Below are 144,179 nucleotides of genomic sequence, written 5' to 3'. Positions count from 1 at the left end.
AATTTTGTGATGTTTATTTGGTTTACGGAAACTACACAATATTTTTGTTGTCAGTTGCTTGAATTATCATTTCAGATGTAATAGAACCAGGTAAAGGCTAAATTTGGAGAAACAACATTGTTGATTAACATAGGAAAGAAAAAATCAAAACAAATCTGCTAATTAGAATTTTCCAGAAAAATTTTTTTTGCCCAGAATGACAAATTGACTTTTGTGTTTCATTTCTCACTTGGCATTTTTCTTTTGAATGAGACAAGGATTATATTTGAAATTATTGCCGTGTACTGACCCATAGGGGTAGCAAATTATGGAGAAAGGAATAGACCATGTTCCACTCTTTTGTTCTCTGGTTTCCTTTAGGTGCAAATCTCTTCAATTTGAAACCATGCAAATTAATCTCTTTTCAAGTATAAACCACCCATCTGTCCCTTTTGTTCTCCCTGAAGTCGTTTCGGAATTCACTATTGAAAATAAAGTTAATATCTTTAACCTATGTAATAAGTACCCTGGGAAGAAAATGAGTGTAGGACACATAAAGAAAATGAAAACATCAACATTTATTCTCCTGCATTCATGACACTCATTATCAGAACCAGAAAACTATCACAACAATAATAAAAATACAGACTCCAACAGGCAAATGGATGGTCCTCCGAAAAAATTTACTTGCAGGTAAGTTGTTTGGGGCATCAACACTTATTATAGAAATAAGGTTCCAGATCATAGTTAGAACCCGCGGCATTCTATGTAAGCCTGTATGGTCCATCTGTTTAGTCCAGAACCATAGGAATCATCATCACAGAAGGGTCCCAGGATGAGTAAGAAAAGAAAGAGAGAATGGAAAAGGAAATGTTTATTCCCCCCTCGGGTACAGATCTGAGCACATTTTTTAATTAATGAAGTTCACTTTTGGCCTTCCTGCTGTGGCATCCTTTCCCACTTTTTGGTACCTTTAGTTTTCAGTATCCAGACTCTTGCACTTTTATATTTCCCTAAAATCCACATTATAGAAATCTAGACGTATGTGACCCCACGAACCACATTGTCCATGGTAAATATTTACCCATCAGGTGACAAAAGGGTCCACTACCAGTTCGGGTAGTTTGTTCATTATGACACTCCCTACATCTAGTCTACTGCTTGGCATGCATTAGGTGATTAATACATATTTGCTGAATGAATAAATGAGGGATAGCTGGTATCAATACCATGCAAAGGAGAAATTTCTAAATTAGAGAAAACCTCTATCTGCATTGGTTTGGAGTTCTTAGCTGTGTTGGAATTCATCCATAATGAATTTTGTCCTTATTGCATTGTAGAGAGCTAATATAAAAAGTTATTCTATTATCCATAGTTTAATATGGATAGAATATTATATTCTGTAACTCATAGTGGCTTTCTCAAATTCTCTTAAAATAATAATGGTAACAATAATGCTAAGCAATACATATGGCACTTACAGTGTGCCAGGCGCCTTGCTAAGTGCTTCTCATATCTAAATATATTTCATCCTCTCATTAACCCTAAGGGCATGTACTACTATTATTTCCACTTTAGAGACGAGCAAACTGCTAGCTACCTCAATGTTAGTTCAAGAAGAGAACTATCAAAATATATATAAAATCCACAGCTCTTCTGTCTAGCAGTCAGGCTCAGATCTGAGCTCTGAGCTCTCGTGCCCTCCTTGGGTGCTCTGGTCTCTTTTCTTATTTACCATTATTCATCCCTGATATAAAAGTTCTTAAGGGCACCTGGGTGGCTCAGTTGGTTAAGTGTCTGCCTTCATCTCAGATCATGATCCCAGGGTCCTGGGATCGAGTCCCACATTGGGCTCCCTGCTCAGCGGGGAGCCTGCTTCTCCCTCTACCCCTCCCCCTGGTCATGATCTCTCTCTCACACACACACAAATAAATAAATACATAAAACCTAAAAAAAAAAAAAAAGAGTTCCTTAATGAGAATGGATCATCCCAGATAAATGGGCTGTGTTCCATTTGTCAGCTGCAGTAATCACATCCCCATCGTCCATTGGCATTGTTAGTGACAACTGACAACAGGGGAAAAAAAAGAAAGCAGTGATAGTGTGCAAAAGGGACTGCTGTCACACTTTGTAGATTTCGCAACATGTTTCTAACACTAGATGGAATTAACAATTTTTAGCCTCCAGCATTGATAATTGATGTAGGACAATTTTCTTTTTAAGTGGTATTTTTAATATTGCTGATTTTTATACCATCAAAATGGGCAGTTGGTATGATGACTCTAGTTAAGTTCCTTCTTTATCATTTTTATCCCCCTTCTTGAACTAACGTTGAGGTAGCTAGTGAGCTTGGACTTGAAGATTGTCAAAACAAAATTGGAACCTTGCATTTTGCATTACTGCATACTTTAATACATTTTTTGTGGGGTGCCTGGGTGGCTCAGTCAGTTAAGCGTCTGCCTTCAGCTCAGGTCATGATCCCAAGGTTCTGGGATGGAGCCCCGCATCGGGCTCTTTGCTCAGTGGGGAGCCTGCTTCTCTCTCTGCCAGCCACTCCCCGCTTGTGCTCACTCTTGCTCGCTCGCTCTCTCTCTGGGAAATAAATAAAATCGTTAAAAAAAATACATTTCTTTTCTTTTATTTCACTCTTTGGTCACTTATGTGCTACACGAAATATAGAATAGTACTTTAGTGAGATCTCGCTTGAAAATACAATGATTTGGCTTCCAAAGCTAGAAACCGTGAGAGTTGTATTTCTTTAGGTTATTTAGATCACCTTGTCTTATCTAAGTCAACTTTTCAATAAATTCTTTGGCAGCATTCCTCTTGCTGCCAGTTATATCTTTTTTAAATTAAGTGTTCTACCTTCTATTAAAAAAACAACAACAACAAACAGGGGCGCCTGGATGGCTCAGTCAGTTAAGCGTCTGCCTTCAGCTCAGGTCATGACCCTGGAGTCCCAGGATCAAGCCCCACCCACATGGAGTCTGCTTCTCCCTCTCCCTCTGACCGCCCCCCTCCCCCGTCAGTGCTTGTGTTCTTTCTCTCTCAGATAAATAAATAAGATCTTTAAAAGGGGGGGGGGAGAATGATGCTAAAAAACAAACAAAACAAAAACACAAAAACACTCATCTTGTCATTTTGGAACCTGGTCTATCTGCTGGTTCATTAATTAGCTTCAGTGCATGCCACCTGAACTTCTTCAAGCCACAACTCAATTTCATATCACACTTTTTTCCCCTCTGAGAATTTCATGCCAACTTACTGATTTTCTTTCTAGAATATAATTTTTTGGTCACGAAATAAATTAACTTGGGGTTTTTAAAACAATCCCAAAAGATAGCAATAAGCAAAAATATGTATATTCATAGGAACAATGACAACCTTGCATAATGCTGTGTGAACTGAAAATCACAGAACTAAAGAACATGAGGCACTGCTTAATTCCTCCCTGGATTTGGGACCCTGAGCCTGCCGGCACTCGCTCTTGCATTATCCAGACACAAGAGGGAACTTCCGCTTGGGTTGTATAGCCATGTCTCTTTTTTCGCTCTTTGTCAATGTAGTATGAAAATGAAAAACCGTCAAAAAATAGAATGTAGCCATTCTCTTTAGCTTTAGAAAATATAATGTATGAAGTTTATTAAAACAGCTTCTCAGACGAAAACAGGAAAGAAAAAGCAATGCTAAGAAAAGAAGGAAAATTTTTTACTGCCCACTTTCCACTACCTCCTACCTTCTACAGGCCAAGGAATGACAGGGAATGCATCCTAAACCCAAAGACCAAGCCTGAAACCACTCATAGCACAATATGCTTGCTTGACATTTAGTTGATGAATTAAACCAGTAGAGATACAAAATCTAAATGAGTCCACTGGCTTTTGGTCTGGATGTTCACCATCCGGAAATTTGTACCATCTCCCATACACCTGGTCTAAAGAGAAACAAAGAATCAGACCCCTTAATCAAGTGCATGCTAATACCATGGATTATCCTATTTTATTTACTCCCCGGACTCAGGGATCCTTGAGCGTTTCTTTGATGGTGCTTAGCTGGCAGGACTTCCGCATCAGTATTCTGAGCATCAATATTTATTGAACAGCCACTGCAGCAAATGAAGAAGGTGCAGAAGATTAATCTAGCTGTGGACCGATCACAGGAAATGACTTCTGTGGCTTCTGTGGAGGGGCTCACACAACAAATCCATGGCTTCCATTTGTTTTCTTTGTCAAGTGTAGCATACAAACTTCTCCCAACTAAGGTTTTGGATAAACCACATTCATGCTTCTCCACCTCAGAATGATACGGTGCGTGTCTGCTGTGTCAGGGAACGAGTCTTTGGTATCGTTTCAATGGTGGATCTGCTTCATGAGTAAGCAGTGAACGTGTTTTGGCTGAAGGCGTCATCTATGGCGAGCACTGTGGTGGGTCTTTTGTTTGTTTTTTAATGAAAAGAGAAATAATGAACCACTTGCTTCTAAAGAGGAGTTATAAAATAAATAGAATTTAAAAATCAAACGGGAAAACTTTTGTGTCTCAGAATAAAAGTCGAATTTGGAAAAAGGTTTACGTTGAACAACGACATCAGAGCTTTAAATAGGTGTACGTACTAGCTGTTATAGCAAGTCACTGAGTTTTTATCGCTGCCCCTTGTGGGCAACCGTACCAAGCTGTCGGCCTGGACGTTAACCCAGGCCCTTGGGGACTCATATTCCAAACGTTTGACTGTTTTAGTGGAGTTCGAGATTTGAAGCAAAACACTGTAAATGAAAGTCACAAACTGTGGGTGCTGGAAAAGAGAGATGTCTTTTCTGAGGTAATGACTTTTTTAAGTTTTTGTTTGGGTTTGGTTTTTGTTTTTGTCGTTACTGCTTCTGCCATAAAAGTGAAAACAAATATTATTTCCTTTCAAGACAATGAGTAATTTAGCCTCTTCCTTTGGCAATCCTGACACTAATGTGCTGCATTAAAACAAATGTTTTAGTACTCAACAGACTCAAAAGAGTGCTAAGTGAAATATGAATGGTTTATGGGAATTCATAAATTCTACATTAAATGCAAAGAAACAGCCCAACTTTTGAATGACAGTGTTTATAATTGCTGACTTGGAGACACCATAAATCCTTTATTTCTGTCTTTGGGGTTTTAATTCTTAGTCTGGGTTACAAAAAGTAAACTGGGCAATTTAGAAATACCCAAAAGATTATTTTTCTGACTTTTTTCCCTCTCAGTGTTTCTATACTTTAATCATGAAATGGAAAAGATTAATATGAAAAGTTAAACCAAAGATATGCTGCAAAAGTCTCTCTAAATTGATACCCATAAAATTCATTTCTTTGGCTACTGTGTAATTTGTAAAACATTTCCATTGGTGTCTTGGGCCAGTCTCCTCGGTATTTGATCTAATGGAAGGCACTAGAAAGATACTCGATCCTGCCCAGGCCAGCAGGTTAGGCCCACAGCAAGAGAATGCATAATGCGTGTAGCAGCTTTGTAAATGGGCCACTGCTATTTGCGAGGTGGGGCTTGGAGAATGTGCACGGCTCAGAGTGGGCCTCAGCCTATGATTGTCTGGGCTGTGCATGCAGACGGCAGTCTGCCAAGGGTGTGGGTGGTAGTGAAAGCCAATCCAGATTTCATTCCCCAAGTGTCAGCCCAGAAGACAGTGCTTTTTTTCTAATTTATCCACCCAGAGGGGCCCCTTTTCTCTGAATGGTCTGTCCAGAGGTCTGAAGTGGTGCCTTTAATAATATACACACACCAAGATAATCTGGCAGTTGTGACTGAGGCTGGGTCCAAATGACCATTTCTACTGGAAACACAATTCAAAATGCTTGTCCTGAAAATGACAATAGGTCCTCTTTTGCATTTAAAATACAGCAAATTTTACTTATTATGGAAAATTAAAATATTTTGTTTACGTTTACAACATAAATGTAAACAAAAGTCTATTATATATGGTTTACATGAAATAAAGTAGCTAAAACTAGTATTATCAAATATGAACTAAATGTAATTTTAAAACTTTGATATGTTTAGGTAGGTTTATTATTTGTTATTTTAGAAGGTTCCTGTTAGGGGCGCCTGGGTGGCTTAGTCAGTTAAGGGTCTGCCTTCGGCTCAGGTCACGATCTCAGGATCTTGGGATCAAGCACCCTGGCAGACGCCCTGCTCAGCCAGGAGCCCACTCCTCCCTCTCCCTCTGCTTGTGCTCTCTCTCTCTCACTCTCTCTTTCAAATAAATAAATGAATAAAATCGTTTTTTAAAAAAGTTACTGTTAGGAGTATTTATAATTTGTTATTTTAAAAGGTTACTGTTAGGAGGAGAAAAGGTTATTGTTAACCAGGGAAGTAGTTAAGAATAAAATCGGTAAGAATCAGGTCTGGGTTCATATCCTGACATCGCCTGCCTCTGGCTTGTCACCTTGGCCAAGAAACGTTGCTGCCTAAGCCTGTTTTCCTATGCGAAAGTGGAGCTGACGGTAGTACTCAACTCATAGAGATACAGTAAATAGAATCCATATAAAGCACAGCACCTGTCCGGCACACAAGCACGTTGGCTTCAAGGAGGAGGAGGAAGAGGCAAGGTGGCCGGCAGAATTTCTAAAACAGTCTCCGAAGATGTCCTACCTGCTCCTTAATCTCCGGAAACTGCGAATTTGATGAGTTATCACTTCTGTGATTAGGGTCTGTTATGTGGCACGGTCAGGTTTAAGAAAGGGAGATTGTCCAGGGGCTCCTGATCAAGTCACATGCACCCCTAAAGGCAGAGAGCTTTCCCCAAGTGGTGGCAGAAGAGGACTCCACAGAAATTCAAAGCATGAGAAGGACACAGTGCCCCATCGCTGGCTCTGAGAGGAAGGGGGCCAGCGCAGAAGGAATGCAGGGCCATCTCTAGGAAAACAGAGCAGCCGCCTGCTGACAGCCAGCAAAGAAATGGCAACCTCAGTCCTACAACCATGGAATTGAGATCTGCCAACTCGAATGAGCTTGGAAGTAGATTCCTTCCTAGAGGCTCCACAATACAGCCCAGGCAGGCCAACGCCCTGATTTCAGCCTTGAGAGCCTCTGAGCAGAGAGCCTAGCTGTGTCCACATGTTTGCTGACCTTCACAACTGTGAGATAAGTGTGTCTTGCTTGAAGCTGTGAAGATTGTGGCAATTTGTCACACAACAACAGAAAATATAGGCAGTCCGAGGAGTGGCTTGACTCAGGAAAAGGCACCTGTTCTCATTGCTAAGGTGAATTTCCTAAAAGAAAAGGCATTTTTGTGTTTTCTTGGAGAGATATCTTATAGGAGAATTGAATTGAATTGAATTTTTTTTGGAGAATTTTAATCGATAACTGAAAGTACTAAAGGGTAACATTTTGACTTGATTTTCCTAATAGCATACAAAAGTGGTTTACTATAAAGAATCAAATGTCGACCTTTCTAAGAGTATGTAACAGTGTTATCAGTGGCCAACAAGAAAAACAGGTAAGGGATACCTCTAGAAATGATTTTTCAAAATGAATGTATGGGGTAAAATCCTCACTCTGGGTCAATTATTTTGCATTTATATATTGCTTGTATTGGCCAAAACCGTTAAAAGATAGACTAGACAAAAAAATGTCACATTACGATAGTACCTTGGACATGACTACCCAAGAGCATCTCAATACAGTAAACCCCTAATACTTTGGTAAAGTATTTTTTTAATTTGGGGAAACGGCCTGTCTTCCTGACGGGTTAGTTCGCAAGGCGCTGTCTCTTCCTCCAGAGGCTGACACTTGCTTCGTGTTAGCGAGTCAAAAGACCCCAAAGCACAGATAGTAATTATCGTGATGGTGCCTGATTCAGAGCTGTTCTCAGCACCAGGCATGGACAATCAGGGAAAGAAAGGAAACACAAACAAGCAATACATACCCCTAGCCTCTGTGGGGAAAGGTTGATCGTATCATACACCAAATTCTGGATTATCCAGCCAGTACTTTGTCAAAGTTCTCTTCTCCATATTTCTTCCTACGTTTTTGAGATTTTACTATGCAATTATTACTTTACCTCCTTTGAGGTTATGAAAGGACAGGAAAAAGAGGAAAAGTCTGATTTTTTTTCGTATTGCCATGTTCTGAGAGGTGGGTGGCTGGGGAGAGCTCACTTGGATATCATGTGTGGGGATCCTGCACGAAGATTATTTCTGCATCTCCTTTCCAGAGAACTCAAACTGGCTGGCTGTCCCTTTACTTGCTAAGTGAAGCCTCTTCAAACTGCATATATTCCAGGAAGCGAAAGCTCGGGGTTCAGCATCTCTCTGTGATTTGGTCACAAGTGAGGGGACTAGCTAATTTGGCGAATTGCTGTTTGAGCTTATTTTCAGTTGAACTTCTGCTGAGAGAAGAAAGAACAAGCAGGCGAGCAGAGAACATACTATATGCATCACTGAAACTTATTGCTCATCTTTATTGCATTTGAGTAAATGCTCTTTTTTTGCTGCTGCCAAGTAAGTCATCATATTTTAGTTCTGCACTGAACCCCTCGGCAGGAGACAAGATTTGAATAGATCCAGAGAGCAGGAAATAAAAAGAATGCACATTTTGGCTCAAACCCCCCTCTCCCCAGCCTCTCTCCCACTGCCTTCATTGGTCACTTGCACTATCCGTACTCATCCGTGTGAAACGTTGTATAGAGACAATAGTGAGGTGGTGTGTAAAAGTGTTATTTGAATTGAAATAGATCTTTGTTTATTCTTCTGATTAAAAAAACACACGCTCGAGACACCTGGGTGGCTCAGTCGGTTAAGCATCTGCCTTTGGCTCAGGTCATGATCCCAGGGTCCTGGGATCGAGTCCCTCATCGGGCTCCCTGCTCAGTGGGGAGTCTGCTTCTTCCTCTGCCTGCTGCTCCTCTGCTTGAGCTCTCTCTCTGACAAATAAATAAAATCTTCAAAAAAAAAAAAAAGGCAAAACAAAACACATGCTCATTGTGAAAAGAAATACAGCAATGGATAGAAAAGAGATTTACCTGAAGTTCCTCCTCTCAGAAGCCCATACACATTCCAGGGACTAACACATCACATCTCTGTTTACTATACCTTCCTATATGCTATTATTTAAATATAGTTATAGTCATATGATTCTTCAAATTCCATGAGCCACTTTCTTTCTTATGGACATATAATTGACATGCACAATTCTGTTAGCTTCATGGGTGCGACACTGGGACTCGACATTGGTAAACGCTGCAAACTGATCATCTCAGTAAGTCCAGGGACATCTAGGTACCATCTGTCACCACACAAAGGTAATACAACATTACTGACTACATTCCCCCGCTGTACATTGCATCCCCATGACTTCTTTATTTTATAACTGGATATTTCTATCTCTTGATTTCCTTCACCCGTTTCACCCCTCAACCCACTTCCCTTCTGGCAACCACCATTCTGTTCTCTGTATCTTTGAGTCTGGGATTTGTTTCATTGTATTTGTTTTATTTTTGTAGATTCCACTTATAATTGAAATTATGAGGTACTTGTCTTTCTCTATCTGACTGATTTCAGTTGGACAACTTTATATTTTATACATTATTTACCTCCCTTCTATTTCTTTCCTCCTTCCATCCACACCTTTCTGCTAATCAAGCATATGCAAATATATTACATATTTTACTCCAAAATGGACTCAAATGTCACAAACTTTTCGGCATCTGGCTTTTCCCACCTAGCCACACATTGCTGAAATCCTTCAAGGGCAACTAGGATAAAATTAATACATTTCTTTTTAATGGTTGTGCCATAAACCCTAGTATGAATGTCCTACACTTTATTCAATTATTCACCTATTTATGCATATTCAGATTGTTTCCAGTTTTGTTGCTCTCACAAATAATGATGCAATAGGCATCTTTATAGGTTGGTGCTTTTGTTTTTACAGAGTGGTGTCTCACAGTAGGATTGTTGAGCCAGAAGAATGTACGGGTGTGTATACACAGACCTAGATTTGATGTTAGCAGATATTGCCAAAGTGCTTCCCAGGATAGCCTGGACAGTTCACACGTCTATAGGAATGTACGAGGATGTCTTGTTCCCCTGAGCCATTGGGCACCTGGACGTAAACCATCTGTATTTACACCTTGATGAGTGAGGAGTGAGATCTCATTGTTACTTTACATATAGGAACTACTTAGGTTGACAAAATATTTTACCCTTGTTTTTATTGGCCATTTAGGTGTTCTACTCTGTAAAATGCCTACTCATTTCCTTTGCCCGTCCCTGGGCTGTCTTTATTTTACATAACCATTAAAAATCACAATGATTATTATTCGAAGAACCTGAAAGATCCTGTGATCCTCGTGTTTATCTTTCCCGACGTTACCCTCTGTCCTCATCTGTCCTTACATATGGCACAGTTGGCCAACTGCTGCCTCTTTAGCCATGTTTACTCTTTCTCGGAGAGTCCTGAAACCCTCCTACTGGGACAGCTTGTTTGGGTTGTTCTCCTTGGCTCTGGAGGCTAGCGCTCTATACCAATTGTCATGAATAGATTATAAGCCTTGGGGGGAAGAAAAAGATTAATTTGCTTTTATAAAGAAACATCTTATTTCTTATTTATCCAGGTATCTATTTATAGCACAACATAAAAAATCATGTCTTTTCCTCAAGTCCTGGAATAAGCTGTGAGTATTTCCTTAATACATTCCCGGCCTGAGCCGGGGGGGTCTTTGCTGCGGTTATTTGAAAAAACAAAAAAAAAATGCTGTGTGAGGACAGTGCATGACCCAGTTCTTTTCATTTATTCCAGGTCATTGCTAACCAGATGAATGCTAGTTGTGCAGAAGGGTTAGTATTTGTGGAGACATGGGTTACGCTTCGGGTCCGTAGCTTTGTTTGAAAGCATTAAGTTTCTCAGCGAAGTAGGTAAAAGCTTGAGGGTTAGTGGGCAACAGAAATATGCGTATATTTAGCTCTGTTTGTTCTGGCAAACCTCGGAGTGCAGATCTGGCTATCCCAGCTCCTAGTAATGTGTGGCCAGACTTTACCTCTGCCTATGATCCTGTTTGACTTTTAATTTATCCATCCGATGCCTCATTCTCATCACTTTACCCAAGATAGACCTCATACCCAGTTCCCTCCTGACAGAACTGACAAAGTGGCTGATAAATCTTCCGTCTAAATGGCAGATTCCAAACAATATAGCCAGAACAAGTACGTCAGAGCCGGAAATATAATATGCCCTCTCATTCCCGGTGCTCTCTTGTAAAAGATGGTTCGCACAAATGCTGACAGCGGAGTGACTTTTAAGAAACGTGGAGCTCTGCACAAGGAAGAAAATGAGACTCGGGGTTTTCTCCGAGGCACTCAGGTATGCCCCCTGAGTCACAGGGCAGTCTGCATGCCCAGCGACGGGCAGCATGTGGCACCCGAATTGTGACACTCTCCTAATTTACTCATAAATCTTGCTTTTCTTGAAGCAATTCTTTCCCTTGAAGGGATCTTTTAATTACCATCCTCTGGACTAACCAACCAAGCTGCAAAACCCTGAAAGCAGCTGAGAGAGTCCTCCTTCCACGACCGTCAAGTGCAGCCTCAGCACGTTTCCCTGCCTATGGAAGCAGTTTCTAGCAGCCACTTCCTGCCAAAGCCCTGCACTGAATGGAGTATGTTGTTTCAGACGCCACTTCATTATCCATAAGAACAGAAAACTTGAAAGGGAACATTTCCAGAATCTGAAAATTCTCACAAGGCTCTTATGTAAAACAAAAACAGCAGACACCAGGGGCCCTTTGGGTTAATAATATCCTTTTCTTGTGAGAGGACATTTTTTCTTCTCTAGTGTGGTATGATGTTACTATAGGGAAAGTCATGCGTGAAGAAGCAACCACGAATCTTCCCCATTCTAGCCTCACTCTGGCTGGGCCCCTCCTAAGTCAAGGCATAATACAACCGTAAATGGCAAGGTAAGAAAGTGGCACTGCCCAATATTAAACTTAAGCTCACTGACACCATCTGAACGGCGACGTCGCTACTAAACGCAGAGAGCATTTGTAAATGGATTTGGATTATGTATTTTTCCATGGTTTTGTCAGTACCCAAGATTCATACAAAGCCACACTCTCTCCCAAGGAGAGGTAGTCAGCCAGATGCAGTCCAAGTTTCATCTCCATTAAAAAAGTTGGACCAATCGCTTCTAGGTTTAAGCTTGGTGAAAGGTTGTGATTACAGTTTGTAATAAGATGAGTCATTGCACCCAACTTAGTCATGAAATAGTAGAGCTAGAAGAGGCTTGTAGATGAGATCCAATTTTTTTGTCTGTCTCCACGTTAAGTTAATGAAACCATCTAAGGCTACGTTTTCCAAAGTGTATTTTATGAAACAAAAGACAAGCAATACACTCTGCCAAAAAAGAAAATGTTTAGAGGGAGACAAAGAAAGGTTCTGGAAAACATAGAGATTCACAATAAATATTATATTAAAAGCTTTACCATGACCTTCAATATAGAAAATGATTTAACTTGGTTTAACCTAGTGTTTCTCAAATAGATTTGACCACAGAACACTTCTTTTTCACATGACCCATTAACATCCTGTGGAACCACATTTACACGGAAATAACACTTTGAATAACGTTGATCAAATGATTGCAATTGCCAGAAGTTCTCCAGAGAAGAACTTGAAACTTTCCTTCAGAGAGTTATGTCATTCTCCCAGAAATATTCAGCATTCTTGATTTCAAGAGAAATCTTCCTTTTGGTAAGTTGGCCTATGGATTAAGAAAACGGGGATCACTGGCTCCAATCATTGAGCGGGGAGGGCAGTGTTGTCACTCAGCTCCCACTGTTGCTATAGAGTGAAGAACACCTGAGCATAGCTTCCTAAGAAGAAACACCAAAGGAGGACACTTCCTACCTCCCTCTCTGTTTTTACCGCTTTCCTTCTTGCTAAGGTGAGGGCAGAATCACTGTTCTTGCCGGGCCTGATCTCCTGGTTCTCTCTTTTCCTTGAACTACATGTGAGGTCGATTTTAGACAACCATAGGGTCTATGGGTAAGCATCTTGCTTTGTAGACCCGGTGCTTTCCTTGACTGGGCCTTGAGTTAAGATTTGTGGAGCTGAGTCATGGAAATAGAACAGTAGATGGAGGAAAGAAAGTAAGCAAAGTACTAGAACTATACTTGGGTCTCAGCCCCAAGCCACACCCTCCAACTCAAGAAGCCATGACTGTTAAAAGTGGGAAAGCTGATCCTATCCTTGAATTCTTACCGGGTTGCTTGTGCCTGTTCTCAATTTGGTTTCAGAAATGTTAAAACCGGAAGTGAGGAGGAAAATAATGAATCGGCCCCCTTCATCCACAACACCTATTATCCTTATAATACCCTTTCATCAGTTGAAAATGATTATGAGGTCACCCTGCAGCAATTTCTTCTCCAGCTCAAATAATTCCAAGTTCTTTTCCCTTTTGTTCCCCATAGGTCCATTTGCCAACACTAATTATTTGTGTTGCTCTTCTCTGGTTCATTTCCAACTTTCTCAATCACTTAAAAAATATAGAGCCCCAAATGGGACAAAGACTTCTGTGGGGCTGGCTTACTCTGAGCTTCTAGATGGCTTGCTGGCCACCGCAGCATTTTATGTTCAGTGGTGTATGCCAGTGTATCCCCACGTCCTATTAGCTTTCACAGCAACAGACTGGCTGCAGTGGCCCCACTCTGTGGCTTTACTATAATTTGCACTTCGATATTGTAAGGATGTTTAACAGCCATGATATTATGACAGTGGCACTTCTAAGCATTTCTGACTATGTATCAACATTGCTCATTTTTTTCTAAGTGCCTCACATTATATACTATTCCTAGAGGATCCTAGTGGGTTTCTTTTTAACTGTATCTCAAAAGGATTCAGTTTGTTTTTGACTTTTCCTTATGGTTTAGGCTAGGAAACTTTCCCATTCGTTAGAAAAACTCTAGAATATTTAGTCAAATTTACAAACAGTCATTCTAACCTTGAGTTTGTTACTGGGTTTCTACATGCTGTATTGTTTTGTTAATGGACACTTAACATGAAGACCTTGCCATATGTAGCATGAGACATTCCTTATACCTTTGCAGTTCCCAGATTGCTTTCATGATACACATTCTCCTGTATTCATTCACTAAACAAAGACTTATCGACAGTATATCAGGAATTGAGCTGGGCACTAATGGGATAAAGGTGAATACGATGTTACAACTGATCTCAAGAGGCTCAGAGTCTTTGGGGGCAAGGGGAGCAACTCAGTGCCACATGGTAAGTGCTTGTGGGAGGACGCAGTGCTTTTTCACGTGGGATGGGTGGAGGGTTTGCAGGGAAGGAGCCAGTGAATGAAGTTCACAGTAGCAGCGTGAATAGGCTACAGTAGGGGGCAGGGCGGGGGGCGGGGTGGTGGTGGAAGAGAGAAAGCAAAAACCAGAAAGTAAGCACAGATTTTGAAGGTCTTCATAAGCTGAACACTAACTCCTTAGCTGGGGTATGTATCATCATCCAGTTTTACAGATGACAAACCTGTGGGCCAGAGAGACACACAAATCAAATGTTAGAAGAAAGATCATTCCGGTCTTTTGACTCCTGGACCAATTCTCTTTTCCATGACATGTCTGTTATAAAAGTGAAGGGAAGATTGCAAAATGTTTACAGTTTGGTGGCCAATTTTTCCCCAAAGTTAATTTTTATAGAAATTAAAACATGTTTATGGTAGGACATTTGCAAAGTAAAAATAAATGAAGAATAAATAAAATCCTAGGTAATAATATTTTGAAATATTTCCTCTCTCACATATATCAATATGCATGTGTAGTCTAAAAAATTGAAACTAATATGTATATAGTATACTATAACCTGCTCTTTTCCTTGAACTAAACTATATTGTGAATATTTTCCTTTTGCAAATAAATATGCTTCCATACTATGATTTTTAAGGATCATCAAGGATTCTATCATTTATAATCAATGTAGAATATTCCATTTGTGGATCTAATGGCACCAGTCTGTCCATTTCACTATTGTGGGACATTTAAGCAATTTCTAATAATTTGTATTACAAATAGCAAACAACTTGTTCACATTTCTGATTTTGTCTTTAGGATAAGAAAACACTAGGTCAGAAAGTATAGTGCTTTGAAGGCGCTTGACACTCACCTGGCAAATTGTCCCAATTTGCCATCCCACTAGAGATGAGCAAAATGCCAATTTCATTGCCAACACCGTGCAGAAGATAAACAACTTCCTTTTGCAACAAATGCCTTTTGTATTTGACTCTTTACTAACTTTAGAGGACATGTGTCTTAGCTGTAACAGGTTTAAGAATAGTATGTTAGGCCCTGGGGCAGTGGCAGAGGAAGGGAGTGGGGTGCGAGGGATATATGCACTTTCCAACCACATTTGCATTTGATGACAAGGGCCCTTTTATTTCCGGCCATCCAGGGTGATTGTGGGAGATGTCCACCTGGCAAATCATACAGAGACCAAACTCTGTGTCATTCACACCTTGCTCGTGACAAATAAAGTGTCAGCATATAAGTCCTCTCCAGTCCTGAGAAGAGGAGCACTTGTCCTATGGCCTGGGGTGAGCAGCAGGAAGTTCTCCTTTAGGGAAGGCTGCACCGCCAGAGGCTGGACACTCAAAAAGTGCCTTCCCAGCATCCTGTGGATATCCGCCCACTCGGCCCTCCTGGGCAGATGCCCGCTCCCTTTAAGGGCAATTTCCTGAGCCATCGTTCAGGCTCACCTGCCTCTCCCCACCATCCACTGAGTCTTCTCAGTTTTCACTTCCCTATCTGCCCTCCAACGCAAAACAAACATGTTAGTCTCCTCTCCATGACATTTTACGGGAAAGTATTGAGATTAATAAAGGAAATGTTCTTCTAGCTACCACCCAAATGTAACAAATATGATCATTTTGCCAAATGTGCTTCCGGTGTTGTTTTCTCTCCAAGAAATAGAATGTTATACCACTCCTCATTCTATTCCCTTTCCTCCCTGTTCCTCAGAGATAACCACAGGCTTGAGGTGGTGTGGATCCTTCTGCAAACCAGGTAAAGGTCTAAGGAAATTGCCAATTCTTTTTCCCTTTTCTGGGTCAACCAGATTTCTTCTCACCTACATATGTAAAGATGCTGAGTTGGGCACTAAAAGAACTGTTTATTTGGAAGAGAAGAGTTATCTTCTTACATGGATATGGTATCATCAGAATGAAATGACAGTAGGAAGCCCTTCCACTCTGGCCTCTATCAGATGACTGTGGGCAAGGAAACAATAGAGCCATTAAACATAAAAATATGAAAATCAGGGTGTAAATAGTTGGTTGAGGTAGAAGCCTGGTCAGAGATGCAAACCAGGAACAGTGTTCAAAAATGAAATCAATTCTGAATGAAACCTTTAATGTTCAATAATAAGGAAATATGTAAACAAAATATGGTCAATATTTTGATGATATATTATGCAGGCTATAAAATCCTGTTTTTGAAGACTACTTAATAAATATAGGGACATGTGCATGACGATGTTGAAACTTTTAACAGAGAATAAAAAAGGAAAAGTGATAAACTGCATAGATAGTTCTATGTATATATGTACATACATATCCATATATGCAAATAGAATCATGGATAGAGAGATTAGATTAGATAGATAGATAAGACAGCCACCATTTTGTTTGTATTTGCATGTATGTGTGTTTATGTTTAAATGTTAGAAAAAGACTAGGATAAAAGTAAACTAAAATGTTAACAGTGATAGGATTACAAGTAAATTTTTTGTTCTAATTTTCTTAAATTTTCTTTACAGGTGCGCAGGTATTTTTCTTAACCTAATGTGTGTGTGTGTGTGTGTGTGTGTGTGTGTGTGTGTTGTGTGTGTGTGTGTAAGAAAGCAAGGAAGTCAGAGATAGGTTGAACTTAATTCAGTAGTAAAGGCAGTTTTGCAATCTTTGGCAATCTTCAAAGAAACCAGCCTCCTTAAGGGCTGTACGCCATTGTCTGCAGTCACGAAGCTAGAGAAATTTTAATTAAATGAACGGATGCAAAGTGGACCTCTGTTTTGGGTTTATATGGAGGAAAACCTATTTGTAAAAAAAAAAACCCGATTTTGTGATTTCGAGTTTTTTTCATTGAATCAGGTTGACTAAGTTACCAATGTGATCAACTAAGCATAACTGAATCATCAAGATGAAAAAAAAAGAGAGAAAGAGATTCGACTAAAAGTAATTGATCCAATAGCCACATGTAGACACAGAATCAATTTCAGAGTCAAGATAATGAGAAAGCAAGGTAAACACTTGCTTTGTAAAACTTATGCAAATATGCTTAGGAACAATAATGGATAATCATTTTCGATACAGCACATACTCTTTTTAACTATTTGTTTATAATGCTTGAGGACAGACAATATGTTTTTATAGTTCTCATTTTGACAGCTTTTCTAGCATCATTTCTTTGCTTTTGGATGTTTGTGGACTGCCAATCCCTTCCAAGCACTCAGCATCCCTTCTTTCTTTCCTCCCTCACTGCACAAACTATCAGAAATCTCCGCTGAGTCAGGAATGTCTTGTTCTCAAAGAATTTTCTGTGAACAGGAGAGAAGCTCTTATCCCACATTCCTTCACTTCTGTTGTTGAAACAATTTTTGCTCAGAAAATTTTAATTTCTGATTACTTTAAGTGAAAGAATAGACCAGCTAAAACTGAGTGGAAAGAGTTATTCATAAAATGAAACTTAGGTTGAAAGTCATAATAAAAGAGACCTCACCTTCGGTGCGAATGAAATTGTCTCAAGAGATGAGCACACATAAACACATTGTCATCCACTAACGTATTCACAGGCATTAGTGTGCATTAATAAAAGCATAGTGTCTTAGGGGTGAAAAGGGAATTAGACATCATCTAATTCAATTCCTCCCTCATTTTTTAGATAAGAAAATCAATGCCAAAAAAAAGAAAAAAAGAAAAAAGTGACCTGCTCTGATTGTAGCCAATGGTTCCCAAATCTCAATCTAAATGTTTAAATTTTTAAATTGTTTACATTTCTTCCAAATAGTTGCATGTGGTCACCTTTTTGTTCCAGTCGCACACTGTCTTAATCCTGGGCAGTCAGCACCAAGCAGATGCTTCATCACATAAACCAACAGGGCTTAGTGGAACAGACGCCTCACTGAAAGCTCCTCTGACCTGGGAACCTTCTGCCCATCCAGACCATACTGCAACTGACCAAGACAATTTAGTTGGACAGCAGGTGCATCTAATGATGTCAAAAAAAAGGAGACCACTTAAAAGCCAATTGCTTTCAGAAGGGCTTCTTTAATACTGGAGTCCACTATAAAATTGGTGATTATTGTATGTCATTATAGGAGGCCAATTTTTATGTGAAAGATCTATTTTGTTGATTAAATGAAATTCTTTTTCGTGCCATTGGGTCACACATAACATATGTCCAGTCAATTATTTTAGGAGTAGTTGAAGATTTCTCTTTTCACAGTAATAGTTTTTTTGGCAATCAATAGAGCTTTGAAGAACCATTTTTCTTGATAATGACCTAGATCTTTTTTATAGGAGTTTTTTTCCCCCCAAGATGGATAGAGCTGGGTCATGAGAAAGGTTGATCATACATGCTTTATTGTAATGTTTTCAGTAAGATCAATGGTTTTGCATTCCAAAAAGAACAGCACAAAAATAATAGTTTTTAGTAACTTGGAATAACTAAAAACAAATGTGGGTTTGAGTTGACAGGTGTCAAATAAAAATACTGATAGTAAAGAAGTAGCCAATTTTTTTCTAGGAAATCTCATCTTTTTTTATTCTACTTAGATCAATAAGACAAATTTAAGCTATATGATGGTCAATAATCTAACCAGGTAGAAGAATCAATATTAGATATTTGGGAGTTCACTTTCAGATCTAATTCTGACACACTAATTTTCTGTGGAACAGTCATTTAACTTTTAATTTCTTCGCAAATAAACTGTTAATTTTTAGCTACCATGTGTGTTTGTGAAAAAAAAATTGAATGTTTACCAAAGGAAATACTTATATTTGGGGGGGGGGGTATTTATTTATTTATTTATTTGAGAGTGAGAGAGCAGGGGGGAGGGGCAGAGAGAGAGAGAATCCCGAACACGGTCCATGCCCAGCATGGAGCCCAACATTCGGCTTGATCTCATGACCCTGAGATCATGACCTGAGCCAAAATCAAGAGTTGGAGGTTTAACCGACCGGGCCACCCAGGTGCCCCAGAAATACTTGTATTTATATACGGTTCTTTGCTTGCAGTTTGTGCTCAGATTAAGATAAGTAACTCAGGGGGTCCATAAGTGCAATTCTACATCGACTAGTGTTTTCTCCTGAATGGGTTGAAGGACTTCTACTGAAAGGCTTAACTAGCGACCCCTCGTTGATATAAACAATGCTTATATTTACAGTTTGGTTGAACATCTCTGCCAATCTTGTCTGAGTGTCATTACCGACTCTGTTCAAGACCAGGGAACACTGTGGACCTATCCTTTCCCCCTCTTTCCCATTCTCCAAGCAAGACACTTGAAGCTGTTGCTAACCTTCACGCCTGGTACCACCTATAGACTGTGGTACTAGAGGTCAAAACTTAAAGGTTAAAGAGTGCCTTCAGGCTGCACTCACTGTCTTGGCTACAAGTGGTAAAACCGTGATCATGGACTGTTCTGCATGCAGGTGCCCCATACAAGTGTCACCAGCTCGCTGAAGATGGAAGCAGGCCAGGACTTCTTTCATACCCTCATCACACCTTAGGTGAAGAGGACAGACAGATATACTGCATCCCATGGAATCAGAGTTACAAAGGACCCACATCCAATTCTAATCTTGAGAGACTCAGAGGGATCAGATAACTGCTTTATCCATGTACTGATCCAGTGGACCCAGGAATTTTCCTTAAAAAAAAATACGAAGCTATTCCCATGGGATTAGGCAGTGCCATGAGAATTCGAAGTTGGGAAATCTGGTAACGCAAAGTAGGCATTGGAAACTATTTTGTGCAGCTGCTTCTGTCCATCACACAGGTTTTTGTTTAGCAAGCACTTTCACTTTGTTCATATTCAGATATATAGATAAAGACATGGATTTAAAGCTCATTATGTTCCATGGTACCCATTCTGGAAAATAACAGAAAAGCTGTGGGTTTTTTCCATTTTACATCTGGTGCAGCCTTAATGAAATTCTCTTTTGAGACCTTTACCTATGCTTGAATCAACTCTATGGGAGTTGGGGTCACCTGACTCCATCTGACTTGGGCATCTGCAAGCTGAACCCTTGATCTGAGAGGATGGCAAATTGAAGACGGTTTTCAAACAAATCACAAATGCATTGTGATTCCATTAAGTGTTCCTCCAAGAGTTGAGTCTAAGGATTCTGGACCGAAGTGAATTATAAATACTGTCATTTTGATATATATCAGGGAGCTCCTTTCCACCAGTTCCTAACTACCTGGGACTATTCTAAACATAGTGTGAATATACCATCTTGGCATCAATACCAGTGACGTATTGAGAAGTTTGGAAATGAAATTTATACAACTACATAAAAATCACTCATCATGGAGGAAAAGGGACATCGAGGATGTCCAACAATTCCTATGATTTTCTATATACAAACCGTGGTTCATGCCCTAACTTTTCACTCTGACCATCCCAACAAAACCTCCTTGGGAACTGAAATGGGTAATCTGACCCATGGAAAAGGCTTCAGCATTCCAACAGTTGGAAACTGACTCTTATCCTGACACTGCCTCATCTTCTACCACCAGCAAGAGCTATGTTGATGCTATAAGAGCAGGCTTGCAGGAGAAATCTCAGTGCCCACATCTCCAGAAACTTGGTCCTTCCTGAAATCCGTACTGCTTACGGAACAGGAAATTCTGGTGATCGATGCCAACTTTGAGTCAGGTCTTCAGACAAATGATGACAAGGCATCTAAACACTGCAGCCAAGAAAAGCCAAGGCAACCAGAGTAGATAGGGGACATGCACTATGTTCTTTAAACACTTCAACCAGCACACTGTCTAAATCTTGGGCGGTCGGCACCGAGAGGATACCAGGTCATACAATCCAGCAGGGTATGGTACAGCAGACAACTCTCCAAGAGCTCCTCTGACCTGGGGACCTTCAGACCATCCTGTAACTGACCAAGACAATTCAGTTGGGACAGCATACAAATGCCTGATCATGTCAGGGCCTAATCAAGGTACTACCCAGAGTCTTTCCCAGACTTTACAGGATCCCTATTATCTTAAAAAAGTGGCAGCAGATCCCAGCAGAACTATTAACAATAGCTCCTTATTCTAGGCATGTCCTGGATCCCTGCCTAAACCCTGATCTATTGCTCTGCTCTTTGTCTGTATGGCTCCATTTTCTAGCTTCAGTATCTGTGACCCTTATCATTTGGCAACTGTCCTTTGGCATTTGGGGCCTTAGCTTTCTTCCCATTGTAGAAACATGAGGGAAAGAAACAAAAAGCAAAAAAAGAACTCCACCTTTCCTTTCAGAGATAATCACTGTAAGCGTTTTTAACGGTATATCTTTATACACACACACACATGATAATTCTGCATGTATACGTACATATGACTCCTACATGGAAGATGTGTTTCACAGTACCTGGCACACACTAAAACACTCAGTGAACATGAGCTATTGTGATATTTCTGATTTTTAACTTGCTTACATTACTCAGCAACATATGATGAAGATGCTCCATATTAATACGTATCTTTCTCCACATGATTTTTAATAGATACAGAGGACACACCATAATTTAATCCTCTATTGTTAGACACAAGTTGTTTACATTATTTTGCTAGTATAAACACAGCTACAATAAACATTATCCTAGTTAAATTTTCATATTCCAGAATAAATTTCTAACAAAGGAATTGCTGGGTCAAATAATTTGCATAGTTAAGACCTTTCATATAAAGTGATAAACTTGCCTGCAGAAGACAAGCTTACACCGGTTTATGCTCTCCCAACAGTAGCATGTCCAGAATGTCAATTCATTTATTCATTCTTTCATTCAACAAACAAACTTCATGAACTACAACAAATGCTACAGGTACTTCTGGGACCAACAGGCAAGGACCATGCTCTCCTGGGTATGCAGTCTAAAAGGGAGGGGGAATGAACGTTAAATAGCACAGTGATCAATTATATAGTTTAAAAGGACCGTGTCTATAAAAAACAAGTTTTTAATAGATGTGTATTGGTTATATATCGATGTGTAACAAATTACTCCAAACCACAGTGGTTTAAAACAGCAAACATTTATTATCTTACAGTTTCTGTCGGTCGGGAATCTGGTCGCAACCCAGCTACACCCTCTGAAGAGATTTAGTATGTAGATTTGAGAGGATGACAGGGCAGGTCTTAGCGAAAGATTAAATGTAAATGAAGCAGAGAAATAAATCAGAAAATATCCCCAAGTTTCTGGCCTCAGCAACTGACTCAAAGAAATTTAGGTTTCGTTATTACTATTTTATTCTTGTTCTTATTATTTGCTTATTCAATAGATAAAAATTATTTTCTCATTTGCTTTTCCTTTTGCATTTCTTTTTATGTGTTCACTCGTGAGGGGGGTGTTTTGGTTTCATTGTTTTATTCCTACTATCATAGCCGTCTTCCAAATGGTAAAATTCGTATTAGAAACTTGGTCTTGAAAATCTTTTTGGTAATTGAACCATTATAAACTTTCAACATAATAAGTGAAAAAGTAAGATGCATTAAGTGTATTTATAAATGCGTATATAATAACAAATTTGTGTTTGTAAGGTACCCAGGTTTGTAAAGGTATAGGTTGTCTGTAGCAGACTACATAAGAAACTGAGAATAGTGGGTTTTTCTGGAGAGAACTGGAGAGCTGAGGGACAGAGAGAGACCTACTTTCCCTGTATACTTTGTCTGCCCTTGGAATTTAGTTCCTTATGCTGATATTATCAGTTTTAAAGCATTCTACTAACAAGTCACTAGGTATATAAGATGGTTTTGCTGAAGTAAATAGGTGACAGACTTCACTGCGCATTCTTTTGTCACCTTATAGCTGTTTTACCAAATGAGCAAGATAGACCCACAGGCCTCCAGAATTCATTTTACAATACACTGGCTCAAAAATATGGCTTGTATCAATGTAAGAATTGAATATAAAGGGGCGCCTGGGTGGCACAGCGGTTAAGCATCTACCTTCGGCTCAGGGCGTGATCCCTGCGTTATGGGATCGAGCCTCACATCAGGCTCCTCTGCTATGAGCCTGCTTCTCCCTCTCCCACTCCCCCTGCTTGTGTTCCCTCTCTCGCTGGCTGTCTCTATCTCTGTCGAATAAATAAATTAAAAAAAAAAAAGAATTGAATATAAAGTCGTTCTTGGTGTCTGGTCGCTGGTACCCTGAGACCATTAGTAACAATAGTATTTTGCTCTGTCTACCATTGTCTCCCATGCATTATCTACACCGGGTATCAATTATTTAGCTCTCACTATTGAGCTTGCACATTATCTAGACTCTTCAATTCACATCCTAAGCTCCTCTGTCACCTGCCTCTTAATCATTTTCCTGCTCGTTAACAGCTCCAGTGGGCATGGTCATAAAGAGGAGGCAAAACTCGAATAAATTTATTTGTTATTGTTAATTGCTCATATAAAAAGGCTTTATGAGGAAAAGGTTGAGTTTGGTGATTAAAATGAGATGTTTCCATAATCTTAATTTATTTTTTTTATTCTGGATTCTTTCACATCTCTACACTCTACTTACTACTAATTACTGGTTTTTCTCTTCTGCTACCAAAAAAATATTATCTGCATGAAAGACTATTTAGCTGCTCACTGGCCATTGATTCATTCATTCGTTCACCATTTCAACATTTGTCCCCAAATTGGGCAATATAAAAGGAAGACACAAATAGAGTAGCACGTGTTGAAATGAGATGTTTCAGGCTGGTAATCAAAGAAAACAACAACAGAACGTGATAATACAGAAAAAGGACAAAGTAAAATGGTGTGGGCCCACTTAAGATGGATATAGAAAGGCCAGATGTGAGATGACTTCGCAGAAACAAACAGTCCCAAAGAAAACAGAGACCAACTGTTTAACATGCTTATTAAAAGAACAGGGAAAAGAAATAGAAATGGAATAAAATCTAAAAAATAGGAGTAGAACAGATAAACTGAAATGGCACTCCAGGGGCCACGAATTGTTTAATACATGCCCAATATCTGTTCATTCTACTCTGATAACTGTTTCCAAATTATCTATTTGGGGCTCTGTTCAGGGCCCTAGTCTCAGTTCTTACGGTCTCTGAAAATGCTACCTTGACTCCAGAGCCAGCAGGCAATCCGGAGCTGGCCAATCAAAGGATCACATTTTTCTGGCAATAGTAATTGGTTCCCAAAGACACCATGGCCCACCCCAGGCCAATCAGAGCCAGTACCGTTGATTTGGGGGAACTTATATTGCCCTTTTGAGGAATCAAATTTGTTCCTTCGTGTTGGGCTAGAATTGGGAAATCTAAAGTCAGGAAATGTTCCCACCAACTTTTTTCTGTCAATGAAGCTGAGAAAAAGCTGTAAATGAAGCAAACATACCAAAAGTTAAGAGACCGGTCCTGCCAAGAGGACAGAGACAAATCCAGACCATAGGACACGGCGTGAGCTATTGCCTAAACCAGCCCCACCTGAATCCATCCCCATCTCAGACTTCCCAGTTACATAAGCTAATCAATTCAAGTTTCCCTCCGCCCTCCCAATAGTTTGGATTGAGTTTCCATTGCACAGGAAAGAGTTCTGAATAATAGGTTTTATTCATATAAGGCACTGAGAGAAAGAAAGATGGTTTCATCTTTGTCTGACTAACCAATGGTTTGCAGGTAGGGGTCCTGTCTTATGGAGGTAACTTGCCATTCATTCACTAGGAAGACCCAACCCAGGTCTAGTGGAGCCATAGGGAGTAGGCTCTTCTACTGAGCAATAAATGCTAGTGGTTTCCCTTTCAGAAATTTGGAAAGTGGTAGACCCCAATGCTGGATAGCTGAGAAAATATCTGACAATGGCTTACCTAAAATTCTGTAGTAGGAAATATTGACCTGTGAAAGAATGAGGCTCTGAGACTGAACAAAGAAGTGAATAAAATTGGGGGCCAAAGAAATGGGACAGTGAAATTCAGAGAAGTGTAGGAAATGCAAAACTATTTCCATCCCTAATATGATGGAAATCTCTCTGGAGCTGGCAGTGTAACTGATGCCTGGAAAACATGGTCAATTTCACCGTGACATTGAAACTTGCTGAATTGAAACACTTTGCTGCCATCACGCTTTGAAATCATCATCCTAGACTTGAACTTTTGGGAAAAGTTGAACAAGATCAAAAACTCTGAGTCACTTTTGTGATAGCTCGTTGCCAGGAAGTGATGACCTCCTCGGAATAATGGGACAGTGACATCAGTTTACAGCAGGTCACTAGGTATTATGCAGGGTGGCAAGTTTTTGTGCACTATCCAGTAATATGCTTTCTGCATGAAATATGAGACCAGAGCTCTAATTCTAACAATGTTATAAACAAACCTATGCAATTAAAGCCTAGTGCATGACTGGAAGCAGAGATAAGCTAATAAGATTATAAACCAACTAAATAGATCCTGAAGCCATATGATGACATCATGAAATTTTAGAAGATACAGCTGGCTTCCAGTGATATTTTTTGCAGTTGAAAATATGTAGCATCTGGTCTTTCGCTTATCATTCTTTGCTGAAGTAGTTGTCATCTTGGGTTTCCTTTTATCATGTAGATGTGTTAAGTTTAAAAATAAAGTTAGAAGATTTTGATAGAACATTCCATCTAATTTCAAGGAAAAATTAAGCAAAAATTAATTACTGTTTCATAAACGAACTATAAAGATGGGTACTGCCCTGAGCCTTTGCTCATGCATTGAGCACTTTTGTACCATTGGAGCGCCATCAACCTAGAGAATGATTGTCTCTCATGCAACCGTAGAATGTTCAATCATTCCTTCTTGCATGCTTTCAGTATAGGGAGATAGTATAATATCCTGGGTGTAGGTTTCTTTGGTTCAAATCCCAATTTCACCATTTACTAGCTGTGTCACTTTGAACAAGTTGTTTAATCTTTCAAGTTCCTGTTTACTCCTGTAGACAATAGGAATAATAGTAAATGCTATTAAATGACACAATATTTGTAGTATTTCACAGTATGTCTGACATATATAAGTCTCAAATAAATATTATTTATTATTAGTCATTCACTTAACAAATATTTATTAAGGTCTACATATGCGCCAGGCCCTATTCCTGGGAATACTTGGCCAAGAAAAGAGAAATAGTCTCTTAAAATTAACTTGTGTGTAGGAATCATCTCTGACATTTTAATCATCTGACACCCAACTGCTCCATTTTCTGACCTTTGACTAAGAAGATCTTTGGGAAACTTTGTTTCTGACATCAGCGTTTGAGATGAGAGAGGATGAATCCAGAGAAATGATTCTAGGTGACGCCTTTATAATAAAAGAGAATGTGTCCTGAAATTACATGCTATTATCAAAAACTTAATTCTAAGTGGTAGCAATGACGGGGGTGGCCACCTGGAGATGTATTCCAGCATCTGAGTCGGCTCCTGATGGACCTGAGGCTCCTCAGACAGACTTCTCCTCTGCTTGCCCTTCCGTGACCTCTCCTCTGCTCTGCAGCTCCTGCCACGCAAGCCTGCTGGCAACTTCTCCTTTGCTGCAGGCCCTGCCACTTCTGCCACACGTTCTGTCATCTCCATTGAACACCCTCCAGCGCGGCCTCCACGGGCACCACCTCTAGCTGCTCCCAATCTGACAGGCCCCTGCCTTCCAGAAGCTCACAGTCTAACAGGGTGGAGGGCATTTGAAAATTCGACCATATTCAAGCCTCAACAAGCTAAGTCCTAACAACGAAGTTTAAGAAACATCATAAAGAAAGGAAAGTTCTATGAAGAGAGTGGTATTTGAGCTGACTCTGTCTTTTGATGGACAAAAAAATAAAAGGAAGACCAACTCAGGCTACAGTAATGGCATGAGCTTCTAAAAAGGTCATCACTTTGCTGTTCTTTTAATAGTACAAAAACCCAAAACCAATGAAGGCTTTCAACACAATGATCTAATCACTTATATCTTCTGGAAGGGCAGATTTAGGTCAGTTTTTCCAAGTACACATGTATGAATGATGCTTCTGGTTTTGCAGGGTGCCAGAAGAAACAGAAAGGGAGCTTTTTTTGTTTTGCTTTTGTCCACTAGACTCATGCCTGATAATGTACTGCAAGTGCTAGATGTTCACACGAAGTCCATTGTAATGCGTGTATATACGTGTACACACACAGGCACATATGTACATACATATATAAAATGTAAAATAACTTAGAAACAAAAACCATTTTGAATTCTAAAGCAATTAGTCTAATATCTATGAGAGAATAGTAAATAATGGGCGCCTGAGTGGCTCAGTTGGTTAAGCATCTGCCTTCGGCTCGGGTCATGATCTCAGGGGCCTGGGATTGAGCCCCACATTGTGCTTCCTGCTCAGTGGGGAGTCTGCTTCTCCCTCTACCCTTCCCCTTTGTTTGTGATCTCTTTCTCACCCTCTCAAACAAGTAAATAAAATCTTTTTAAAAATAAGCTAAATAAAATAAATTTAAAAAAAGAGTAACTAGGGATAGTATAAGGTATTATTATTTTCTACTAGTATTAATTACTGGTTTTATTTTGTTTCACATGCCAGAAGTCTTGTAATTACCATAGGCTAACTCAAAAAGCATATGCAGAGTATGTGAACGTTAATTACCAACTCTTTTTGTGATGACTTGATTAATATCGCTAATCCTCATTACTCACCTGAGCCTTAGAGTCATGATGCCTTTGATCCATAAGATATACAGAAACAGGATATGACTAAATGAGACAGTTCAGGCTCACGGTATTTAGATATGTCAATGAAAAACCTTTAATGCCATCACAATACTGTTTCTTATCTCTCTTCACCAGAGTAGAACACAATAGAGCGTGAGAAATGCATATGCCCAGGTTTTAACAAAGAGCCCATTACCATATTAGACTTAGCTGTGCTCAGTTAACTCTGCAGGATCAAAATAGAGGCAAATGATCCAATGAGTGCACTTTATTGCCAAATGTTGTCCAAATTAAATAGATTATTTTAGCAAATGTTTCATTAGTGTTTGACTTAACAGACAAACCACTATTTTCCCTCTGAGCATGTTTTAATCAAAATGGAGAAGCCAGCAGATGCTGTTTGATAGTTTTCAAACCTATACCAAAATTTTTCCCACCATCAAATTCATTTCAAGTTTCTTTAAAGGTGATATTAAGAATGCTTATGCCCAAATTATATAGCTCAGTTCACTTCAGAGCTTTCTCGCTATTTTATGTCAATTCTCTTCCACACATCATTCAAACAGGATTAAATTATATATGCTTTACACATACAATGTATTGAAGTAGTGACAGTCAGCCTAGCTTCCTGAAAAGATTAATTAAGTGCATCAGCTCTTTCCTGGATAAAAAGAACCTATAAATTTGGTTCTTTGATGCAGGATTGAGCTACTCCCCCACAAAATGAACTGGAAAAAAGTGTTGATCACAGGTAAGGCCATCCTAAAATTAGAACGTCTCATTCACATTACATAATTGAGGAAATTTGAAAAAGCCTGACTAGCAAAAAACCAACTCCTTCATTGGCCTATGGAGTATCTCAAATTCCCACTCTTCAGTTCACTCCTTGTGAATTTTCTAAGACCTCTTCCAAGGAGTCCAACACAATAATTTGTCAATTTATTAGCAGGGACTAGCATATCTGAGCCACCAATATATCTGTGTCTCTGGAAGAAGGCAGATTTTTAGGAGAATGAATTAAAAAAAAGATTTTAGTATTTGATCAAGAAATGAAACACTTGTAGCAAAGCTTTTCTTTTAACACCTGAAATGTTGCTTAAAATGAAAATGACTGTATGTTTTGTATAAATTCAATACCACATGAAATAAGGTCCTAGTATGGTCAATTGGTAGCAGAAACTGGATTTAAAGACAAAATGCGAAAAGATTTTGAGAACTATCTGACAGCTGGTTTCTCCCCCTGAAAATTGAGAAAAAATATCTTATTTGATTTTGAAGAATAGAAAATCTTGAAACATCAGTATTTTCTAAAATCATAATTTGTGAATTGTTGGATTAAATTTTTTGATAGTCGAGGTAAGTGATAAGTGGGAGGTTGAGAATCACAGTATAGATCTATGAATACCCAAGAGGCACAATGAAAAGTAGCATAAATTGGTGGAAGGAAATGTGGGTTATGAATAAAATATCCCAATTCTACCAGACATAGTAGCAACTTCACGTCTTATGAGCTTTGGGGGACATCCAGGACTTGCTTGTAAAATAAGAATCAATGTCTACCTGACTTACATTACTATAACAAGGTTCAAGAGTCACAATGTATGCAATAACACTTCAGGAGCCAACAAGTAATATCGTATGTCTTTGATTCTATGTCGTATATCATCTATTCATCATTTGGTGTGTTAACATCTCTGAAATGGCGATGTTCTAACATCTCTGAAATGGCGATGTTCTTACACTCAGTGTCCATGGGTGTCATCTGCCACGGCAACTGCATCAAAACATGCTAACGGAAGGTCAGCAGCTTGGAAGAAAAAGTCCCAGAGATAATCATAGAGCACTCGTTTAAGAAATGCTACACAGCAAATGCTTCTTGATGGGCCAGAAGATGAAGTTGTGTTTCAAAAAACAAAGCAGAGACATCAATGATTGAGTCAAAAAGTGCTCCTTGGGAGATAGACTCAATGTGAAAACATTTTAGGAATAACTTAAAGAATGTATTTCACTTATGTTGTCCTTTGACTTGTACGTAAGAGTGATAAAAGATTTTAAAAATCTATGTATGTTTAAAAGGTTTCTACAATAAGGGCAAAACTAAAATTCTATGTGATGAAGAAGCACCCTGTCATTATTTGATTGAAGTTTTCTTTCTTAACAGTACATGAAGCAACTGACGGTGCGTTAGAAAGAAACTTGGTACAGAAATACACGGTGTAACTATGAAGTTGTACTAAGTGAGATGGAGAAAAGGCAGGTACCGGCACCAAAAGTAAGGTTGGCACATTTTGTAACTTTGTTTGAGGAAGAGATCAGGGAAATAACAACAACCAGTACTACAGAGAGACCTGTAAAGTTCTGACGTGCATGCAAGCCATCTGGGTATTAGAAAAGCAAATTTTACCCCATGGGAGGAATCTGAATCCGTTTGCAATTGATAAAATACCATTCTAGTCCTATATGTTAACACACTGACAATCAATGAAACCTGCTGGAAGGGTAATAACGTCTGCAACGTTTATTATCTGCAAACGTGTTTTAATGACAGGATGTTATAGTAAGTAGTTTTATAAAAGCTGATCGGTGATGGCCATAAGAAAAACATCACATTGGTAAATTCATCATTTATGATATGGTTCAATAATCTCTTCCTCAAAGGAAGAAACCCTTCCTTGAACTCCCAAAATACAAACCAATGCCTCCTTCTCCAATAACACCCACCCATCTTAATCACATCTTTATTAAGGAACATACCAAACTAAATATTAGCTGTCTCCTCAAATGGGTACCACAAAACAGGTAACCACAGTTGTGTTCATTTGGTATCAAGAGAACTTGATATTGTGTACTGCAGGGTACTTAGTAGGCAATCAATACATAATTGGTGAAAGAATGAATATGTTTAATGTATTTTGTATATAAGATTCACAGGCATTAATTTGTAGGCAGTTTGTAAATAAGATTAATGATGCTGTTGCAATATTACAAGTCTTAATTCATGTGGTATAAAAGATAATGACTGTACTACATATATTAGTTTATTGATCTACTGTACCCATCTTACCCTTCTAGTTTTACTTGCCCTATTCACAGGCTTGGGAATGTCAGTTCCTTGTATTAACTTTCCCTCACCTCCATTCATGGCTACAGCTGATTAGACCAGGGGTGGTTACTTGCCCATAAGAGTAGTCCATTGTCTGGCTGATAGTCAATCAAACTTCCTCTTTGGAGAGGTGGACCAACAGACGTCAGAACAAGTGGAGAATGAAGACATAGTATTGGTGGAGCACCAGGATGAAGTTCTATGGTCTTCTGAGGGCTAGTGGGACAGCATTTCTTAGATTCCTTGTGTTTTATTCCTTAGAAGTTCCTTTCTTTTCAAGTTAATTGGTATGTTTCTCTTCCTTAAAACCAAAGACACCCTATCCAAGTGCAAGTATATTTTTTGTATTCCATCAAGATCAAGATCTAGTATACTGGTTAACACTGGTTGACAAACTTTCCAAGAGCTAGAATACAATGAAATATAATTAATGCAAAATGTACCCCAACTTAATGATCCTTGGATGAATTATTTTTTATTTTACTATCTGAAATATTTTGTATACCTCGGAAAGTTTGGGTCTTGCTCCCTACCAGAAATAACCCTTAGGCCATACTATGGAATGACACACTAAATACCACTCTAACTTCTTTCTAGCACGCTTTCTTGGTTACTAGAGACTAGAAAGCTGAATGTTACATACATTTCTCAGACTCAGGTGAAGCTAGAGTTTCACATGTGACCTGATTTCACCAACCGGATGCACCTATATGAGACATGGGAGGTGGATATAAACATGGTAAGTAGAATGTATAGGGCTGTTTTGGCGATTAAGGTGGCTGAGTGTTTAATTCTTCCAAAGAGCTGCAATGGAGGTTTTAATACTTAGTCTGTATCTTCATTAGTTCTAAGTGGCAGATGGTGGATGGAATTTCTACTTGGCTGTTCCCATTATGCAGCTGGACACTTCTGCTATCTATCATCGAAGCCTGGTTCCTGGATCCAAGCCTGATTCCTGGGTCCCAGCAGAATTTTGTAAAACTGTCTATTATTTTACATTATAATAAACTCTTTTGCTGCTTAAGCTAGCAAGAGTTAATTTTGTTTTCTGAAACCAAGAACCATGGCCTATGTAATAATTGGTACCAGAAATGAGATGCTAGAAAGTACAAATAACACTGATTTTGAAGCAGTAAGATAGTGAGTGGTGAGGGTCTAATTTTAATGCGGTAGCCAAATATTTGCTTAACCTGTCACTTGTTTACCTTAAGAATCGGGCTATTTGCTGACTGAGGCTATAATGTTAAAAGAAATAGCAAAGCAAATTTATAGTGTTGGTAGGTGGTAGTTCATTTTTGCTATTTTTAGCAAAATCTAATGCATTACGGGAACTCAGACTAGACCCAAACCTTCTTGAAGCAGAGGTGGAAGGAAGCAAAGATTTACTAAGAGAGGTATTCCCTGCCTTTGCATGCTAATGACACTGATGCAGAGCCCCGTGATTTGGGCCATATAGTGTTGAAAAAGTCATCTGCCTCTGTACCTGAACTTGAAGAAGTTTTAAGCTGTGGCCATGAAACTACAGTCCTAGCAAGAGGTAAGACCCTTGCTTTGTCATAAAGCAGCGGTGATATTGCTGGCAGGTGATGAATTGTATTGCTTCCCCAACTAAGCCTATTATTTCAGATGCTCTCAAGGTAACCACCATTAATTTAAGGGCCAAAGGGATGGGCAGAGTACAGAGCCTAGTAAATAAAAGAGGAGAATCTACAGGCTGAAAAACCATGTCTAGGCAAGACCTTTGGCTATGGTAGTTTATACATAGAACAGAATGGAAATAAGTCAAGTCTGTTAAATGTTTGAAGGAATTATCTTCCCAAAGAAACCCCAGCTTGGTCTACAATAGTCTGTGGTCATTAGAACTTTAGAACACTCTCTATGCCCCAGTGTTTGAAAGTCCACGCGGTCTCCAAACAGGGCATCCTCCCCTGTGCCCATCTCGTATGTATTTGTTGAGGAAAATTGACAAGAAGGAACCTCCCAGGGGCAGATCCAGGAGCAGCAGAAGACAAAACATGTAGGAAAACATTCAAGAGAAAGAACCAGGAGCTGTCAGGTTGGTCAACCAAGGAACTCACCCAGAAATCTTAGGCAGTAGATTTGAGGAAGTCACAGAAAAAGACTTGAGTCTGGATCCCTGGGAGAGGCAGTGAGACTGCTGTACATATGAAAACAAAGGTGTACGTGTTGGTTTGGAAAACCAAAGAGGCAGACCATGACAGAAAATGCTAACAGCCTGCTGTATTGGTTTTAAACTATGTCCACAAATTATTTGATACCCTTCTCTTCAAGATGACTTTCCTTTTAAGAGTGGAATTAATTTAGTGACTTATGTCTAATTAATAGAATAAAGTGAAAATACTCCTGTGAATTAGGCGACCAGGTCACAAAGGACGTTGTGACTTCATCATTGCTTTCTCTCGGATAGCTCCATCTGGGGGAGTTAACAGCCACATCGTCAGGATACCCAAGCTCGTGTAGCAAGGACCCGAGGTCTCCTGCCAACAGCCATGTGAGGAACTGAGGCTTCCTGCCAAAAGCCTGGAGAAGGAGCCTTCTTGAAATTGGATACTCCAGCTCCAGGCAAGCCTTCAGATGATTGCAGACCCTGCCAATATCCTGATTGCAGCCACACGAGAAACTTTGTATCAAAATAATCCAGCTAAGCTATTCCTGAATTTTATACCTGCCAGAAACTATGAGACAGTAGTGTTTCTTGTTTTAAGCTACTAATTTTTGTGGCGGTTTGTTAGGCAGCATGAGATAACTAATACACCTACTCAATATGGAGTCTCATCTTCTTAGAAATAAAGCCTTGATTTTATCTGCATATTGTTCCTAGCTAAAATACGACATACCCCACACTCTCTCTAGATACATCCAATGAAATGTTAGTAGGACTTATTGGATGGTCCTTTCAGGAAAGCTCGTTAAAAGGGTGGTAGGTCACCCACATTCTTTCTGCCAGAAATGCTAACTTGATAACTGGAGCTGCAGCAGCCAATTAACATCATGAGGCAATCTTCAGGGTGAGAGCCAAGAAAGAGCTGAAGGTAACAGAATAGAAGTAATCTGGGTGCTTAAAGATGATGGCATCATCAAACCAGCCCCAGAAATGCATTTGTGGATTTTTTTTACATTGGAAAAAAATCAAATTCTGTCTTGGTTCAGTTGCTGTTAGTTCTTACCTCTATTACTAGCAACCAAATGTAGTTACTAGATGATGAAACTCAGAATTAGATTTCTTGGATATGACTGTTAGGGAAATATAATACAGTGAACTACTTAACAGGAGTAATCATTTAGTTTTGTAGGAATAATTATTACTATAAATTACTGAGTTATGTGTATCATATAAGCCAGTTTTGTGGGACATGAGAAGTATATGCAGTTTATCCAGGATTCTCTTCCTAAGTCACCTCCAGAATTCCACATTGGCATTGCTGTAAGACCACACACACACACACACACACACACACACACACACACACACTAAGTATATACACACTAAATTATTGACACTTGTGCTGTCCTGATTAAACCGTCCTTTGGTACCGTGTCATTTAAGAATTGTAAAACAGCCAAAGTTAATTTCCAATGTGTAGTTCTTTGGTTATATATATAATTTTGCTGATTTCTGACATATCATATCAAGCAAAAATAATTTTGAGTTGTAACATTTTTTAAACATTTACAGACTTTATTTTCTGATACATGTCAAAGTTTATTTTTATTTTTATTTTTTTATTTTATTTTTTTTTTTAAGATTTTATTTATTTATTTGACAGAGACAGAGACAGCCAGCGAGAGAGGGAACACAAGCAGGGGGAATGGGAGAGGAAGAAGCAGGCTCATAGCGGAGGAGCCTGATGTGGGGCCCGATCCCACAACGCCGGGATCACGCCCTGAGCCGAAGGCAGACGCTTAACCGCTGTGCCACCCAGGCACCCCATTTGTTTTATTTTTAAAATGAGAAGACAGAAAGGTTCTTTCATGTTTATTTTGTTTTTTAAATATATGATAGCTTTATTTAAATGTAATTTACATACCATACAACTCACCTATTTAAAGTGTATAATTCAATGATTTTTGGAATATCCAGAGTTGTGCAAACATCACCACAATCAATTTTAGAACACTTCTCTCGCTACAGAAAGAAATCCTATACCCATTAGCAGTCAATCCCCATTTCTTCCCAAACCCTTCCTCCACCCTAGGTAATCACTATTCTGCTCTCTGTCTCTATAGATGTGTGTATTATGGACATTTCATATAAATGTAATTATACAATATGTGGTCTTTCATGACCAACTTCTTTAACTCAGCGTAATCTTTTCAAGTTCATTTATATTGTAGCATCAGTTTATTCCCTTTTTATTGCTCAGTAGTATTTCATTGTAAGGATAGACCACATTTCCCTATTCATTCATCAGTTGATGAATATTTAGGTTTGTTTCTCTTTTTGATGTTATGAAGAGTACCAGTGTGAACATTTATACGTACAAGTTCTTCTGTGGAGAAAGAGTTTTCATTTCTCTAGGGTATACACTTAGGGTGGAATTGATGGGGTCATATAGTAACTATATTTAACCTTTTGAGGAACTGCCAGACTCTCTTTCAAAGTAGCCACAACACTTTAGATTTTCGCCAGCCATGTATGAGGGTTCCAATTACTCTACGACCTTCCCAACACTTGCCTCTATCTGTTTTGCTTGTTTCATTTGTTTGTAGACATTCCTAGCAAGTGTGAAGTGGTAAAACATCGTAGTTTGGATTTGCATTTCCCTGGTGACTAGTGACAAGGAGCATCTTTCCATGTGCTTAACTTATATCTTTGGAGAAATGTCTATTTAGAGCCTTTGCTCATTTTAAAATATTGAATATTAGTCTTTTTATTATTGAGTTGTAAGAGTCATACATTCTAGACCCAAGTCTCTTATCAGATACATGATTTGCAAATTTTTTCTCTCATTCTGTGAGTTGTCATTTCTTTTTTTTTTTTTTTTTTTTGGATAGTGTCCATTGAAGTGCCAAAGATTTTAATTTTATATAAGTCCAATACACCTACTTTCTCTTTTGTCACTTGTGCTTTGGTATCACATCTAAGAAGGCTTTGCTAAACTAAGATCATGAAGATTTATTGCTATATTTCCTCCTATGAGTTTTATAGCTTAGTTTTTACAGTTAGGTCTAAGATTCGTTTTTGTATGTGGTATACATTTTTGTATATGGTATAAAGAAGAGGTCAAATTTCATTCTCTTCCATAAATACCTAGTTGACCCAGCATCATTTATTGAAAAGACTACTCTTTCCTCATTGACTTTTGTGAAATCTTAGGGGTATATATGTATGTGTGTGTGTGTATACATGTGTGTATGCATGTGTGTGTGTGTGTGTGTGTGTGTGTGCCTGTTTGAGGGTAAAAGCAATTTTAGTTAAGTTTTGTGAAATGATAAGCAATATAAGAAGTTTATGTTTCTTAAACTAAACAAATGTAAAACAGATATGTCAGAGTCTGTGTCTATTTCTTTTGAGGGTCAAACGAATGGCCAGCATACGTTTCTAATTTTGTAGCTTTCTTCTCTATAGAACCCTGAATAATTTGGGAAAACAGATATATACTTTCCTTTAGGTGAAGGTTATCTGAAGAAGATCTCTAAAAGTTAATAGGATCATGTTTTACTCAATTGATTTATTATATGGATGTATGTTTGCGAAATCCCAAAATTTGGCATTCATTTACAACAGGACTGCTTAATAAGATCTAAATAACCTATTTCCTGTTTTTTCTTTTTTTTTTAAGTAGGCTCCACACTCAGGGTGGAGCCCAACTCGGGGCTTGAACTCATGACCCTGAGATCAAGACCTGAGATGAGATGGAGAGTCAGATGCTTAACCAACCGAGCCACCCAGCTGCCTCTAAATAACCCATTTCTACATAAAAGGATAGGATTCCACATAATGCTTTCAACCATTCAGACATACTAAACTGACACATCATCAAAACTGACATGTTTTCTTCAGCTTCATTGGGACTTTTTGGGTTTTTGGACCCCTTAATTCTACCAGAGATTTTCTTGTTTTGGGAATGAGAAGGATTCATCCACATTTACACTTTTCTGAAGTATCTGCCTTTTTCTCACACGTTTTCAGCTGCTTGTACACAATCATTTTCATTTTTTTTTTTTTAAGATCCAGTTTTTGGGGATTCATTTTAGTGTAGAAATTGAGTGCCCTGGTTTTGGCAGTCCTTGGCATTCGAGCCCCACCAAAAGTAAAAAGGCTCTAATCTCATCATGGAAAACTTCACAAAACCTGCAGACAGGGTGTCAGAACATCTTCATCTTAGCTCTTTAGACCGCTCTCGGTACCCAGGGCCCTGCTGCACATCCTTACCACCGCCGCTTCGGGCAGGTAACTGCTTCAAACAGAGGCTGGGCTGGATTTTATAGTCTACAAGTCACTAACTGGGCGTGGAAGAAGCGAAAAGCAAAACCTGGACTTCTACAGAAGATACTGGAGAGTAACCAGCACAGAGGTAACTCTGTGTTCTAGGGAAGACTTCTTTAAAGCTTACTCAACCCCCAATTGATGGTGTTTTATTTCTGCCATAAAGCCAGTTTACGTTTACAGTCCACCACCAGAGTTAATAGAAATAGCAGTCGTTGTAACTAGTGTATGGTTAATGAAGACACAGTACATAAAATGTCAACTTTGCGGATTTTCTAATTGGCATAAAAGCCTAGATACAAGGAAGTGGTTTTTATAGCACAGTATAGTTAAACACCAGTAATCAACACAAATAAAATCTTAGCTTTAATAAGATGTAGATTTTCATCCTGAGAGATTTCTTTTAACCGTATTGTGAAATATTGCGTGTGTCCTCGAGAGCTGCTGCTGTCAGGGCAGCAGCCGTTGGCCACGTGTGGCTATCGAACAGCTGAGTGTTACTAGCTCAAACTGAGATTTCCGTTGGATTTTGAAAATGTAGTGTGAATAACAGAACGGAAAATATCTAATAAATAATTTGTATGTTGTGCATACATTAAAATAATATTTTAATATGTTGGGTTAAGTATATTGTTAAAATTACTTTCACCTGTCTCTTTGTATTTTTTAAATGTGGCTACTAGAAAACTTAAAAGTACCTAAGTAGCTCATGTTTGTGGCTCACTTTATATTTTTATAGGAGGCTGAGGGGACTGTAACAGCGTAGCTACACTGCAGTCCCATCAGGAAATATTTTTGTCCGTTGTCATAGTTCCTTAGTCACTAATTCACAGTGTATAACGTAGATTCAATACTTCTCAATGTATATTTTTGTTTTCTTATAACTCTCCACTGTCAGTCTTTTTCCTTTCCCGAGAATCCCTTTCTTACTTTGCCTACCTGGCAAACTCTTACCTTTTAATAGTTTGCTGGAGCATTATTTTCTCAGAAAAATTTCCCCTAAACTCCCTCATCCCACACCATGTAGAGTTCAACACTGTCCACTGGGCCATGACAGAATCTTGCCCAATATCTACTGAATGCTGTTTGTTGGGCACAGGGATAGGTGGTGGAGAGATCCAAATGTGAACCAGGGGGATGCGGACCCTGCCTCTGCCGGTAGTGCTTGTATTTAGAGTGGGATACAGTCACAAAATGGTGTGAAAAGATGCTGTAACAGCAGGGCTTCAGGGAGCACATCATAAACATACCTTTCCCAGACTACTTCTTTGTGATGGATAATTATATTGAGCCTGAACTATGAATGTCTGAGGCCGTAGGAACCTGGGTTTATAAAAATACTTTTGTGTTTAAGTATATAAACTGAAGGGCATCTTTTTCACATCACAGTTGGTTAAAAGGAGAGTTGTCTTCAAAACACAAATTACGGAATAGGCATTCTTATATTACATATATGCCCAGCATCACTGCAGTGACTCTCCTAGCAGGAAACTTAGGTATTGATTTTTCAAAAACAAAGAACAACAACAAAGGAGACCCCGGCAATTAGCACGATTAAGTAAAAATGAATTCCACAAAAGGTGCGCAATTTACCTTCACTAACGTACTATTAAAAAGAGCTCAGGATTTCAGTGACTGGACTTTTGTGGGGTTGAGAAGATAGATTAATGAGAAGTGAGCAGCTTTGTTAAGTCATCTAACAAATGGCTGTAGACTTTTTAACACTAGCATTGGAGGGCAGGACCAATACTCTGCTGGTTGGGTCAATTGTGTAACCTCACTTATTAAAAGGCTGTTTATCTACAAGTCTCAATGATCCAAAATCCAGTTAAGGAGCAAAAACAATGCTTTCAAAGCACCATTTGAGTGGTCTGAATTGCTGTCCCAAAGTGTATGTATTGAGGTTCATGTGTCTTACTCCTCGGTGAGCACATCAGTTTCTTACATAGCATCTATTTAGTTTTACTGTACTGAATTGTGACAAGTGGGGTTATCTAGATTCCCAGTCTGCACCAGACTAGAAGCTGCCAATCAGAAGAGGAGGAAAATATTAGAGGTAGGCATGCTGTGGCAACAGAGAATAAGGAAAACAGACTGTCAGTGAAGGGGAAGAGAGAAACTACAAAAGGCAGAAATAATCACTAAGTCATAGCATCCTAGAGCCCTTCAGTGCAGGACACTGATAGCTTATATACCTCCTGGGAGCATCTCTTCACACCTAGGAAGAAGCCTGATACAGAAGAGAAACTTGATGTATTTGCTGAATCCACTACAACTTACCACAATAAACATTTTTAATAAAATTAACCCTGAATTTTCAAGAAAAAGCCACATGAAGTCCAATAAACTGCTTACGAAGCAAATAATTTATAACCCATTTTAGAAAATCTTTGTATAACACTTAACAGTTGCTGTTTTCTTTTCTTTCTTTTTTTTTTTTAAATACGTTCAACTTTTAAAGGGCCAGATTCCGATTCTGCTGATCATCACTTAATGGGAACAGTTTGCTTTGCATCAATCCTGGATAAATGATGTACTATAGAACAGCAGACTTTACTAAGTTGCCTTGAGCAGATTTCAGACTGTGGTATACACACACAATAACCCATCATATGAAGTTTAAACATATGAAGTTTAAAATAAGATGGCAACAGATTGCACAGTTGAATCACTAAGGTGATGTAAAATAATTGTTCTGAAATGCACCATCACCGTGAAGCAAACTATTCCTACAATGTGCCCAGCACTGTGCTAGGAGGTGGGTTTACTAAGTATATCAAGCACTGCTATCACTTTTAAGATCTGAAGGTATTACAGAACTTTCATTCATATTTTTAAAGGTTAAATGAAATTTTAAATGTACAATACAGTCATTACGTAACAGGCATAGAACACTGTTTCATGACTAGGATAGTGGTTTTTTTGGTTTTTGTTTAAGTGCGCCAGCAACTCTATTTTCAAATGTTACAGAATTCTTAAGGATATGAAAACCTATATATAAGAATGGAGTGCCTCATCCACTCGTTTGTTTTGTGTAATAAGTGTTTTAACACAGGCATGCCATTTTTGAGTTAAGGGTGAGGCTAAGCTGTACTTCAGCGTTTTTGTATCAAGCAAAAAACAATTTCAGCAGCGGTGCTCATTTCCCCTGGTAATTTTTTTCATGGCGAGTTACTAAATGCTAGGTGCTAGAGTCAAAAAGAAACCTGACATCTGGGGAGGTGTTGAAGGGGTGTTAATAGTTGTAGTTAGATGTTTGGAGGAGCACTGAGGAGAAGATTTTTTAAAACAGCAAATGCAAGGGGGGGATTATGATTATGGTTTCTTAGGACTATCTCCCCTCTCCACTTTCTCTCGCCACCAATCCATATACCCCCCCCCCCCGCCCCAGTTTAGAGGCGGGTTCCGCGAGATTAAGCTGCAGGAAACCGAGAGGCTCCACAGCGCTGCCGCCCCGGCCTCGTGATGTAATTGTTATTTCTTATTCGGAGACTGAACCGAGGAGAGCTGCCGAAGAAGTGGCAGCCCTGTTCTTTTTGCCTTGTCTGCCAGGGTCAAATTCTTCCCGGGATGATGTAGATTCGTTGACAGACTCCGCCGGAGACTTCGCAGTGACAAAGCAGCTGAAGATAAACCCTGCTCCTGGGTCCTACGTCTGGCCAAGGAGCTGAACGGGGCACTCCTCAGGTCCTCTCCCCAGTTTTCTCTGGAGTCACTCCACATTTATTCCTGGACGCCCACTACGTGCTAAGGCGTGGGGTCAAAGTGACCTGGAGTTAGTGCCCGTGCCCCCCCAAGATTAAAGCAGGACACACAGATTACAAGGTGGTGGAAGCTGGGGGTGGGTGAGAAGGAGCCGAGGGAACGCGTGTCGTGGGGTGAAATGGGAGGGGGACGCCAAGGCGCCAGCACCCCGGCGGGACCTGAGCGTCCCGGCCCCCAGGCTGTGTCCCAAACGCGAGCCTTCGGCCTGGGTAAAGAGAACAAGCCCCCGGGCCCGGGAGGAGCTGTCCAGGCGCCTGCGGCGGTCAGGGACGGCTGGACAGAGCCGGGAGCCGAGGGGGCCGGCTCGGGCGCGTTGAGCACCCACCTCTCCCGGCCACCGCGGTCTTCCCGCCGCCTTTGGGCCCTGCAGCCCCCGCCCGGCCATCCGGAGGGCGGGCAAGGAGGAAAACAACAAAACGGGAGCGGGGGGGGGGGGCTCCTCGGCTCCCGAGAGCTGCGGGGACCCAAGCGGCTTCCTCCTGCCCCCGTGACAATGGGAGGGAGGGGAAAAAAAGGGTTAAGAAACTTGGCTGAAGAGCTGAATGGCGTGGAGCGGCGAGGGGAGGGACTGGGCCGCGGCGGACTAGGCGGCGGAGGGAGGAGCGCGGCTGCGGGCGGGCGGCGAGCGAGGCGCTCAAAGTCAGCCTCGCAGACATTGCAGCAGAGCCCCGAACTCAGGAGGCGGCGGCGGCGGTGGAGGAGGAGGAGGAGGAGGAGGAGGAGGAGGCGGCGGCCGAGGCGGAGGGACGACCCGGCCCCAAGCCCTCCCGCCCGCGCACGCCCGCCGGTGGCCCCGCGGCCGCCACTGCGCTTGGCAGCGCTGCTGATCTGAGGGAAGAGCTCGCCGGGGCGCCGGGGGAGGACGGGGCGGCGGGGAGCCTTCGTGGAGTGAGCCTGACGGAGCCCGAGGCTCGGAGCCGCGGCGGCCTCGGGTGAGTGGCGGCCGCGGCCGGGGGCTCCAGGAGCGGCCGCGGGCGCCGCCGGAAACGGCCCGGGAACGCGGCCCGTGGCGGCGGTGGCGTTGGCGGGCAGGGCCGCGGGGGCGTCGGGGCGGCGGGGACCGCGCGGCCGCAGGCGGGAGCGAACGCGGACGGCGGGGTGGGCTCGGCGGCGGGGAGGAATCGTTTCCGGGGATATTCCGCCCCTCCTGCCGGGTCCGAATCTTCCCGGGAACTCGGGGGGCCCAGGCAGCCGGGCCGGCAAGTTGTGGAGTTGGCCCCGGGCTCACCGGCCGGTCCATGGCAGTCCGGGGCCGAGGGGCAGCCGCCGTGCGTCCCCCGAGGCGGACCGGGCACGGGTGGCCCGGCCCGGGTCGCGCCCCGCTCGGCTGCCCCCTCGGGGGCGAGACGCGCGGCTCTCGGTCCTGCTGCCCGGGGCGACCTGGGCGGCGCCGGGCGCTGCTACCCGCCTCTCGCCTGGTGCCTCCCTGCTCAGTGCTTGCCGGATTCCGGGTCCAGAAAAGTGATCAGGAAAGGGGACAGCTCTCCGGGCCCCCACCAGATCCCCAGGCCTGGCCGGTCGGTCCTTGTCCTCCCCTCGCACCCCCCCCCCTTCCCCGAGGGCGAGGCTCTTTGGACCCGAGGCCTCAACCATCACTTTACCTCTGAGCCAAAAGCGGGGCTTACATTTGGGGTGAGCCCTGTGGAGGTCCTGGGAGGCTGCTTCTCTCTCCTCTTTTATCTGTGTCCTCCTTACTACTAGTGAATATCGTTTTATGAACGGTTTCTCTGGAAATAGTCTACAAACCCTCCCATCCTTTCCAAAGTAGTTTCCAAATTTTAACCAGGAGTTGGTGTTCAGTCCGAAGGAACAAAGGAATCCACTGTGTCTCATAGGCGAACAAGCTGGGAGTCTGTGACACATGTTGATCTCTGAGGCATTGCAGGCGGTTCTACCTTCTATCTCATTAGTGACTTAATGGATTTCTGAAGATAGTAAAAGAACAGAATGATAAGTACTTTTGCGTTAAATTTCTTAATAGGACATTTTATTTTCGACAAAAATTAAGACGTTCAGTAGCTACAAGGACTTTTCACTCAGTCGGTGGAACTAAGTTGGAGTTTGTCTCCGGTAATGTAAATGATTAAATTGTGAGATTGTGCGGGGGTGAAAAACTCTCTTTGGAGGAAGAAAGACTGTATAGGTGTCCGAAGTAAAAATGGTGTTGGGTTATATACGATGAATGCTCTTTACATTGCCGGGGGGGGGGTGGGTGGGATTTGTGAAGCAGAGGGCTTTGGTAATTCATTCTTTAAAGTTATGAATTGCATTGAACCTGCTTATTAGTGAATCATAGGTTTAGCAAGTGGGTGCATCTTCCCGATGGATTATTCAGTGTTTAATCACCAGTTTGCCACCTTCGTGGAAGGGACACTGACATAAATGGACTTTTTAAACAAATAGAGTGCTTCAGTTGCCTGGCACCTAAGTGGGTTGCTGCCTGGAATATGTTGAAATGTATTTCAACTTAGAAATAAGTTGGTTTGGTTTTGCCCAGCGGTTTGGTAATGTCGATTGGGTTTAGCTGCTTCAGAGAGTGAGGCTTCATCACCAGTAGTAACTTTTCTCTGTCTGGAGTTAGTTCCTACAGACAAAGAGGAAGAATCAGTCAATGGAACAGCTAGTCCTCTGCGCACTGTTCCTCTAGTCCTCTTCATTCACCGCTTCATTCACTGGTGGGGAAACACCTCTTTCCATACTTATCCCTCAAAGTGCCCTAAGAGTAAATACATATTTAAAAAAAAAAAAAAGAGGGCTGCTCATTGTTCGTTTTACTCAAGCGAGGTCTCTACAGTGCTTTTGCAGCAATTGAAAACCTGGTTCAATTATCTGTGGGAAAACTTGACCTAGGTCCATTTCCTAAGTGTATCTCCAAAACTCCGTAGAACTTGGATTTTACTAATTTAAATACCCTAAAAGATTGTAAGTTTGTCATAAAGAAGTGTCTGTAAAAAAGGCTAAAGGCTCTTCTGACTCTTGCAGTTTTAAGAGCAAAACATCATGATAAAAAATAACCTATACCACCACCTAGAGTCTGTTTGTTAGTTTATTGCTCCTGAAGTTTGCTTAAATTGACATGTCTCTTGTGGTTCCAGTGTAGCCAAAAAATGATTAAGAAGCGCTAGCTTACAAAAGGCCATCCAAGAGAACAATCATTTGTGTAAAAAAAAGCAAGTACCGATTGAAATTATCCACGCTCCCTTTAGAAATGAAAATTATGACATAGCAAGTTGAGTGGCTATTCTCCAAAAGATATTAATTCAAAAGAATTTAAAACAGGGAATTTTCAGTTTGTGCTCCAAGGTAGCTCTCTGATTGCTTCAAGACTTTTCTGCGTTGTTAACCAGAGATTCAAGAAATCTTACAGGTTAAACGTCATTAGGACTTTCTGAGGTCCATTTCGAACAGAAGCAATGGTTAAAGTGTAAAGGAGTGTTAAAACGCCAGAAATTCTGGAGAGTCAGAAGGTAGGAGAGATTGTAGGCAAAGTAGACTTAGGGTTCAGAGATGTGAACAGTAAATCAGTGTGAAATAAAGTGGTAATCTGTCTTGCTGGTAGTTTATACATGGTAAAGCAATCTGTTAAATGGGAGACCTGGGGATGGCAGCTTTAGTGCCATGTGGCTTATCACATTGTCTGGAGGAAGTAACGTTCCTTCTTTAAATGGTGTAACCTGAGAGAAAGATGGCCTCCAAGATCTTTAATTAAGTACCAGTTGAACAGAGAGAACTAGAGCACTGTATTAATTCTGTCAAACATCACTATTTTAGAACATTGAGGACAACTAAAAATGAATTAACTCATATCTGAAAGCAGAGTTTTATGGAAGGTGACAGATGAGGCAAAATATGTCAATCTAATGGAACAAGTAGGGAGATAAGAAGATATGTCATCCTTGGCTCTAGAAAGATGAGAGGGAAGAAGGTTATTATTAATTGTACAGATTTCATTGCAAACCAATACTAGGTGGCAATGATACAGAAGGTAATTTTAAATCAGAGTGGCTTAGGATATATGATGTTAAAGGGATGAGGCTTTTAATTTTAAGACTTGCAGATTGTAAGAAACTTGAAAGCTCGTATTTTAAGTGTTGTCTTGGAAAAGCAATACTAGTTTTGTGTATCAGGTGAAAAGATAATTCTGCCAAAAATAAGTTCAGAACGTCTGATTTTCATCAAGAAAGTATTGTTCAGCTTAAATGGTGATAGGATCAGTTTTGCTTTCAAACTTTAGATTGCCGGATACAGTTTTTAGAGTGTAGGTTAATAGAGAAGAAGAATTCTAGTTTATCTGTCAGTGCTACATCTCCAGCTGTACTGCTCTCTCCTCTTTCACCCCCTTTTCTAAAATAAATAGCTTCTGCGTTTTGGGATGTGTTGTTTCATGAAAATAACCTTCATTTGTAGCTTCCCTTCTTGGCTGTGGTGGGGTGCAGTTTCTTTACTCGTGTGCTTTTTCCATGTGCCCCTTCACATGGCTAATACACCATCTGAGTGCATTTTGTTTAGTTTTAATACTGACTTACTGTTTTGTGGGTGAAGACTGAGGAAAGAAGCATTTGATCTTTTAACAAAGCCCCTGTACCCATGTCTTCCAATTGAGGAAATATTTTTATGAAAAGTGTGTCGATTACCAGAAAGCACGTTGATTACTATTGAAAAGTCAAACATTCTCAACCGAATAGGGCAGAGGGAGGGACTTCAGGATAATAGGCTTGAATCTGTGAATTGAATTGTTCAAGATGTATTTCCTTAAGTTGCTGTCTGGGAGGTTAATGAGCAAACTCATTCTGTAGTATTTAGATACCAAAACAATTGCAAAACTATAACCGCAGGATGGTCACTAAGACTTGAGAAGGTAAAAATCAGGAGTGTCAGATGATGAAGCAGGCCAGTGGAATGGAACTGAGGATTATGTCCAGAGGTTGGAATGAACAAAAAGTAAATGGAGGAGAGAGATCTTGTTTCCGTATCCTGTTTGCATCTGATGCTGAAGCAGGGACATGAATTGCTGATGGTAATGGATTCCCTTTTATGAGGGCAGCAATATTATATAAATAGTGGTTGTTTGGACGGGGAAAAATGACAAATTCCCCATTTGTGCCCGTGCACACTTTGCTTTTGAATGTCTCTTAAATGTATCTGAGGGGGAAGATCAAAACTGCATACCAGAATAGAAGCAGGAGTTATAGTTTGTTTGGAAGAAAATGAATTCACATTAGATCACCTTTTCTTTATTCTTTAAAATATCTTGTGTTTTCTAAGGGTCTTACTGAACATGGAAAACAGTGCTGAGGTTTGGATGGTGAACTAGAGACCTCTTCCATAGGATTGCTGATAAAGATAACTTGATGTAAATAGCTACAGAAAGATCCTTTAAGCACATTATCAAGGGCAGGGGAAAACTGCAACTAAGAGACATCTGAAGTCTTATCAGGGTTTCTTCACAAACTATGGTATAAATGTCCATCTGTTGTTTTTTTGTTCCTTGAAATTTAACATTCAATTTGATGGATATTGCAAAGTTAGGATTCTAAAAATTAGATGTCATTAAGAACAGATCTCTCCTTTCACTTTACTACAGTTATGAAGGGCAGTTTTAATTTTTCTTGATAAATACAGCTATTGAGATAGTGTTATACTGACTGTTGTCACTGTAATAGTACATACTGCATTATGAACCTTGAAATTCAAATGGACTCCTGCACTATCTTGCAAATATTACAAATAAAGCATTACAAACCTTGTGGTGTTTTAGGGTATCAGTACACCTGAAACAAGGTAATTTTTTTTAAGTTCATAGAACATTGAGAAGAACAAGAAAGAGGGAAACATGATACATTTTACCACTGTATTAGCATTTTGTTAAAATTAATACCTTAAACCATGCTAGGGATAACATTTGGCCTAGAACTCTAGGAACAATATAATGAGAAGTAGATTTAAAGAATTTATTAGGAGACTGGCAACTCAAAAATGTAGTTAGGAAAAAAAGGACTACTATACTGTATTTACTAAGTAGTATTAAGATTTTTTTTTTAATGTCTTTACCAGATTTTAAGATAGATTGTTCTTGAAGATAATGTTACAAATAATTACCTGATTTGGATAATTCATCTGATTTGTTTTTTTGGTTGAAATAAATTTAAGGATAACTCCAGAATATGATGAAACTTTGGATAGGAGGTTGCTTGTGACATCTATCCATCCATCCATCCTTCTTCCCTCCTTTCCTTCCTCTCTCTTTCCCTCTTCCCCTCCCTACCTTTCTCCCTCCACTTACATCTTTCCCTCCCTCCCTTCCATCTTTCCTTTCTCTTTTAATAAATAGGACTAGGGGGAAAAAGGCGTTTTGTTTGTTAAGAAAGTTGGAAATAGAATTGCTTCTCTGACTGGGTTAATAGTTGTGTTTGAAATTCAAAGCTATCATGGTTCGCTCTCCCCAGGAAATTTTTTGACTTGCTCTACCTCAGGGAATAAAAGCTCTAACCCATCTTGCCTCTTTAACTTTGTGTCATTTAGCAAAAATGTCTTTAAGGATGAAAGGAAGAGACCCTTATTTGCTTTAAATTCCAGGTCACTCTGTGACTAAGCCTAGTGTTTCAAGAAATATTAAACTAGAAGTCTGCTGGGAACTTGAGTCATCAGCTTAAGATACCACGAGGACCCGGACAACTCTTACTTACCTGTTGTGGTGTTGATTCAGAGCTTTAGTGGAATGGAGTCTCTTGCCCTTGGACTTTTCTAATGAAGAGAGTCTTTTTTCAGTTACATGTTAAATGATGGGGCTACTCCTTATTTTCAAATCTGTAGTTTGCTAATGAATTGAGGACAAATCAGGAACTAAGGAGTTAGGAGCTTCTGTTGTTATTGGGGTGCTTGATTTTACCTTTACCAGCTATGTGAGGACACTGGGTAAAAAGTCAGGGGATTAGCTTTAGATCGGTAAGAGGAAAGCTTAAGTCACCTAGTGGCTACACTAGCTTCTCCTTGTAGTTATGTGCTTTTAATTGTTGAATTTGCCCATACTGTATATACCATGTGAACATCTTAAATATGTTACTGCATTTTAAAAAGTCAGATGATAATTTAGCATTGTAATAGTTAGGAAATTATGTTTATAATGCAGTCTTAAAATGAGAATAGTAGTATAACTGTGTTGATTTAATGACAATGTAGATAAGAGGGCTGACATGTGACAGAACATAATCAAAATTTGAGAATTAGAAGTTCGAGATAAAAAAAAGGGTTTTCTCTCTTGAGGAATCTCTCCAGAATTTGAGAGATAGGAAATCTTTAAGGGATTGTAACTGGTCTTTGAAAAGCATACTGTCTTAGTTTTTTTTTTTTTTTTTTTTTGATTCTTGAATTTATGAATTTAGAGTTCTCTACAACAGAGGGGTGGATGTATACGCTAGAAAAGAAACAAATTAAGGGAAGGAGGGAGGATAGAAGAAGGTGAAGAACACCAAGCAAAAGTACTAGAAAACATGTGAAACCCTCCCAAATAGGATATAATAAGAAACATCCTCAAAATGAATTGATCACAGTTTCAGTTTTTTCCTGTAAAAGGAGTATTTGCACAATGGGTCATGTAGGCTCAAGTTTGATTTTTGAAAAACAGATTTTTACGTATTTCTTTTGTTATCCCACATCTACTTTTCTAGCTTAGGATCTGCTGCTGAAACAATGTCTGATACAGATAATGGGAAAGTCCTTTTATCTCCATGGGTAACATCGGTAGACGGTAGAACAAGGGGGTTCGTTTGATTTCTAGTTTTGAAATTCTGATTCTATATATCGATGTGTGCTGTTGTCAGTAAACAGTAAAGATTTCAAATCTGTGGTTTTAAAAGGAGTAGACATGACCAGGTATAAACTTGAAATATCAAAAAGCTGCCTTTTTTTTTTTTTTGTGTGTTTTCCTTTTTTATTGGGAGAAAGATCAAGAAAAGGAAGAGGATTGGGGGCACCTGCTTTGTGCCAGGCATTGAGCTGGCTGCTTTACGGTTTCCGTGTGGCATATAGCTATCATTTTCTCTATTTACAGATAAAGAAACCTAGTCTAAGAAATTCTTGAGGTCACACAGCTAATTTCATTGAGAATAATTTGCTTTTTCATGAGACTATGCTATCTTTTTAAGAGAAAGCCAGTCTCTATTTGATTTTTAGAAAGTTATCAAAAATCCTGCTCCCAGACTTGAGAGCCACAGAACTCAAGCAGCACATCCAGCCCACCCAGCCTGGTTTCTCAAAGACCAGTCCCAGGAGGAAGGCCCTCTGTTTCCAGTTGATAATTCTGCAGGAGTTGATGTTAATTCTCAAGAGAACTGATGCTCCATTCCTGTGCTTACCCGAGAAATGCGGACACCAAGGACAACTCTGCAAGCTCCTTTCCCTTCTCAGATGCTAACCCCTGTGAACCATTCCACAGAATTATTGTAGTGTTCTTTGAGGCAGAGAAAGCAACTGTGTTTCTTGATATAATTCATTAAAGTACCTTGTCATGGTCTTAATCCAGGTATTCCCAAGGCTAATTATGTTTATCTACTTCAAGGGGCAGTTGCCGCAAATTCAGACCCATAGCTCTTCCTGGTTGAAAAGTTAAAATTCTGCACTGTAACGGTTCTTGACATGAATTTTGTTCTATTGCCCTATCTTCACCCACAATAATTTTATTTTAAAGACTATGTTATGCTAATAAACTAGGCTCTTTGATACAAAGAGGGAATTAATAATGTGTTTGTGAATTTATCAGAAGGAAGCAGAAATAGAAAGATGAGTATTTGGCTTCATTTTGGGAGTAGACTATGGTCAGGAAAGAGATTTTTGAGTTAGGGAGGTTTGTGGCATATAGTATATTCTTAAGTGTACATCAGACATGCTCTTTTATTGTTGAGGCCATGAGAAATGTAGCTATAAACCTCTCTTACCTCTTTTTTCTTACCTCATTTAAAATTTATGGAATTTTGAATCCAAAAGAAACAAGCTGACTGGTTTCCTCTACATTAAAAGGTACAGTCAAATTAAAACTACATTGGAGATACAAGGATGAGTAATAAGGCTCATATACATAATATTTTCTGGTGTGCTTTGGATTTTGAATTGCCAAGTAAATGTTGGATAAACAAAAGGGTTTCTATAAAAGCCACGAAGGAATGTTTTACCATGATGTTTTATTAAGAGAATATATTGTATCTGGCCAAGTAAGAGAGAAACTGTGTAAGTGAACTATCTGGGTGGGGGTGGGGGACTTTCTAGAGTTCAGATGTGTGCTTATATTATTTCCCTAACCCATCCATGCCTTTTTAAAAATTTTCATTGAAATGGACTGAATCTCCGTGAGGCCAGGGATTGAAGATAGAAATTTTGTATTCACCATCTGGTTCTTTCCCAATATCCAGATGTTTGCTGTTGTTGAGGCAAAACTCAAAGCAATGCATTGTTTGTTAGTAAAACATTGCTCTTGCCTATCCTAGTAATCCTTGACTGACCTGACTCAATTTTCCTTTTCCTTTTTTCTTTTTTTGCTTCAGCGTTCACAAGTTGAAGTAATTTCATAGAATCCTTAGATGTTCAGATTGGAAGGGAATTTGATAAAAGGAAGCTCCGGGTTTAAGTGTATTTATCCCAGAGGTATCTTGTCTTCCCCATTTTCAAACAAGTTGGTTTATAGAAGCATCTTGCTTAATGGAAGAGCACATAGGATAGGTAGTTGGTATGAACTATAAATCAAACGGTGACAAATGCTACCATTTAGCACTTCTACAACTTTTTCTTTTGATCCTCCTTTCTCTTTTTTTATTTCGTCTTTTCCCTGTTTTCCCCTTTGTTTTCTCAGTTTCTCAGTTGTCTTTTTTTTACCCCCTCTATCGCCAGGGTATACGTGTGATGCAACGGGGTAAATTACTTGCTTATCGTCCAGCATTAGTGCCACTGTTGTTAATGTTGTGATGAGCACCGGGTGATGTATGGAAGTGTTGAATCACTACATTGTACACCTGAAACTAATATTACACTGTATGTTGACTAACTGGAATTTAAATAAAAACTTGAAAAAAATAAAATGAAATTTCCAAGACATTTGTTTGCATTTTACAGAGGAGGAAATTGAACCCCTGAGAATTTAAGTAAATTTTAAAACTCATACAGCTAGCAGTTAGGTAAACCCAGGTTAAGAAATCAAGTCTTAATTTATTTCACACTTTGTTTTATTAAGGCAGTTTCCAAGAGGCTACGTACCAGGTGTTAAGAAATAGTTATTAACCTTTGGTGATGGATCCAGCAATAAAGTTCAAGCTGACCTTATGATAACCAGAAACACGGTCTTGAGAAGTGGAGTGAGGCAGCGCCAACTACATCCCCCTTGTTTTTGTAGCCTGTTTTCTTCTCCTGCCACTGAAATACAGTCTTCGGAACAGTCTTATGATTCATGTATTCTAGTACTTGGAATGTACTTTCTAGGCTGAGAATTTAAAAACAAGTTTTACGGTACAGGTGCACATCTATTCACGCAGCAGCTTTGTTCCTACGTGTTATATACATTTCGAGTTCTACTTAAAAAGCAGTAGGGAAACTTCTATTTGTAGAAGTTTCTACCGGTAGAAACCAGGTACCTTTAGTTGACCAGTGGGATCAAAATACTCGCAAGTCAGCTCTAGTTATGACTGCAGGGGAATGTTCTAAAATCATTAGTGCAGGTAGTTGGGTCTGTCCGTTCAATTGGGAATACAACGTAAAGATTACGGCCCCCGTTTCCGGATTCTCCTGTGAAAAGGTAACAAGATGAGAGGGCGCTGTGTGGACTGGTGGTGATCATGCCCTGAACCAAGCGCATCTGGATCCACCCCTCTAGAATGAGAGCGAGAGAAGAAAGCTAATGGTAGCCCTTTATATGGGCCACAGACCACCTTTTGACCGAGGTGAAGCAAATTGGGAAGGAGTGTTCTCACTCCTGGGACAGCGGGCAGGACGGCGTAGAGGCTCGCTGCAGTCCCCAAGCCTCCAATAAGATCAGATTTGTCTCTCACAGTTCTCTGTACTCCTGATCGCAATAGTCACACTTGTTTAATGTTTGTGTTTCTCAGTAGACCGTAAGCTGCGTGAATGGGAGCTTTTCATGAGTGTACTGTTGGTACTGTAGCTGCCTGGCGCGTAGAAGGCTGTTACAAACATTTGTTGGAATGAACCGTACCAATCCCAATTACTGGTAAGATCTGGCCTTTTGGGGTCAGGAATGGAGTCTTTATGTATTTATATGTCACAGCTGCTAATTATTATGTGTAGCTAATTCGTAGTAGCTGCTGTTCTGTTGTTTTTTCTTTAGATTTTTTAAATTAGGACTTCTAAAGGGGATAATATTTCTTCCTTAAAATTTATCATCATCTTTCTAGGCATATTAATTATGAAGGAAAAAGTGAAACTGTTGGTGACATTATAATTACTTAGCACTTAAAATTGTTTTGTAATGCTGGGTTTCTTCAAAAATACACAAACTACAATATATTAGAAAACACATTTAGCAAAACCTTTGGGGGCAACATTTAAATATTTTTTAAGGAAACAAAATTTTTATAGAGCCTTATAGAGAGTCTCCTTAGGTTCACTTGTGAAGCTAAGAAAACTTAGCTTATGGTAGTGGTAAAAAACACCAGCTTGACACATTTAATCACATTGGATTTGACTGGTTGGGAAGATGGAGGCATTTTGAAATCTAGATATGAGTTAATTTTGGTGTCCAGTAACCTAAAAGTTTGAGGCCATCAAGAATGACTTGATTCAAACCCTACTAAGTTATAGGACTTAGGTAATATATGAAGCCCCTTTGTTATTATTATTTTTCTAACTAGTAATTTCTCTTCTCTGGAGGTGCATTTTCTGTTAGAACACTGGTATGTTCAACTAGATTAATAATGATAAGGTAGGAAAGATTTATTTTAAAATGGAGCTCAGAAATTTCTAAACTAGCAATTTTCAAATGCTAAAGGAAATGGATACATTATCTGGGATATATATTTACAACATGGAGATTTCACAAATGCTCTTAAAATAACTTTAACCCAGTTTCTTGCTTTGTGAAGACAAAGTGTTTTACTAAACTTCATGCATGCTTGGAAGTGGGTATCTTTTGTAAACATAAAGCACATCTCCTCTCATGGCTCATCTATATTTTTTTATCTCACATGCTTATAATTTATAGCAAGAAAGATATACAAGCCAATGGACTATTGTCTAAAGTAAAAGGGTAGAAAAATTAGCACACTTACTAATTATGTGATATGTTCTTTTTGCTTTCATCATTGTTTATCCTGATTAGCTGAATTGTCTTTGCCTTTCAGTGTTCCTTAATGTCAGTCTGTTAGAGAATGCACGAGTTCTGTACCTTAGTAGGAATTTTCCAAAGCCGGATTCCTCAGCAGAGACCCAAACTTAATTTCTATATTCATGAACTGACTCTTGTAACTAAGACATCATGTCTCGTTTAAATTAACAGCATTTTCCTTTGCAGTAAAGAAGGTGAATAAGATTCTGAATCATTATTTTGCTGGTAATTGTCCCTGCTACAAATACTTGTTTTAGTTGACTACTCATCCATCCACATATTTTACATTTTATACATCCTTGTATATATTCCTTCTGATAATGCCAAGTGACACACCTTTGAAGGTGTCATTCTAATAGCGTGGACACATTTACTTTGAGTTTTAAACTCTGATACCATGTTTTCTTACCCCTTAAAACATAATAAATTCCATCATTAGACTTATTCATCATTTTACTACAACTCTAAATGATCTTTCTTTTAAAATTTATTTTGCATTCCAATTAATGGCATATTCCTTTCACCTGTAAGGTTCTGGTAAAATGACAGCATTGATTAATACTGAAAAGAGGTAAAGTGGGCTCTGGGCAGTCAACAATAAGGATAAAATTAAAATCTGACTTTTAATCTTTTAAAAATCTAAAAATATGCATTTTCTCTCAAGAATCACAGATGGAAATCCAAAATTTGTTATGTTATTGATCTTTAAATTGTTCTTATGTGTTATAGTGAGAGTAGTAAAAGCATTTTCTAGCTGTGTGAAGAAAATGGAAAAGTAATAATAACACACATTACTATATGCTGCAACTGAAATACCCCGGTGATGACAGCATGTTAGCTTGGACTACATTTGATTTTATTTTGCAGTGAATTTCAAAGTTTATTGTTTTTATATTTTGAAATTCTGGTAGATGTGAACAGCAATCCATATACATGTAGGTGTAAAAAAAGAGGTATTTTTAAAGATACTCCGTTGTGAATTTGTCCATGGAAAGAAGTTGTGAGTTGTAATTGCTTTCTGTAGCTTAAGTCATTTTCTCTGAAGCATCAGGAAAGAAAAAAAATTGTATTCATACATAGTGCCTTATATTTGAGTGTTACAGAAGTTAGCAGTTCTTGATGACCGTTGTTACTTTTAAAAAGAAAAAAAGAAATAGCGAGGGGATAGAAAGTTTTGTGTGCACGGGGAAATTACTTCTGAGGTCTGTTCACAGGCCCATTTACTTTGCTTTAGGCCAATTTGTGTAGTGCATTCTAGAGGGTGGTGAAAGATAAAAATTTGTGGTGAAAATATTAGTATCCTTAACTGTTCGTTGGTATAACTATTAATCAGAAATATCATAGAGAATAAAGGATTGGAGCTAGAGACGAGATAGTGAGTTTCAGTGTGGCTCAGCTGAAGCTCTGAAATGTTTTATTTAATGTTTTCTGGCCTCAGTTTGTAAAATTAGGGGGTTGGACTAGAATCATAATTTGGTTCTTCTCAGCTCTGTAAGAATCAGTATCACTTCAAAAACGAGGTTTTACTGTTGCATGCATGGAGTAACAGGGTGCATAGAACTAAGGGCTGGGAGGATGTCCCTTATGATTTTTTGAGCTTGGCATTTAATATTTTACAGCAAAGTTTTTAGTTTAACATAATTGAACTTGTACTAGATAGGGTTAATAGGCTAGAACAAAAGGTCAAAGCATAAGGCATTAGGCTTAATTAAGGGAGAGCAGGAGTGGCAGGAGTGTGTGACAGTTAAATGGGTTTCCCACAGACTAATGTCGGTTACAGTGCAACCATGCCTCAACTTAAGTGGGTTATTTTGTGCAAAGGGCAGCAGTGATTAGCAGTTTGACATGCCAGACACTTCTGGCCAATCCCATCTGTTTTAGAGGTTAAAAAAGCACACCTTTATGAGCTGATGGATTGATTTGTGTGCCCGTCTGGTAAAGATTAGAAGTCCAAGGCCAATGCAGTAAATGTCAGTTACAGAATATTGTACTTTCTTCGTTGGCTCATTGTTTTAACCGTCAACTGTTTTATAATGGTGGATTACTGCTGTTTATGGAGTTGAATGCAAGATGGGTGGGGGAACAGGTGAGAGAGGAAGAAAAATTTTTCCTAGATGGAATTGTGAATTCCCATATTCGTAGCAGGTGTTTCAAATGGAGATACGGCGTATTCTAGATAGACTTAATTTTATGGAGTGTGTTTGGCCTGTTTCTTAGAGCTTGAGTCACACTGTGCTTTTCTGAGTGTTATCTGAACAACCCGGTCAGTCCAGAATTTAATTTTACATACAGAATTGTTAAGTTTCTTTATTTAGGTAACTCTTTTTCTGACAGATGGATAGTTTATCTCCCTATCATTGTATATATTTAAAAAGTGTAATATTTTGTTCATTAACCTCCTGGGGAAGAGGAAAGGGAAAAGAAAAGAGAAAATGGAAAGTGGCGTACACACACGTGCACACGCATGCACACTTGCTTTGTGGGTAGGATTTACTAGGCTCACCTGAGATTGATGCACACTGTTAAAATGAAGTGTATCTGAACCTAGACTTGGACTTCTTTCTTTGAGAGCCGGAGGAGTGATGCCATTAATATAGTTCATTTTCAGTTCAAGGTTGTAGCCCATTTAAAGATACACAAAGGCTAGATTGTGGCTATAAAAATGGGCTTTAACATGTTCTAATATCCAAGGAAAGGAAAATCCTAAATTAGTGTGGAAGAAATAGAACTTTAGATATTGTGATTGTAATCAGCGAGCTGTAGGAACATAAGGCATTCAGTCTTTTGGGTGGACAGAGGGAAGTGTTTTAGAAATAACAAAAAGTTATCATCTTTATCAGGAAAGTATTGTCAACCTGAGATTTGAGTTTAAGTAAAAATGTGACCAAGAACACTAGAAACAATATTGGAAGATTCTGATTGGCCCCCATGCTTTTATCCTTGTCAAAGGATGTGAACATAAATTGCCTGTTACATAGTTATACAAATTATGTATATCATATTAGACCCTGAATTGCTTCTTATAGAAAGAGAATTTATCTAAAAGAGATATGGTCACTGAAAGTTATATGTGGATCATAATAGTAACTTTAAAAAATATGAATATATAAATATAAAAATATAAATATAGTACTTTTAAAAATATATGTATGCATTTACTTTACTAGTAAGTTATTCCAAAGTGAATTGGCTTAATTTATAGAGATGAATTGAGATATTTTAGTTCTCATTTAAAAAGGACAAAGTGACATTATGGTACTGGAGTTTATATAGGAATATAGTACTTAAATAAATATGTATTCATCCTTGTATTCTCTGTGGAGTAGCATCAGTTGAAACTATTTGGATCTAACACAGATTTACATGAAAAAAAGTCTTGCCCTTCTGTGAAGGTAGAGAAGGTGAAGAAACGTACATTTTATAAGGTTGTTTCTCTTTCACTAATTCATTTTTAAATTACAAAAGATTGGCTTGAGTATAAAAGTTAGTAAATTAAATGTGGGAGATTAATGGACAGAAACTTTTTTTTTTTTTTTTTTTGAGAGAGAGAGAGAGTGAGAGAGGGAGGAGATGGAGAGGGGCAGAGGGAGAGAGAGAATCCCAAGCAGGCTCCTAGCCCAGTGTGGAGCCTAACATGGGGCTCCACCTTAGAACTCCGAGATCATGACCTGAGCCAAAACCAAGAGTTGAACACTTAACTGACTGAGCCCCCCAGGCACCCCTGGATAGAAATTTCTTAAATGAATATCCTGGTGATGTTAGGTTAAACATAAAACAAATATTCGGTGCCCTACATTTGTAGTAATAATATAAACATTTTTAAAGTACTCCTAGATCCTATTTTAGTTTCCTTCTCTTTTCTCCAGTAAATTCAAGTGCCAATATTATTTAGTTTGTGTTAGAACTTTACAAAACTAAAGGGAAATATTTTGTTGGGTTAACTTGTTTTTGTGTGGTTTGATATATTCTGAAGTTTTCAAAGAACATGCATTGTTTCTTATAATCTGTGGTCAATTTCTGTCTGTTGTATTTCCTTCCTATTACTAATATTGTATTTATTGACTTTGAGACATGTAAAGTCTGCTTCTCTAAGCAAAATAGTTGAACGTATGCCTGTTTAGGTTATAAAAAGAGAAAGCAGAAACTCTTAATATACTTAAGATCCTGTGTTTGCAGTTCTTGTCCTAAAAATTGTTATAGCTTTGTAACCTGAATTTTAGTTGTTAGAAATTTCATGTGGTAATGGAAAAAATCATAGCTCTGTTTCATCTTTTGATTTTAAATGCTAGCGGATTGTCCTTTACCTCTATTCAGGCAGATTGATTTTAATAAGCAAGCCATAATCTTTGATGAACTTACTGTAATACATATTCTTAGTATATCCATATATTTATAGTCATAACATCAGTGTGCATATGTGTGATATGTTTCAAAAAGAGAACTCTGCACCTGTTGATTGCATTAAGCATTTGGTATCTTTTAATGAGGAGGGAGAAGGTGCTATCACTCTTAAGTGGATCATTCCTCCTCAGTAAATTGTGTACATTTTACTTTTTTGTATTCTGTGACCTTGCAGTCAGTGACTTCAGCCCAGAATAGTTTCAAAGTCATGTAAATGAATGCAATTAAGGTATTACTTATCATCTTACATAGTTCAGATGGAACCTTACTGGATAGAGAGATTTGTTTGCTTTATGAGGAAGGTCAGAGTAAGGTTAAATTTTATTACATAAAATGATTTGGTAATGTTTTTATTTAGCTGCTGAAAAAGTAATGTCCTAATAGGAAATGATAATGCTTTTTTTTTTTTTTCTTTAAACCACTGGGAGGTCTCTTCAGGGTTTTTGTTTGTTTGTTTGTTATTTCTCTCTAATAGTTAATAATTCTATTTTAAGGTGATACCTTCTGTCTACTTCTAAAATTTTGGGAACATTCTGCCCTTCGTTATGATTCTGGGTATCTTTGACTCATACCTGTAGGTGACATTTCCTGCTGCTGAGGGAGGGTTGCTTAGGAGCAGCTGATGTATGTGCTTAGAGGATTTGTGTTAATGTCCAATTCTCATGCCAGTTGGTGCAGGACCTCGGACAGCAGGATTAGAATCCTAGTTCAGAAAGGAGATCTGCCACCCTACCAGGATGATTGTCTCTAAGGGTTGGGAGAGCATTGATACAGATACTAGAAGAGTTTTGCTGATGAAGAGCTGTGTGTGTGTGTGTGTGTGTGTGTGTGTGTGTGTGCGCGCGCACGCGCGCGCATGTGTGAAGTAATTAAAGGAAAGGCATGTATTCGTCATTGTAGTTGGCCCATATAATTACCCTCTCTCCTCTCATGGTACTATTTTTACTCCAGCATGGTTTATTAATTGAAGAAGTCTCTAAGATCCACTGGTGGGTTGAGCAGACACTTACTGCACATCAGCTCTGGGCCTTGCACCGTGTTAGGTATTGGAGGATTCAAAGGTGAATGAAGGGTTCACAGCCACAGTGAGAATAATAATGAGCATGATGCAGAGAAAGTGATCTGGAAACACAATGGTCAAAGAGCCTGCCTTGGTAGGGTGTTGAGAAAGCAGTACTCAAATTCGGTACCTCTGTATGGTTTTAGGAAAAGTGACAGGCACTGGTAAAATGAAGTAATGGTGAAAAGTAGCTACTTTATTTTAGGAAGTCGAAGTTGCTGTAGTGGAATCGGGGTGTCTGCCTCACGCCTTTCTTGTCACCAACTAGTTTCACTGTCCATTAGCCAATTGATCAATATAAAGTCCCCTCAGCCACCCCAGTATTGGAGTATAGGCTGTGTCTCTTGCTGGTCAAAAGCTTTTCACCCACTCTTTTATCCCTGAGGGTATGAACTTTCCCACATGTTGATGTCATTCTGTATCTAGGAGGCTTCTAATTCTCAGTTCAACATTTTTTTGTTGCTGGTGGTCTAGAAAGAGAGAGAGATTAAAAAAAAAAAAAAAAAAGGTGTTTCAAACTCTGTATTGACTACCAAATAATCCTAATACCTTTTCTCTCAGAATTCCTCTTCATCACCATTAACCTCTCACCTTGGGAATAGGTGATAGTGTTTCTGGAGTATAAAGACAGTATATTTTGGTAAATAAATTTATAATGCAGTTTGGTCATCAGATATGGCCAACAGCTATGCCCAAGGAAAGCATGTATGATGAAAAAGATTTTTTTTTGATGAAAAAGATATTTTATCTTACATCTTTTTTGTTATTTTTTGAGATAATTTATTTTAGCTAGTATTTAAGATTCCATCATAAAACATGCCATTGAAATTCTTCGAGATAAGATGCACTTGAAGTAATACTTATTTTTCTTAATTTTCAGGGAGTTTTTGGACTGTGAGCTATTTCAGAACTCTGTTCTCAGGACCCATTATTTTAACAGTCAGGAGAAACACATCCAGAAGGTACCGTATTTTGTCTGTTGCTCCATTTTTTAAAATGTAGTTAAGCCTTTCCAATTATAGAAAGAATATTATGTTGCATTTTGTTATTATTTTTCTTTAAGTTTCAGATATTGATTGACTAGTTGTTTGATGTTTATAACAGAGGAGAGGGATATGTTTCAGTGTTGGTAATTCTGAATTTCGTGTAAGTCAGTAAAAGATATCTGTTTTAGGGGGGGAGGCTGGGTAGCTCCCCCAGTTGGGTAAGTGTCCAGCTCTTGATTTCCACTCCAGTCATGATCTCAGGATCATGAGATCAAGCCCCCCATGGGGCTCCTCACTCAGCAGGGAGTCTGCCAGTGATTCTCTCTCTCCCTCTACACCCCTGCTCTCTTTCTCTCTCTAAAATAAATAAATAAATCTTGTTTAAAAATCTGCTTTAGATAGAAACAGTTTTGCCTATTTTAAGCATCTGAAGTATTTACATTTTACCTTTTCAGTACAGCACTATTTTAAAGAATGTTTTGATTTAAAAATATGATATTGAAGGCACTTATTTATCTAAGACAGTATGGAATATACATTAAATAATCAGGCAGGCCTAAAGTCCTTCCTGCCTCTGACAACTCTACCTTCTAGTATAGGGATCAGCTGCCATCTGCGTTCCTGCCAGTCTTTCATCAAGATCCATGGACACCTGACTCTGCCTCTGGCCGTCTACTAAGTTCCCTATCTGCATTATCACATGTGGTTCCATGGGTGTAGCATAGTAATTCACCTGCTTGCAGAGCCCGAATCTCAGGACATGTGATGAATTACTAGGAAGGAAGGAAGAAACTTACTGTTTTGTGTTTTTGTCTTTTGCAACCCCAAGACCCCATGTGGATGTACCAAATGATTTGACTAAGGTCAGTGGTGAACACAGTCCCCTTCAGCCTTATCTAAAGTTTCCTTCTTACTATCCACCTTTAAACCTCCCCTAAGTTTTGTGTTTTCCTTAAAAGACTTGCCAGCTGTCTTGCTTGGAATAGAAATATTTAATAAAACAATGTATTTGTTGAAGTTGTAGTGAATAAATCAGCTTCTTTGAAGCATATTTTCTTTATTAACTTGATATTTATTGTTTGTATTCACACGAGATATCACAGAAGTCAGTGTTATGGATTTTCTTAATCAATTGTCAAGCCATATGAATTTCTAGGATTGGATAAATTTACAGTCTTTTATGTTTCCATAGCACAGTGTATTGAACTTTTAAAGTAGTAACTTTCTATGTTTAAAATTCTTCACTATTGGCAAAGTAGCATTTTCCTCTTTTCTCTTGTCAGTTATGAGAGGGAGGGTGAAAGTGAATAAGAAATTTAAGTAAGCACATTAGGACTTAAATAAAAGAAATTATAAATGAACCCCAAAAACTAACTTTAATTTTGACTGTGCATATTTTACCAGTGAAAGAAATGATATGATCAGAAACTCTGGATTTTGTGAAATTCCAAGTTATCTTTTTATTTTGGGGGGGGTTTACTGGTATTTTATTTATTTATTATTTTTAAATTTAATTTAATTTTATTGTAATTCCAGTATAATTAATATAGGGTGTTATATTAGTTTCAGGTATACAATGTAGTGATTCAGCAATTCCATACGTCACCCTGTGCTCATCACGAGTGCCCTCCTTAATCCACATCACTTATTTCACCCATTCCCTCATAAACTTCCCCTCTGGTAACCATCAGTTTGTTCTCTGTAGTTAAGAGTCTCTTTCTTGGCTTATCCCTCTCTCTCTCTCTCTCTTTTTTCTCTGCTCATTTGTTTCTTAAATTCCACATATGAGTGAAATCATATGGTATTTGTCTTTCTCTGACTTACCATTATTTCACTTACCATTATACTCTCTAGCTCGTCCATGCCATTGCAAATGGCAAGATTGCATTCTTTTTTATGGCTGAATAATATTCCATTACACACAGACACAGACACACACACACACATATATTCTGATTCTGTCTGTTCTGATATATATATTGCTTATCTTCTTTATCCATTCACCAGTTGATTGACACTTAGGCTGCTTCCATAACTTGGCTGTTGTAAATAAGGCTGCTATGAATGTAAGGGTGCATATATCCCTTTGAATTAGTGTTTTTGTATTTTGGAGGTAGTGCAATTGCTAGATCATAGGGTAGTTCTATTTTTAACTTTCTGAGGGACCTCCATACTGTTTTCCACAGTGGCTACATCATTTGCATTCCCACCAACAGTGAAAGAATGTTCCTTTTTCTCCACGTCCTCCCCAGCACTTTTGGTTTCTTGTGTTGTTGATTTTAGCCATTCTGACAGGTGTGATGTGATGAATTTATTGTAGTTTTGATTTGCATTTCCCTGCTGGTGAGTAATGTTGAGCATCTTTGCATGTGTGTGTTGGCCATTCGTATGTCTTCTTTGGGGAAATGTCTGTTCATTTCTTCTGCCCATTTTTAATTGGGTTATTTGTTTTTTGGATGTTGAGTTATATAGTTCTTTATATGTTTTGGATGCTAACCCTTTAACAGATACGTCATTTGCAAATACCTTCTCCCATTCACTAGGTTGCCTTTTAGTTTTGTTGATTGTTTCCTTCACTGTGCAGAAGTTTTTTTATTTTGATGTCCTAATAGTTTATTTTTGCCTCTATTTCTCTTGCTTCAGGAGACATATCTAGAAAAATATTGTCGTGGCCGATGTCAGAGACCTTATTGCCTATGCTCTCTTCTAGGATTTTTATAGTTTCAGGTCTCACATTTAGGTCTTTTAATCCATTTCGAGTGTATTTTTGTGCTTGGTGTAAGAAAGTGGTCCGGTTTCATTGTCTTCCATGTAGCTGTCCAATTTTCCCAACACCATTTGTTGAAGAGACTGTCTTTTTCCCCTTGCATATTCTTGCCTCCTTTGTCAAGGATTAATTGATCATATAATTGTGGGTTTATTTCTGGACTCTCTGTTCTGTTCCATTGATCTGTGTGTCTGTTTTTGTGTTAGTACTGTACTGTTTTGATTACTACAGCTTTGTAATATAACTTGAAGTGTGAGTTTTAATACCTATAGCTGTACTTTTCTTTTGCGAAATTGCTTTGGCTATTGGGGTCTTTTGTATAAATTTTAGGATTTTTGGGGGGCACCTGGGTTGCTCAGTCAGTTAAGGCTCTGCCTTTGGCTCAGGTCATGATCTTAGGATCCTGGGATTGAGCCCTCACTGTGGGCTCTCTGCTCGGCAGGGAGCCTGCTTCTCCCAAACCCCCCACCCCCCCTGCCCCGGCTCCTACTCTATCTCCCTCTCTCAAATAAATAAATAAAATCTTAAAAAAAAATTAGGATTTTTTTTTTTGTTCTAGTTGTGTGAAAAACACCATTGATATTTTGATAGGGATTGCATTAAGTGTATAGATTGCTTGGGGTAATTTAGACATTTTAACAGTATTTGTTCTTCTAATCCATGAGCATGGAGAGTTATCTTTTTAAATTGAAGATAAGAATTAACTATTACAATTAAATATTTGAAGATACAAACATTCGAATAGTTTAGTAGTTATGCAGAGGATTACAATTTTAAAGTCATTATGAATTATCCATTTATGAAAGTTTGTCATGTAATTTCAAAATTAAGAGTATGATTGAATAAAGTTGAACTGGTTGCTATTTTTTATTAAAAAACTGCAAATAAATTTAGTTGTAGGATTAAGTAATCCAAACTAGGAATGTAAATTCAAAATAGGAATTCATTTTAATAATTCTTTTGAAACTAACTCATGATACTTAAGGCCCTCTAAAAAAAAAAGCAAAAACCAAAAACCAAAAAAACCACCTTTTATCAAGGTATAACTTCATGGAGTGAAACAGATACTCTTACTTGCTAGTTCAGTGATTTTTCTTTTTTCTTTTTTTTACATATGCATACCCTGCATAACTAACACCGTACCTCAGAAGGCTGTTTTCCTAGTCAGTACTGCCTCTCTTAAACAGAAACCAACTATGGCATTTTTTACCATGTGTCAGTTTTGCCTGTTTTTTGAACTTCGTGTGGTTGGAATCATGTAATATGAACTCTTGTGTCAGAGTTTTTTGATCACCATTATGTCTCTAAGACTCATCCATGTGTGTCTTATTCGTCTTCCCCCAACTGTCTATATTCCATTGTTTGATTATACCACCGTTTATCCTTTCTACCGTAAGTGGATATTGAATGTCTTTCCAATTTGCGGCTACAAATAAGGCTGCCATGAATTTTTTTATATTTTTTGGTGGAAATAAGCATTCATTTCTGATGAGTGTATGCACTGGAGCAGAACTGCTGAATCGTGGAGTATATATATGTCTAACGTTAGTATAATACATACTTGGAGTGCTTTTAAGGATATTTGGGAAATGTCAATTGGTTTATCTTTTCATAATGGTAGATCATACTGTGATATAGATTTATTTTTCTCCAATTTATGTAAACTCTAAAGCTTTTTAGAAGGAATGAAATTTTCCCATCTATTAAAAATAAGTTGCCTGTTTTCTGATGCCATTATGGCATGTATTTGATCTGTGAAACTTAGATCTATCCTAACCCTACTGAAGGAAAATAGGACGTAAAACCCACCTATATATACTTACTGTTGTGGAAATACTGAAAATTGATTTTAAATTAAATCATTTTATATGTGAGACTTTTCTCTTATTCTTGAATTTTGGGATACCTCTTGAATATCTAAAAGAATACATTCTTGAGTTACAAAAAACTTACCTTCGCATTTCTGATGAATATTTATTTCTACCTTTGTCTGTGTTATGTTAATCTTTTTGGAGACGTAAAGTGAAATTATTCATTCTAGGACATAAGTACTTGAGAAATTTTTGTCAGGTCTTTCTCTTAGTCTTTACTATAGAGCAGTGCTGTTCATTCAATAGTAGTATAATATAAGCTGCACATGTAATTTTAAATTTTCCAATGTAGGTAGTGCTACATGAGGAGGGACAAGTCTTTTGCTAATAGCACAAGGGGCTCTGGCCCAATGAGTGAGTCTGATAGTAATTCTTATCAAGTGTGTGTGTGCATGTGTGTGTGTGTAAATACATATAAAAATACAATTAAAAATAAAAATTAAAAAAATAAAATTAAAATTAAAAATTTTTAAAAAGGTAAACTAGTCCCTTTTCAAGTGCTCCATAGCCACATGTGTCTAGTGGCTACCATATTGGACACAGCTATAGAGTTACGTCTTGGGTTTTTAAAAGACAAGGCTTTAGTCAAATTCATATCTAGTTAAAATTATCCTTTAGGGGTGCCTAGGTGGTGCATTTGGTTTACTGTCTGACTCGGTTTGGGCTCAGGTTGTGATCTCAGGCTCCTGAGATTGAGCCCCCCGTCGGGCTCCGCATTCAGCATGCAGTCTGCTTCAGATTCTGTCTCCCTCTGCCTTTCCTGCTCATGCTCTCTCTCTAAAATAAATAAATAAATCTTTAGAAAAAACTATCTTTTAAAATCCAATAGAAAGTTGCCATGCCAGAAGCTAATATACCGTATTTGAGTGGGTCTCAGACTGCCTGTTTTTCCTTCATTGTTGGAATAAACAACATTTTCTTTGGTTGAACATCAGATAAAGCAATTAGCCAGTGTTTAGGGGACATGTATGAAAAATACATCTCTTTAAACTGTAAAATCAAAATCTGTAACAGATGAGTAACATCTTCCATCTTACTCTAGGTTATATGCTGGATAGAATTTTAATCTTTTTGTATTTTCCTTTTTTTTTTTTTTAAGCATGGCTGGTTTAATTTGAATGTGATAACCTGAATGATGTAACTCCACTATCTCCTGCATAAAATAGGGCAGTTAAAAAAGGTTGTATGTATACATATAGATATATCTGTGACATTTCATTAATTAGGGTATTTAAAGGTTACCTACATTTTGAGGGTTAATGTTTCTTTGTGTATATATTTGCCAAGCAGGATAAATTAAGAACTATATGCTATCTCATATGAACTTAGGTCAGATTTTACTACCAAACTGGCTTGCTTTAAGCTTTTTTAGTGTTCAGAATGCAGATAAGGTACTCTTGACCTTTGAATATGGTCATACATGGAGTTGTGGTGAGGGATAGTGCTCCTTGAGCAATACTTGCCGTAACTGTGTATGTTAGCTGTTATTTTGGGTTCTAGATCTGAGGTCACTGTTTTACAATCCTACTCACTAACTTCTTTTTTAAATAGTACTTGCCTCTTCCTTTTTAAAAGAAATCAGCTTTACTTTTTTGACATCCAGTTCTAACAGTACATGTTATTGGCTACTTTTTAAAGACGAAAATCATCCCTCTGCTGGAAAGCCCTCATCTTGGTTGTAGTAAAATTAAAGTTCTTGTCTTTGCTGACCAAGCCATCGCATCTTCTTAACGAGGCCTCTCCTGGCGACCACTCCACTCTGAGTGGAGGCCTCCCCTCTTTCCTTTCTCCTCTTTTCTTTTTCCACAGCACTTATCACCTTTAAAACTACCGTGACATTAATTTTTTAAAATTAACTGTTTATCGATTATGTTCCTCTTCTAAAGTGAATGCTCCCTGAGGACAGGAATCTCTCTATGTTGTGGTCATCACTAATACATCTGAAAGAACCAAGAGTAATGGTGGGCTTCAGCTGGTGCAGCTACTATAGAGCAGTGTGGAGGGTCCTCAAAACAGTAAGAACTACCATCTGATCCAGTAATCCTGCTTCTGGGTATATATCCAAAGAAATTGAAGTCAGGATCTTGAAGAGCTGTCTGCACTCCTGTCTTCATTGCAGCTCTATTCACAGTAGCCAAGACGTGAAAGCAACTCACATGTGCGTCGACATATGAATGCATCAAGAAAATGCAACATTTCCGTACCTTAAAAAAGAAGGAAATCCTGTCGTTTGTGACAAGATGGATGAACCTAAAGGACATTATCCTAAGTAAAATAGTCTAGACAGAGGCACAAATACTACGTGATCTCACTTGTGTGAGGAATCCAAAAAGTCAAACTCATAAAAGCAGAGAATACAACGGTGGTTACCAGGAATTGGGAGGAAGAAGAAACTGAGGTTTTGGTCAAAAGTTATAAACTTTAAATTATGCAAGAGGAATAAATCCTAGAGATCTACTGTATAGCACAGTACCTATAGCTAGCAATACTGTATTTTATACTTAAAATTTTGCTAAAAGGTAGGCCTTTTGTTAAGTGTTCTCATCCCACAAAAAATAAAGAGGCAGGAGGAAACTTCTGAAGGTGTTGGATAGGTTTATGGTATTGACTATGGCAGTGGTTTCACGAGTGTGTACTTACTTCCAAACTCTTCAAGTTGTACAGCATTTTGTATATCAATTATACCTTTAAAAATTATTGTTGTTTGATGATAGGCATTTAAAAGGAGCTCATAAGCGGCGCCTGGGCAGCTCAGTCGGTTAAGCATCTGCCTTCAGCTCAGGTCATGATCTCAGGGTGCTGGGATCAGTCAAGGCCCGCATCAGGCTCTCTGCTCAGGGGGGAGCCTGCTTCTCTCTCTTCCTCTGCCTCCCCCTTGCTTGTGCTCTCTCTCTCTGTCAAACAAATAAATAAAATCGTTAAAAATCTCTATCTCTATCTCTATCTATATATATTTCTTGAATGCATGGAGAAGCTCTTCACTTTTTTTCCACTCCTGGAAATTTGCCTTTAGGAATTTTCTGGGGGGCAGGGAATATTTAAAACAAGAGAAAACAAAGATCTTCAGTTGTATATATAATAATACATTTTGATAATTTGATTTAGTAGAAATAGTTTATTCATCAAACTGATATGTATATAGCTGTGAAAAATAACATGTAAATATGAGGTTTCAAAAAAATAGGGTTTATTATTATGGGCAGGTAATTTATCTTTTGGGTTTTATATCTGTATTTTTCCATTTGGGTCATAAAAATAATGTTGGTAATCAGAGAAATATATTTATAAGATACTTCTTTCATTCTTGTGAAATATAGAGACACACGTTGTATTTTGGTATCTTAAAATTAGCATGAATCAAACATCGATAGTTTTTAAGAAATAATTTACATGTGGTAAAGTATAGATTGCCTTTCATTTTAGTAGACATTTTCCAATTGTAGTTTTTAAAGTTTTATTTTTAGGTCACCTACAATAAATGTTTTTAAAATAGTACAAAGATGTAATTAAAGACTTATATTAAGAAATGGTATATGCTACTTTAGAATACATTGAACGGAGTTGTTATAAATGGTTTTTCCAAAATGGTGAATGGTATGGTATGTGATTATGTCTCAATAAAGCTGTAAAAAATGTAAAAAAAAATAAATAAAAAGATAAATGGTTTTTCCAAAGTAGAATAGGTCATTTTATGGGATGATTTAAGCAAAGTTTTTCCTGCAAGTCTGTTTACAATTGTTTGGTTTTATTTTATGCCTTTATGTATCAACACATGATATATATGACTGTTTCAATAATCATTCTCATGAGAACAGGAAGAACTATAAGTTTGGTTTATTTCTTTCTCTTTCCACTGCCGTCTTCCAAATTCAAGCGTTCAATACTTCATGCTCGTTAGCCAGTTACTGCAGTCTCTTTCTAACTGGTCTTTTTGCCTTTTCATTTTTATTATTCAACCCATTCTACACACCATAGGACAGTAAACCTTTCTGAAGAAAGTGTTATAACTCTGAACAAAGGCCTTTGCCTAACAAGATAAAGGCCAAGTCCTATTTTTATCTGGCTCCTACTTATCCCAGCATCATATTCCGTTTGCCTCACCCTCAAAGACGTTAACTGCACATTTCTTATGCCGTCACACGGGTTGTGCCGTCCTTATCACAGGTGTCTTATGAACCCTGTTCATTTTCTTTGACCAAAATGCTACCTGTTCTGTGATTTGAATAATCACCCTGAAGTGCCCTCTTCCATTCTTCCTTCATAGTTGATGAGTACCATTCACACTGCTTTTGTTTTATTCATCTCTTCTGCAAAATTGTAAATGTCTAAAGGGAAGGGATCATATCTTTTATAAATCTGTGATTTGTAAAGCACCCAGCTTCAAGCCTTACGTGTATAGGGTGATAAATCAAAACGTTGATGAAACAGCAACTCCAGGATATATTCTGGAGCTTTAGAAACAATTAAGAAAAGGATACCAATGCATCCTGTACTGTTGTTGCACAAGTTAAGCTTAAGGTGCAATAATTTTTGCATGTGGTTCGTGTGAAGATTTTACATGTCGTTAAAAATTTGTAGGTTCCAAAGTGTGAGCTAAGCATTTCTGGTAGTTCTCAAACTGTGTTTTGTGGACTATGTGAGTTTCTTTGTCTTCATGTAAAATATATAGGGTGTTGTTTTAATGTTCCTTACCTGACTAATGACAAGATTGATTTAATATGTTAGCTGAATGTTTACTGCAATAAGTCTCTCTCCAATTCATCTGAAACAAGAAAGAAAATAGAGATGCCTTTGGTGAAAGTAATAAATTACCTGTATGGAATGCAACAATGTGAGAGATGAATGAATTTGAAGTTTTGTTAACAACTTTCCAGAATTGATCCTTAATTCATCATATTGAATTACATGGAATAAAATACAGTTTTTGAAGGGCATCATCTCACAGATTTCCATAAATTTCTCAAAGGTGACCCCATCCCTGTCAATTCTATTTCCTAGGAGTATTTAAAATTAAATAGCTTACCAGGCTAGTGGACGTCCTAAACGGGACTGAATCAGGATGATGAATTTTTTTTTTTTTTAATTGGGGTATAGTTCTGGTGCTAAGAACAGCATCTAGGAATGGAGTAAGTTTCTGATTTTCAGAGATTTTTTTTTTTTCTCTCAAAAACAAAATCTGGTTATCATGTATATCTGGGTTATAGCTTGTAGAATTAGTTCAAAGAAAGAGTTAGGTCGAGGTTCACGAAGGAAAGAGTTTTATAGAACCAGCATCTTGAACCATGAATACGGCCATCATCCGTAGACCCTGAAAATGTGGGCCCAGGTGGTCTTGTGTGTTTAAATACTCAGATGTTGGTGACGCAAATTGGTAACAGATTGAATTTGTAAGGAGGAGGCAGTGATTGTGGTTTCTAAGTCTTCCTTACTCATGACAAAATATGATATGCAATTTGGATACTATTCTTTTGGCAACTAAATAGGTTTGAGAAGTTGACCTTACAGGCCACCCAGATATATTTTAGATGATTAGTATACAGAGCCCTTATTTATTACCTAGGTCATAATAGAAAATATTTAGCCTTCTTAAAAATGGTATGTAAAAATTTGATCCTTCGGTTTTCTATATTACAGACAAAATATTGAAAGAAAGTCTAAGTGTTTATCCTAACAGAAATGGATATAACCTGAACCTGACAGTAAATGTTATTAATGTTACTTTGACAAGTGTATTAAAAATGTGTGCACAGAGTTTGTATTAATACTGAGTCCATGCTAATATGCTATTTTTACAGTAATTTCAGTAAATAAGAAATGGATAAATAACACTTTCATTTTATTTAAGTGCTTCCGTGGATTTCTGTTAAGAGTGAACAGTATTTGTTGGAAAGTCACATATAATTTAAACCTAGTCTGGTGACCACAGAATGCTATTTTCTTAGCTTTTAAGTCTTTTGCAACAATGTAACCTGAGAGAAAGCAGAAGTAGGTGTTTCTTTGTTTTATAGATATATATAACCAAAGGATATACAGTTGACCCTTGAACAACACCAATCCCTGGCAGAATCGAAAATCTGTGTGTAATTTTGACTTCCCCAAAACTTAACTACCAATAGCCTACTATTTACTGGAAGCCTTACTGATAACATGAACAGTCCTATGTATAATATACTGTAGTTTTATAACAATACCTTTTTCTATTTTTTTTTTTTTTTGGTATTTCTAGGCTGCATGGTTCATCTGTTTTTTCAAATTGTTGCAAATCTCCAAAAAATTTTCCAATATGTTTATTGGAAGATAGTGGACCTACACAGTTCAAACCCATGTTGTTCAATTGCATTTCTTTTACTCCTTGTGTAGATACGAAGAGTAGTCCTGTCATGCCACAGTTTAATACAGTGACATGAAAATGCTGGTTTAGAGTCATCAGATTGATATTTGAACTATAGCTCACCAAACAGAATGTTTAACCTGAGCCTCAGTTTCCTAATCTGTAAAATGAGGACGTAACCTACATCAAAGGAATATTATGCAAAGTAAATGAGGAAATAAAGTTTGTTGTCACCAGTGTAGTGTTCTAGAAAGAAAATGTTTTATTGGCAATATTGTTAATTCTATATATTCCAAAAGAACTAAAATAGGTTTTTGGATGACTGCTGTTTTACTCAGTAGCACACCCTTCTAAATTAGGATCTCTCTTCCACACATTATGCATTTTTCTTTTTTTGCTTCTATTCCACTTGAAGAGTTTTCACAAACCCTGCTCCACGCTTTTGAACTCCTTTCAAGTTTGAACCAGTTACCATCTGCCACCTACTGACCCAGTTCTCTCTACTTCCTTCAACTGTGCTCTCCCCATACATATTTGCTTATTTTTGTTTGGTGATTAAATTGGCCTTCCTTTGATTTTTTCCAAAGATCTAGATTAATACAGGTTGCAGACAGCAGCTTCTGAATGTGTTTGAACTATAAAGCAAGGTACAGAGGAGCCAGTAAGTGTTAATACTCTTTTTTCCCCCCTAAGGAATACAGTTGTCAGAGAAAACAATTGGTGAAACCCCAAATGGACTTGCTTTTTCTCTCATTGTATAGTACTTAGGGGTTTTTAAAGTGATCTCTGCCTACATATCCAGGTTAAAAAAGTTTTCAGTATAAAGTATAAGTTTGTAAAGTGACTCACCACATATGCAAGTACTTCAAAATGCATGCCCTTAACTACTGTTTGAATTTTTATAGGTTTGTAGTTTTGCTGACTCGAGGAAAATAAAAGCCCTAGTGCCAGTTTTTACTGGGTCAAGATTTATTTTAAAGTATCAACATTTCCTTAGCGTTTTGATACTTACAAAAGTCTTGAAGATTTTCCTGCAAAAAGACTTGGGGCGCCTGGGTGGCTCAGTCGTTAAGCGTCTGCCTTCGGCTCAGGGTGTGATCCTGGTGTTACCAGATCGAGCCCTACATCAGGCTCCTCCACTGGGAGCCTGCTTCTTCCTCTCCCACTCCTCCTGCTTGTGTTCCCTCTCTCTCTGGCTATCTCTTTCTCTGTCAAAAAAATAAATAAAATATTAAAAAAAAAAAAGAAAGGCTTAACAGACTTTATTCCGGTAAGGAAAATTCAGAGGGCTTATGCCATCGTAGTAGGAAAAGCAATATATTTGGTGAATTTGTTTGTAGAAATTGCCAGAAGCCAGACTATCCTAGAGAAGTATTTTTGTTTAAAGAGGAAAGGACTAGTAATTATATTTGTACAGTTCCAGGTACAGAAAATTTGACCTGTGATTTAAAAACAGACTGTTAGTCTCTCATGAAATGATCAGGAGATGGGCGACCAAGGCAATTGGTCTGACGCTGTGGAGGCTTCATTCAGGAGTGGTTTGTGCCGTGCATTACAGGAGCACACGGAGCTGGATTTGAATCCCGGGTCTGCCCTTACCTGTTGTATGACTTTGGGCAAGTCAGTCCACTGCTCTGAGCCTCGTTTCTTCATCTGTAAAGTTGAATAGTATCTATTTTATAGATAATGATTAAGTGAGATAATATATGACTTAGTACGATTGTAAAATACTGGCATTTACTTGCCATCTTAGTTAATAAAAATTAATTATAATGGCTGGGAATTAACCCTCTAAATAGTAGTTTTAAAAGCTTGCATTCCTAAAGAGTACACTTCTAGGGCGCCTGAGTGGCTCAGTCAGTTAAGTGTCTGATTCTTAATTGTGGCTCAGGTCATGATCTCAGAGTCATGAGATCGGGCCCCTCACGGGCTCTTCGGCTTAGTGTACAGTCTCTTCCTGAGATTCTCTGCCTCTCCCTCTGCCCTTCCCTCCCCCACGTGCATGTGCACGTGCTCTCTCTCTCATCTCAAATAAATAAATAAAATATATAAAAAAAAAGAGAGCGTACACTTACCACGATGAGCACTGAGTAATGTACAGAATTGTTGAATCATTATATTATACACCTGAAACTAATATAACACTGTGTTAACTATACTGGAATTAAAAAACTTAGTTAAAAAAACTTGCATTCCATGTTGAGAGTCATTAAAGTATAAAATATATTTGAGATTTCTTTAAAATCTTTAGGAAACCACATTAGAGTCATAGCAGTGTTTATAACTAATGGATTGAATTTGATAAGGATTGAGACACTGGTGTGTTTTGAACAAGTCTGAATCCTAACTCTGCCACCTCCTTTGTTGACTTTAGATGATTAGATGACTGATCATCTTACCTCCTAAAGCTCAGTGTTCTCATCTGTAAAATGGGGATAACTTTATAGGGTTGTTTTGAGAACTGAAAGAATGAAACCATAGAAAGCGTTTAATGTCATTCTTGGCACAGTAAGTTTTAATTATTCTTGTTAGTCCATAGACAACCTTTTGGACATGGCCTTGAGTACATGTGAGAAATATAGCCTGAATTTTTTTTGATGTAGTAGTTAATGTTGGAATTTTGGAATTAATGCCTTTTTTCCCATTTGTATAATATTTATCTAGTTGACTTAAGAATAAAATACTAAAATATTTTGAATCTCATGTAGTCCAAATAGCTCTTAATTTATATTTAGAAAAACACATTTTTACATATCATCTGCTATAGTCTGAATGTTTATTTTCCCGTCAAAATTTGTATGTTGAAATCCTAACCCCCAAGGAGATGGTATTAGGAGATGGAACCTTTAGGAGGTGATTAGATCGTGAAGGTGGAGCCCTCACAGTGGGATGAGTTTCCATATAAAAAAGGCCTGAGAGAGATCCCTTTCCCTTTCTGCCATCTTTGGTATAGTGAAAAGATGGCCATCTATGAACCGGAAAGCTAGATTCTCCCTGGATACTGTACCTACATTTACCAGGATCCTAGACTTACCAGCCACCAAAACTGTGAGAAATAAATTTTTGTTGTTTATAAGCCACCCAGTCCATGGTATTCTGTTATAGCAGCCTGGATGGACTAAGACAGCGTCCATTTTTTGAACAGTCTTTGGCTGTGTACTTTTAATCCAGTCTTTATTCTTGTTTCTGCTTTCCTTCTTGCTTCGTTGCCTGAGAGTGACCCAAGGAGAAGCAGGGAAAGCAGGAAGAGGCTGGATTGTCAATAGATGATCAGATGTACTCAGATATACGCTTAGGACTAAAGACCTCAGTTAAATTGATTCATGAATACTTTTTGAAGTATTAGCAATAATTTTTATTGCTTTTTTACTATTGTAGAATATGCTGAGAAGGTTTTAAAGGAAATCTCTACTTTTCCCACCATCCTTCAATAATTTTTTTCAGAGCCATAATTCATCCAGTAATTTTTCAAAGTGACAGCTAATAAAAGATTGGTAATTAGTTACATATATTGCAGGTATTTATTAAGTATAGAGTTAAGTTTATGCTATATAAAGTTAATTTTTTATATCTTCTCTTTGGTGCCCATTATGTTTAAAGGAAGTTATTTAATGGTATAGGGATTTTACATCTGTGGGAATTTTCTAAGTTTATAAGACTTTAATGAGGAGACACTATAGTTTGGTAGGTTCTAACAGTGAGAACTTGAAGAGTTAGAGTTTTGGGTAGATAAAGCTTTGGCTTTGTTACTGACTAATGGTTTGGCTTTGAGTTAAGACCAAAACCTGATGACTATTAGCCCTTGGACTCAAACCATTACTGAGTCACAAGATCCCCCTTCCCTTCAAATCTGGAATTACTTCAAGAATGAAAGGGAGCATCTGAGATGAATGAAGGTGTCCCCCCAACTGCCTGCCGGTGTGTGTACACACACATACACAGGAAGTGTAATTATTTATGTTTAATTCATCATATCCTGATTTTGTGTGGGCTTGAGGCCTCCCACATCCCTCCTTACCACCTAACTTCCTGTCTCGCTCCTTCCCTTTCTTCCTTCCTTTGGGTAAGTACTGATAGTTCTGCAGATCCTGGTTAGGCAGATAGTGGTTTAGAGCACAATTTACTATTTAGTTATTTCAAAGCTCTATATTTGGATTGCCTTTGTTTTGGTCATATGTTTCTTTTCAACTCTTAATTAAGAGCACACTGTTTATAAATTAATTCTTGTGAGAAAATATGACTCATCTTGAGAGATCTTGTTTTATTAATGTCATATGACATGTTCTGTAGGCATGCAGCATAAAAAAGGGGAAAAACACCTGACATCCATCTCCATCTTAGTTTGATTAATACATTGCAGGAAACTGTGACTATTTAAAAGTTTTTTTCTGCATTAATTAAAATATAAGTAATTAGACCTTACTTAAAATAACTTAAACAATGAGGGATAAATATCCTACCCAACATGAAGTTTAGAGTACAGGTAGCTAATTAATTGTCATAATGGTGTTATCAGCAACCCACATGCTATTTTCCATTTCTCTACTCCGTTGTCTTGAGTGTTTTGGCAATCTTTGGTTACAAGGTGGACATTTTTCCGTGCACCTTTTTTTTTTAAGTGAGAAAAACATTTCCTAGTAAACTTCTTTGGCCGTAATTGCGTCACATGCCTATGCCTAAACCCCTGACTGGCAGAGTAAATTACTTGTCATAGTGGCTTGACCTAATCAGGACTCACCTCCTAAGAGGAAGACAGTGAGTGTTCTGCCAGCAAGTGAGAAGGGGGAGGCTTGTCTTTGAGAGGGCTACCGAAGTGGACGACACAGCTAGGAAAGGTCACAGTTTTGTTAATTTCTGCAAGCTTCCTTGTGGGATCACAAAATATAGACAGGCATGCCTTGATTCATTTGATATATGTTTATTATCTACTGTTTTCTAGTTATTCTCTGTCCTAAGGATAGAGCAGTGACCAAAAAGGGGAAAAATTCCTGCCCCCTTGAAGCTTACATTCTATTGATGAAATAGACAAACAGTAGACAACAGTACAACTTCCTGATACCTTACGAACAGTGCAAAGTAAAAACTGAAGCAGAGAAGGGAGCATGGGAAGGTCTGGGGCAGAGGTGTATGAAATTTTAGATTATGTCCAGGGAATGTCTCACCCAGAAGATGACTTAAATAAAGGCTGAGTTGATGTGATACATACAGCTCTCTGGGGAGAAGAATATTCTAGTCAAAGCCCCCATGGGTACATGAGGGAGAGTCACAGGAAGTAAGGTCAGAGTGGGGAACCACTAGACAGTTTTGAACAAAGGGGTGACACAATAAAACATGTTCACAGAATCACTTTGGCAGTTGTGTTAAGTAGACCAAAGGGCATTAGAAGCAAAAGTGGGAAAACCAGTCAGGAAGCTCTTGTAATAATCCAGGAGAGATGATGGTGATTTGAATGGGGGCATTGAGAAGTAGTTGGATTCTAGATATTTCCAAGGCAACGCCTGTGGAATTTGCTGACAAATTGGATGTGGCCTGTGAGAAGAGGAGAGGCATCTAGGATAGTAGCCAGGTTTTTAGCCTGAACAATTAGAATGGAGTTGATATTATCTGCGATGAGGAAGAACAGGGACTCAGTTATTGACATGTTTAATCTGAGATGTCAGATAAACAATTTATAGATGTCAGATGGAGATATCAAATAAACTTTTGGGTATATACATATTTCCTGAAGATGGATCAATACATATTTTTTAAAAGAATGACATTGGTCATTAATAATAGGGAATGGCTTTTAAAAGAATATAAATTAAAAAAAAACAATTAGGAAATAATAGGAAACGGAGAAATAAAAGTGTATATGGGGAGGGATATTTTACGTTTCGTTGAACAAATACAGGGAAATATTGGAAGTAGGTTTAAAATAGACTAATGAAAGAAACATTTATACACTCAGCATTTCTTTAGTGCCCACTATATTCTAGTTTCAGAAATTGCATACAAATATATTTATTCTCTCAATCAGCACCAGATTCCTGAAGCCCCAACCTTCGTCAAAAATATACATAGAAAGTGAAATGCACCACAAGGACCAATGGTGTGGATTTAGTTTTTGTTCGTTCCCTTGATAACATGATGCAACAATTCCTCTAAAGGACGTCTGTTGTTAACCGAGAGGCTGTTGTTTCCACCCCAACTTCCTCAGTATTACGTAAGCAGCCTAGAGTTAAGACTCAGGCGTGATATTCAATAGTGATCCAAGCCAAGAAATACACACACACACACACACACACACACACACACACACACACTATATATATATACATATGTTTCGGGATGAGTGGCTTTCTTTTGAAGAAGAATTAGTCCAAAATGCCTTTTAACCAGTATATTAAATTTGTTTGCATTTAACAAGGATGTGGCACATAGCTAAAATTTTCAGTCTGTATCACATAAAATGCTGAGAAGCACCTTATAAAGTACCTTTTATATTATAGGTACTCAATAAATATTTAGATGGAAAATTTGATTTAGATCATTAACATTTCTAACTTATTTTTAAACTTTTAAAAATACTATGATGCATGAAGTAAGTGTTGCTTGATAATATGTGCCTTACCTATGATGCAAGGTTGTTGAGAAAATTGAATTACTGTGGGTTTTGTCAGATAAAAGTATTGTGTAATAAATATAAGGGGTTGTTTATTGGGCAAAGAAATTTTGTTCTTGAAGATGGGTTAGATTTTTTCATCACACTTTTGGCCAGTCAGGGTGAGTATATGACCACTAGCCTATATGACCAATGAGGGGAAATGCTTATAATTAGAAAGGAAATACTGTTTGGGCAGACCCTGAAGTATATTAAATTACTTCAGTTTGCCTATTTCTCCTGTTAAGTAATTTTTGCAAAATGACCATCTCCCATGAGAGAGTTCTGCAAATTTGCAGTAATTAAGCAAGCATTTATGCTAGTTTTGAGACCAAATTGATGGTAGATATGAATTAGCCTCATTCTTTGGTTGACCAAGCTCTAAGTTTTTATCTACAAGTCTACCTTCCAGTTCTATGGAGTCTATCTCTTGCCTTTGCTTTTGTTTTTGAAGAGGAGATTTAGGAAAATGCGTTACCCAGCAATAGCATTTGTTCATGTGTGCGAATTAAGATGCTTACCTAAACAATATTCTTGTCGAAGTAAAACTCTATTTTGCTAAACCGTGGCGGCTTATTTTTTATTATGCAAGCAGGAATATATATTATAAAGTGTAATATTAAGATGATCTAGCAAGAATCCACCAACCAACATGGAACCAGAATTTTACTGATAAAGTATGTGTCTATCAGCATATGCCTCTTCTTGCCTGTAGCGCTGCCCTACTGCCCTCCGTGACCCCCAGTCACTCTTCAATTTTGTTAGTCATTTACTTTTTAATAATACTGCTTTTATCACATGGATCTTTAAGTAATATGCTGTTCAATTTTACTTTTTTGTAAAGTTTTTTAAAAATGGTAGCGTTCTGCATAAAGTCTTCTGAGACTTGCTTTTTTTGTTCATTGTGGTTTTTTGAAATTTATTTATTATTGTATGTAGTTTGTAGTTCATTTATTTCACTGCCGAGTAATACTTCATTGTATGAATTTATTTATTTTCCTATTGGTAGATACCTGGATTATGTTGCTGTTGGGTATTTTTGTTTGCCTGTTTTCTTTCTTATATCTATATTGAAGTTGATATATCTGTACATTGATACAGATATATTTTTGCTATTACAAGCACTGCTAATGTCTGCATTCTTTTATTTGTGCTCTGGTGCACATGTGTAAGACTCTGGAATATATACATAAGAGTAGAGGTGTAGAGAATTATGAGTATTATATGAGTATATTAATCAATTATACAAATTAGTGCTGATTGTTTTCCAAAATCATTGGACCAGTTTATATACCACCAGTAACACCACAGAAGCTCCCAGTGAACCAAATCATTGCCAAAACTTGGAAATTTCAGGCTACTTAACTTTTCCCAATATAGTAGCTACAAAACAGCATCTTATTGTGTCTTCATTTGTTTTTCTGTGATTGCTAATGAGGTTGAACATCTTTTCATGTGATTACTCACCACCGGTATTTTTCTTGCATGAGTTGCTCGTTTGTATCTTTTGTCCATCATATTCTTAAAACTCTGCATTAAATATATTTATTTTTTAAATTTAAAAAATTTTAAATAACACAATGAAGAAGAAAATTTTTCCCCTGAAGATTTGATGTGATGCCTCATCACCCCTGAATAAATGAGTGTATATTTCCTACAAACAAGGACATTGTCCTATAAGCCACAATAAAGCCATCAAAATCAGGAAATTAGCATTGATGCATTACTACCATCTAATCCTCAGATCTCATTCAATTTTCACAAGTAGTCCCAATAATGTCCTTTATAGCAAAAGGATCTAGTTTAGAAGCACGGCTTGTATTTTACTTGTCACATCTTTTCAGTCTCCTTCAATCTGGAACAGTTCTTCAGTCTTTGTTTGACTTTCAAGACCTCGGCACTTTTCAACATTCTACTGTATAAGCCACTTATTTTATAGAATGTCTCTTCCTTTATGTTCGTCTGCTGTTTCCTAACGATGGCATGCAATTATGAACATTTGGCAGGAATATCACAGATGTTACGCTGTGTCTTCTCTTTGTATCTTGTCCGGTGACACATGATTTTCATTTTGACCCATTACTGTTTATGTTAACTTGATTACTTGATTAAGATGGTAATTTCTCTACTGTGAAATTACTCATTTTCCCTCTGTGTTTAATAATTGTTTTGGGCAGAGGTACTTTAAAACTATGTGACTGTCTCCTTCCTCATCAAACTTTCATTTAATTGACTATATCAGTACGAGTTCGTGCTTCCGTCTTTCATTCAGTGAGCTATCATCAGTAACTGTTGTTATTTATTTTGATGCCCATCCTTGCCCCGATTTAGCCAGTGGGATTCCTTTAAAGGTGGCTTCTGTGTTCTTTTGGCGTGTCATTCATCAGTCATGCTGCTGCCTCCAGTTTCATTCCTACTCTATAGAGTTTAATCACATTTTCTCCCTTTTTCTATATCCCATTCTCTAACGGTAAGAAACTTGCCTATCATTAGCCTAAATTTATTTACCTCATTTGCCCAGTTCCACTGTATGTACTCAATCTGCCATACACATTGCACCCTACTCCCCAAATTCTATTTAAGCTTTGAAGGCACTTCATGTGGAAGCCCCCTTCACCCTGTTTGGATTCCTATACTCCTGCATGTATAGCACAGTGCATCTTTTTATGGGCACCCTTCTCCCCCTGATCAGTCATTGACATCTGCCATTAGATCACTGCTCTGTGGGTCCTGCTCAACCCACATCACTCTGCCAAAGCTTGGACTCTGACTCCCACACCTCACGGTTCCCTCCATTCCAGCACGGGTACCTGCCTCATCCTGCTGAGGCCCTCACACCCCTAATCGGGGACACTTTTTTGTATTTTGCCGATTTTTATTTTAAAGCTTTTATTCACTCATTCATTCATTCATTTATTTGAGAGAGAGGGAGGGAGTGTACGTGCACCCGAGCATGAGCAGGGGAGAAGCAGTGGGAGAGGGGGAGGGAGAGAATCAAAAGCAAACTCCCCAGTGAGCGTGGAGCCCTACACAGGGCTCTGTCTCATGACTCTGAGGTCATGACCTGAGCTGAAGTCCAGAGTCGGAGACTTAACCAACTGAGCCACCCAGGCGCCCCTGCATTTTGCCTATTTTTAAATAAAATGTTACAGGATACACACACGTGCGTACGCACACATATTCAGGGTACTGTAATTTTTTTTGGCAATGTGGTATTGTAGTTAATCTTTTTTTATTTTTCCTTGTTGTATTTATTGATGAATGGAGCTTTTAAATTATAATGTAGTTGAATTTATTAATCATATGCTTATGGTTAGCCCTATTCTGTGTCTGAAGTTTTAAACCTTCCATACTCTGAGTTCATAAAGATTGTCTCTTATGTCTTATTTAAAAATATTAAAGACTAGTCTTCTCAACTTAAAATTGTAATCCTTCTGAAATTTATTTTTTATATGTTACATACAAGGGATCCCGTTTCTTTTTTTCCCCCCAAATGAATAACCAATTCTTTCAGCACTGTTGAATGATTCCTCCTTCCTTCAGTGATATGTTGTGACTTTGTTAAATATTGTTTTTCTTAGATCTGAAGGTCTGTTTCTTTTCCAGCAGTCAGTTTGTCTCTTTTCTGGAAGCACACTAACTTCTTTAGTACAACTTTATAATAAATCTCAGTATAGGCAGGAAAAGTTCCCTACTGTATTCTGTTTCTGGTTGGACAGCTTGTCTGTTTGGGCTTTGTTGCTCCATTGTAAGTTTTAGAATCAACTTATAAAAATTTTTAAATTTTGATTGGCATTGTGTTAAAATCAGTTGACTTTAGGGAAAAATTGTCATTTTATGATACTGAGTCTTTCTATCTTGAATATGGTATGTCCTCCTGTTTATTTAGGTTGTATTTAAAGTCTTCCAATAAATTTTCAAGTTAACTTTTATTCTTTAGGTACATTTTGTTGTTGGATATTTTTTAAATGTTATTTTCTGTTTGTTACTGGTGCATAAAAATGAAGTTGATTTTTTAAAAGTGATTTATATTAGCCACAATGAATTGAACACTAACATACCTGTTGAGAAAAATGTTAGACATGCTCAAAAGCAAATAAACAGGATCTGAAGTCCAGATTTTTACTCTGAAATTACTTTTGATATTTCATTAAATCCTAAGTCAATAATAATTTTTTTTTTTTTAAATATGGAACACTTCACGAATTTGTGTGTCAAACTTGTGCAGGGTCCATGCTGTTCTTCTCTGTATTGTTCCAATTTTAGTATATGTGCTAAGTGAGCACAGTAGTCACCGTTTTTAATAGATTTATTGAGGTATGGTTCACGTACAATACAGTTCACCCATTTAAAGTGTTATTTATAGTCACACAGGTACACAACCAACACCACCATCTAATTTTTGAACATTTTCATGACATGACCCTAAAAAGAAACCTCATACCCATTATCAGTCACTCCCCATTCCTATCCTTTCCCACTCCCAACCCCCAGGCAGTTACAAATCTATTTTCTGTTTCTGAATTTGCCTGTTCTGGACATTTCACATAAATGGAATCATACAGTACATATTTTTTTGTGACTGGCTTCTTTCACTCAGTATAATAATTTCCAAGATTCATCTGTGTTGTAGCCTGTATCAATACCTCATCCCCTTTTTTGGCTGGATAATATTTTCTCGTTGAATGTATCACATTTTGTTTACGCATTCATCTTTTGATAGACACCTAGACTGTTTCCCGTTTTTGGCTATTATGAATAATGCAGTTATGAGCATGCATATACAGATTTTTATATGGACATAAGTTTTCATTTCTCTTCTATTTATACCTAGGGGTTAGAATTTCTGGGTCATATGGTAATTCTGTGTTTAACTTTTAAGGAACTGCCAGACTGTTCTCCTTAGCGGTTGTACCATTTTACCCTTCCACCAACGATATGTGAGAGAGATGAACAGTCATCTTAAAACTACTTTTGCGTTCTCCAAAGACTAATTGTTATACATGAGGTTTATCTTTAGTTAAGATTATTATTTTAAGTAATAGGAGAAATGGCAATTTATTTTAACATCGGATTCATTTTAAAGCAATTTATGGGTCTATGTAAAATATATCCTTTTTATTTTTTATAGCCTGACTGAGATATAGTTTACATACTACACAATTCACCCTTTCTGAGCATTCAATATGATGATTTTGAGTCAGTTTATTTAGATGTGCAGCCATCACCACGGTCCAGTTGTAGAACATTTTCATCACCCCAAAGGGTTCCTTGATGCTTGTTGCAGTCAATTTCTGTTCCCTTCCTCTATCCCAGGAGATATCTGCTTCTCTCTAATTAATTTTGGCTTTTCTAGACATTTTACATATAAGTGGAATCATATAAATATATCTTTTATATCTAGCTTCCTTCACTAAGCATTATGTTTTTTAGGTTTATCCTTGTTGTATGAATTAATAACTTTTTTTTTTTTTTTTGGTTACTACTTTATGCTTATCCCTTTACCTGTTGATGGGTATCTAGGTTGCTTACAGTTTTTGGCTATTATGATTGATGCTGCTATGATCATTTGCATACAAATGACATATGTTTTCATTTTTCTTGGTTAGATACCCAGGGGTGAGATTGCTGGGTCATGTCGTTAAGTATATGAGTGTGCTGTTAAGAAACTGCCAACCTGTTTTCCATTTTATATTCTCATCAGCAGTGTATGAGGGTTGCAATTTCTCCCTATCCTCCCAAACTTTGGATTTTTCAATTTTAAAAATAATTATAGCTCTTCTAGTGAGTTGTTTAGTGGAATCTCGTGGTTTTATTTGCATTTCTCTCTTAGGTAATGATGATGAGCATCTTTTTGTATGTTTACTAAACATTCATGTATCTTAGGTGAAATGTCTTCATATCTTTAGCCCATTTTAAAAAAGTGTTTTATCCTCTTATTCTTCAGATCTGAGGGTTTTAATATGTTAGATACCATTTCTTTATCAGGTGTATGATTTGCAAATACTTTCTCTTATTCTGGGGCTTGTCTTTTATCTAAATTATGTCTTTCAAAGCATTTGATGAAGTCCAGTTTTTCCATTTTTCTTGTTTGTTTTTTTAACGAACTGAGCCTTTGTTGTCATATTTAAGAATACTTTCCCTAACCTAAAGTTACAAGATTTTTTCCTATGCCTCCTAGAAGTTTTGAAGTTTTAGTTCTGTAATTCCAGCTCTGGTCCATTTTAAGTTACTATTTTTGTATGTTGTGAAACATTTTTGCTTGTCTGTTTTTGTATGTGATTATCGACCTGTTCCAGCATCATTTGTTAAAATTCAAATGACCATGAATGTGAGAGTTTATTCTGGGCTCTACCCTATTTCATTATCTTATGTCTGTCTTTATGCCAATATCACACTGTGTTGGTTATTATAGCTTTATGGTAAGGTTTGAAGTTAGGTAGTGTAAGTCCTAAAGCTTTACTCTTCTTTTTCAGAATTGTTTGGATATTCTAAACCCTTATTTAGATATAAATAAAGATGTATATATCTTTCATATATATCTTAGAGTCAATTTCATATATATATCTTAGAATCAATTTCTACAAAAAAAAAGGCATGGTGGGATTTTGATAGATCAGTTTGGGGAGACTTGCCTTTTTTTTTTGGCTAAGATTTTATATTTTTAATTTTAATTCCAGAATAGTTAACATACAGTGTTATATTAGTTTCAAGTGTACAGCGTAGTAATTCAGCGATTCTATACATCACCCATGTTCATCACGACAAGTGCACTCCTTAATCCCCATCACCTATTTCACCCATCCCCCCATTGACCTCCCCTCTGGTAACTCTCAGTTTGTTCTCCATAGTTAAGAGTCTGTTTCTTGACTTGTCCCTATCTCCCTCTCTTTTTTTTTTTTTCCTTACTCGCTTGTTTTGTTTCTTAAAGTCCACATATGAGTGAGGTCATATGGTATTTGTCTTTCTCTGACTGACTTATTTCACTTACCATTATACTCTCTAGCTCATCCGTGTCATTGCAGATGGCAAGATTTCATTCTTTCTTATGGCTGAATAATATTCCATTATATATATTCTGCAACCTTTCTAAGCTTTTTTAGTAGCTTTTTTTTTAGACTTCTTAGAATTACCTGCATAGAAGATAATGTTGCCTGCAAAGAGTTTTAACATTTTCTTTTCCAATCTATGTGATGTCTTTCTATTTCTGGCCTTACTGCGGGGAGTAAACTCTCCGGTACAATGTTAAATAGTGGTGTCCAGAGCAGACCTCTTGCCTTTTTACCAGCATTATAGGGCAGTAGGGCAGAGCATTCAGTCTTTCACCATTAAGTATGGTGTTAATATAGGTGTTTGTCTCAGAAAGGAAGGGTTGTTTTCACACTGAAACAATTACGTAATATACCTTATTAATAGAATGAAAGGACAAGAACCTCCTGGGTATCTCAGTAGACACAGATAAAAGAAAATCAGGGAAACAGAAAACAAAATAAAGAGTTTAAACAAAAGAAGAGGTAGGGGGGAAGCTACTTTATGTAAAGTGATGAGGACAAGCTTCTCTGAGGAAATGGCATTAAAACTGATCTCTAACAACCTGAAGGTCCTAATCAGGCAAAGAATACAGTGAAGGGTAGTTCAGCACCTGGGATTGTACTTGTCTTCTTCACTTTATAATTCTAACACCTAGAATAGAGCCTGGCCCCTAAAATTTGTTCAGCTTAACAGATAGATGGTTGAGTGTCTTGCTTTCTTAGTATCGCATTCATTTTACCATATCTGTCATTAAATATTATTTGAAATTATATATTTTGATGATTGCATAATATTCTACAGAAATATTGCATTTCTATAACTATAACAGTTATTTAAATACTTTCTTATTCATGGAAATGCTTCCTGTCTTCATGATCCAAAACATCTGGCAAATTCAGTTCCACTGACTTGGGTTTAAGACTAATTTACTCATTTATTAATATAAGACAGTTCTAAGATATTAATCTATGGGAGTAGTTTCCTTAATATTATCTTTTTGCTAACTTTTATTTAAATATTCTTTTAATTTATCTTTTATGTGATCATGTCAGCTCGAAAGCATTAAAACAATGCTTTAATAGAGACCACCCATTCTGGAATGTGGCAGAATATCAGACACAAATTGTGGCCTCTGGATATTTTTCTCTTTACAGGGAACGTATGGACTCATAAACTTCATATACCATTGCTAAGTATTTTGTACTACCTGAACTGAGACCATCGTAGGTGGGTTACACTAGAGAAAAGTCAGATGTCTGTTCAGAGAACTGCCAAGGCCCCATCTTTGTTGCAAGTGAAAAATATACCAGAGTTTGAATTCCACTGTAAGCTTTACTGGTTTTATGATTTGGGGCAACTAAACTCAGGTTTCCCATCTAGAAAGTGGGGTTGATAATAGTCATCTCATAGGGTTTTGTTTTAAAGATCATGTATATAAAGAGGTTAGTGGAGGGGCACCTGGGTGGCACAGCGGTTAAGCATCTGCCTTCGGCTCAGGGCGTGATCCCGGCGTTCTGGGATCGAGCCCCACATCAGGCTCCTCCGCTATGAGCCTGCTTCTTCCTCTCCCACTCCCCCTGCTTGTGTTCCCTCTCTCGCTGGCTGTCTCTAACTCTGTCAAATAAATAAATAAAATCTTTAAAAAAAAAAAAAAAAGAGGTTAGTGGAGGGTCTGATACACAGTAAGTGCCCAGAAAACAAGGGCTACCGTTAATTACCTTTTAAGTCCCTGGCAGTCGTGGGGGTGTTGGTAGGAGTGCTAGTTGTAAGGGTTCCTTATGCTTCAAGGCTTCATTAGCAGATGCTGACCAGCTTGTTAATAATGTGCCTCTGAAGATGTTTACTGATATTTTTGTGAGGAGTTGGTCGTTTTCTTCGCTGAATATACTTAGAGTGGTTTGAAGACCGTTTCTTGTCTGCACATGTCCCAAAAAAGATTTGGCCCCCAAAGGTGCTATTTCAAAACACTATTAAGTTAGATCTCTTGACATCAACTTGTAAGTCACTCTTTGTAGCATTCATAAATATAGTTATTGTTACTTTCTTTTACCCGCTTTAAAATAAAGGGCAATACTTTTGTTTTTCTTCCGCAAGAGGGAAAGAAATGCAACTGAAAACTAAATGATTGAATTCTGCTTGAATTTCATTGCTTTAGTAGGTAATGTTGACAAGGGGCAGGATGGGGTTGCCAGGGTATATAGCCTCTGGGGTTGGGCCCTGGCGATCTAGGAAATCCCTGCGGGCCCCCAGCAGATTCTAATAGGAATGCTAATACGATTGCAAATACGGTTATTTTTAAATTCATGTATAAATCACTGCCTTCTAGTTATAAATAATCAGAAGTGATTGTTCCCTATTCCTCTTAGAATTCCTATCAGAATTTATAGTCAAGGCTCAATTTAAATCCAAGATTTGTAATTTTGGGACATGACACCTAACTGGCCCTGCTCATTGTCTGTTTCCCCTCTATAAAATGGGATAATGCCTTCTCTGCTCGTTTCACTGAGTTATGAAGATCAAATGAGGTCATGTCCATGAAAGCGCTTTGTAAAGCACGTAGCTTACTAATTATGACTCCAGTTTATCCTGTCAGACCTGCCCTTTTCTCACGACTGTTTGGTAGGTCACTGGTGGAGGTGACGTGATGGCTCAGAGCTCTGCAATGTGCACGACCTCTGAGGAGTGTTTGACTTGTACCAGGGAGTGGACAGTTGTGGACTGTTGGTATTTTCAGCCTTTAATTTGTTTTATTTATTACCAAAGTAATACATGTTTATTATAAAGAAACTAGGAAATATAAATCAGCAAAGAGGAAAAATAAAAATTACCTCTAAATGCAGAAATAATTGCTACATTTATTTTCATATACTTTTGAAACAAATTCAGCTATACTGAACATAATGCTCTGTTTCCTACTTTTATCACTTAATATATATTATATGGAATGATAAACTATAATTTTTTATGTTAGTGGCTACATAGTATCCCACCACATAATATACCAGAATTTATTAAACTTGTCTCAAACTTGTTATTTTGACATTTAATGACTGTTTTCACATTTTTTTTACTATTAGTAACAGTGTATATTATCACATCCTTATGGCTAAACACTTGTATATATCCTCGCTTTTTTTCTCATTAGGATAAATCCTAGACTTGGAATTGCTACATCAAGGGGAATGCGACATTTTAAGAAGTTTAATATTTTATAGCTTTATTGAGTTATAACTGACATCTAATAAACTGGACACGTTTAAGGTTTACAGTTTGATCAATTTTGAATATGTATACACGCATGAAACCGTTGCCACAGTTAAGGTAATGTCCTTTTGTAATCCCTCCTTCCAGCACCTTCCCACCCCTCTATCCCCAGGTAACCACCAAAATGTTTTCTTTCCCTGTGGATTACTTTGCATTTTCTACAGTTTTATGCAAATGGAATGACACACTGTGTGTTCCTTTTTGTCTGGCTTCTTGCCCTCAGCATAATTATTTTGAAACTCATCCATGCTGTTGCTTGTATCAGTCGTGCATCCTTTTTTGGTGCTGAGTAGTAAATATGCTGTTGTATGGGTATACCGTAATTCCTTTACCTACTGATAGGCATTTGAGTTGTTTCCAGTTTTTGGCTGTTTAACATAAAGCTGCTTTGGAGATTGGTGGACAAGTCTGTCTGTGGACATAAGGCATTTGATATTTATCATCAGTTTTGTGCTACAAGGTTACATAGGTAGTATTTTGTAACAGAAAAAAAGCTTAATATGAAAAAACTATTCTTCCTCTTTCCTTTTTAGTTTCTTTCCTTTCTTTCTTTTTCTCTCTCTCTCTCTCTCTTCTTTCTTTCTTTCTTTCTTTCTTTCTTTCTTTCTTTCTTTCTTTCTTTCTATACCTTTGGGAGAATTTAGAATTTCTAGATGTAACTTAATTGGATTAATTTGACAGAAATTTGGACTTAAGAGAGGTTAATAAGCACATCCTAGCAACTATAAACCTTATTCACAGTTTGTTGTCTTGAAACATCTACTTTGAGCAAATGTATCATCTAGAAAGCGAAAGTTACATAGTTTCCTTTAATGAATGGTTCATATTTCATAAAACCATATTTCTCTGTTAAATGGCTACTTCTACAATGAACTTGAACAAGCAAAGATAACTGGAGAAAGTTTACAGAATGTCACAAAAGATATTCCAGAATCTGGTTTTCCTTTTCCTCAGGTGCACACTAGACCGAAGGGGAATCTGAAGACTCCGGATGACAGAGCTACTTTTCAACAGCCTTCTCCATTTCCTTTCTCAGAAAACAGAGACAAACCTCAGAAACAGATGGTGAGAATATTTTTATATTATCATGGTGATTTTAACATATTTTGGAGAATCCTTTCTTAGTGATAAATTAGCTTGTAATCACCAGATTTATGTTTTGTGTGTTATCTGTGCAAATCATTTCATTAGGCACAGTGTGGTTTAAAACAAAAAAAGTGAATAAGATACAATCTTAAGGTACAGAGAAACGATAAGTATAGATAAATAAATTTCATCAAGCAGTAGAAAGAGCTTAAATGCCATAAGAAAAGACACAAAAAATACTCTCCAGAATTCAGAGGTGTAGATTACTTCTGGAAAGGGGGAATGGGAAGCTTGAAATCAGAAATAGTGTTTGTGTTGATGATACTTAATTTGTTTTTACCAAAAACCAGAGAAAATGGACAGTTAATATAAAACCTGAAATAGCAATCTGATTTTAGATAAAAAGTTAATTATTGTTTTGAGGAAAAATAGAAGCATGTTTGGTTATTGTGGGTTTATTATACTCTAAGTCAGTGATTACTTTTTGAATTATATAAAATGGTTTCCTCTTATAGGGCAAATAGTACATTAGCATTTCTGAGAAGTGATAAAATAGTCTGATTAAATTAACACAAGTAGGTGGGCAGTACAACAGAAAGAGATGGGTGAGTGGTTAATTCTACTTGGATTAACACTCCTGTTATCTAGTATAGCTACAACCTAAATCAATTTGTCATGTCTTAAGCTCTTGGACTTTGTGCTGCTTACGCCTGGCAGAGAAGCACTCCAAGTAAACTGGGAAAGGACATAGTGATTAATTATTGTGCTCATAATTAGTTGTGAAGAGTTCACTTTCAATTAGCTAGCTGAAAACTCTTGTTAGAAGAAAGCAGATAGGATATCCTAAAATTCACGGTGTTTTAATGGATCCTTATGGTTCTAAAGGGGGTTGGCAACTTTGGGCCAAATTCTTTATCTTAGGTGTCATGTTGTTGGCACAGTGATAATACAAATTCCTTTTTCTTCACTCTTCTGACTATATTCAGAAAACCTAGTGATGAAGTTATTTAATCATTCTACCTACATCTTATTTTAATCATTTTGTTTATTGTTTCTTGTAATTTAAGCAAGCAGATCTTTAAAACATCTTATTTATTTAATAAAAATTACAATTACTGATAATTATTCGGTTGCTAGTCATTCATCACATATTCACGTATTATTTTTTCCCCTAAATTGAGATTTTTTAAATCAACCAGACTTTTATTTCTTAAATGCTGCGTTCTTTCATTCAGGTATAATTATGTGTTAATGACTGATAGTCTGAAATCTGTTTTTATATTTGAGATTTTATATTTTTATATTTTATATTTTATATTTAAAATATATAAAATATATTTTATATTTGAGGAGCATAGTTGTTACTGGCCCCCAATTCCCAACTTTTAATTTCATTAAAATGAAAATTATAATCATGCATATTCTTGTGACCCGCAAGATATAATTAGTTTGTTGTTGTTCTTAATTTGTCAACGCCCTTGTTTTCCCAAGTACCAACCACCACTTGTGACAGTTGGATAAATAAATCATAGATAGCCAGCTGGCAAATTTACATAGCCAATAAGTTGTCCTTGAAAAATGATCAAATTTAGATCTTTCTCCCAGATAGAAAAGACAGATTATTTAGAATGTACAATGAATAGTTTTGAAAGCATATAAAAATGAGCTATTCATGTGATTACTACTTATGTGTATTTAAATTTTTTTCAAGATTTAAAAGTGAATATGTTAAGTGTATATTTTCTAAATTATGTTTTGAATGAGAGTCCATAGTCAAATAAATTTGGAGAAGCTGTCATGATATAATATATCTTTTCAGTAGGCATTCCATTAACCAGCCATCGGGTTCTCAGTTTCCGAAAGGAGGGCCTTATATACACTAGTATTTGATAGAAAACAGTTGAAGACTCCGAATTAATATATTCCATGAGGTCTTACTATAGTTTGGCTGTCATACAGCTACACTCCAAAAACAGGTCACTTTTTTATTTTTATTTTTATTTATTTATTTATTTATTTTTATTTATTTATTTATTTATTTATTTATTTATTTATTTATTTATTTATTTATTTTGAGAGGGAGAGAGTAGGGGGAGGAAAAAAGGGAGAGGGGGAGAGAGAATCTCAAGCAGACTCCATGCCCAGCACAGGAGCCCTACTTGGGGCTCAGTCTCACAACCCCGAGATCATGACCTGAGCCAAAATCAAGAGTTGGATGCTTAACCCACTTAGCCATGCAGGCACCGTGGTACACCATATTTTTAAGTAGAGTGATGTCCTGAACGAGCGGCCAAAGAGAGTGATTAGGAAAAAAGGAGAAGAATTTGATTAAATGAATATTGCAAACCATATAAAGCATGAAGTGTTTATAAAGCTTCTCAGTGCCTTAGGCCAGATTTCCTTTGCTCACTTGTCAGCTCCTCTTTTTGAAAAGAAAGTAGTCATCCCATATAACTAATACAATAAAATCACCCTTTTTTGTGTTTTTTAGGACTCCATATACTTTCTGTGCTCTGTTTATTTCAGAGTGCAACATTTATTAGCTGATTTTGGCAAATATTGATACTATAAAAAACTAACTATCTCAGGTAGAATTAGGTAATTGACTAAATCAGTTTAGCTTAAACACTTGAATATACTCATTTTCTCACTAATTGTGGAGTTTTTATTATATCTCAAGAGTTCTAACTGGAAGAGTTCTTTAACACGTGTGGTTTTTCTAGTTCAATTACTTTGTTGATAACTATTTCAACACACGTAACTATTTCAACACACGTTTTAAGTGCTCAAACTTTCCTATCAGATATAGAAGTATCTGTATGAAGAGACGACCGCCAGTGATTCAGCTCGTTCTAACGGATTGGGTCACCAGGTTGGTAAAGTGAGTCTAATCATCTACATGGAATGCCTTCCCCAAACTTTATACAACATTTCTTAAAGTACAACATTTCCTAAAGTAATGTTTTTAATTAAGAAATAACACTTTGAGAGGCACCTGGGTGGCTCAGTCAGTTAAGCATCTGACTCTTGATCTTAGCTCAGGTCTTGATCTCAGGGTCCTGAGTTCAAGACCCCCTCCATGCCCAGCATGGAGCCTACTTAAAAAAAGAAAAAAAAGGAAAGAAATATTTGAAATATTTGAAAAAGTGTTTAAACTCCTACACGAGGTAATCAGTTGAAAACGTGGTACTGGTGAAGCTAAGATCAATCCAGAATCTAGGTGACTTATTTTATTTGGAATTAATTCCCATAAAGTATCTTGGTTTTCTCAGCTGATGTTTCCCTTACTTTGTGGACAACCTGGACAAGAAAATTTGGATGATGGGTTAAAATGAAGCATTAATTTCCAACATTGCTTCTACCCACTCTTTAATTTCCTTTCCCATAGCCAGCACCTTGTCTCGGAGTGCATTTCTTACCTGGAATGCTTGTGCTGGAAGCCTCCTTACTTACGCCTTTGTCTCCACAACCACCACATTTTCCTAAAACTTTGAATTTGCTTCTGTTACTTCTCTGACAAAGTAATTCAGTGATCCCAATAGCTTAAGGGCCATAGGAAAGTAACAGGCCTTCCTTAATCTTAATTCACTGTTAACAATGGGAAACGTTAATATAATTAACATTTTGCTGAACTTGGTGTCATTAAAGAATTGACTTTTTTAAAGGCTTTTTACTTAGTACGTTAATTGATACAACTGACATCATTTTGAAAGGAAAATTCCCCACTATACCTTCCCCACTATACCAAGCCTCCATGTCAACTCAGTTTTTTTCTCTCCCATGAAAGGTTTCAAATGAAATAATTAAAATAATTTTAAAATGTCTGATAAGAGTGTCCATTCACTTTCTTTTCTTACTGAGACCCTGGTCTTTTTCACTTAAAATAACTGTAGTGAACCTGATATTCTCCTTGCTTCTCTGCTGTGCTTGTCCTTCAGCCACATGGCCTGCAGTTTGCACATCTGAAATTAGTGCGATGCTAACAGTACAGCTTATGCATTTTATTTAGATAACCATAATTTCCTCATTCTCGATTAGAAATATACTAGAATTTTCAAACCCCATTTATTTATTTATTTTTTGCGTTTACTTACAGAAAGATTATTGATGGGGCACCTGGGTGGCTTGGTCGGTTGAGTGTCTGACTCTTTTTTTTTTTTTTTTAATGATTTTTTATTATATTATGTTAATCACCATACAGTACATCCCCGGTTTCCGATGTAAGGCTCGATGATTCATTAGTTGTGTATAACACCCAGTGCACCATGCAATACGTGCCCTCCTTACTACCCATCACCGGTCTATCCCATTCCCCCACCCCCCTCCCCTCTGAAGTCCTCAGTTTGTTTCTCATAGTCCATAGTCTCTCATGTTTCATTCCCCCTTCTGATTACCCCCCCCTTTCTTTATCCCTTTCTTCCCCTACTGATCATCCTAGTTCTTATGTTCCATAGATGAGAGAAATCATATGATAGTTGTCTTTCTCTGCTTGACTTATTTCACTTAGCATTATCTCCTCCAGTGCTGTCCATGTTGTAGCAAATGTTGAGAACTCGTTCTTTCTGATAGCAGAGTAATATTCCATTGTATATATGGACCACAACTTCTTAATCCAGTCATCTGTTGAAGGGCATCTCGGCTCCTTCCACGATTTAGCTATTGTGGACATTGCTGCTATGAACATTGGGGTGCATATGGCCCTTCTCTTCACTACGTCTGTATCTTTGGGGTAAATACCCAGTAGTGCAATGGCTGGATCATAGGGTAGCTCAATTTTTAACTTTTTAAGGGACCTCCACACTGTTTTCCAGAGTGGCTGTACCAACTGGCATTCCCACCAACAATGTAGGAGGGATCCCCTTTCTCCACATCCTCTCCAACAATTGTTGTTTCTTGCCTTGTCTATTTTTGCCATTCTAACTGGCGTAAGGTGGTATCTCAGTGTGGTTTTGATTTGAATTTCCTTGATGGCTAATGATTTTGAACATTTTTTCATGTGTCTGTTAGCCATTTGTATATCTTCATTGGAAAAGTGTCTATTCATATCTTCTGCCCATTTTTTGATTTGTTTATTTGTTTCTCGTGTATTGAGTTTGAGAAGTTCTTTGTAGATCTTGGATACCAGTCCTTTATCTGTAGTGTCATTTGCAAATATATTCTCCCATTCCGTGGGCTGCCTCTTAGTTTTTCTGACTGTTTCCTTGGCTGTGCAGAAACTTTTAATCTTGATGAAGTCCCATAAATTCATTTTATCTTTTGTTTCTCTTGCCTTTGGGGATGTGTCATGAAAAAGGTTGCTTTGGCCGATGTCGTAGAGGTTGTTGCCTATGTTCTCCTCTAGAATTTTGATAGATTCCTGTCTCACATTGAGGTCTTTCATCCATTTGGAGTTTATTTTTGTGTATGGTGTGAGATAGTGGTCAAGTTTCATTCTTTTGCATGTAGCTGTCCAATTTTCCCAGCACCATTTATTGAAGAGACTGTCTTTTTCCCACCGGATGTTTTTTCCTGCTTTATCAAATATTAGTTGCCCAAAGAGCCGAGGGTCCATTTCTGGGCTCTCTATTCTGTTCCATTGGTCTATGTGTCTGTTTTTGTGCCAGTACCATGCTGTCTTTGTGATCACAGCTTTGTAGTACAGCTCGAAATCCGGCATTGTGATGCCCCCAGCTTTGTTTTTCCTTTTCAACAGTTCCTTGGAGATTCGGGGCCTTTTCTGTTTCCATACAAATTTAAGGACTGTTTGTTCCAGTTCTTTGAAAAATGTCCTTGGTATTTTGATCGGGATAGCATTGAAAGTGTAGATTGCTCTGGGTAGCATGGACATTTTAACTATGTTAATTCTTCCGATCCATGAGCATGGAATATCTTTCCATCTTTTTATGTCTTCCTCAATGTCTTTCAAGAGTGATTTATAGTTTCTAGAATATAGGTCCTTTACGTCTCTGGTTAAGTTAATTCCAAGGTAACCTATGGTTTTTGGTGCTATTGTAAATGGGATGGATTCCCTAATTTCTCTTTCTTCGGTCTCGTTATTCGTGTATAGAAATGCAACTGATTTCTGAGCATTTATTTTGTATCCTGCCACGTTACTGAATTGCTCTATAACTTCTAATAATTTGGGAGTTGCTTCTTTTGGGTTTTCCATATAGAGTATCATGTCATCTGCAAAGAGAGACATTTTGACTTCTTCTTTGCCAATTTGAATACCTTTGATCCCTTTTTGTCGTCTGATTGCTGTTGCAAGGACTTCTAGTACTATGTTGAATAATAGTGGCGAGAGTGGGCATCCTTGTCGAGTTCCTGATCTTAAGGGAAAGGCTTCCAGCTTTTCTCCATTGAGAATAATATTTGCAGTAGGCTTTTCATAGATGGCTTTTATGAGATTGAGAAATGTACCTTCTATTCCTACACTCTGAAGGGTTTTAATCAGGAAAGGATGCTGTATTTTGTCAAATGCTTTTTCAGCATCGATTGAGAGGATCATATGGTTCCTGAGTCTTTTCTTGTTGATATGATGTATCACGCTGATTGATTTGCGAATATTGAACCACGCTTGCATCCCAGGTATGAATCCCACTTGATCGTGATGGATAATCCTTTTAATGTACTGTTGGATTCTATTAGCAAGTATCTTGTTGAGGATTTTGGCGTCCATATTCATTAGGGAAATCGGTCTGTAATTCTCCTTTTTGATGGGGTCTTTGCCTGGTTTGGGGATCAAGGTAATATTGGCCTCATAGAATGAGTTTGGTAGCTTTCCTTCTGTTTCTATTTTTTGAAATAGCTTTAGGAGAATAGGTATTATTTCTTCCTTGAATGTTTGGTAGAATTCCCCAGGAAAACCATCCGGGCCTGGAGTTTTGTTATTTGGAAGGTTGTTTATCACTGACTCAATTTCTTCATAATTAATTGGCCTGTTTAAGGAATCAATTTCTTCCGGTTTCAATCTTGGTAGTTTATAGGTTTCCAGGAAGGATTCCATCTCTTCCAGATTGCTTAGTTTATTGGCATATAGCTGTTGATAAAAATTTCTAATAATCCTTCCAATTTCAATGGTGCTCGTCGTGACCTCTCCTTTTTCATTCATAATTTTAATAATCTGGGTCCTTTCTCTTTTCTTTTGGATAAGTCTTGCCAGTGGTCTGTCAATTTTATTGATTCTCTCAAAGAACCAGCTTCTAGTCCTGTTGATCTGCTCTACTGTACTTCTGGTTTCTGCTTGATTGATTTCAGCTCTAATTTTGGTCAACTGCTTCCTCGTGCGTGGATTAGGCCTGTCCCTCTGTTGCTGTTCCAGCTTCTTGAGGTGAGAATATAAAAACTGCATTTTAGATTTTTCTATTCTTTTGAGTGAGGCTTGGATGGCTATGTATTTCCCCCTTAGGACTGCCTTTGCAGTATCCCATAGGTTTTGGACTGTTGTATTTTCATTCTCATTGGTCTCCATAAATTGTTTAATTTGATTTTTGATTTCCTGGTTTATCGAGTCATTCCTGAGCAGTATGGCTCTTAGTCTCCAAGTGTTTGAGTTTCTTCCAAATTTTTCCTTGTGGTTGAGTTCCAATTTCAGAGCGTTGTGGTCTGAGAATATGCAGGGGATAATTTCAATCTTTTGGTATCGGTTGAGACCTGTTTTGTGTCCCAGAACATGGTCTATTCTTGAGAATGTTCCATGGACATTAGAATAGAATGAGTATTCTTTGGTTCTGGGGTGTAGTGTTCTATATATATCTATGAGGTCCAACTCGTCGAGTATGGCATTCAAAGCCTTTGATTCTTTGCTTAGTGTTTGCCAGGGTGTTCTGTCTATTTCTCATAGTGGAGTGTTGAGGTCCCCTACTATTAATGTATTTTCATTTATATGTCTCTTTATTCTGGATAAGAGTTGGCTTGTGTATCTTGCTGCTCCCCTGTTGGGGGCATATATATTTATAATTGTCATATCCACTTGTTGAATACTTCCCTTAAGAATAATATAGTGCCCTTCTGCGTCTCTAACTATAGTCTGTAGTTTAAAATCCAATTTATCTGATATGAGAATTGCTACCCCAGCTTTCTTTTGAGGACCATTTGCGTGAAAGATGGTACTCCATCCCCTTACTCTCAGTCTGAGTGCATCTTTTGGTTTGAAATGAGTCTCTTGTAGACAGCAAATGGATGGGTCATTTCTTTTTATCCAATCTGCAACCCTGTGGCGTTTTATGGGATGGTTCAAACCATTTACATTAAGACTGATTACTGAGAGATATGATTTTAATGTTGCCTTGTTGCCAGTAAAGTCTTTGTTTGTATTGGCTGTGACTTTCTGTTCTGTATCACTCTTGGGGCCTTTTTACTTTTATAGAACCCCCCGTAATATCTCCTGTAGGGCTGGTTTCGTAGTTACAAAATTGGTTAGTGACTGGCGATTCTGAAATGTCTTTATTTCTCCATCAATTCTGAATGACAGCCTTGCTGGATAAAGGATCCTTGGCTGCATGTTTTTCTCTGAAAGAGCTTTAAATATGCTCCCCCAATCCTTTCTCTCATTCCAGGTCTGTGTAGACAGGTCTGACGTAATTCTGATGCTTTTGCCTTGGTACGTGAGAAATTTCTTTGCCCTGGCCGCTTTCAATACTGTATCCTTGCATCTAATATTTGCGAAATGCACTATGACGTGACGTGGTGTAGGTTTGTCGTGGTTGAGCTTGGGAGGGGTCCTCTCTGCTTCTTGGACACGAATGTTTGTTTCCCTTGCTAGATTAGGGAAGTTTTCAGCTACAATTTGTTCAAATATCTCTTCTAGACCTCTGTTTTTCTCCACCCCCTCGGGGATGCCGATGATTCTAACATTGGATCGTTTCATTGAGTCAGTAATCTCCCGTAACCTACATTCGTGGGCGTGGATTTTTTTAAGACCATCTTCTATTTTCATTTTTTCCTCTATTAACCCATCCTCCAATTCACTAACCCTTTCCTCTGCTTCTGCGACCCTGGCTGTCAGAGCCTCTAGTTTTGCCTGCATTTGGCCCATAGAATTTTTAATTTCTGTCAGATTTGCTCTCATTTCTGTCCTTAGGGATTCTATATTCTCAGTAACCTTTTCGTTTATACTTTTTTCAATTCTACTCATCATTTTGACCATCCTTACTCTGAATTCCATTTCTGATAATTTGGTTACATCCATATCCATTATTTCTGTGGCAGAGGCCACAGTCTCACTGTCTTTTCTTTGCTGGGGGGGGCTTCTCCTTCTTGTCATTCTGATGAAGAGAGGTTGCGGGGTTGTCCAGAGCCCAAATTATTGACTGGGTCCCAGGCCGTGCCCCTTGTTTTATAGGGATCTTAGGGATGTGGGCTTCTTCTTTAAAGATTTTATTTATTTATTTATTTATGTGGCAGCCAACCAGCGAGAGAGGGAACAGAAGCAGGGGAGTGGGAGAGGAAGAAGCAGGCTCCCAGCGGAGGAGCCCGATGACGGACTCCTTTCCGGAACGCTGGGATCACGCCCTAAGCCGAAGGCAGGCGCTCAATGACGGCGCCACCCAGGCGTCCAGGTTGTGGGCTTCTTGATTTTTCAGCCTGCCTTCTGTGTTCTGGGGGAGGGGCCTGCCGCGCCGATACTCAGGCAGCCATGTTTGGGTAGAGTCTCCGTGTCCCCTGTGAGGGGGATGGGGATGGGCACTCTCTGAGCCGGTATTTCCAGGCTTTTGTTCTCTGGCGGCTTTCCCTGGCGGTTTGCTGTGCCTCTTCTGAGAGTCAGAGCAGCAGCGGCCAAATTTCAGCCTCTGTCACGGAACAGAGGGATCGCGGCCCGTTCTCTACTAATGTTCTGGCCACTTTAACTCTGTCTCTGTTGGTGCTGCTCAACCCTGCAGCGTCCCGGGATGTGCGCCCCACACCCGGCGTCCCAGCCCTCACTTCCAGGGCCGGCGCGTCTCTGTCCTTTGTGTTTCTAATGCCGCCAGCCGCCCACGCGCGCTCCGGAAGCTCCCGGTCTCAGTCTGGATCCAGTGAGCGCACCGGGATTCCGGGGTTCCGCGAGATGCCTGGTGGCGCGCGCACCCGGCTCACGGTCTCAGTCTGCTGTTTTGCGGGTGCCGACCGTGAGCCCCGCCCGCTCCCCATGCAAGTGGCTACCGCTTCCCGGCGCCCGAACGCGGCGGCTCCCTCCCCCTTCCGTTTATCTTCCGATATCTGTGCACAGTTTCATGGCTCCCCGCTTCGTACCTCAATACTCAGCGCTGGAGATGTTCATTTGTAGAGATCCAGATGTATCTTCCTGCGTCTCAGGCTGGTTCCGTGGTTGTTTAGGCTGGTCTGGTACCTATCCAGCTCCACTCGAGGGACCGGCTGAAAACGGTGTCTCCTACTCCTCCGCCATCTTAACTCCTCCCGAGTGTCTGACTCTTGATTTCAGCTCAGGTCATGGTCCCGGGGTCGTGAGATTAGCCCCTGGACGGGCTCCCGCACTGGGCATGGAGCCTACTTAAGATTCTCTCTCTCCCTCTCCTTCTGCCTTGCACCCCCCCGACCCCATGCAGGCATGTGCACTCATGCATCCTCTCTCTCTTTCTAAAACAAAATAGGTATTGATAGTACAACCTATGCAAGCTCTAGCTTGAAGCTTTTATCTCCAGTTGTCATCCTTCCTCCATCCCACCATCTTGCAGCTTGTTCTCTAAGGTTCTTGAAATACCTGTGGTGAAGGACCAGTTTTCATTTTAGTTCATATTTTTTAACAAATTACTTTTATTATATTTTGCAAAAGCTGCCATCTATGAGAGGTTGGAAATTAAGAAAACAGCCTACAAATTACAAGTCCACATTCTTCATCATTGAATTCAACTGATACCAAAATACATTATCAGATTCTATAAAACTTCTTAATTACAATTTCTGTTATTTGAACAGAATTCACAGATCTGTTATTAGAAACTTTAGGTTTCTAAAACATCCTGTGTGCTGTTGCTCTTCCTTCTGGGACTGATGCCCCTCCCCCTGCTTGCAGAGCTCTCTGTAACTTCTGTTCCACTTGGCAAAGCCTTGATTTTTGCTGTCAGTTCACATGCCACCTCTGTGGCAGAGTGCCTTCACTAGCAAACGTGTTCCCTGCCTCTCTTCTTCCCAAGAATCTGCCCTTCCATGCTCTTTTCACTTCGTGCATGCCTTTTCTTATCCTAGTATCTCACTATGTTGTGGATTTTATTTCTCCTGACGGGGGTGAGCCCACTAAGGGCCAGTTTATCACTTAGCTATCCTTCTGTCTTCGGCTCTCAACACATAGCCACTTCCTTTAAAGTATTTGTGGATTCGTTACTTCCGGCATGGTGAATTCAGAAGAGTAGTGACTATGCAAAGGTGGTAGATAGTTCATATCGTCTTTAGTTAACTAATTTTCTTTTTTAAAAGGTCATTTTTATTCTTTCCCCTGCCCAGGTCTTTGAGACATTTCTGCATAGACAGCAGTATTTATCTGGCATAGTTATAGTATAAATTCTCGAAAATTAGAAAGTAGAGATTTTGTTTGAAGATGAAAACCAAGATTGAAGTTCTTGACTCTTACTATAGTAGACTAGCAGCAGTTCTCAAACTTTTCAGGCTCAGCACCCCTTTGGACTCTTAAATTAGTGAGGACCCAAGAGAGCTTTTCTTTATGAGGGTCGTATCAACCAATATTTTACCATATTAGAAGTTAAAACTGAGAAAATTTTTCAAACACAGGAATATACAAGGCTACACTCCATTAGCCATTAGCCTATAAGCCATGACACATCGCATGGCCTCTGGACAACACCATTATACACTCATGAGAGAGAGACAAAAAAGCAGATAACAGGTTAGTATTATGAAAGTAGTTTTGACCTCATGCACCTCCTAAATGGATCATGGAGACTCTTGGGGTCCTTGGACCATGCTTTAAGGACTTCTGCTTTACCGGAATTTACTTGTCTAATTGCCAACAGAGTATTTTGTATTTTTATTTCAATAATGTATCCTAGCTTTTGTGTTTGTAGGTTAGTAAGTTGTTGTTGTTGTTTTTAGTATCTGCAAGTCTTATCATATTACCCCCCCCATATTAATGTCTAGACATAGAATGTGCTGGAACCTATTACCGGTGGGATGGAGATGCTTACTCAAGAAGTCATTCTATTTGTAGATACTTGGGAAGGTCATTTCTAGTTGTGCCCTATCACTACACTGGCTTTCAATTGCTAGACCTTTTTATGACTTGCAAACCTCCAGATATATCTCCTGTGATGATAATTCTTCCTCCAGAGGGTTTGGAGATTTGGTCATTTCTTAATGAGTTCACAGAGTAAAGTTTACTTCTTCTTCAGGGAAGTGAGAAACACTCCCTTCAGAATCTTTCTTCTTCTCTCCTTTGTTTGACCTTCCCCTCCACTTGCCTCAACCTGATCCCTGATGCTGGCTTTCCTTTTCTGAGTACAGTCTGCTCTCTGGCAGATAGTTTCTTGGCCCTAGTGACTCCTGTTCTTTTTTACTCCCTACCCTCTTACCTTGGCTGATACTCTGTTAAATTCTTTCTGAGGTCTTAGCAGGACAGTCAGTCTCTAGAGTATTTGACGACTCTCTTCAAATTGCGTAGGTACTGGGTCTTCCCGGAGAGTTCTGGGATTTCTTTGTGTACCTTGTCAGCTGCATGGGAATACCAAGATGGCTGCTAGTTGAGACCTAATTCCCTGACAACTCAATATTCTTTTTACTAATAGGCTTTTTATTGTGTAATGGTGTCATGGTGTGAACTATAATTTAGGGACTTATTATAAGTGATACACTAGAAGCACAAAGCTGATAGAATGTTGGGGACTTTTTATTTTTTAATTCTGAGTTCTAAACGTAGTACATACTCAATAAATGTTTGCTGAGTTAATTTTATGCTTATTAGTGTTGATGAAACTCTTCATAAAGTGGTAGCCTCATCAACCACATTATGATTTAAGCCAGACACCTCTCTCTTATAGCCAAGGGAAATATGCCTTCATGCTATTCTGAAAAGGTACATATTGCTGCCTTAATAAGCAAAAATCCTTACCTGATACTTAATGAAGATTGTTATTTGAAATGTATAAAATTCAAATCTCCAACAGATTCTGATTCTCTTTGTTACTTACTTCTATAGAAATTCTTAGTTTTCTTGAAACTTAGTACAAATCATGTCAACAAGGTGATTTACAAACGTACAAACGTAGGCGTGAGATACAATAATTATTTTCATTATTTTTTGACTTAATGAATTTGCTATTAAAAATACCCTTTTTTTACAGCACTATTTATGTTCTGTAAATTGCTTTCTAAATATTCAGACCAGCCTTTATTGTTTTTCAGTTATCTTTTTCTTCAGCGTTCCTGCCCCCTGCCTTATTTTGACCATGTTTTCTTCTCTGCACTAATTCATCTCTATTTCTCCCCTCCAAGCCATCAACAACTCTACAACTTCTGTTTTTGTTTTTGACATGCATTTAATCATACCATTGCCTGTAAACCTTCCACTGCCCACCAGATAAAGGCTAGCTCCTGGCATGGCCTTGATTCAAAGTCCTTGGTCCCAATTGCGTTTTCAGCTTAATCTCTGGTCACATTGGACCACCCCCTTCCTGTATCACGCTCAGCTCTTCCCTGACTTTGAGTGCTATTTATGTAACCTAGAGTGGCGCCATTCTCTTCTCCCTGGCCAGCCCTTCCTTGTTTTTTAACCATCACTGCCCACCACCTAGGGCACATGTACCTGTGAACTGAAAACCTAGTTCCTGCTGACTGCGTTCCTAGAGTACTTTTTTTACAGACTTCAGCCGTAGCATTTAGCGTGGTATATCCTCTTGTCTCCTTTAGCACAGGCACCAAAGAAGAAATTCACATGTACGGTTCACTCTCATATGTTATCTGCTTACTACGTATTACTTTACCGTTTTTCTATCCCATCTTCAGAAAAGTGTATCAGAATTTAAGTAAGTGAAAGTGTGGTTGTTACTCAGCTAATCTTGAATTTACTTAGTGTTTTTTTTTAAGGGCATAATTTGAAACCTATTGAACCTTAATAAATTCTGTGTCTTTGACTAAATACTCTTTATAACTAAAGAGTATAATAACTAATATAAGTATACCTTATATCTGATGACGACAAACATGTTGCCGATGGAGAGATACTTAAAATGCAATATCCTAACATCAGTGTTACAGTGTTTGTTCCCTTGAACTATTGGGAGCATAGCTACTAAATTAAACTTTGAGAGCATTGCCAGGGAAGACTCACACCCTCTGCTGGCATTGACACTATTCTCTCCATTCATGCCTTGGAAGTACTACAACGCAGTAACAGCGTGTCATACTGATTTTTTGTAACAAGCCTGACATTGCTTTGTTTTATGTATGTTCATTTTCACTATTCTGATTTTTTCCTCTCTTAGCAGTGTATCCATCATGTTAGATATAAGAAATTTGTAAATGTATGATGTAATTTTCTTTACCTGTTGTAATTTTAGTAAGCTGTATGTAATATGCATGAAGTTTGCGACTTCACCAGCTAGAAGCTTATTCTTAAAAAAAAAAAAAGCAAATTCTAGAGATTAACGTTGATGGAAATGTTTCCTTATTCCTAACCTATGACTGTTCTGCAAATCTAAGAGCTAACAAATAAGAGCTTTAAGTTTTACATTCACTACACTAAAATATGGGCAAGAAGAAAACTGACCTAAATTCTTTAATAAGTGCAATGGGAGGTTTAGTTTTGAGGACTAATAGCTGCCCCATCCTTTGTGATTGCTTGCTTACATAATTTGTTATGAAAGAATGCTTCTAGGTAAACCGTCTCTCCAGAAAGCTCGTGATTTGTTCTGTTCTGCTTGGGAAGGGTTAAGAGGAGACAACATCCTGTCAAAGACCTTGTTTTTAATTTTGCCTCTCACACTGGCACAGATCCTGCTAAGAGCAGCCCAGATTAGTTCGGAAAACCTTTGAAGAGATTTAAGATGTCCTTCAGCCAGTTTGAAGGTTTTTGTCTTGCAAATCCAGTACAAGGGCGCCCGCAGGCATCTCGACCCTTGCTGTGCTGCTGATGGCAGCTCAAGGTCACACTAACCCGCCCTGTGACATTCAACAACAAAAAAAAATTATGCGGTGAAACTGCTTCAGCGTTTAGCCAACCAACAACTTCCTCTAGTGAGGAACTGAGGAAGAAGTCTTTTTTTCCCCCTCTTTTTCTTTTTTTTGGGGACTCTGTGAATTTTTTGCTGTAGGAAATAATCCCGGATTTATGGTGTGTGTGATGACAAGGTCATTTCTTAATTAGAACACATGTAAAGAACAAAGCTAAATGGCTTCAAAACAGCTTTGTAGTTGATGGAGAGGATTTAAATTATTTAAAGAGATAGTCACCCATGTATGATGGAAGCTGAATTCTAAAGGCATTAACTCCTTCATTCCAGTCTACTTGCCATTTCTTTCTTTGAATTCTCATGTTTGACTTTAGAAGGTTGTGTTCTAATAAAAAAATGGGTAAATGCCCATTTTTTAACAAGGTGAAACATAATTTATGAATCAAATTCTTGGATAAACTTTTAATGGAGCAGTTTTTGTCCCATGACAGTTCTCTCCTGGAAATTTTATCAAATGATGTGATTGAGGAGCTGGGAATTATGAACTTTTCCCTCTGGCAACTGTGATTTATTTATAATGTGTTGGAGGGGATGAGCGAAGGGCTTTTTATTGCCTCACCTTGTCTCCCTCACTTTTGCCCATTTGTGATTTAGAATTCTAGTTGAGCAGCTTGTCCCTGCTTCTTCAGAAATAACAGCACAGATCTTTCAGGTTTCTCAACTCTCAGAGAATCAGTATAGGAAGATACTTGCTCTCTCATAAGGAAAAAAAAAACGTAGTGTTAGTTTAAAATGGACTTTCAGAAAGTTGTTTCTGAATAGACGCAACTTTTTTGAGGCACAATGAAGCCATGTCCATAAACACTGAGCCATATTGGATTCCCTCTCCTTTGTGGAGCTTATTGGCCCAATTTGGTCCTTCTTTGTTGCTTCCCGGTGCTGACTACCAAAGACATTCCTTGGACAGAGTCCAAGTGAATTGGCTTTCTACGCTTGAGACTTAATGCATATCACCTCTGTAGGAGCAGAATAACCTGAGTAATTTCTAGTTGATTTTTTAAATACAGTTCATATACAGAAGCACACATTGCAGTTATATACACAGAATCACACCGTGAACAGAAATTTCACATCAACGCAGTGATAATAGCATCACAGTTTTCTCAGAATTCGTACCCCGTTGCTTTCTTGGAGATGCTTCCCTGTGAGTGTGAGGAAAGTAGCATCAGGGCAAATACTTGGTGAAGGTGGGTAACACTTTAAGTGTGATTATTTGAACTGATATTTTAGGTTTTGTGGGCCACACTTAAATTTAAGTTTGAGGGGAATAACACGATCGATTATATAAGAACAATTTAGAGTTAACTAGACTTACTGTTCTGAAGGATTTTCTTCTAGTCAAGAAACAATTCATTTGGGTCTTCCATGAAAAGTAAAAAGGTATGTGGACTTTGAGGTTCTGGGTATTTTAAAGGATTTTAGGTTTGCAAAAACAAAATGCCAGAAGGAGAATCTATATGCAAGAAAATGGTCGGTGTGATTCTGCACATCCCTGCCCTTGCCTGGAGTCTGGTATGCCCTTATGTCATGTGTGACCCAGGCTCACCTGCTAGTGATTTCTAATTCACTGTCCTAATTCATCGATTTGTTATCACTAATTGTTCTTCATTTACTTCTGTGTAGTTTCCAGTACCTAAAGGGTTGAAAGGTTGCTGTAATTGGCACCCGCAGCTGCTCTTTCTTTTGACAGGGGATAATTTTGCAGCCTATGCTTTGTGTGACAGCTGCCTAATTGGGCATTCTCCCCTTGTAGCAAGCCTGCCTCCTCCAGCCTCCCTGCTGACAAATGGTGGTGGATTATAGATGAGGACACGCTGACCCATTCGACCTTGCTGAGACAGCGGGGAGGGGCCTCCTGCTACTTGAGGGAAGCTTTAGGTCATTTAGAGGACAAGGTCATGAGCCAGGTGGGGAAATGACATGATATCACATGACAGTAGCCTGATGACATGGTCAGTGTGTCAAGGACAAATGCATCAGTATCGATTAAACATTATTGCAATACTTCGTTGAAGGCCCTAGTATTTCTTAATTGTTCCTGCTGCGTTTTTTGGTTTTTTTTTTTTTTAAGAAAAGAGTGCAGAATACGACACGTTTTTTTAGCAGTGTTAAAGCATTTGTGTACCTGAAAATAGAACTGGTTTAGGAAGCCTCCTGTTAAGTTTCTTGGATTATCTAGAGTGTTTTGTCCTTAATTATTGCTTAGTTTGTAGCCCCTTGACTATCACTACTTTTCAGGAGTTATTTGAAAATTAAGGCAGGCAAAGTAAAAGGAGGTAATATGTGCTGTTAAAAAATATTTAACAACTTCTGTCATCACCCTACTCAGTGACTGGCATACCTTTTCACATTTGGAATAAAAGAAGAATAAGCCAAGTAAAAATGCCTCATAGAAAGTAACCTCAGTATTTTGAATTTATGAGCTCAAAATTACCACTATGCTACCATAATTATAAAGTGTTAAAGATTTTTCTTTAAATAATTTTGAGACCTGAAAATATTTTTTTTAAATAGTTTGTGGTTTTACTTAGTATGAAAACTTTAAGGTAAATGAAAATCTTTTGGACATCTTTTCACTATTGGTAATGCACAGGCTTTTCTTGAAGTAGACGTGAGCTACTATTACCTTTTCAAGTGCAAAATCTTAATCTTTGCTGAGTCCATTAACCCTATGTAAATACTTGAAAGTATAAGTCCGTGTAAACTGTATTGGATAGTCCAGTTTAGAAAAATGCCATGTTAGAAAAAACTGAACAGTATAATGCAGAGAATACTGATTAAGATTCTCATTTCTGGGAAAGCATAATTATTGTTGGGTACTGTTGGACTTAAGTCCCCAGTCCAACAGGAGGTAATTTTCTGCTCCTGATATAAAAAAATTTAAAAAATAAAAAAAAACCTATCAGTGGTAAAGTGTGATGAATTAGTTCACCGACGTAGGCACATCTGTATTTTCATGGCATGTGCAAGGGGTGTGTGTGTGTGTGTGTGTGTGTGTTTAATTTTGACCGTGCTGTGCATGTGTTAGCTGCTCTCAAGCCCTGACTCAAGCTTGGTGGAGGTTTAATCCTGTGCCCTTGTACACGTAGACTTGATTAGTAGTTGTGGTTATCTCAGCAGAAGACATACCGCCCTCCTCCTAGTATTGGTCGGGACCCGGGCATTGGGGAGTCAAAGCAAAGGAGAAAGAAAAGAGATTTTACATTAGTATTCTATGAAAGCCTTACTGTCTGCAGAACAAATTGATTGCTCCGGTGTACCTGTGCTTGGCACCACTGCTGTGAAAGAAAGGTAGGGTTGTAATCTGTTTTATTGTATTACATATTGTGACACTCCAGGAATATTTAACATGCGCTCTTTCTATGGCATGTGCTTTAAGTCTAAGTAAAGAGAAAGGAAATAAATGAATGGAAAGTATGCAAGAGCAGTAGGCTACAGCTTTGTTTACTTCAGTCCATGAGAGTTCATTCGAATAAGATAATTTTGCTGAAAGCGTCACTAGGAACATAACGTGATTGATAACGAAACCCTATAAAGTGTTTTGAGGCACTAATCTGCTTCACTGCTTGAAACGTGTCAGGCAGAGATGAAATTCAGGCTAATATTGTAAGATTTTAACCACAAAATGAATGGGAGAAGTCATGGAGAATCTAATTGGTTTAGGAAATGATTTTTAATTGTTTTTCAGTATATTACATTGTTAAAGGTCCTGCATAATGTGGTGCAGAGAATAAGAAAAGAGATTTTCATTTAAAAAAAAAGAGTTAGCCACTGTACCACCTTAAACTATATTAAGTAAATTAAGAAATATTTTATTTACTTTATTCTTTCACTAATTTCATTCATTTGTATAAACATGGTACTGTTCGATTTCTGTTGTAGGAAATTGAAACACTTTTTCAAGTTGGGTTTTTTTTTTTCAATTACGTGAATGTTTGTCAGATACTTATAGTGTAAAATTTAGGATTGCTTGGTATGAATTAAATAAATGTTTTGATATTTCACAAAATGGTTGAAATATCTGTGATTGGGATTTGACCCCTTGCCATTTTCAGGCATTCTTGAAATGTCGTAGCTGCACTTTTGAGGGTACCTATAAATCTGTGCTGGGAAAGGGAGAGGAGAAATTCCTCTTGTCTAAGCCTCTTGCCACATGTGAACTGCAGGTGCCCTTTGCCTCCTCCCTCCCCATCCTGATCCTTCGATTATAATCAGAACCTTGATTTCCGAAAGAGAGGAAGCAGAATAGCTCACTGACGGAATTAAAGTTGTTTTCCATTGTTTACTTCTGCATTCCTGAAATTAGTATATAGCCTTACAGTTTTTAGATTGCATTTCACTTCCGTTTAAATGTGTAATTGTTCTGCATATACTAATTTTAATTTTGTATCACAAAAACATCCTGATACAGAAGATTGAGGTAAGAAGAGGTCATGAACATTGGTCTAGACTTGCTCTCAGATACTTCTACAGAAAATGGGTGTATGGAGAAACATTTTTAAGCATTTGTTAAATAACAAATACAAATATACCAAATCCTGATGTGTTGAAATTTAAGGTTTTATTATCCGTAAAGGGAAGGGCTGTTTTCAAAGAACTTTTAAACTTGATGGCAAAATTAAGACTATTAGAGATGTTTTCTGTTGAATATAAGCCATCAAAATTGATTACTAGTGTATTCTTATATACTTAGTTTTGTAGTTTTTTCTTATTGAAAAAATGTAAATTGAGATAACATAGAGGAAAAATAAACCATGGAACTAAGAACCAGAATATTTACCAGAATAAAACATGTTTTAAACTTTTTCTAGTTTTAATTTTAGTTTTTAGTTTTGTAATTACTTTCCAAACTTTGAAAATTTTGGAATCTTTCACCTTCTCAAAAGAAATGCATGGCATGCATATACATAATGTTCGGCTAACTCAGAATGGGAAGATAGAGAAGGGAATACCAAATAAAAGAAATTGATGTTTATGTTTTCTTTTCTTGTTGTCCTCATTCTTCTTCTTTTGGTGGAGTGGGAGGTTGTTTTTTGTTCACCAAAGTAGCCACAATTCTTATTGTACCTGGCACATAGTAACTGCACAGTAAATATTTCTCGGTCAAATGAATAATGTTCAACCAACCCCCCCGACCAACACACACACTTTGTTTTTTCTCTCTTGTCTGTTTACAATTTCAATTTTTGCTGTGCTGACTATAGTGAGTCCTTACCATCAGCTTTTCTTCAAAGTATTCTGTGTTGAAGGAACAGGGTTTCATTGTTTTAGAACCAACCTAGGGACCATGTTTATAGAATTGTCTTACAGTCAGAGTAATTCAAGTGACTGCTTTACATTGTTCTTCCTCTGAGCAATGGACAGGGAGGTACAAACATACTTAGAGTTCTTCACTTCAAGTTGACTCCATCTTTTTTCTCATCTGCTGATCCATGATGTTGAATTTTTTAAAGCTATGAAATCTGTTTCTTATTTAGGTTCATTTTGTGTACATTATGCTTATTAACCAATATCAACAAATTAGTTTGAACATCCAAGAAAACTGCATGTTAACTTTGGTCAGAGATTTCTAGGTACATGAAACATATGGAGAAGACAAACGTTTAGCATGTTATCATGCCTGTTAATTTAGGCCATAAAATGAAAGTCATTCATGAGGACAACTTTAAATATGTGGGTGACAATTCTCTAAGCTCAGTTAATGAGTTAATGTTTTTATTACTTGGTGTCCATTAGCTCAGCTTAGACTCAGAGTTTCTAAGTAGTAGGAACCTTAGAAATCAGTTAATATAAAGAGTACATTTAACAAATGAGAAATCTCAAAATTGAACTCATATCCAAGTAGGATGTAAATTAAAGCAAACTGATAATATCATTTTATACACACACAAGAGTTGTGGATTGCTCCCCATGAATGTGGACCCAGTAAATTTTTATACCAGAAAGAGTGAGAAAATATTGATATCACTAAAAAAGACATTAAAAACTAGGAGCAAATCTTTATAATAAAATTATAGTGTCTGTATTAAAATAAATCTGTGAATGGCATAATCACAAACACATTATAGTCTATTGGTATTTGATATTTTATGGCAGTGTTTTCCTTTGTAGTGTAATAATGGCTGAGCAGAGAAAGAGAACAGCTAACAGAGACTCTTGCTTGGTAGTAGGAACCTCCTAAAGAGAAAGGCCAGCGAGGCATGGCCTCCTTGAAGCATAATTAAATGCTGAATTGGCAAATTTGAGAAATATTCTAATTGTTCTTGGAAACATTGGACCCCGGGGGATGGAGTTGGGGGTTGCAGATAGGTCCCAGCAGTGCATGTCAGACAAGTATCCAAGTTAAAGAATGAGAAGGTCTATCCAAAAATCCACGCCTGACAAGAGTAGACTTGCCTTCATCCACCTGGGCTGAAATTCATAACCTCATTTTATTTCTAGCAGAGAAATGAACGAGGAGCTAGAGAACTGACGGGAAACCAAATTGACCAAACATGGAAGTAGTGGGAAACTAGTAGGCTTTGGAGGTGTGGTTTGGGGACTTGGCTGTCTCATGCTCAAAATTGAAGTTTATATAAAGCTTACAGGTCATAGGAATTACAGTAAACCGTTTCTAAGCCTTTCTCTCCCATTAGTGGGGGGAAAAAATCTCCATTCCTAGCTCTTTGATTGAACAGTTGGGCCGAGCAAAGTTTACAAGCAACTATTTCACATCTCTAAACCTCAGTTTGCCCATCTTCAAAATGGGCATTATTATATATCTACCTTTTGAGGTTATGATGAAGATGAAATGAAAGGACACATGTATAGTGCCTGGACCATTATATAAATATTTGATAGTTTTTTTGTGTGTAGGGGTTTGTGTGTCTCAGTGTAAGACAGCCATGTCCTGTGCTAATATATTCTTTATGCTACTCTTGATAACAGAGGACCTGACGAGGTTACCATAAAATGATGCAATAGAACTTTTGGCTATTTCAGAATGAATGATACAGTCTTTTATATGCAGCATAGTGAAGCTATATATAAACTCTTATTCCCATTTTTTTACCTGTCAGTTTAGTCTCAGATTTCAACATTAAAAAAAAAAAGGGGGGTCTGTAATTTTAATATCGTTCCCTCTCAGAAGGTCAGTTATGTGACATTTATTTGCATTGACTATATTAAAATACATACAGAAACTGCATAATTTTTACTGACCACCTTTCCATGTAACAGTGTAAAATGCTGAAGTAAATCATCGATCTCAGTTTAGAATTATAGTAAATAATTTGGAAAATGAGAAGCTAGAGGAGAAAAGTTAAATTTGTTTAAATCTTAACTAAAAAGTTTAGTTTTCTTCCCGGGACACTTGTAGTTTCCAGATTCTTCTTTTCTCCCTTTAGTTGTAGGAATTACTTAGCAAGTTTAAAGCTTTCGTAGATCTTTAGGGGATCTAAGTGTACAAATGTGAATGCCAAATAAATTGCAATTAGCACAATAATTTCCCTGGAAACCACAGAAAAGAGAAATATTGGAAATGCTTCATGATTGATCTGAGTTTAAAACTTAACTTTTTCATTGGGTAGTGCTTGTAATTTTAAGTGAAGTCATTATTTCTTTCAATCTTTATAAAAGCACAAAAATCAAAGGATTTCTTGAAGTTATACCTTTTAAACACCTTTACTTGTCTTACATGATAAATTTAAGTGATTGTCTATGTATTTCTTATGCTGCAAGTTGCTTTTCAGCATGAGAGTTATGTGGTCAGAGAGAAATGAAGAATATGTGTAGATACCCACTTATTCAGCAAAAGTTAAGTGTCTTAGACATGCCTGTGGCAAACAGAGTAAAACTAATCCTTGTCCTCATGGAGCAATAATCACAGAGTAGTGATAGAAGACAGGCGTTAAACAAATATTTAAAAAGCAAGCAAGAAAAAAAGACTTACAGAAACACAAAACAGTTGTGTTCTTCAGGGTGCTTGAGAGGGCATAAAGCCATTGGGAAAGGCTTGTGGGAAAGGAGGTGACACAGAGACTGGGTTGGGGAAGGAGGCAAAGGGGCAAAGGAAGAGCCTTCTAGAAGAGGGAACCTCACATACAGTGATTAGAGGGCTAGAAAGAGCTGTTCTGACACCGAAGCTCCAGTGATGCTGTCCAGTGTGGTAGCCGTGAGCCACACAGGGTTTGTCGGAATTAAGATGGGCTCTAAGTGTAAAATACACACTAATTTAGAAGACTTGGTGTGATGAAAAGAATATAAAATATTTTAAGAATTTTATATTGACATCACAGTATTTTGGATATATTGGGTTAAATAAAATCTATTCAAATTAGTTGTACCTTTTTTTTAACTTTTGGAAAATATGGCTACTAGAAAATTTTAAATTACATTTTTGATTCTCATTATATTTCTGTTGGACAGCCTCTTAGTAGAGTGTAATGAGCAAGAGACTAAATGACTTGAGATAAAATTGGTTAGATTGACCGGAGCCAGGTTATACAGGGCGTTGCGGACCACAGAGAGGAATTCAGACTTTATTTGAAGTGAAATAGGAAACCATTATGGGTTTTTAGCCAAGGGGATTTACCTTTTACAAAGAGCATTGGCTACAATGTGGAGAATGTATTGGAGGGGGGCCAATTAGGAAGCTACTACAGTAGGGGACACACACACACACAGCTACCAGTTATCACAACAGCTGTCAGATAATGTTATATAAAAAATAGTCTCTGTAATCATAAATGAGTTTTTCAGTCTTACTGATGGAATTTCTTAAGCTATGGTTGCAGGCATGGGGTTAGGTTTACAGGTTTAAGAATTTTCTTTCCTCCGTGGTCATGGCATATTAAAATTCTTACAAAATTAAATCTCTACCAGCTTCCCAGAGCACTGAAATTCGTGGAAATAGTAATACCTCAGATCATGTATAGATTTAAAGATTTTTTAAGAGTTTTGACAAACCTGAAACATTTCTTAATACTTTGAGGTTCAAGTCATGACTTGATAATTTGGTGGAAGCTACTGACGTCATCGGTCGCGCAGGTCTGTGCAGCCACGTCTCCGGGAGCCTCGGATCTCAAACTTGAGAAGCTTCATCAGACTGCACAGCCTTTAATCCTCCCAACTGTTCTCTGGTAGAGTTTGTTCTCCCCGTCTGGTGTTGAAGAAACTTGAGATTTAGAGTGATTAAGCAAGCTGCCAAGGTTATAGGGTAGTGACAGTGGACTAACACTCAGATCATTCAGATGCGTGTTGTGACTTCCTCTTACCTGATTGCTCCTTTTGGGGAGTGTGTGCGTGTGTGCGCGTGTGTGTGCGTGTATGTGCGTGAGAGAGAGAGAGAATGCGAGTTAGATGTGTCCTTTGTTTCATTTGGCTCAGCAGCTGTATTTGTAGGACCACTATTTAATTTATATAACATTGGAATGATTCATAACTTTGGCTTTTTAGTGTTATTCTGTGATGGTACAGTGTTAGATCATTTTTGTAGTACTGAAAAAACCGTAAGACATGTCAATATAGTCTGGGTTTTTGTTTTTTGTGTTGGTTTTGGTCTTTTTTTTTTTTTTTTTTTTTGCTTTAGGGGGAAAAATACAGTTTATTTACTGTAGAATCTGCTTCCACTTATGAGTACATAGAGGACACCAGCCACAATACTGTGTACTTTGCTTGTTTAACGTCATTAAGTCCTTTTTACAGCCTTATTAAATAGGTAACATTATTTCCAGAATCCCAGAAAAGTTAGTATCTGAACTCAGATTCAAAGCCCAAATTCTTGGCTTCAGTATGTTACCCACTTTTTTAGGCGTGTTTGAAACAATTGTCCTCTCAACGGCCCTCTTACGGAGCGTTTACACCGTCAACAGGATTTTTCACTGTAAAAAGCAAAGGCCATTTAAACGTTAAGTTTTTAAAAATCACATTTCTTTAGCAAAATTAAAGTTGATCCAGGTGTTATCACTGACAAGGCTGATACTTTTCAGTGAACTAATAGTTTTATTTCCTTTAATTAAGTGAAAATAAGGGGGGGGGAATCGGGTAACGCTTAAATTCTCCCTGTAGTGCATAAAAATCTAGCGATTTACTTTGAAGGAATGATCTTATAAACAATAGGATAGTGAAATCAGTAGGCCCAGTACTGTGACTAAGCAGTGTCCTCTAACGTAGCGTACCAGCTCATAGTAAATACGTACTGTATGGTTCTACTTTAGATTTCTGAGTCTGGCAGGTAGGTAGATATTCTGTTAGTTAGCTATGTGGTGTCATATAAAAGGTTGTTGAAAATACTTGAGTATCCAAAACATTTGCAATATGGTACTAACTTACTTTAGTTTCCGTTACACTGATTGATTTTGGAAAGGATAGGTTTTGCCTAATTAATATAAAATGATATTAAAACAGCTATGTAAATCATCAGCAGTATCTGCTAGAGAGAAGGGGACACAGCTAACAGTTCTTAAGGACTTGCTGTATTGGGTGTTGTATAGATGTGACGCGGTCTGCACAGCGGTCCCTTTAGGGAATTGCTATCCCGCGTATGAAGCCGAGGCTCAGACAGATTTACCCGGAGTTGCCAGTGGATGAGCCCCAGTGTGGCTGTGTTTGCAGCTCACGGTACGTTTTATAAATGAAAATTGGGAGGAATTTTTGATGATACGAATTGTTTGAAGGTGTAAAAGAAGCTCTTTCCAAAGTGAACTGTGGAAAATCTGACTCTTAGATTTTCTTCATTTTAAATTATTGACATTAAAAGCTGGAAGGATTAAAGTGGTGTCTAGTCCTGTGAGTAGCCAGTACAGTCAAATAGTTCATGGAGTTTAGTTTCTCAGTCCTTTTTTTTTTTTTTAAAGATTTTATTTATTTATTCGACAGAGAGAGAGACAGCCAGCGAGAGAGGGAACACAAGCAGGGGGAGTGGGAGAGGAAGAAGCAGGCTCATAGCGGAGGAGCCTGATGTGGGGCTCGATCCCAGAACGCCAGGATCACGCCCTGAACCGAAGGCAGATGCTTAACCACTGTGCCACCCAGGAGCCCCTAGTTTCTCAGTCCTGATTTTGTGTTGTTACTGGTCTTGATTTTTGTGGGTTACTTCCAATTCTCTTTTGTCCCCAGGTCCATCACAGATAACACAAAGGTATAAATACTTAACAGTGCAAAATACAAAGATTATCTTCTGCAGCTGTAGAAGTGTTTTTCCTGTTGGCATTTTTTTTAATAACTAAAAACTGGTATTGAACAGATTTTAAGGAGGTTTAATCATTTTTAACCCTTTTCAGTCATAATTGTACTGAGATTTGACTAGTATCAACTATCTGATGACCATTTTCTTGATTATGTAGTTAAGAGTAGAAATTCAGGGCACATTCTTACTTAGTTTTGTTCCAGTATTCAGGCTTTAATGTATAATTTTGTTCTTTCATTTTGCTGGTTATACACAACTCCACATGACCCTTTTATTCTGACATGTGTTCCAACCAGTTTTACTTCATAATGTTTATGCTATTGAATAATATATTTAGAACAAAAATATTGTTAAATTTGGGGAATTTTTTTAGTACACCGTAGATGTTCTTAGTATATTGAAGGAGTGTCCCTCCCACCCCCTGGCTTTGTGTCATCTTTTCGCGAGTATTCCTATAGTATACATACCTTTTGGGAGGGTGAGGGGACACCGTACTTTTAGTAAGTCAACTTTGGTCAAACTGTTTTATAGCAAACCCATGTTTGCGGTTAGATATTTTTGTTTTGTTTGTTTTTTTGTTTTAGAAAACACTAAGTCTTAAAAGTTTGAATGGCATTCTCTTATGTAAATGGATACAGAAACTTACCAGCCATTTCTGTGAGTACATCCGAAACCACTGTACTCACTAAAGCTGAATTTGTAAGTTAAATTGTTTAACTGTTGTCCTTGCCTCTGGAATTTATTTCAAAAATAGACTGAGTTTCTTTAGGTACTGTAAGATATTCAGAATAGAGGAGAAAACATTTGTCAGAGAAACGGGGCAAGTAAAGGAGAGGAGGAAAAATTCTTACAGGAAAAGAATCCTGGATGAGGTTTCTTACCATCTCAGATGTAAATGGACAATATTTAGAGATTCTTCCACTTTAATAGTGGGACTATTTTGGCAAATCTTTGTCACATGCCTGGACTCTAGAGTATGTTGTGGGGAAAGTAAATGGAGCAATGGGTACCATGTCTCCTCTGATTATGATATGCATAGAAGAGTCTATTAATTTTTTATTCTAGTCACTTTGAAAATTTGGTATCATTTATGCAAGTATTTTTATTTCCTTTTGATATCCATGACAATTATCTCTAAAGCGCAACTGCAAAAGATTTGGAGCAACACTTACAAAAGTCTCCCTTTTGTGAGTAAGAAAGAAGATGAAAGAAGGCATTTTATTCCATCTAGAGTGGGAGTACATACTTACCCTCTGAAGGGAGCATCAGTTCTAAAAGATGGAGAAGAGGAAGAAAGGCAGAGTGATTAGTCTTAGCTGTACTAAGAACATTCTCAAAGAGGTCTTTAAAATAAGGAGCTGAAATAGCTGGAGCCTGGGGAGATGCAATAGAATCTTAAAAAGAGGATCTTGTTGAGGCTTCTCCTTTTAAATGAGTAAGGTGAGGCACAAACGGATAATAACACAAGGTCACTTGTTTTCCCCCAAGTATGGGTTGTAGCCCCGGAGTTCCAGGAGCTGGTCCAGATGGCCAAATTCAGTATCTTCCTCCGTTGACCCTCCCCTGGTCCTGTAATAGGAAGAGGCATTCTGTATGATGTGCAGGAAGGAATTGAGGGAGTAGTAGTTGGAGAACTGTCACATTAGAACCTTCTGCCTCTTTTCTTATTTATCCCACCATGGAATAATTGTTATTTCCGACTCTTCCTTTGGGCAGTTATTGTCAAAACATTTTGGCTGAGGCTGTAATCTAGGACCAGGAGCCACCAAAGTTTATTTAAGAATTGGAGACAGGTGGAAATCCAATAGTTGACAGCAGCAAATGAAACAAGAGAAGCCTCTGGAGCCCTTAGGTGCAACCTGGCCTTGCCCGACCGAGGGTAACACTGCTTCCCACCCAGCTTCAGTAACGCAGTTTGACCGCAGGCACTGTCACGTGTGATGCTGCTCACGTTAGATGCCGCACCCATTTCCTATTAGGGACGGGGCATATTCTTCTGGCGATGGTAGAGGTTAGCTGAATCAAGATCCCCTTATCTAGTATTTTGCTATCTAGCCCTCTGAGCAAGAACCATCTGGTCTTTGCTTGCTTGCCAACTTCAAAATAACCCATCTACCCACCCTTAGTGCTTGGTTCTACTTTAGGAATTCATTTTCCACATCCACTCACACATATAGCTTGAATACAAGTGTCTTCCTTAAGATTTTATCACCTCTTGTCTGATTCCTACTGTAATTCCCTGGCATGGACCCTTACCCTTCACATGAAGAGAAAATACTCCGATTGTATACTGGGTAAAGACATTCCCTCTAAGCTCGCCTTTTTTCAAATGTCCATTCTCAAGGCCTTGAACCTAGTTCAAGGCTCATCATCTAGGGCTTGGACAACTCTAGTCTGAGTCACAGTTAGGCATTAATACTGCATTATTAAGTATTAATAACCCACCCTGTCCCACTCCTATATCCAGTTCCCAGCATAGAGAATGTGACTTCCCCGTCAATACCAGGAGCCGTTGCAGTTCTGAATACCAGCAGCATTGATGAGTAAAACAAGTAGAATTAATTTAAGACTTGAGAATTAACAGATAGAAAAAAGGAGAGAAACTAAACCACTTGAAGAGGGAAAAGGTGGAGGAGGCAGGAAGAAAGGAGTGGGAGGGAAAAAATATATGCGTAAGAGCTGGAGCAACTCTTAACTATTGCCTTAGGCTAGTGGCGCTAGAATCATGATTTGAACTCACATGATGCATGTGAATCTAACTCTGAGTCTTAGGAACTGCTCTTGAGTTTAATAGTCCAGATTTGTTGTCACCTTAGCAAAATGACAGAGTGGAAGTCAGGAACATGGACAAGGAAACAGGCTACCGTGCTCTTTCATGGTTTCCTTTTTTCTTGATTAAGAGGGAGATCAATATTCTGTTTTACTTTGAATGTGAAAAGAACAGTAAGTCTTTATTTCCTTTCTAGTGGCCATGTTTTAAATGAATGACTCTCATTTTGCATATGAGAAGTCATTTTTGATGTCAGAAAATTTCAATCGCCTTTGCCCCCCCACACACACACGCACACACAGAATATATAAGTTCATGTAGATTCAATAACTTCACAGTCAGTTAAACTGCTTGGCTTATATGAAAATAAAGATTTATCTACTTTCAAATTTAATAGAGTAGAGGGAAAATGATAAAACAAATTAAACTGTAGAGTTCTTCAACATCAGGAAGTTTCACACAGCTGCAGGGATAACTTGACGAAAGGACATGTTCAGCCAGATGGCCTGTGCTGGCCTCCTTCCCATTCCTGCAAAAGATATGTTATTCACTCCCAGGGTAGCTCAGGGAAAGAGCTGATTATGGAATTAAAACAACCAATGTCCAATTAACCCCTGTTTTGGTCAATGTTTCCTACACAGTTTGGATAATTGGCATACTTTAGTTCCGTCAAGGGAGGCAGCTGGTTTATTGGTTAGTTCAAGCTCCTGGGAATAAGAAATTTGAAATTCTGTTATCAGCTCTGCCCCTGCAAACTCTAAGAATGACCTTGGACCACTTATTTACCTCTTTGTGTCATTAGATTTCCCCATTTGAAAATTGGAGATACGTGTTGCTCTTAGACCATCCACAAGGTGAAGGCACTGTAGGAAAAGTAAGGGAGATGTTGTTCATATTTGTAGAGGTCTTTAAGACCATCGATAAAGAGGGACAGTTTGTCTTCTATAGTGTTGTTACAATATCACAAGGACGCTGCGATTGCACAGGACAGAGGCCCGCTCAACAGAGCTCACGTAGGGGGGATTCACTAGCGACATGCAGTAAGCTCTTCCGGAACCCAGTGATACGAGTGCGTTGCACCTCCTCGAAGCTGGAAAACCATTCAGCAATTCCTGACCGTCTCTTCTTTCTTCCCTTTGCTTTCCTCATCTTTGCTTCTCTGTATGTGCCTACTTCATTCCTTTCTTTCAGCATACTGACTCCTTGGTATTGTCATCTGTGCAAAGTGGCCTCGTTAAAAAAGCAACCCAAAACGAAGGTTTTCCGTCTCGTTGAATTTCGGATCCCAAGAGAAGAAATGAATTGATCCATTTTCCTGTGCTTAGTGGACTGGGAACAGATTCTTCAAGAAAAAGGTCTAGGAAAGAAAGAAATGATAGGTATCTTTTGTACCTAAAATTACTCTTTGGTTTACGGAAACATGTCTTATAAAATATTGCAAGATTTAAGAATTAATTAACCAGGTTATTAAATTATTTTACGGATCCAAAGTATTTTTTTAGTTTTTCAGGAAATATAGAGAATATGTTAAAGCATTCAACAGATAATTTTGAGTGCCTCTTACCAGGCACAAGGTACAAACACAAAAGACAATCTCAATTCTGAAGGAGCTTTATGTGCAGTGACCAGCAAATGAAGAATTTATTTATTTTTTCAAAACTCTGGTGCTATGGCCATGACTAATAGAATAGTTCACATTAATCAAGTCCTTAAAAAATACCAGATGTTATACTAAGTGTTTTACGTACGTATTTCATTTAAGACAACAGCTTTGTGAACATTGGGAACCTGACAGCAGCTTTATGAGGTAGATATGAGATTCCTATTTTACAGCTGAAGGACCTCAGCCCCGAGGTGGGTAGGTGACTGACCAGAGTCACCTACTGATGAATTCCAGAGCCAGGAATCCACAGACTGTTCTCTGAATCACTCTGTTCTGTGGTTTTTTTCTAATAAGAACAGGAGACTCAGGACAACAGAGATAAGATTTTGGAGTAGAAAAAGGAGCCCAGAGTTTTCAGAGTGCTATCAATGTATTTGCTTTGCCAAATGTTTCCAGATTCACTCTTGCTCTACTCTGTGACACTTTTACGTACTAATAGGAAAGGCTAGAACCGAGAAGACCCGACTCCGGCTGGGACGAGCTACTTAATGGCCTGTTTAACCAATCACTCAGTTGCTCTTAGCATTAGTACCTTTGTTCATTAAAATGTGAATTAGGATAATATAATATTAACCAACCCCGCAAGGAGAAACGAAGGAAATACATCTTGGTGTTTCATTTGAGGAGGAGATATGGCTTAAAGCACTTGGGGAAAAGCAGGGCCTTTTTAATTTACAGTAAACAACGCAGGAGTCCACAGTTCCTGGCAGAAAGCTCCCAAGAGCTTTTTAGACACTGCTTGGGCCAGCCAGAACTTTGTGAAGAATAGCATCTTTGGGGCCCCTGGGTGGCTCAGTTGGTTAAGTATCTGCCTTAGGCTCAGGTCATGATCCCGGGGTCCTGGGATCAAGCCCCACCTCAGCTCCCGCTCAGTGGGGAGTGTACTTCTACCTCTCCCTCTACCCCTCCCCCCCGCTCGTGCTCTCTCTAGCTCGCTCTCAAATAAATAAATAAAATCTTAAAAAAAAAGGAATTGCATCTTTGTATCACCCACCACAGACTGGAGCCCCAGAACATTTGTCTTCTTTTGTTTGTCCTTTGTTAGACTCCTGGCAACAACGGAATTTAACTATCTTATCTAGAACTTAACAGGGTGATAGACTTAGTGGAATATGGGAGCTCTTTTCTCGTGTTTGAAAGATAATTGAAGGATTAGCCTTGTTTTCTGAGGCCTCTAAAGGACCAGCTATCAGACTAAAAGGAGACAGATGATACCCCAGTGCAGGGAAGAATTTTTATACTATTGCACTTGTGCAAATGTGGAATGAATTCTCTCAATATTAGGTAGCCTTCACTGAATGCCTGCTTTGTGCCCAGGCACTGTGCTGAGCAGTCTATGAACACTGGCACATTTATCCCTCACAGAGTTTCTGTGACATAGGTTTTTGCACATTTATAAATAAAACTTCCAAGAGTAGTTAACTTACTCAAGGTCAAACAGTTTACTAATTGGTAAGAACAGTTTGGTAAGTGGAAGAGCTAGAAATTGCACCCAGAGCTATCTGATTCCAAAAGATACCACCTTGGAAGACAGTCCATGGTCACTGGAGGTTTTCGGGAAAAAACTGGACAACCAGAGTTAGCAAATAGGTAATAAAGGGATGTAAGCATTCTATGGAATGATTGGTTAGGCAGATGACCTTTCACTTCCCTTTTAATCTTTGAATTCTAATCCTGTCGTGTATGTAGAATCAATTTGCAAGACATACTGTTAGGAAAATGATAGCTGATGGTAGAGTCATTATAGGGAAGTAGGTTTCTCTTTCTAAAAATTAGCTTTCCTTCCCATTTTATACAAGTTCTAACAATTTGTTTTCCCAGTATTATGCAGACTATGAGGTTGGTCAGTTTGGCTGTGAAAAGAAGTCATTAGGCCAAGTGAATAAAGTGCCAGGAAAAAAAACAACACATTTTGTAATGAATGACAAGGAAATTTGATTAGAAAGTTCAGTATCTTTAAGACAAATGACGAAATAGCTTTTGGAATACAATATGTTTTGTTTTTATAGTATTTTAAAGAGTGGTTTACTGTACATTTTAGAAAACTTGGGTTTTCAGAATCTTACCTGTCTATATCAAAGTGAGATACTTTTTGGACCCACGTGACTTCTTAGCCTCCTCAGACCTGAGAAACGTTATTTAGGTTTAACACCATGCGAGGAAGCAAGAAGAGACCTGAAGTTTACCCCTTCAGCGTGGGCAAGAGGGGTGAACGTCCAAATTTGATATCACTACAATAGCACCATGTGGGTAGGGTGAAAGTAGGGAGGGCACAGCAGTGACACGTTGGCTTCCTGCATCAGTATTCAAGACCTGCTTGGATAATGTTTGTTTTTATTGAATTGGTTTTTAGTTTTTCAGGTTTAAGTCTTCAAAAAGTAATTTGATTACTTTTACATACTCTAATTGAATCACTTTGGTAGGATATTGTTTTCATTTAGCCAGACATGGTAAAAGCTCACACTTAAAGCTCTAAAGGTTTAAATGAAAAAGATTATCCTAAGACTACAGCTTTGGCCAATTTGATTTAATCTTTATCACATAATTTAAAGGGCTCAAGTTCTTTACTATATGATGATTATCTACTTAAGTGATTGATTGTTAAAATGGGCATAGAGAAATAGTTTCTCTATGGTTGATACAGTATAAGGTTGATTCAGAAAGCCTTTCTTTCCCCATTTTATCATAACTTTATTTAGGATTTGATTTGTCTGGTTTTGGGGAATAAATCTTTCAATGTATTAACTTCATTTCTTAACACATCTCCATCATGTGAAAACTTAACAAAGTAATATTTTAATGTTTAAATAGGTTTTATTCGATTTTCTATAGAGTGTAGTTTGAGAGGGGGAAAAATGATAAAAAGCTTTATGATACCAGTATTCTGAAACATTTTCCCATTCTAGATATAGTCTGTGGGCATATTAGATCTTATAAACCTTGACGGGAGAGATACTAATTCGGTGACTATGATCAGTTTTTTTTTTTTATATAAACAGATGTTGAAATAAAGATCTTCTTGTGAGAACTAAAATCTTCTAAATATATAGATAAATTTCTAAAATGTTTAAATGTTGTATTTTTCTAACAGAATACTAGTCACACTGTCTTCCAAACACAGAACTTTCTGCATGGGATAAAATACTTTATTTTTCTATATTATTTTTCTTGAATTTTGTGATTTTTTGTAACTTTATATTCAGAGTGGAGGGGGAAAAGATATCTTGAATATAAAACCAAATATTGTAAATAGCATTATCATATCATCTTAAATCTCTTTAAGATTTTGTTTATTAATTTGTCTGAGAGAGAGCACGCGGGCGCCAGCGTAAGCAGAGGGAGTGGCAGGCAGCTGGCGCCCGGCTGAGCAAGGAGCTGGATGCCGGACTCGATCCCAGGACCCTGGGATCATGACCTGAGCCAAAGGCAAACGTTTAACCGACTGAGTCACCCAGGTGTCCCATATCCTCTTAAATCTTAAAGTACCTTAGAAGTATGACCCCTCATTTTACAGACCCAGGCTCTAAGAGTTTGACTTGTTGCCTGTTCTACTGGGAACACTACCTCTGTCCTGGTGCTGGGACGTAAGGGTGACAAAGATGGAATCCTTGCCTGTAAGTCGTTTACCCTCTAGTTGAGGACCAGGCATAATCAAACCAAAGTACAATTTTTCAGTGAGACGACTGAAAGATTGACTGAGGGCTGTGGAGTCCCAGAAACGAAGAACTGTCCTCAGCCTGTGGCGTTCAGGGAAGGCTGTCCAAGGAAGGGGTGAGTCCTCAGCTGAGGCTTACGGAGTGAAAGAGATGTCTTATTCCTTTAGCTTGATTGTAGGCAAATGGCGCTTATTTTATGATTCAAAAATGCATTATCTGATGTATTTTTGCATCTGATATATTTCATGAAATGAGGATGATTGTCGGGACTGTGTGGGTGAATGGGGGAAAGGGCACCGACCAGAAGCTTCTTCACTCTTTACATTATTTCTCCCACTGTTACGTGATATTCATGTGTAATGACAAGAATTTAAACATGAAACAAATTATTCATTTTATAAATGCTGTAATTGAAAGCACGTTAGGGACCAAAACAACAAAGCAAAATATAAATAGTAGGAAATATTGACGTAAGGATTTCAGTCATTGATGTTAGAGTTGACCAAACTACTAAGCATAGAAGTGACCAAAACAGTGTACGTGTGCCATTCCACTATCATCATGCTGTCAAAACAAAGAAAAAAGATACACGTGATAGATTGAGATGCTCATAAAGCTAGAGTATACGATTTTTTATGTAAAAGTGTCTTAATTTTATTAAGTAATGCTAATGGTAGATAGTAGTGGTTGTTTTTAAGGATCTTAATTGCTAAAGTAAAAGTTGTTCTGAAATGTTTTGGGGCCAGTAAGTGAAGTCAGAAAAGCCCTGATTTCTATTCCTACTGTCCTTCTTGTTTCTTCTCCAGCTCAAGAAGAGCCTTCTAAAGCCTCCTTACTACCCCGCCCCCCACCTCAGTCTGTTCTCCTGCCTGAGTGTCAGGGGCCCCGGCAAGGGCCTCAAGCAGACTGTCCCTGCTGCATGGGCTGAACAGACTCGAGACTGGGTAGCAGCAAAGCTGGGGCTCAGATTGGTAGTGACTGCCTATAGTCACTGAGATGATTACTGCAAACATTTGCTTACTTACATGCGCAGATGAGCAAAAGATAGGTCAGGGGAAAGTATGGGTGGCAATTTCTTCAATAAAAATGAAACCGTTTAAATAAATAGCCTATTGACAGAGGGAATGCCAGTAGCTTCATATTTTAATGTTACCCTTTAATATTTAAAGACAGAAATTCTCCAGGTACATTGTGCATACTCTTGTTTTTTGTTTATTAATCCCCTGGGGTGAGGCCCTGTCTTCTCTTTGCAGATATCGTCATGATGTCTGTCTGCCCCTGGATTGTGTCTGTAGTGATGTTTCTTTGCCTGAGGCCGACTAAAACTCTTCAATCTGAAAAGCTTTGTATTCTGGGTCAATATGGGCAAGAATGATACCGTGATGTTTACCATTTCTGGAAAATCAAGTCAGAGTCCATGGACCTTTCAGAAAGCAAAGCAACACTTTCATCCAGGCAGCGCATAAAGAAGAATGTAAATTTTGATTAACTGATTAATTAATTGATAAACGATTCCTCTAAATAGACTTTAATAGTGTATCTTATAAGGAACTGTATTTGTTTTAAAAGAAAATAAATGTCAGTAGATTTTTGTGATCAAATTTTGTTATACAAATCAGTATCCATTACTAGTAATTTTTACTATACCCACAGTCTTTTTCTGCCAGGTAAAAGGAAGTTCCACTTTGTGTGGTATTTAATTTGATACATATTTTTTTCTTTTTACTTTGTTAGTGAGAAACCCCAATCTTTCTAGGATAGTACAATTCTGGTTTTTCCATTTAAACCTATTTTAATTATTTAAAAATAATTTTGCAAAATGAAAATCTGGTAATTGAGAACATTTACATGTACATATATCATAATTTGCAAATTATACAAAGCTACAGCAGGTGATACTTGATTTAACAAGGAAAGCTTTTACATTATAAATTTACCCCAATAGCGTTATGTATCCTTAAAAATGATGATTTCTTGATCAGAACACTTTTAGTAAGAACATTCATCATATAATTCTTGGTTCATAAATGTAATTTAAGATAAATTCAATACCTTGTTTGAACAGCTAAAACAAAAGGCATGGTTTTGTTAGATAATTGCACTGTTCAATAAGATATTCCATTAAGAATCACTTTTATTGCTGTTGTCAGTAACAAAACTTTCTTCTTATAAGTATAATTTGGAAGTTATCAAGGAAGACTATGGATACATTCTAAAATTTTCCTGGTTGAACCAATGTTTAGCAGTTAAATCTGTGTATTTGGGAAGAAGTGTCCCAAGCTATTAGGGAATATACAATTAATTTTCATTTCAGCTGGTACAAAGGCATGGAGGGTGGGGGACCATGGAATGATTCAGGGACCTGCAGGTTAAATTAATTTCCAGTTGTCACATCAAATCAGTAAAAACAAATTAATATGCAAGCATACACATGCACATACATACACTCATAGAAACTTTTAATTCTGAAATACACATACATAAGTTTCTTCTCATGTTCTGTGATCAGTGCAACATTTTAAGCAGAATATGCTTTATAACAGAAAGTGCATGAAGATCTTGTCTTCAAAGATGGGGAACATTTCTAAAACAGAGTGTACCCTGTGAGTGCAGAGTATCTGGTAAGTGTACTTAAAACCCCAGGAGCTTTGATCAAATGCCAGCTGTTACATCAGTTCTGTTGGTAATCTTTCTTACTGATCTGTGACCTTGACCTTGTGCTTGTATCTGTATGTCAAATCTATTTTAGGGGTGGGGAGACCATAGTTGAGTTTAATAGGATTTATGCTCCAATCTCAAAGGATGTCCCAGTGTGTGTGTGTGTGTGTGTGTGTGTGTGTGTGTATACACACATACATATGTATCTACATACACACACTGTAAACAATTCCAGGAGAAGAAAGCACCGTTTTCCATTATATTTTGTATCTTGATAGGGATTGGAAAATATTATGCTTTTGAAAACTGACAGAAAGTACCAGATACTTTGAAGAGCTATTGAAAAAGGTTAAGAGAACCTATACCTTCTGTTTATTTTATATTTAAACCTTTTTTTCCCACATTATGTGCTACCAAAATAATTTGTTAATGAGTGTTCTGTGTTTCTTCGGAGAAACTGTTGTTTCTTCAAGAACAGTAGGAGGCAGTGAACAGACATTAATATTAACGCTAAATAAACATCCTATGTATTCTTTATCGTATAATGATTCTCTTCTAGATTTTTAAAAGTTGTAGTTAGAATTCGTTTTAGCTAACGATATTCTAATTTCTATTTAAAATTAATTTTTTTTAATAAACTGTAGAGGCAGAGTAAAATCGATAGTGGATTTTATTGGATCTGAGTTATATATATATAAGCCCTTTGAGTCTACATAAGCCTTCAGAACAAAGAAGCTCTTCTTTATTTTGCTCTCAGTTATAGGGGATATTTGTTTCTGTTCCCAGGACAAATAATTGTCCTCTCTCTCATATGCATTTATCTATGTTATCAAGGATCCTAAATCTTTACTGTTGCATTTTATTTAGTACGTAGTCTTTGTGAGATAAGCCCAAGCTCCAATTTGAATATTAGCTCCTATTTAGCTTTTAAATAAACATCCGTTTGAAATTCTGCCCCCCCCTTAAAGAAAGCAGTAAAGATAAATAATTTGGGGGATATTGGATGGGCAGGGTGTATGGTTGTTTCAAAATCATTCCCTTCCCTCAGAATTCACTAAAAAAACTATAACGCATATTGGCCAGGACTATTTCCACAACTTTATGATAGCATTGTCCTCTTTCTGATTAAAATGCTTGTCATTTTTATCAACTACAATCTGATAAGTTACTTAGAACCATAGAAATAAAATTGTAGAGTTGAAGAGGTCCTCAGATACATGTCCTTCTGTTGAACGCTTGAGTGAGTCGAGCACTGGTGTGTCCTGGTGAGTCTTTTACTAGGGAATGTGAGTGACTGTATTTTACTCCTATGGAAGCTGCTGACAGCGAGTTAAAACTGATGGACCTGGAAGTTAAGAGCAAATTTGGCCTTGGGCAAAAATGTGTAAGTCCCTCAGGTTGCATTGGAGAGCAATCTGGACAGCTGTTTTACTCACTGTAGTGTCAGTGGCTTCGGTTACCAATCTCTGAAGACTATTTACATCTAAAATGAGAACCCCTGGGAGAGAGCAAAAAGCTCTTATGTTCTCATTTAATGTTGAGGCCCCCAGTTGAGCAAAATGTTTTTAGATAAATTTATTTTCCTGGCACCCATCAAGTCGTACAACCACACATCCATCTTTTGATAAAGATACTACTACAAATAAAACTATCTTGGAATTCAGATTACATCAAGGGACATTAATAAATATTTATTCCTTAGTTTCAATAAGAAATATATTCTAAGAAATGAAATTTTAGGCTTCCTCTTTTACTATGCCCTTGTTATTCCCTTGGAAATGGCAGCAATTGAATGTTTCTTTTCTTTTTCTTCCTTAATTTTTTTTCAAAAACTGACTTTTTCCCATTTTTGTCACTGATTTATTATGCTTCTATTGTAGTGGTAGTCAGTCTGTTAGATTTAGTTTTAATAAAGCCATGTCGATTTACATATAATTTAAGGTAGAATAAAACAATAGTTAACAATAATTAAAAGAATAACAAATGATATTTGCAGTTTTTTAGACAAAATAGCTCAGTTTTTCAAATGTTTACAAATGCTTAGAATTGTTTTTCCAGTTAGAGAAATAATTGACATACATTACTGTAAGTTTAAAGTATACAGCATAGTGGCTTGATTTGCCTATACTGGGAAATGATTACAATAGACTTAGCTATCTTCCATCTTCTCATGCTTAAGTACAATTAAAAAAAGAAGAAGAAAGGTAAAGAATTCTTCTCGTGATGAAAACTCTTAGGATTTACTCTCAACAACTTTCCTATATAGCATGCAGCAGTGCTAGCCGTAGTCTTCGTGCTGCATGTCACATCCCCAGGACTTAGTGTGTAACTGGAAGTTTGCGCCTAAACCACCTTCCTCCAGTTTCCCCTCCCCCAACTCTCTGCCTCTGGTAACTATTGGTCTGATCTCTTTGAGTTTGTTTTTTGTTTTATTTTATTCTGTTTTGTTTTTTAGATTCTACAGAGGAATTGAGATCATATCATATTTGCCTTTGTCTGACTTACTATTTCACTTATCATAATGCTTCAGAGGCCGTCCATGTTGTCACAAATGGTAGGATTTCCTCCTCTTTTTATAGCTGAGTAATAGTCCATCGTGTGTGTGTCTGTGTGTGTGTATACATCTTCTTTATCCAGTCATCCATCAATCCATAGACACTTAGGTTATTTCCGCGTCTTGGCTCTTGTTAGTAATGCTGCTGTGAACAGGGATGAAGATATATTTTCAAGTTAGTATCTTTGTTTGCTTTGGATATATTCTCAGAAGTAGAGTTGCCAGATCATATGGTAGGTCTATTTTTAATTGTCTGAGGATCCTCCATATTGTTTTCCATAGTGGCTGTACCAATTTACAAACACACCAAGAGCATACAGGGGCTTTTTTCTCTACATCCACACATCAGCATTTGCTATCTCATTCTAACAGGCATGAGGTAATATCTCATTGTGGTTTTAATTTGCATTTCCCTAATGACTAGTTATGGTGAGCATATTTTCATGTACCAGTTGGCTTTTCATGTATCTTCTTTGGAGAAATGTCTATTCAGGTCCCTTGCCCTTTTTTAAAATGGGTTATTTGGGTTTTTTGCGGTTAAGTTGTATGAGTTCTTTATATTTTTGGGGTATTAACCTTTATCAGATATATGGCTTGCAAATATCTTTTCCCATTCCACAAGTTATCTTTCACTTTGTTGATGATTTCTTTTGCTCTATGGAAGCTTTTTAGTTTGATGTAGTCTACTTGTTTAGTTTTGTTTTGTTTTAATTGCTTGTGCTTTGTGTTAGTGCTAGGTGTCATATCCCAAAAATCATTACCAAGACCCATGTCAGGGAGCTTTATTCCTGTGTTTTCTTCTAGGAATTTCATGATTTCAGATCATACTTTAAGTGTTTAATCCATTTTGAGTTAATTTTTGTGAATGGTGTAAGATATGAGTCCAGTTTTATTCTTTTACATGTGAATATCCAATCATGCCAACAACAGTAATTGAAAAGGCTGTCTTTTCTCCATTCAGTATTCTTGGCTCTTTTGTCAAATATTAGTTGACTGTATATGCTTGGGTTTATTTCTGGGCTCTTGATTCTGTTCCATTGGTCTGTTTGTTTTTATGCTAATACTATTTTGATGACTATAGCTTTATAGTATAGCTTGAAATCAGAAAGTGTGAAACCATTGGAATCTTGATAGGGATTGCATTGAATCTAGAGATGGCTTTTGGTAGAATTGACATTTTAACAGTATTAATTGTTCCAATCCATGAACACAGGATACCTTTTCATTTATTTGTCTTCTTCCTTTTCTTTCATCAGTGTAGTTTTCAGAGTAGAGATCATTCACTTCCTTAGTTAAATTTATTTCTAAATATTTTGTTTTTGATGCTATTGTAAATAGGATCGATTTCTTTTTTAGAAAATTTATTGCTAGTGCATAAAAATGCTACTGATTTTTGTATGTTAATTCTGTATCTTGCAGCCTTGCTGAATATATTGATTACATCTAACAGTTTTTTGGTTGGTTGAGTCTTTAGGATTTTCTATATATAAAATCATTTCATCTGTAAATAGAGACAATTTTTGCTTCTTCCTTTCTAATTCTGACACCTTTTATTTCTTTTTCTTGCCCGATTGCTCTAGCTAGGACTACTAGTACCATGTTTAATAGGAGTGGCAAGATTGGACACCATTGTCTTTTTCCTGATCTAAGAGTGAAAACTTTCAACTTTTCACCATTGAGTGTGATGTTACCTGTGGGCTTGTCATATATGGCCTTTATTATGTTGAGATGTTTCTTCTATGCCTAATTTGTTAAGAGTTTTTTTCACAAATAGATGTTGAATTTTGTCAAATGCTTTTCTGCTTCTAGTAAGATGATCATCATTCTTTTCTTTCATTCCATTAACGTGATGTATCACATTGATTTGCTGGTGTTGAATCATCTGTGCATCTCAGGGATTAGTCCCATTTGATCATGGTAAATGTTTCTTTTGATATGCTGCTAAATTTGGTTTACTAGTATTTTATTGAGAATTTTTGTATTTATATTCATCAAGGATATTGACCTATTGTTTTTTGGGTTTTGTTTTGTTTTCTAGTAGTGTCCTTTTTCTGGTTTTGGTATCCAGATAATACTGGCCTCATAAAATGAGTTTGGGAGTGTTCCCTCCTCTTTGATTTCTTGGAAGGGTTTGAAAAGGGTTTGATGTTAACTCTTCTTCAAAGTTCAGTGAAATTTACCAGTGAAGTCATCTGGTCCTGGGCTTTTTTTCATTGGGAGATTTTGGGTACTAATTCAATCTCCTTTCTAGTAATCGCTTATTCACATTTTCTACTTTTTTTCCTGATTCAGTTTTGGTAAGTTGTAAGTTTCTAGAAATTTTTCCATTTCTTACAGGTTGTCCAGTTTGTTGGAGTATAGTTGTTTATAATAACCTCATGATCCTTTTCATTCCTGTGGTATCAGTAATGGTAATGTCTCTTTTTTTATTTAGTTTTTGTTGACTTGGGTAAAAAATAATTTTTAATTTATAATAGGGGGTTCACTATAGTCTTCACTTCTTAAGGAGGAAGCCCCAGGACCCTCAAAATGAAATGTTACTTTTTCTTTCTTGTTCTGTGAAATTTAGGGTTGAGTTTCATGTATTGTAATTTTTCATTGGCCCTTGATTAGGAAAGCTTAATCTCATACATTTGGATAAAATGTTTGGTGTTACATCCTCCTGATAAATTTTTCTTGGATTTTTGTTTCCTTTTCATCTTTCAAAACTTTCTTTTTCAAAGTCTCACCTTAGAGAACACCAAGAGTTTTCTAAATTGTTTACCTCAATTTGTGTTGCTTTAATAAAAGTTTTAATAAATAGGACTTTGGAATCTTCTTAGTACTTAGATATTTTTCTTTTAATCCTTAAGGAAACATCTTAATATTTTTCTTATCCTTTTGTGTAAAAAGCATCCCTAAAATAATCTACAGTGGAAATTGGGTAATATTGTCCAATTGGAGTTATTCTTGAATGTCATAATTAAGTAGACTTTCAGTTACTTTTGCATTTTGAGGAACCAGAGCCAAAAATTAAAATGGTCATTAGAGTGGCATTGGATAAATACCTTTAAATTCAATACTCAAACAGGTATTACTTGATAATGGAGAAGAAAGTAGAAGAGATTTCATGGAAACGATTGGAAGTCATGAGATATTCACTAGACATAATTTAAATACCATACAGAGTGACTTCATAGATGTTTAATCATTGAAGTGTGTTTCTAATGGAGAATTTGATCGGAAGTAAGATACTGAATCCTTTCCTTGAAAACAGCTGGAGGAAGACTTATCTCATAATTTATGAGACTACCAAAAGTAGCCCCACATATAAGAATTCTGTTAGATTCATCCTTCATTTATCCAAGTAAAATTTTATTTTGCCATTTGAAAAAGTGTTAAAAAATTCAGATTTTCCCTTTGCTTAATAAGCCATTTTCAAATAGAAAGTACAAAACGCATTGCAATGAAAATAGTCTTAACTACTTCAAAGAATCAATATAACACCCATTTGGGAACTGTTAATGTGCAAATTATTTACAACTATCTTATTGATTGAAGTTCAAAAAAAAAAAAAAACCTGAGACTTCAACATAATTTCATATTTTTCAGGTACTTAAAAAAATGTAGCTTTTAAAAAAATAAACTCTGAATTCATGCATTTTACTAGATATTTAACTAAAGTGGCCTATGTGTTGAAACTTAGATCTTTCCCCAAATCTATGCATATGGTCAAGATTCCGTGTAATTCTTTAATGGTTTAGTTTGATTTTATTATTTTTTAAATCTAACAATAATAGCATAATTTTTACTATATGGTAGCTAGAACAGTAGAATGTCAATTTTGTAAAATTTGAAAGATTTTCATGCTTATAAACAATTTTAAATTAATAAAAGGAAGATCCGTTTTATAATTTTAACATAAAATAGTTGTACATGAATTTTACTAAATTATCATGAAATGCATTAACCCTAGATATACTGTCAAGCGGGGTTCTTTGGACCTGGTGTTAGTTTTTTAACCTTTTTTTTTTTTAATATTTCTAACTAGTAGGAAGAATTATATTACATGACTTTTATTCTTTTTTAAAATTTTAATCAATGTGTTTTTAATAGGAAAAGAACAGTTCTCTTGCTATTACTATGTGTCCAGTGGAACCTTTTGTAAGTCAAAGATACATTATGGAACCTTAATGATCTTGATTTTCCCGTATTGTTAAGTATTTTGCCATTTTCTGATCTTGGTAACTAATTCATTATTTATTTCCAACTGTGCCAAATAAAGACTAAAAAGAATAAGCCAAGAGAAAATAATGGAAGTGCCTAGAAGGATGATGCAATAGTGAAATAAGTCATCATTATATCATCTTCAATTTCCTTATTGCATAGTCCATTAGTTCTATATCATTTTTCATGAACGTTTAAAAAGTCTGGAGACTCTGTCTTTGTAGTCTTCTTATTCTGTTTTAAGTTTTTTTTTTTTTTAAAGATTTTATTTATTTATTCGACAGAGATAGAGACAGCCAGCGAGAGAGGGAACACAAGCAGGGGGAGTGGGAGAGGAAGAAGCAGGCTTATAGCGGAGGAGCCTGATGTGGGGCTTGATCCCACAACGCCAGGATCACGCCCTGAGCCGAAGGCAGACGCTTAACCGCTGTGCCACCCAGGCGCCCCTTAAGTTTTTAGTAAACACAATAGAGAATTCAGTATTTTTCATTTTCCGTCTATAACGTCAAAGAAAAGAAAGTTGGCATAGGAAGATGCTTCAATTAGATGAATGAGAGGATGACTGCAAAGAGAATGATAGTAGTACTCTAGACATGAATGATGATGGTGACATTGACTGTATAAGCAACATCTCTGACTCTTGTCTTGAGATGACAACATCCCAAATGAGTTTTTTCAAACTCAAGAATCAGTGAGTGGACAATGTAGTTCAACATTGTAGTTCTTTTATTTTTTTCCAGGTTTATTGTGGTATAATTGGCATGTAACATTGTGAAAGTTAAGGTCTACAGTGTGATGATTGATGTTGTGGATAATTGTGTTCCCTTTACAAAATCACTTAGCAAGTGTATGCCATATAAGTAAAGTCTCTTCCTTATTGTGTTTTTGAAGAGACCGTTGAGTATCTTTAAATAGACACAGGCTCTAATAAAGTCATCGTAAAAGTTATGGACATGCGAGTAGATCCCCAGATAAGGCATTGAATCATAGTACTTTGTAAAATATTCCAGTTTTAAAATACACTGCTTGCCAGTCTCTCAAGAAGCCTAATTCTTAATAGTGTGTTGACATTTACATATTTTTGACCAAATATACTCAAGTAGTGTTAAGCGTATGGCAACATTCTTAAGTAATATGTATATAAAATAAAAAAGCAAGCAAACTTTATGTCGGTAATTCAAAAATAATGTGGTTGTCTTTTTGCTAAAAGAAAATGAGTCAGGCTAATACTGACTCTAAATGATTTTAATTTCAAGAAGTCTGTTTATTAGGTGGTGGTAATATTTTACATTATACCCTAATATCCATAGTCTCAGTGAGCTGTACTGTATCCAGTCACTTTGCCTCCTTTTGTTTCTTTTCTGAGTTTCTCAATTAAGTTCTATTCTTCATTCTGGAAATATGAAAAGGCAAGATTTGGGAAAGGTAGGAGGGATTGTTAATGATTTCTCCTGCTTCAGTTATTTAAAGGAAAGAAAAGGAAGTTATCTGAAGAAATTTGGCTCACTCAATTCCCTGAAGAGTTTTTAATAGGAGGATCTGAATGAATTCAAGCCTTAAGTAGTCTCAGAATTCGTACTTTGTTCGGCATTTCATTTTTTGCTCGCAGGGTGGTGGGTGTCGCCACTGAGTGCCTCCTGAAACAGCGTCTCAGGAAGTACGGCCTTTGATGTACAGACTCATCTTATTAAGAAACAGGTTCCCTATTAAAAGAAGGTCTTTCCTCCCTACTTCATAATGGTGCTATTTATACAATCTTAAATTAATGAAGAACAACCACATTGACATAGAATTTTCTGGAAGCAGTTACTCATCTTCCTTTCAAGTCTATTCTAAATTTCTTTCCTGCCCACTTTTCTACAGGGTGATGTGATTGCCTATTGTATACGCATAGTTTTATTTATACAGATTATGGTAAACACATTTTCTGAACTAAAAATTGGTACAAGTACCTTAACATATTTTTCTGAATTAATGATTTTTATTTTAAAATCTTACAAAATTTTTTCAAATTTCGTATAATAGTTTAATTTATTTATACTTACTGATAACAGAGTCACACAAAAAGAAATAGCATGGGTGGGGAAAAGAGTATTTTCTATGAGGAACATCCTAGTAACTTAGAGTTACAGGTTCGCCCATAACCTGTCTTCTACATTTGCTAGAAATGGACCTCACATTCAAATTTCTACAATGAGTGAAGATTTAAAAACGGATACATTAAACCTCTGATAGACTTGACAAGCATGTAGAGAATCACTCTCTTCGGTTTTTAATAGGTCATGGTAAAAATGAAGCCTGTGATTATACTTCAGTATTTACGAATGTGACTGAGACTGTCACACTTTGCATAGGCCTCCGAGTTAGTTACACTTGTCAGTCTTCCATTTCTTTGAAAACAGAAATCCTACAAATTCCTTATGGAATGTGTGATGTTTCAAGGATGCTCTCAGAAGTGACTGCTGTATGGTGCTCAGCCCTACACCCAGTTCATCAGATGAGTCTATGTCCTACGCATCTTTTTCTTTCTGCACTTCTGCTTTTGTTCCTTCATAAGCTCCCAGTGATGTAAGAAAGCTAATTCCAGCTCCCTTATAGAGCTACATCACTGTAAAAGAGACTTAGCATTCATGTTACTCTGCATAAAGTGCTTGTGAAAATTCAGAAACTTGGTGTGCTTTGGAAGACAGTTACACAATGCCAGAGTATTTTCTCTAATTGATTTGCCATGTGGATTAGTTTATAGGATTTCCAGTAGCAATTTCCAATTTAATAGGAATGGCAAAATATGTTACTAAAGAAGTGACAGTAATGCATATATACGTATGTCCATTGTGTTTTACATATGTATATATATACACACATATATAGAAACTTACAAACACTAGATGCTTTTGCTTATTAGCATCATAGCATAATACTAGTTCTGTCCCTTCTTAACTTTTTTATTTATTTATTTATTTTAGAACACTGCTGTTTGCTTTTAATTGGAAACAAAAGATGAAGAAGGAGAAGCCGTGTATTCGCTAAGGATTCTATCTGCTTGCTGCTGCAGACCTGTTTAGTCAGGAATTCTACTGCTGCTTCTTGCTTAGGAGTTGATCAGCTCCGTGGTCAGACTACTTTGGAATTTGCCTGTCTTTCATCTTGTCGTTGCCAGAGGAAAGCCTGGTTGGAATGTAACAGGACATCTCTGTCTGATTACTATGGAAGGTGATACAGTGACACGCACTTACTGAAGTTACATCTCTCTCACCCACAGAAAAGCATTCTTTAACGTGAATAGAAACCACGCCCTTGTGAACACTTCTATTGAACATGACTCATGGAGAAGAGCTTGGCTCTGATGTGCACCAGGATTCTATTGTTTTAACTTACCTAGAAGGATTACTAATGCATCAGGCAGCAGAGGGATCAGGTACTGCCGTTGACAAAAAGTCTGCTGGGCATAATGAAGAAGATCAGAACTTTACCATTTCTGGCAACGCATTTCCCACCTGTCAAAGTAATGGTCCAGTTCTCAATACACATTCATATCAGGGATCTGGCATGCTGCATCTCAAAAAAGCCAGACTCTTGCAGTCTTCTGAGGACTGGAATGCCGCGAAGCGGAAGAGGCTGTCTGATTCCATCGTAAATTTGAACGTGAAGCAGGAAGCTTTGCTAGCTGGCATGGTTGACAATGTGCCTAAAGGCAAACAGGATAGCACATTACTGGCCTCTTTGCTGCAGTCATTCAGCTCTAGGCTGCAGACCGTTGCTCTGTCGCAACAAATTAGGCAGAGCCTCAAGGAGCAAGGATACGCACTCGGTCATGATTCTTTAAAAGTGGAGAAAGATTTAAGGTGCTACGGTGTTGCATCAAGTCACTTAAAAACTTTGTTGAAGAAAAGTAAAGCTAAAGATCAAAAGCCTGATACCAATCTTCCTGATGTAACTAAAAACCTCATCAGAGACAGGTTCGTAGAGTCACCCCATCATGTCGGACAAAGTGGAGCAAAGGTCATGAGTGAACCCTTGTCATGTGCTGCCAGATTACAGGCCGTTGCAAGCATGGTGGAAAAAAGGGCGAGTCCAGCCACTTCACCCAAACCTAGTGTTGCTTGTAGCCAGTTAGCGTTACTCCTTTCGAGTGAAGCCCATTTGCAGCAGTATTCTCGAGAACATGCTTTAAAAACACAAAATGCAAATCAAGTGGCAAGTGAAAGACTTGCTGCCATGGCCAGATTACAGGAAAATGGCCAGAAGGATGTTGGCAGTTTCCAGCTCTCGAAAGGAATGTCAAGCCATCTCAATGGTCAGGCGAGAACATCGTCAAGCAAACTGATGGCAAGCAAAAACACCAACTTTCAAAATCCAATGGGTGTTGTTCCTTCTTCCCCCAAAAATGCAGGCTATAAGAACTCACTGGAAAGAAACAATATCAAACAAGCTGCTAATAATAGTTTGCTTTTACATCTTCTTAAAAGCCAGACCATACCAAAGCCAATGAATGGACATAATCATAGTGAGAGAGGAAGCATTTTTGAGGACAGTAGCACGCCCACAACTATCGATGAGTACTCAGATAACAATCCTAGTTTTACAGATGATAGCAGTGGCGATGAAGGTTCTTATTCCAACTGTGTCCCCATAGACTTGTCTTGCAAGCATCGAATTGAGAAACCGGAACCTGACCAGCCTGTTTCTCTCGATAATTTAACTCAGTCCTTGCTGAACACCTGGGATCCCAAAGTCCCCACCGTAGATATCAAAGAAGATCAAGATACCTCAAAGAGTTCTAAGCTAAATTCACACCAGAAAGTAACGCTTCTTCAACTGCTACTTGGCCATAAGAATGAAGAAAATATAGAAAGAAACAACAGTCCTCAGGAAGTACACAGCGATGTGACCAAGTTCAGTACCCAGAGTTACACGAGGACCTCTGTAATAGAAAGCCCCAGTACGAACAGGACTACCCCAGTGAGCACTCCTCCATTACCCGGATGCACAAAAGCAGAGTCTCCCATCAATCTTTCCCAGCACTCTCTGGTCATCAAATGGAATTCCCCACCATATGCCTGCGGCGCGCAGTCTGAAAAGCCAGCAAATTCTGCGTCTAGCCACTTGATGGACCTTACAAAGAGCAAAGAATCGCAAGGAGAGAAACCCGTCCAGAATGAAGGCGCACAAAGCTCTGCAACTTTCAGTGCCAGTAAACTGTTACAGAATTTAGCTCAGTGTGGAATGCAGTCCTCCGCCTCAGGAGAGGAGCAGAGACCTAGCAAACAGCTGCTGAGTGTAAACACAGATAGACCTGTCGGCGTGGTTGATAGATTAAATAGTCCGCTGCTCTCAAGTAAAACAAACGCAGTGGAGGAAAACAAGGCCTTCAGCAGCCAAGCAACAGGTCCCGAATCAGGACTTTCTGGTTCTGAAATAGAAAATCTGCTTGAAAGGCGCACTGTCCTCCAGCTGCTCCTGGGAAACCCCAACAAAGGGAAGAGTGAAAAGAAAGAGAAGATTTCCTTAAGGGATGAAAGTACTCAGGAACATTCAGATAGAGCTTTAAGTGAACAAATACTGATGGTAAAAATAAAATCTGAGCCTTGCGATGACTTACATATTCACCATTCAGATGCGCACTTGAGCCATGATGCCAAGGGTGCCCCATTCTTAGGTATGGCGCCTCCCGTGCAGAGAAGCGCAGCTGCCTTACCAGTGTCCGAGGACTTTAAATCGGAGCCCGTTTCACCTCAGGATTTTTCTTTCTCAAAGAACGGTCTGTTGAGTCGACTGCTCAGACAGAATCAAGAGAGTTACCTGGCGGATGATCTGGACAACAGTCACAGGAACAGTGAACTGACAATTCTAGAATCAAAGAACCTTTGCATGGTCCCTAAGAAAAGGAAGCTTTATACTGAGCCTTTAGAAAACCCATTTAAAAAGATGAAAAATAATTTAGTTGATGCTGCAAACAGTCACAGTGCTCCAGAAGGGCTGTATGGGTCCTTGCTTAACCAGCAAGAGCTGAAATTTAGCAAAAATGACCTTGAATTTAAATACCCTGCCAGTCATGGTGCAGCCAGCGAAAGTGAACATAGGAGTTGGGCCAGAGAGAGCAAAAGCTTCAATGTTCTGAAGCAGCTGCTTCTCTCGGAAAACTGCGTAAGAGACTTGTCCCAGCACAGGAGTAGCTCCGTCGTCGAGAGTAAAAAGAAAGGACACAGAAATAACGTGACCAATAGCAAACCTGAATTCAGGATTTCTTCTTTAAATGGACTGATGTACAGTTCCACTCAGCCTGGCGGTTGCATGGAGAACAGGACATTTCCATACGCAGGAGTAGTAAAAGCTCCCATGAGTCCTCCTTTTGCTGAGCACTTGGGCTGTGCAGGGTCTAGACCAGAACCTGGGCTTTTGAATGGGTGTTCTGTGACCAGTGAGAAGGGACCCATTAAGTGGGTTATCACAGATGCGGATAAGAACGAGTGTGAAAAAGACTGTCCGAGGCTGACCAAAACTAACCCGATACTGTATTACATGCTTCAGAAAGGAGGCAGTGCTGTTACCAGTCGGGAAACACAGGACAAGGACATGTGGAGGGAGCCCTCGTCTGCTGAAAGTGTCTCACAGGTTACAATCAAAGAAGAGTTACTTCCTGCTGCAGAAACTAAAGCTTCTTTCTTTAATCTAAGAAGCCCTTACAATAGCCATATGGGAAGTAACGCCTCTTGCCCGCACAGCGCAAATGGAGAAGTTTATGGACTTCTGGGAAACGTGCTAACCATAAAAAAAGAATCAGAATAAAATGTACCTGCCATCCAGCTTTGGATGTTTTTAAAACTACTTAGTATGAACTTGAGATCTGTATAAATAAGAGCATGATTTGAGAAAAGCATGGTATAATTGAAACTTTTTTCATTTGAAAAGTATTGGTTACTGGTGATGTTTAAATATGCATACTACTCTTTGCTTTACGCTAGATGTCCTGAGGAAACTACTGAACTAGCAATTGGTTGTTTAACACTCTGTATGCATCAGACAACAACTGTGAGTAGCCTATGAATGAAATTCTTTCATAATCAGATGATAGGCGTAAATGAAAACGTAAATCTCCATCCACAGTGGATTAATGCATTTTGCTGCCTTTATTAGGGTACTTTATTTTGCTTTTCAGAAGTCAGCCTACATAACACATTTGTTTTTAAATCCAAATTGTTAAATAACTCTTTAAGTGTTAATTATTGAATAAAAAAACCTAATTCACTTCTCATTATCTGATTCAAAAATAAATTAGAAAAAAATATGCTTACATTTTTCACTTTTGCTAAAAAACATATTTATTTTTAACTCTTGGAAGGGGTTTTGTGGTTCCCAACGTGTCTGCCCCACCCCAGTCCTTTTCAATATATATTTCTTTAAACCTTGTACTACTTAGTAACAATTGATTACAATTGATGGAAGTTTGATAGATCCTTAAAAAAAGGCAGATTTCCATTTTTGTATTTTAGCTACTTTACTAAATTAATATTCCTCCTTTTACAGAATTAGGAAAGTTAACCATTTACCTTCAGGTGGTTTCCTGAATAGTTGAATATTTAAGAAGTTGTTTTTAACAGAAGCAAAATGGCTTTTCTTTGGACAATTTTCACCATCTCTTGTAAAAGTTACTTCTCACCATTTCTGTGGTACCTGTGAGTCTTATGACCAGGGTTTCTTAAAAGCTGGACTCAGACCACCTGCATTAGAATCATCTGGAGCCCTTATTTTAAAATGCAGATTCCTAGGCAGCATCTCAGATCTACAGATCAAGAATCTCTGCTAAGTGGACCTGGGAATCTTCCATCTGCATCTTAACACACTCCCTAGATGTTTCTTCTGCACACTGAAGTTTGAGAACCATTGCTTATGACTTTTCTCAGAACACAGGATTATAAACAAACTATTTGATGCCTGTATTTTCCCCAGTACAGTTATACATCAACTCAAAATTTGCAATATTGTAGTTCATATATAACCGTTATGTCTTTGGAAAATCGGGTTCAGAATACTTTTTATGACAAAAAAAAAATTGGGTGGAGGGGACAACTTTCATATCTGGCTCAACATCTCAGGAAAATCTGTGATTATTTATGTGTTCTAATGAGTAACACCTACTGAATTAGCCTTAGGGATGGAATAACAGGGCCACTTACCAAACTCAGGTGATTCCAGGATGGTTTGGAAACTTCTCCTGAATACATCCTTAGTTTCTATTAAAATCATTGTCCTTAGAACATTGCTGACAAAGATGAAAACATTTATTTCAAACCCAAGAAAGGCACTAAACTCAGATTGACTAAACAGAAAAGTAAAGTACAAAGGGCACATGTATGTGGCAGAGTTGTACACGGTCACTCCATTGGACGTATTATTTTAAAATTGCAATTAGAAGTAAACATTGATATTATCTTGGAAGAACTTATTATTGAGCCACATGGGGTTTTGATCTTGAAACAAGTCCATATGTTTAAGTTCAACTTTCACGGTCCACAATTCATTCACCAGATTAAATATGTTTGTTTTTAAAAGTGAACCAGGTTTGCAACTGATGTATCAAAAAATTGTTATATAATCAACTATTGATTAGAAGGAAATCTATTTGAAGTTGTTCTACTTGAAGTTGTTTCTAAGATTTTTATATTAAAAATGGGCGTTATTTCCTAATATGATCTAAAACCCTAAATGATTATTTTTTTCTCAAAATGATTTGTAAATAGTTACTGGATATATTATAAAACAATAGTCAGGAGTGAATATTATGCTACGTCATGGAGAGATGAAGGCATACGCTTATTCTGAAGTGAAAATCCCACTGGCCAGTGAATATACTCTACTCCATCCCATATTGACTCTGTGACAATCTTATTGTCTAACCTATATACATAAGCTTTTAAGCAAGTCATTTTTTTTTTCCTGCCATTATGAAGGGTCTGGAGCCTTAGAGGTCTGCTAGAAAAATTGTTGGTATTCCCCTTCGGTCAGGGGAAATTGGGCTTTCACAAGGGAGTGAAATGTGGGTCAGGGAAAAGAACACCAAGGGCCAGCATTGCTATATTTTTGTTTGTTTCTTCGGTTGGTTGGTTGTTTCTGTTGTTGTTGTCATTCACGGTTAAAGGAATGAGGATATATAATACGTAGATAAACATGACCAGAAGAATGATGTTCTGATTTACTAGTGAATGTCCCCAATTTGAGTTTAGGGTGTTTTTAAAGAACAGTGAGAAAGGGGCATACATCCATAAGTTCACTTTGTTTATGCATATGTAGATACAAGGGTGCACATATACACATTTTCAAGGACTATTTTAGATATCTAGACAATTTCTTCCTAATGAAGGCATTTGTGGAAGGGTACTACAGCTCTCATTGACATCAGTAAGGTAGCATTACCTGTTTATTCTCTGGTACATGTTACAGAAGAGTAAACTGGTGAGAGTATATATTTTATATATATATATATATATATATATATATATATATTATATGTATATATATATATATTGACTTGTTACATGAAGATGTTAAAATCAGTTTTTAAAGGTGATGTAAATAGTGATTTCCTTAATGAAAAATACATATTTTGTATTGTTCTAATGCAACAGAAAAGCCTTTTAATCTCTTTGGTTTCTGTATATTCCATGTATAAGTGTAAATATAATCAGACAAGTTTAAAAATCGTGCATGTATGTATACAGTTGCAAGTCTGGACAAATGTATAGAATAAACCTTTTATTTAAGTTGTGATTACCTGCTGCATGAAAAGTGCATGGGGGACCCTGTGCAGCTGTGCATTTGGCAAAATGTCTTAACAAGTCAGATCAGATGTTCATCCCAACATGACAGTATTCCATTTCTGGATATGACTTCTGTGGTTTAAGCTTTGTGAAAGAATGTGCTTTGAATCCAAGGGTCTTAAAACTTTTTCAAATCAAGTCAACCACTTTTCAACATAAAGAGTTACACAACGACTTTCATGAATTTTTTAATCCCATTGGAAGTGTACTGTTATACCAGGAGTGTTCCAGTATACTGGAATACAGGCACATGACCGTTCATGATATGAATTCTGGGGTTTACACAACCAATTTTGATGCGATCTGCTTAGTAATATAATTTGTCATTTTTATTAGAAATTTAATTTCTTCATGTGATGTCATGAAACTGTACATACTGCAGTGTGAATTTTTTTTGTTTTGTTTTTTAATCTTTTAGTGTTTACTTCCTGCAGTGAATTTGAATAAATGAGAAAAAAAATGCATTGTCTTTGGTTTCAAATGACTGTTATTTTGTGGGCTCTCTCTGGTTTTTAGGTTTTCCATAAATATAAAACTCTTTGGTCATGAAAGTAGCAAGTCTTCAAGGATGCTTTACCCTTCTCAGAAAAAAAAAGAAAAAGAAGAAGAAGAAGAAGGTGGCCAGTGAGTTAATGTAGCTAGAGGCAGGGCAGCCGAAGCATAGCTCAAAGACGCAGTCTGCCCACCCACCGCGATTCTGTTACTTGGTACATAATTGAATAATCACTGTAGATTTTCAAAGCACGAAAGAATTTGTAGAGTGTTCGGAAATAAAGATTTGAGAACCATTTGTTTTTAAGCTAAGTTTTTATTAGGTTTTTATCCAATTTTCAATGAGTGTTATATTCATTTTAAATTTAAAAAAAAAAAAGGTCAGGGCGCCTGGGTGCCTCAGTCTGTTAAGCGTCTGACTCTTGATTTCGGCTCAGGTCATGATCTCAGGGTCGTGGGATCCAGCCCCCTGTGGGACTCTGTGCTCAGCTGGGACTCTGCTCGGGACTCTGTTCGGTATTCTCTCCCTCATCCTCTGCCCCTCCCCCTACCCACTTGCTATCTCTCTCTCCCTCTCTCTCTCTCTCTTTCCCTGTCTCTCAAAATACATACATACATACATACATAAAGGTCTTCAGTCATCTTCCAAAACTGAATGTATATATGTGTGTGCACACACATCTATATGTAAATATATACTGTATGCATACAGGTAATGAGTAGTTGACAATGATAAGGAAAATATGTAATAAGTAATGGAGACCAATTTATTTAGGAAAAAACCAATTCTTGTGAAGTGATGGCCTAGGAACTTTTATTTTTGCATATATATTATTAATGATAATTTAGGAGGAAAGCATTTTCACAAGACGAGTTTCTATTTTCTGGCACTAAAATAAGTTTGTTACAATAGTGAAAACATTGCAGCTACTCTCCTCACAAGTTTATAAGCATTGTCTAAAAAAACCGAGTAGCAGAAATACATTCAGATAGTCTACATTATTAAAATGTTGAAGTTAGACTTTGTTATAATGTATGGACACCATCATTAGAATCAGAAGCACAGCCATGTTTCGTTTATTGAT

General features: G+C 37.8%; 1 protein-coding gene and 1 non-coding gene across 9 annotated transcripts; one reads left to right on the top strand and one right to left on the bottom strand.

The window, feature by feature from the left end:
- The first annotated feature begins 41,982 nt into the window (after positions 1-41,982).
- NRIP1 (nuclear receptor interacting protein 1) lies at positions 41,983-143,066 on the top strand. 8 transcript variants are annotated; one of them, XM_045785446.2, is made up of 5 exons: positions 41,983-42,121; positions 59,853-59,934; positions 88,821-88,931; positions 128,480-128,578; positions 135,751-143,066. In XM_045785446.2, exon 5 carries the CDS (start codon positions 136,103-136,105, stop codon positions 139,571-139,573), a length of 3,471 nt encoding a protein of 1,156 aa, XP_045641402.1. In that variant the 5' UTR covers positions 41,983-42,121; positions 59,853-59,934; positions 88,821-88,931; positions 128,480-128,578; positions 135,751-136,102; the 3' UTR covers positions 139,574-143,066. The 8 variants fall into 8 exon arrangements, with proteins under 8 accessions (XP_045641402.1, XP_087717858.1, XP_087717859.1 ...); XM_087861732.1 differs by lacking the exon at positions 128,480-128,578 and adding an exon at positions 87,748-87,923; XM_087861733.1 differs by lacking the exon at positions 128,480-128,578 and adding an exon at positions 60,788-60,821.
- On the bottom strand, positions 81,754-81,856 carry LOC123784450 (U6 spliceosomal RNA). The gene has a single exon (XR_006777446.1). It is a non-coding gene; the product is annotated as a U6 spliceosomal RNA (small nuclear RNA).
- Positions 143,067-144,179: the final 1,113 nt, after the last annotated feature.

The sequence above is a fragment of the Ursus americanus genome, chromosome 4, assembly GCF_024610735.1.
Source record: "Ursus americanus isolate L20-20 chromosome 4, mUrsAme1.1.p, whole genome shotgun sequence".
In the NCBI taxonomy this organism is placed as follows: Eukaryota; Metazoa; Chordata; class Mammalia; order Carnivora; family Ursidae; genus Ursus; species Ursus americanus.
Note: the sequence above shows the minus strand (reverse complement) of the source record. Positions and strands in the feature narration are given on the sequence as shown.

Excerpts from the sequence above, each read along its gene's own strand:
- NRIP1 (XM_087861729.1), top strand. The coding sequence starts at position 136,103 with ATGACTCATGGAGAAGAGCTTGGCTCTGATGTGCACCAGGATTCTATT.